The sequence below is a fragment of the Dipodomys spectabilis genome, unplaced genomic scaffold (assembly GCF_019054845.1).
Source record: "Dipodomys spectabilis isolate Male_0828 unplaced genomic scaffold, ASM1905484v1 ptg000240l, whole genome shotgun sequence".
Classification (NCBI taxonomy): domain Eukaryota; kingdom Metazoa; phylum Chordata; class Mammalia; order Rodentia; family Heteromyidae; genus Dipodomys; species Dipodomys spectabilis.
Window position 1 is genome coordinate 274,974 of NW_024870917.1, and position 140,181 is coordinate 415,154.

The window sequence follows — 140,181 nt, forward strand, 5'->3', positions numbered from 1 at the left end:
ACAGACCACACATGCCTGTGTAGCCTACCATGCTGTCCACACCCAGAGGCCCCCTCTGGCTCCAGCTGCAGGACGCCGCCCGACTAGATGCGGGGCTTGCTGGCTGCAAGGGCTGCTGGGACTAAAGACAGCTATAGATCGTTAGTTCTGATGGCAGTGTTGTATTGATCAGGGTCACGATTAACCAAAGATGCTTACACACCCACCACGCCCCACTGCTCATGCACAGTTTAGACTTGCTAGGAGGTTTGTATTTAGAAAAGTAGAAGACGCCAATTTCTAGTAGGTCTGGTGTTCAATCGCTTCTGGCAGGGCCTGAACCAGAAGCCAGGACACTGTGGAAGGGAGTGTCATGTGATTAGGGTCCTAAAGGTTCAGGGCGTGGCCAGGAACAGGTAAGGTCTGAGGTGAGCTTAATAGTGCAGGTGCAGTCTACATTCCTCAGCTGTGTGACCTTGCCTTTGTTGCCTACCCTCTCTGTGTGGTTGGCCCAGGCCCTGCCAGGGCACTAGGTGACAAGGGGCTGGTGATGATGGCTGGGTCGCATGGTCCTGCGCTATTTTATCAGGTTGGAGCATCCAAGGGCTTCAACAGCAAGTGGCTTGGGGACTGGCCCGAAATGTCCCAGAACGAGTCCCAGTGAGTTGCTAAAAGTCACATGAGCCTTCCCTTGGGTTCTCTGAGGGGCTGAGAGACTTCCCCCAGCGAGCAGGGGGAGGGGCCACCAGTGACCGGATGTGGATTGGGCTTTCCTGGGAGTTGTAGGGGCAAATGACCTTTTTGGTGTGTGTGTCTGTGTGTGTGTGTGTGTGTGTGTGTGTGTGTGTGTGTGTAGTAGGGCTTGAACTCAGGGCCCGAATGCTGTCCCTGAGCTTTTGTGCTCAACCCCAGCACTCTGTCACTTGAGCCCCAGCTCTGCTTCTGGCTTTTTGGTGGTTAAGTGACAAAGAGACTTTCCTGCCTGGCCTGGCTTTGAACTGTGCGAGCCTCAGCACTCAGGCTCCTGAGTAGCTAGGATTACTGCTACAACCACCTGTGCTCAGCTAAAAGACTTCGGAAACAGGAGTCCCCTGGGGGGAGGGGCTGCAGGGTCCCGACCCTGTGGGAGCGCGCGGTACACTGCATGTCCTGCTCTAGACTGCAGCCTGCCTTGTTCCTGCCGGGCCAGGGGAGTCCCCGGCTGCCCCTCCCCCCCGGGCAAGGGTCGCTGCGGTGTGGGGGAGGGGCCTGGCCTTGTGGCCACTGCTGGTCAGGGACATCGGGAGAAAGGTCACTGCAGATGCTCGCAGTTGCCCAGCCCGGGGTCGCAGCTTCTCCCTGTGGACTGGGCTTGGCCCGAGGCTGTTTGATAGTGTTTTATGTTGAGACACCTGGGGAATAAAACAGGACTTCCAAGCCTCGCTCTGCTCACCTGGCCGGGTTCCAGGCCCAAAATGGATCGGGGAGGCAAGCCTGTGAAATGGAGGAAGCAGGCGAGCGCACAGGCGCGAGCGTGAGGCCCGAGGCCGTGAAGAGACGTCGAGTTACAATCTCCATGCAGCAGAAAACGCCACCCCAAGGCCCCCCAAGCCCACACCAAACAGAATGATAAGCAAATTCAAGACGGATGGCAAACTGGGCAATTTCACAATTCCCGTTACAAAGGGATAACCTCCTCACATGTCAACAGTACCTACAAGTAAATTTAAAAAAAAAAAAGGAAAAATAGGCATTTCACAGAAAAGAATGCAAGGCGCTTAAACATCTGAAGGGATACTCAAACTCAGCTGATGCCAATAAGGACAAAGGTCACTGCAGATGGGCACAGGAGCCAGGCTAGAGCATGAAGCACAGAATATTGAAAACCCTCTGAGAGGAACAGGTGTAGCTCAGTGGCGGAGAACTTGCCTGCCTTGCCCAAGGCCCTGGCTTCGATCCCCAGCACTGACGAAAAGGAGGGGAAGAAACGAAGGAAGAAGAGAAAGAAGAAAAAAAAGAAAAGGAAAGCCGGTGCCGGTGGCTGATGCCTGTCATCCTAGCTCCTCAGGAGGCTGAGATCTGAGGATCACGTTTCCAAGCCATCCCGGGCAGGAAAGTCTGTGAGACTCTTATCTCCAATAAATCACTAGAAAACAGGAAGTGGTGCTGTGGCTCAAGCGGTAGAGCACTTGCCTTGAGCTGAAGAGCACAGGGACAGTGCCCAGGCCCCGAGTTCAAGCCCCACAACCAACCAAAAAGAAAAAGAAAACCAAACGAGGGGCTGGGAAGGTGGCTCAGTAGCAGAGCGCTTGCCTTGCATGCCTGAGGCCCTGGGATCGATTCCTCAGCACCACATACACAGAAAAAGGTGGAAGTGGCGCTGTGGCTCAAGTGGTAGAGCCTTGAGCTAAAGAGCTGAGGGACAGCGCCCAAGCCAAGAGTTCAAGCCCCACGACTGATGAAAAAAAAGAAAAAAGAAAACCAAACTAAGTTGTGGAAATGCCTTAGATTCTTCACCTGTCAGGCTGAGAAGGTTAACTTCGATGACACTTGGTGACATTTTGGGCAAAAGTATTCCCATGGGTCAATGGTGTGTGTGCCTTCAGCCCAGTAATTGCACCTCTAGGAATTCAGCTTCCAAGTGCAAGACCGAAATACACAAGTGTGAGCTAATAAGAAAAATGCTAAACAACTACAGCAACAAACCCCAGCAACGTGCAAGGCAAGGTTATTTGCTGCACTTGGAAAAAGCAGAAGACTGGCGGAAGCGGAGGCTCCCATCCCATGGGACTCCTGCGGTATGGCGAGGATGGATGAGAACTCTTTGAGTTGGCACAGGAACATTGCCAAGAGACAAAAATCAAGCAGAGAAAGGCACACACAGCGTCACCCAGATGTGTCTGCATGAAAACAAAAGCAGACCCCCCCAGGGTGGGCACACTGCTCCACCGCGGGGGCCAGCGTTGAGATGTGTCCTTCCCACCGCCCTTACCATGTTTGTTTCTTTTTGACATTTGGTGTTTAACTACTCAATACATGCATTTAAAATCAGTTACCAGGGCTGGGAGTGTGGCTCAGTGGTCGAGTGCTTGCCTAGCATGCATGAAGCCCTGGGTTCCATTCCTCAGTACCACATAAATAGAAAAGGCCAGAAGTGGCTCCGTATCTCAAGTGGTAGAGTGCTAGCCTTGAGCAAAAGAAACTCGGGGACAGTGCCCAGTCCCTGAGTTCAAGCCCCAGGACTGGCAAATAAAATCAGTTACCAGCCACTAAAAGGAGAGACCCCAATACCCAGTGCCCACAGCCCTGGGCTCCCTGGCGGCCAGGCTGAAGCCTGGCAAAGGCAGCAGAGCCAACGGTCAAGTGGCCAGCTTGGCTTGTGATCATGCCACTCCACTCTCATCCTCCACATGCCTGGACCTTTAGAACTCAGGCCCCAGCCTGTGGGGGAATTTATTGCAAGGATATGCAACGAGATCTATCACCATGGAAAGGATGGCAGCTGTGTGCTCCCTGTGGCGCCAGCAAGATTCCACACTCCTTTGGGGACAGGAGTGGGCCTACTTTAGCCATATGTTGTAGCAAAGATCTTGTTTTGGGGTAACTGATGTCAAGGCAGGTATGCCTTTTCCTGCAAAGCCAATGAAAGACCAGCAAACTGAGCAGTGTAGGAAAAGGGTGACATGGCACGGCCAGATTTTCCTAGGCATGCAAGGTTGGTTTAACCTCTGGAAACAAAGCCAGTGTCACATACCCTAATAAAGGAGAAAAGCCACATGGTAATCTCGGTGGAAAGAGAGAAGTGGACAAACTCCAGCAACCACTCAAACATGTCCTGGGGTGAGAGGGGAGCTCAGGGAGGGTTGGCAGTATGGCAGACACCCCTCCCACCAGTGCTGCCTACGGGGTCCTCAGCTCTCTGTACAGTTTCAGGCCTAGGCAGCTGCCAGCATTGAGCAATCTCTTAAGGCAGAACTCCCTCATCATGGTCAGGTGTACAAGCAGCCTGGGTTAGGAGAGCTCAGTGTCGCCTGATTGGAGGTGGTTGACACACAGCTTCCTGGCAAGGCCCAGGGGCTCGATGTGGACTTAAAAGCATCGAGACTGCCAGGAAACTATTAGCAGATACGTTTCAGGCCTATACGCAGCTAGGTGGGTGGAGGCTTTCCTGAACATCTAGCAGGGTGCGCCTGGTGGCTCTGGGTGGAGTTAGGGAGTTAGGGAGTCTGTCAGGGGGAGTCTGTCAGGGGATGCGCACTTGGTGAGGACAAGCACAGGTTTTCCCAACTGACTAAACCAGTGGAGGCTGCCTGCAGGAGGCCACCTCTTCCATTGGAGGGCCTTCTTAGGCCCTGCAGGGAGATGCTCCCTGGCAGATGGTACAGACCTGGGGTGCAGGAAGAGCCAGGCTTCCGCGGACAAGCCCCCAAGGACCCAAGAGGAGACTGGGGTGCCAATGGTTATTAAAAAGTGATGTGCAGGGCGCCGGTGGCTCACGCCTGTAATCCTAGCTACTCAGGAGGCTGAGATCTGAGAATCGCGGTTCAAAGCCAGCCCGGGCAGAAAAGACCATGAGACTCCTATCTCCAATAAACCACTAGAAAACCGGAAGTGGCGCTGTAGCTCAAGTGGTAGAGTGCTCGCCTTGAGCTGAAGAGCTGAGGGACAGCGCCCAGGCCCAGAGTTCAAGCCCCATGACCGACAAAAAAAAAAAAAAAAAAAAGTGATGTACAGGGGAGCTAGTTACATAAATCAGGTAACGAGTATATTTCTTTTGGGGTAACGTCACCCTTTCCCCTTTCCCGTCTCCACCCAGTTGTGTAGTTCATTTTCAAATGTCTAGTGAGTATCACTGCTGCATTTCTTGCACACCTAACTTCATCTATGCTGGAGTGCAGGACCAGTGAGGCCCATCAGGCTGCAGGTTTGGGTGGAGCTGGTTCCATGCTAGCACCTCAGGTTCAGGGCTCAGATAGCATTCTTGGTGCTGCTCAGGGTGGTTGATGGAAAGCACCCTACAGACACCAAGGCACCTGCCTATGGAGAAGGTGAGCAGACCCCTGGCTCCGTAGGCACAGGCATATTTGGCTTTCTAGGGTTGGAGGCTTGCTGGGTAAAGCAAGTTGTGTGGCCACTGCCAAAGGAAGCCAGTAACTGGGAAAACAAGTTCTGCAGATAAGGTGCCACTGTCTTCTGACCTCCCAGGGTCAAGGAGAAAAGCTGCTGCCAGACCGGGCTAGTGTGCCCTGGCCTAGGCTCCCGTTAGGGAATGGAGCAAGTGTCCGGCTCACAACAATGGATAGCAACAATGTAGTTTTGTCTTGTGCTTATTTTTATGGATACATTTATTAATAGCAGTCTTCTTGTTAACAACATGATCCCCTTTATAGGAACTTGAACTCTGGGCCTCTGGGCTCTCTTGATTGCTTGCTTGCTTCCTCAGCTGGCACTCTACTGCTCAAGTCCCATCTCTAGTCCTGCTTTCTGCCAGTTACTTTGGAGATGGAGTCTCAGAGACACTGCTGTCCTGACTGGTCTTGAACTGTTATCTTCAGATCCCAGCCTCCTCAGCAGCTAGGATTACAGGCGTGAGTCACTGACACTGCTTGTTTTCCTCGATTTAAAAGGAGAGTTAAGGTAAACCCAGGGCTGTGGCTCAGTGGTAGAGCGTTTGGATAGCACGCCTTTCCTCCTGAGCACTTCAGGGTGGGAGAGGCTGGGTGCGCTGGGGAGCAGCAGCTGTGGGCTGGGACATGCCAGGTCTGTGTGGCAGCATCACCTTTGCCAGCGGAGATCTCAGGAAGAGTTGGTTTCTCTGAGACTTTGGGGCAGCGCTATCCCCTTTTCTGAGGCCTCAAGCCATTAGGATTCCAGGCTAGCCCCTGTGGTGATCTCAATATACCAGGAGTCTGGCTGGCATGTGCTCCATGAAGGAGCAAAAAGGGTGGAGTCAAGCCCACGGCCCAGGCCCTCAGGACAGGGCCATGCGTCGTCTCTAGGGCTGGGTGAGCAGCAGCAAGCAGACCTGACAGCAACCACCTCTCATCCCTCCTTCCAGTTGTCCAGGCACACGGCTGCCAGCCTGCTCCAGTTGGTGACAGCTAGAACACGGAGGCGTTTTCATTTCCAGCTGCTTTATCAGTTTGCAGTCTGCTCCCAGGATAGTCATTTTCTTCCTTTACAGAACACAAGCCACTTGAGGTTGAAGTTGCCCTATGCCTCCAGGGCAGATGGTGACTGTGTGTGTGTGTCAGACTTCAGGCTCCGCAGTGCGGGCATTGTAGGGATGCCACCACACCCAGCTACTTGCTCTTTTCATCCAGCCCCACCCCGTGCAAGTTGGAAGCTTAACTTCTAATACTGCTGTGAGGCCCACAGAAGTGAAGAAGCCTTATGGCTTTCAAGCTCCATCCACATGGTGCGGCGCCTCAGTGGCAGTGCAGACTCTTCTTATTCTGCCTCTTGGGATTGTTGACTGCCCACAGTGACACTCAGCCACCGCAGCGGTGCCAGCCCTGCAGCAGGGGTCAGAAGCGAGGACCATGCTGGGAAGTGAAGCCATGCTGTGTAGATGCGTACTCCGTTTCTTACTCAGGAAAGGGGTCTGGAAGGTCGGTGGCATGATGGCCTGGAGACTCACTTCTGGCCCCTCCTCCGGGCCAGTGCTGCAGGGCTCACGCGGCAGGGAGCAGGTCCACATCCCTCTGGGCCGTTTCAGATGGCATCTCTCAGCTCATGCACGTGGCTCACGTCCAGGATGGGCATTTTACAGAGCAGACCGGGCCTCAGCACAAGGGCAAGCCCCTCTGTCCCTCAAGAGGGGACAAAGCCTTTCTGAAGACAGGCTTCCTTGTCCTTCTCATGGCAAGAAACCGAGGTGGGAACAAAGTGCTTGAGCCTGGGCCAAGGGAGAAAGCACAGCCCCAGCCACCCGGCCCTGAGGCCCATGGCCACAACCAAGTCTGAAGGGGAAAAAAAGCGAAAGTGCTCTGGCCGAGATCAAGGTTTTACACATCCTCAAGAACTGTTCAGCAGCTACCGGTGACAGAGTGCCCTGGCTTTTAAACGAAATGACCTCCCCCTTATTCCAAAAGCAAGCAGCATTAATGGTCCCCATCCCTTCCCTCCCCCCAGCTCTGCCAGCTCCTGGGGTGTGAACTCAGGGCCTGCATGCCTGTCCCTGAGATTTTTGCTCAAGGCTGGCTAGCTCTCTACCGCTTGAGCCACAGCTCCACTTCCGTTATTTCATCTTTTTTTTCCTCTTGCATAACTGGCCATTGAGTCTCAAGGTCTTGCTTTCCCAGGCTGGCTTTGAACTTATGGCCCTCAGATCTCAGCCTCCTGAGCAGGTGTGGCAACAGGGGTGAGCCACCAGCACCTGGCAATAACACTTTTTTATAAAGGCCTATTGAGGTGCACAGCATTTCTGCAAGCCATTTCATTTGACCCCTGCCAAAGCTCCCCCGCCCCCCATCCAGCGAGCCCGAGGCCGCAGCCATCCGCACAGCCGCATCAGCTCAGACAAGGCTCCGTACTCCGCGAGGCTCTTCCACTTGCCCCAGGCAGACTAATTTCTGTAAATGTGACATGGCTTACATTCGGTGGGGCTTTACTTGGTAACAGGTAGTATCCTAATTTGGGGACATCTTGCCATTGGTGTTAGCAGGGGAACACCTAATTTATATTGTTTCTGCCAAAACATTTCGAAGCAATCCGTACCAGCCCCTTAACCTCGAATGCCGAGTTTATGCAACCACACGGTCTCCCTGTACTGTTCTGGAAAGCCAGATATTTTAGGGAGCCTCAGGTAGCAAGTCTTGTTTTTGGAAAGGGTCAGAGAACATGGTCACTTCAGCCTTCTGTAAGCCAACGTACTGAGAGCTGACAGACGCGTGTCAGAAAGCTCGCCAAATGCTGCCTAATTCCGCTTCCTCGTAACCTCCTCCCCTCAGCAGAACTGCTCCGGGAAACCTATGCACAGCAAACATGGCCCGAGGTGGGCTTGCCAAGCCTCCATCTTTACAAGAGGCCACACACTTGAAGAAGGCGGAGCAGCGGCCGTCACACTCTGGTCCCATAATAAAGTGAAGATGAATGCCCAAGTGACTGAGAACAAAGACTCCCAGACTGCTGGTGAAAGTCACGTCAGATTACGCTCACGTTCTTTTGTCACTCAGGCCTCTAGCTCCTCAACAAAGGAAGCTCAAAAACTCAAGGGTGTTTATTTTTGCAGTGAACCCAAAGCAAAACACAAAAACAAAGTATATGTAACAGGCTCCTTGAGAGAAAGCATCCTCTATGCAAATAGCAGATGCAGGTTCCCACACATTTCCAGGGTGACTGGCTGCCATTTCCACCGGAAGGGAAGCATGTGGTGGCATCAAACAGCCTGGGACACACTGGACACGGGAGACCGTTGTGTGTAATAAAGCGAGTATTTACATTAAGCACAATACAACAATTTATTTAATAGATGCTTAAAATGAATACAAAGGGAAATAAAGACCACAAAATTATACATACTACAACAGTGTGTCATATATTAGATGGTATAAATGAAAACACCAAGGTGGTGTTCAACTAAAGAAAAAACTAAATATCCAAAACGCAGCACAACTGTGCTTGCTGCTTTAACACATCACACTTTTATACAGACCTAAAAGGTGTCAAAATTAGTAGCTGCAAAGTCAGTTCTTGTGTGTGATTTTTTTTTTAACCTTAAAAGATTTCAGAACCATATCTGAAATAGTTTTTTTTTTGACAGCTGTAATGTCAAGGATACTCAGAACGAGAAAAATTCTATAATACAAGAGAGTCCAGATATATATCTTATGTGGCTGGCCTCTGTTCCAAGATTGTACAAGATTATGTGCAAAAACTAAGCCTGTCCAAAGGTCCATACTAGCGCAGGTCCAAGCTTTTGCTAAGTAAGCTAGATACAGCGTTTATTACACAGCAAGGGCAACTCTTAAAAAAAAAAAAAAGAAACAAATCTAGATGGAGCACACAATGACAATTATCATAAGCATCACTTGAATAGGTCTAAAAGACTGTACAAATATACATTTTTAGCTATCCAGAATGAATACGTGAAAAAGAAAGGTTGATTTCCCAGAGTCTACTATACATATTAGACTGGTAGCTTGAACGCTGGCCTGCATGCCCGCCACGTGAGCCGGACACCGCCTCTCAAGGCGATCCAACCACACTTTGACAGTGGGAAATGGTGTTGAAAGGCAGATAAAGCAAGCCTTCGCTTTCCCCATGCGTGTTCCTGAGCCACCAGCTTTCTGGCTTGTCACATTCAGTTACCGTGCCTACCGGAGAAAGGTCTGAAGCAAGATCAGCCAATCAGTCGTGCGCCATAGACTGAGAAGCAGCCACATGTCCCCCACAGCCTGCTGCCAGTCTCCACAGGTGGCCCAGTCGGAAGCCAGCTCTGTGGCCAGGTGGGCAAACAACAGTCTACGAGCCCTTGGGTGGAGGGGAGAGGCGCTCAGGCCTGCTGGCTGCTCAGTTTCACTCCCGCCAGGCTGCCATGCATGGGCTCGGCTACCCCGTCAGTCACGCCGTCAAACTGCTCCCCCTCCTCACTGTCAATGGCGCTGTTCTGCCACTCCATCTGGGGGCTAGATAAGCGCTCAGCGCTCTCCGACGCACTCTTCCACTGTGACTGGTCCTTGGACCAAAACCCTTCCACTTTTCCATAGGAACTATTCTTCCACTTCAGCTGCTCCCCGTCAGCTGGCACAGCAGCCTTTCTTTGGGCAGCTGGCTTGCTGCTCCTGGCGTCTTCGCTCTGGGAAGACTCATCTGACCAAGTTCCTGGCTTCATTTCACACGCGTTATCCTCAGAGTCTGACACCTGCTGGGAGCCAGGGCCGCTCTCGGCTGGGGAAGGCCCGTCCTTCCACTCCGCCACGTCGTCGTCCTGCTCGTCCTCGCTGTCGGACGCAGGCTCCTCAGTCAAATGAATGGTTTCGTGTTTTGGACTCTCCTCCTCTTTTTGGCCTGGCTCCTCCTCAGATTCTAAGGCCTCCGCTGGAGTTACCTTCGGCACGTGTTCCTCCGGATCATCATTAGGAATTTTGGGCTCAACTTCGAAAACAGGCTCGAAAGGGCTACCACTTGCGTTGGAATCTTCTTCTAAATTTTCAAAACTATCTGAGGAACTGTCCTCTTCCTTCCCAAGGTTTAGCTTCTTGTCAACTGTCTTACTCACATTGACCCTGGAGTCCTTCTCGTCATGATTCTCAAACAGCCACTCAGCATCGAAATCCATCTCGTGCTTGACTTTATTCAGTTCTTTCATGTTGAAGCCCAGGAGCACTCCGGGCTTGTACTTTTCACAATCGCGAACACACTTCTTCCTTTTGTTACTGAAATGGGAAGCGATGTCACTCTTCCACAGCCATAAACTGGCAGCTAGCTTCTCAATTTCCCTCCTGGTGGGGTAGGGCTGTTTGTTGAAGTACTTCGTTAGAAAGCTTTTCCTGGCTTCGTACGAATCATCCTCATGACCCTTGGGGTCTAAAGCTAAAACAACAGGCTCTTCGGGCTTCTCCTCAAAGAAGCCAGGGGCATCGCTGTCATCGTCCAGCTTCCGCTTCTTCAGCAAGGGAAACTCCACTGGCTCATAGGCGCGCTTCACTGGGGCCAGACCTGGAGACTGATTGAGCCTCGAGGGCGCGTTCGTCTTGTCCTGGCCGTTCTGGGTCTTCCCCACTCCCCGGCAGTGCACCAGATGCAGAGTGATGGTGGAGGCGGTCATGTTGCTGGTGTACACGCCCAGACAATGGATGCATTTGTAGGTGAGCTTTTTCTCCACCGGGTGCACTGTCTGGATGACCTGGTGGCGCTCCCGTAAGTGATGGGCAAGGGCGTCGGATATGGGTCCTTTGAGGATTGAAAAGCAAAGAGGACAAAGCGTTTTTCCGACATCCTTTTTGTAGGGCACTGCAGCTTGAGGGGAGCTCTTCACGGGGACATCGGCCTTCTCCTGCACTTTGGGCTGTGGCTTCGGAGGAGCGGGAGGGTTGTTCTGGGCATGGTAGGCCACGGACTCGGCGGGGGCGTCCCTCAGGTTGTACGTGGTGACCAGGAGGTGGATGTTCGTGTGACTGCCCTGCTGCAACGTCAAGTCAAAACTCAAGGTGGAATCCGTCTTGGGGCCCATCTCTTCGTCCACATGAACCATCCGCATGTGAGCAGCCATTTTCTCCACGTCATTGAACGTTGAACGGCAGTATGGACAGGACAGACCATGAATTAACATATGATTGAGCAAGGTATCTGTGGGCAAATAGCGATTACAGTAGAGGCATTTGCTAGTGAAATTGTGTATTTTCATAATGTAGTTGGCTACCGCTGGGACTTTCTCGGCTTTATGTTCTTTTTCGAAGTGCACACTATATACATTTTCAGGAAAAAGCTCATTACAGATTGTGCAGATCTTCCACTTCTGGGTTGCGGAGGTGTTGGGTGGGGAAGGGCCGGTGGCCGCGGCGGTTGGTTTGGAACTGGACTGACTGAGTACTCTAGATGCCTGTGCCTGGGAGAGGGACGGAGACTTCAGCTGACCGGACGAGAGCGCGGCAGCACTGGCAGACTGTAGGGAGTACCTGGCTGGAGCCTGGGACCTCTGCTCCGCCCCAAGCCCATAGGACCTTCCGTTTCCACTCGGAAGTAGCTGCTTCACAGACTGAGACTGCTGGGGGATGGAAACAGGAGCATTACCGCCCAGGCCCAGCCTCATGGACTGACCAACGCCGTAGCTCTGGCCCACAGCCTTGACTCCAAAGCTGTTCTGCTGCAGGTGCACACCGGACATCACACCAACCCCTGTGGAATTTAGGTTAGGCTTTGGTATTGACAGTCTACTGACCATCTGTGAGGGTAAAGACCGGACGTTTCCAGAAGCGAGGGAAGCGATTCTTGTAGGGAGTCCCACACCCTTCTTCTCTTGGGGCTTGGGGGCAATCAGCATCAAGGGCTTGGACCGGGGAACCACCACGTTTGTGTGCCCAATCATAGCAGTGACCTGATAGCCTATGCGTTCGTGGTCTTCAATGACATGCTGCACCAAAGCCTCATAGGACTTTGGCATGAAAAGGCATCGCTTGCAGTGAATACTACACTCTTCCCGGGCACCTGCACCCAAGGGGACTGCACCATTGAGTGACTTCTCGCTGGCCTTTGCTATGTAGGGTGCTGCCACATGCTGAAAATGTTCCCTGTAAATGTGCTTCCTAACGATTTCGTAAAGAGGGTCTCGGTAAGTGCACTTCTTACAGTAATAAACAGCCTGCTCTACACTGTCAGCCTGCTTAGGTTTAAGGCCATCATTTTTGTTTTTATCTTTGAAAGTGCTGAGGCTGCTGCTACTTGGTGCGCTGGCATTTGGAGCATGAAATATTTTAATGTGTGTTTCCAAAGTCTTTTTGTCGGCATTGAAGGTACAATAGGGGCAATTAAGGAGAATCCGATTTTCAAAGTCTTCGCTGTGGACATTCCGGAAATGACTTTTGTAGGCAGAGAAGAATTTTGAGGAAAATGGACAAGCACTGCAGCAAAAAGGTTTTGTCCGATAGTCCTAGAGAGATAAGCAGAACAAGCATCAGACATGAGAACACCACTTCAGGTAAGCCGCATAGGCTCGCTGGCTCCCCAGACTCCCAGGATCCTGTTCTAGAAGGGACTGTAATAATGCACAGATTTCAGTATGAGTTTTCCTCGAGCAGAACTTATGAGAAGGTACTTTTATGTCTCCTGATAGAAGTGAAAGACAACATTTTCAGTTCTTCCTCGGGATTTAGAAAGGACTGGTCCTACATACTGACTTGTTTCAGGCAAGTCAAAGGAAAATGGCTTCAAGAAACAACCCTTTGCTAACATGAACTTATCACCACTTTTGATCAAATGCTCAGATTTACAATATAGTAAAGTGGCCTAGATGGTTTCAGTGTAGTTAGACAACTGTAAAGAATAAACATGTACATTTTATCCTTTCTATCATGGAAAATTTTTCATAGAAAAAGGCAAATTTCAAAAAGTTTCTTCTCTAACCCAAAGTATAGTTTAGCACTCAGGCTTTTCTGGGACCAGAGACCTGATTGGGGATGTCAGCTTCCTCTTATAAAGACAGCAGCTTTATAAGGTTGATGAAATGACAGCTACTGCTGGGTTTTTTTTGGCCTATCCTGGGGCTTGAACTCAGGGCCTGGGCGCTGTCCCTGAGCTTCTTTTTTTTTTGTCAGTCATGGGGCTTGAACTCTGGGCCTGGGCGCTGTCCCTCAGCTCTTCAGCTCAAGGCCAGCGCTCTACCACTTGAGCTACAGTGCCACTTCCGGTTTTCTGGTGGTTTATTGGAGATAGGAGTCTCACGGTGTCTCCTGCCCGGGCTGGCTTTGAACCGCGATCCTCAGATCTCAGCCTCCTGAGTAGCTAGGATTACAGGCGTGAGCCACCAGCGCCCGGCATGTCCCTGAGCTTCTTTTGCTCAAGGCTAGTACTCTACCACTTGAGTGACAGCACCATTTCCAGCCCTTTCTGCTTATGTGTTACTGAGGAATTGAACCCAGGTTAGGTAAGTACTCTACCACTAAGCCACATTCCCAGCCCAAATGACAGCTTCTTTAACTCAAATGGAGAATTTAAATGAAAGTATCCTACAGACTGAGGGGGATATGATGTTTAAAGGACAATAATGTGATGCAGAATATAGCGACACCAAAGAACTTTTAGAATAACTGGAGTTGATCCCCTTAGATGAAGACAAGTGAACATATGTTAGGTGAGACATTATCTTTTCTCCCTAGAAACTGGCTCCCCTTCAGATACTGGTTGGAACCCAAATGAAAGTCTCTTCCTCAAAGCTCAACCCTGCTGCTAAGTGCTAAGGACTCATAGAAAGGGTGGAAAGCTGTCCTACTCTAAGATTGCTGGTTCATATTTTTTCCTAGAGGGTTAGTAAAAATTCCCTCAAATGTCTTTGAATTGAAAGTACAGATTGTTAGCTAAGTATGTTAGAATTGGAACAGATAATCATTTCTCTTTATGAAGAAATATCATTTATACTTTTATTTTCATTGTATCTTCATCTATGGATAACTGTTGGTGCTGCAGATTAATGTTTTGAACATAATTTGTAACCCTCCCATAGAGATAGTGCTATCAATACAGAGCAGGAAAGTTTAGCTTTTTTCTTTCTAGAAACACAAGGCTGGCAACACAGACACAGGACAGTGATGCCAAACTGGAGAAACAGAATGTTGGAGAGTCAAAGCACTATGGAGGGAATACTGGTGGATCATAAGCCTCAGAACTTGGAAGGAATAAAATTCCTCTTGATTCTTTTTTTTTTGGTCGGTCGTGGGCCTTCAACTCTGGGCCTGAGCACTGTCCCACAGCTCTTCAGCTCAAGGCCAGCACTCTACCATTTGAGCTACGTTGCCACTTCTGGTTTTTTGGTGGTTTATTGGAGATAAGAGTTTCACGGACTTTCCTGCCCGGGCTGGCTTTGAACCTTGATCCCCGGATCTCAATCTCTTGAGTAGCTAGGATTACAGGCATGAGCCACCAAGCGCCCAGCTTCCCTTTTTTTTTTTTTTCCGGGTCCGGTCGTGAGGCCTGAACTCTGGGCCTGGGTGCTGTCCCTCAGCTCAGCTCAAGGCTAGCACTCTACCACTTGAGCCACAGCGCCACTTCCGGCTTTTTTCTTTATGCTTATGTGGTGCTGACGAATCGAACCCAGGGCCTCGAGCATGCAAGGCAAGCGTTCTACCACTGAGCCACCTTCCCAGCCCCTCCCCTTGATTTTTATATGAAATTTCAATCTCATGAGAAAAACAGCAAAAAGTTGTTTTCCCTACTACTTAACATCACACACACACACACACACACACATGCAGTATAGACCTTCCACATTCAATAACTGTGTTAGTATGAAAGGGTATAGCTGAAAATGTGCACCAAGGCTACTGTCTGTCACTGTGGGATATCCCTGTGTGTGTACTTACCTGGTTTTTTGTAAGCGAAGGGTCCCATAGTCCTACATCCTCCCATGTAGTGTTTTTCAAATAAAAGTCATTAGGTTCAAACTGTTTAAAATCCTAGAAAACAGTGAAAAAAGTTTACAATGGTATTAACTCTATGATATCAAGTCTACATCTAAACTAGGGGTAGGGAAAGGCACAATAAAACCAACTCTACCAATAACTAAACTAGGACTGTTAAAAAGTCAAGGGCCAGCTTTCTGAGAAACTACTGGAAGTTGTAATTAGGCATAAAAATGTAGTCACAGGGCTGGGAAGGTGCTCAGTGGTAGAGTGCTTGCCTAGCATGCATGAAGCCCTGGGTTTGATTCCTCAGTACCACATACACTGAAAAAGCTGGAAGTGGTGCTGTGGCTCAAGTGGTAGAGCGCTAGTCTTGAGCCAAAGAAGCTCAGGGACAGTGCCTAGGCCCTGAGGTCAAGCCCCAGGACTGGTTTAAAAAAAAAAAAAAAAAGCAGCAGTGGCACATGAATGCATTTGGGCAGCAGCACCAGTTATAGTGGTGGGTGTTCCAGCAACAGTCACTGCAGGTGTGACACTGAAGAAAAATTAACAATGAGGAGCCTCTGGGAGACTGAGTCAGGAAGGAAACTCAAGAATTTGTTGATGGGTCAGGTGTCTGTGGGCTCAAGCCTATGATCCTAGCCACCTGGGAAGCTGAGAGCTGAGGACCGTGGTTTGAAGCCAGCATTGGCAGACAGCAGTGCAGGGACAGCATTGAAGCCCCAGGACCAGCATAAAAGAAAAATTATCTCATACTCGCTAGGCAGGTGTTCTACTACCTGAGCCACACCTCTAGCTACTTTTGCATATTTTTGTGTCAATACTGGGACTTGAACTCAAAGTCCAGCTTTTTCACTCAAGGCTAGCCTTCTACCACTTGAGCCTCACCTCCACTTCCAGCTTTTTTGGTGACTCATTGGGGATAAGAATCTTGCAGACTTTCTTGCTACAGCTGGCCTTTAACCCCAATTTCTCAGCCTCCTGAGTAGCTAGTTAGGACTACAAGTGTGAACTACCAGTGCCCGGTGGCAAGGCTATTTGTGAGGTAGAGTCACTTTATCTATTAGCTGGCCTGGGCTGTGATTCTCCTACTTCTGCTGCCCGGTACTGCTGGAGACCACAAGCATAAGCCACTGAGCTCATCATGCCCAGGATGACCTTGAACTGTGACCTCCTGATCTATGCCTCCGAAGTAGTTAGGATTACAGGCTTAAGCCATGGAGCTCAGCTGAAATTTAAGATTTTTAAAATAAAAAAAGGAAAGATAGCTTTACTTTCAAAGAAAGCATATGATGTTAAGTTCATACTCAAGTGAAAATTTAAATGCCACCCTCCACCATAGACAAGAAAGGTAAAATCTAGGGTGAAGTTCCCTTGCTTTGAAATGGCTCATAGTTCTGGGTGGAAAATCAAGTATAAGCAAATTCCAGAGTTATCAAATGTGTGCAATAATGGGAGGGACAAATCAAACGCAGACCTCTGTGAAGATGATGCCCTCCAAGGGCAGAGCGAATGGACCGTCTCATCCAGGACATCTCCCTGACACAGGTGGGCTGGAAGGACTCCTTCCACCCTGGACACCCACCATTAGAGAAGCCCACTTTTGAGAAACTTGTTTCCATGATGTGGTCCTAGAATATTATTAATGGCACTCAGCAGAGGAAAACCTGTTTTAGGAATGGACTGCTCTCTAATTCTAATTCCAGTCACCAAACATGCTCAGAGCAGGTACTACAAGTGCTAAGTCCTGGCCTGGGTGATGGGGTTACATGGTCAAACAAGGCAGCTGCATTCTTTGGCCAGCTGGAACTTAAAAGGTTCATGGGAAAACTTCTCAACATTTCAACCGAAGGATCTGACCAACTAGTGACAAGATCTGGAAAAAAAGGGAGGCTATTGCTCAGGTGTGGGAAAAGCTCCAGCTGTAAAGGCTGGACTGCTCTACAAGGGGAAGACAAGTATTCTCCAGAGGGCCAAAAGGGCTGACAAAAGTTCAGATCCTAAGGAGAGAAAACAAGTACCCCAACAACCTTGCCCAAGACCTAGAAAGTCCTCCAGAACACTCTCAGAATGTGAACAGACCCTGGAGTCCCACAGCCCTTTCCTCGGCTGTGAAATGGAACTACTCCTATCATTTCCCTTTTGTAATCTGTAGACTAGAATTCCCACATTCCTGCCTTCAAGGTTTTAAGCACTAAAGTTACAGGCAACTTTAAAGTACCTGGTACAATGCCTGACATCTTTCAAGACAGCTGTTTTAGCTTAGGATGCAAAGATGAAAGAGCCCATGTTAGGGAGAAGGGAACAAGTGTACTGAGAGAGCTGACCAAGTTAGTGCTGTAACTAAAATTCAGATCACATCTGACCCGAAACACAGTAACGGATGAGAAGTGGAGTTAGGTTAAAATTAAAAACGGCATGCTACTTACTTCTATATGTTCTTTACAGTATTCCAACCCAATGTCACTAAGTATTTTTTTCACAGTTTTCCGGGCTTTTCTTAAACTGCCAAGATTGTTGACAGGAAGTTGGAACATAGTTTCTATTGGAAAAAAAAATTTAAGTCAAAGTCAAAACATGTACAACGTGTAATATTTACTAATTGCACTGCTATAGGACCCCAAACCCTGGTTCTATCTGACTAGAGAGGAGAACACTGTTCTAGTAGATTTTGCAACAAAATAAGTGCTCACTATTTCTATTTTCTAATAGAACACCTGCTATTAGAGATTGACCTTTGAGTCTAACCTGACACAATTCTGATTGTTTTAAAGAGCAATTTTAACAATAAACTTGAAAAGTTGAGAATTAGGGAAACAATACCAACCAAGTAATTATTTTAAAATCAAGTATGAGTGCTTTTTCCTCATGGTGATGAACCTCTGAAAATACCAAAGTGCTCACCCTCTCACCATGACTACCAACAACTGTGAGGGCCGGGGGAGCTTTGTTGTCTGGGAAATGCCCTGCTCACTGCTGTGGGTTCTTAAACAGTATGTTTAGCAGTGTCTGTCCACAGCCAGTAAAACACACCTGGACAAAGGAACCCACATATGTCTGGGTTAAGTGTGGAGGAGGGAAGAAGTCTGAGCTCAGCACCAGAACATATGGAAACTACACAGGCTTTAGGGGATCCAAAACACTGCTAGTGATCCTAATACATCAAGTCAGAAACTTTGATCAGCTTATTAAACGAGTAAAATTAAAGAATCTGATCAATTTACTAAATACAAATCTTGGTTTGTAGGTAATAAAATTTGAGAATACTTTATAGGGTTCTAACATGACTACAAATGTTTCCATAGAATTGAGAATTTACCATCATTTTACTAATCCGAATCCAAAATAATCTTGCAGAATAAAGTACCTCTGCTGGGTGCTGGTAGTTTACCCCTGTAACCCTAGCTACTTAGGAGACTGAGATCAGAGGATTGCGGTTCAAAGCCAGCCTGGGCAGGAAAGTATGTGGGACTCTTATCTCTAATAAGACACCAGAAAACCGGAAGTGGTGCTGTGGCTCTAATGGTAGAATGCTTGCCTTGAGCTAAACAGCTGAGGGACAGTGCCCAGACCCAGAGTTTAAGCCCCACAACCGATAAAAAAAAAAAACAAAACAAAAAACCTTCTAAAACCATACTAGCACAAACAAATGCCAAAGCACCAAGAACTAAAATTTAACATAGGTAAATATTTTAATAAATGTACTACTTTTAATACTACTTCCACTGCAAGTCAATTAACCCAAATGTAATAAAGCTGCTTCATTACTCCAATCAAAAAAATTGTTAACTATGAAAAGTGGAAAGAGAAAAAAGTGAAATCTCCTCAAACAAGAACTCCCAGAAATTGCAGACCTGGATACATTTCCATAACTTAGATGTCTCAAAATATCCTCTGATGTACCGAAGTTTAACTGGGCTCCAAAGAGGAAAAGCATTCATTACAAATGACATTTCTGCCCTCTCACAGTCCTGGTAGGTAGCTATGAAGCAGGAGCTCATGTCTCTGCCCTTTTTCTGCTAGGCCAGTAAAGAAGACAAGCAAAGAAGGCACCCGTCCATATCCTCTAGCCACATAGCTCCCTTTCCCAGAATAGACACTTCCTGAGCCTGCAACAAGGAAACAATTGCTTAAAAAATAAAATCTCCACTAAAATTTGCTTCTGAGATCAAGGGCTAGTTCTTCACTTTTCAAAACAAAGGAAAATTATGTACTGTGTATGTACTGGTACTTGGGCTTGAACTTAGGGCCTCAAGCTTTCACTAATTTTTTGTCAGTGCCTGGGAGCTGTCCCTGAACCCTTTTCTGCAAGGCTAGCACTCTACCACTAGGAGCCACAACTTCTGATTTTCTGGTGGTTAACTAGAGATAAGAGTCTCACAGACTTTCCTGCTGAGGCTGGCTTTGAACTGGGATCCTCAGATCTCAGCTTCCTGAGTAGCTAGTAGCGCCTGGCTTCATGAGGCTTGTTTGCTCAGAGCTGGTGATCTACTACTTGAGCCACATCTCCACTAAATATTTATAATTACTTTTATGGATGAACATTCCTAATAATAATCTAAAAACTGTCATAGAGCTAGATGTTGACAGGAACACACAGATGTAGTGTCTTCACCTCTCCCTAGGTATGTCCCTGGAAGCCAATCCTCTTTATTCTTCTTGGTTATCATGCTGGCTGCTTAACAGGTCAGCATCATTACCTCAATACCAAGGAGAGCTCCTCCTAGAAAACCATCACCTGTTCTGCTCATGACAGAAAAAAGGGAAAATATCCAACTGAATAACACTGTACTCTCCCTATTCACCCATCATTTCCAAGGCACCTACTCTGTAACAAGACATGGTGTTGGAAGACACAGTTTTCTTCCCCCCTTTTGCTTCTGGAAGATGGGGGTCTATAGCACAGCTGGCCCTCAGGCAGTAGAGCTCAGATTCTTTGCTTGTCTGTCCAGACTCCTACTGGAACACCCTACCATAACTGATAGGCAGGACATCCCTCCTGCACTAACATGACACACACAAAGGGACTAATCCTAGCACTGCATCTCTGTGGACATGCAGCATGTGCCCACACAAGGCTGACAGGGGTGCTGTCAGTCGCGAGGAAAACAGAGGGAGATGCCCACAGGTAGAGCCTGTCTTCATCCCCAGCCCATTCAGACACAGGCATCATCCTTCAGGCAAACACATCATCATTTCTGCTTTTGCTTTATTGGAATTAAAAGTCTTGGTGGTGGGCGCTGGTGCCTCATGCCTCTAATCCTAGCTATTTAGAAGGCTAAGATCTGAGGACTGCAGTTCAAAGTCAGCCCGGGCAGGAAAAGTTTGTGGGACTCTCATCTCCAATAAACTACTCAAAAAAGTCAGAAGTGGTGCTGTAGTTGAAGTGGTAGACTGCTAACTTTAAGCACAAAGAAGCTCAGAGGCAGCATGCAGGCCCTGAGTTTAAGGCCCAGGCCTGCCCCCCCCCCCCCCCAAAAAAAAAAGGCTTGGAAGAGTCAATGGGCCGTGGCATGTAAGACAGGAAGTAAATACTAAACAGGGAAAACGGAGAATCTTCTGCAAAATGGTAACACTTATGAAATGGGTCTAGTAGGACAAACAAAATTTTCAGAAGATGTTATTCTTAGAAATGCTTTGACTCGGATTTTATTAATTAAAAAAAAACTACATGGAAAGAGCCAAAAACACTGTCAAAATTCTAAACGGATTTGCAAAAGCTCAATGCAAACGCTCTTTTCACAATGAAAAGGACTAGCTTTTTGGGGGTGATACTGGAGATTGAACTCAGGGCCTTATTCTTGCTATGCAACTGCTCTACCACTTGAATCATGTCCCCAATCCAGAAGTTAATTTTTGTTGTTATTCTGTTGGTTCCTGAGCTTGAATTCTGAGTGTTGTCCCTATAACTTTTGTGTTCAAGGCTTGTACTTTACCACTTGAGACCCACCTTTATTCCCAGCTTTTTTGGGTAGTTAATTGGAGAGAAAAGTCTCAATGACTTTCCTGCCTGGTCTGGTTCTGAACCATGATCCCCAGCCCCAGATGTCAGGTCCTGAACAGCTAGGATTACAGGCATGAGCCATCAGCGTTCCACTGAATTAATTTTTTGGTAAACATATCATTTGATAAAGTAGACTCCAACCATTCATTTAGAAAATGTTTTTAACCCTCTTTTGGCTAAATTTAACCACCTCCTTTCCCATCAATCTTTGCACATGATACTCTCCACCTATGGTGGAGGCCCCACCTGGATTAGTTGTACTAATTCAGGCCAAATCCCTTCTTGTATTTTTTTTCTAGGATACAAGAGTCAATGGCTGGGATAAAAATATGAGATGCACTCAGTCAGGCCCTAAAGCTATACAGATTTAAGGCACAAAAATACTATATGTGTGACCTTTCTCTCAAGTATCTGGAGCAAACATGTTTCTTACTTCAAGTAACAAGAGTGTAGGTACAATCAGACAACCCAGAATATCAGGAGATGATCTACATGTAGGTCCAGTCTACACAGGGGAAGGAAGATACATTGGGAACTAAGAGCAGAGTCCACCAGACAAACCAGATTATAACTACGTATGAAGACAAGCACTTTGCTAAAAACTCTGGGTCTAATCAAAGGCTAGGCTCAGCTCTTCTGGGCCAGGAAGATGAAAGAATCCAGTGGATGACAGACAGTGCCAGGGTAGTGGCCCAAGGTCAAGTCTGAAGGACCTGATCAGGATGTGGCCCCAACTAGTCCCATTTTTAAAAGCACTTCATACTATAACATTAGAAAGTAAAACAAGATTAAACAAAGTGACAAAAACAAAAGTAATGAATAAATAAATAACCCAGGCTAGGGCTGGCAGCTCATTGACAAGGCTCATTAGTAGCAGTAATGCATGTGCCCAGCACCCTCAAGACTAGGTGTGATTCCGACCATCTCAAAAATCAAAGCAAGGCAAACTAAGCCTTTGAAGAATCAATGCAGGAAGGAAAAAGAGCCTTTAAATTGCACATATAGATTGCATTCCCAAGAATCAAACGGCATAGCATATTCTATAGTGTGCAATTTTTGTTATTTCATGTTTCCAAACTCTTGTAAGTTTTGGGCACTAACTTAATATGCCAAAACACACTAGTAAAGATGTTAATGAGTCCCACTTCCTATAAAGCAGCTCTAATAACCCTGGATTGATTTCTTAATATTCTAGATGGTCATGTAAAGGGAGAATCAAGTCCCCTGCTTCCAAGTATCGCTTTGATTTTTTTTTTTTGGGTCCGGTCATGGGGCCTGAACTCTGGGCCTAGGCGCTGTCCCTCAGCTCTTCAGCTCAAGGCTAGCACTCTACCACTTGAGCCACAGCACCACTTCTGGCCTTTTCTGCTTATGCGATGCTGTGGAATTGAACCCAAGGCCTCATGCATGCAAGGCAAGCACTCTACCACTGAGCCACCAGTGGTAGAGCCATTACCAGCCCATAATGGTACAAATTTAGGCCCTAGTTTACTGACATGTAGATCGGGGCCAGTGGTAATTCATCCAAGCATAAAGTTTGAAAAAAGCAGAATTCCAATAGTTTAATTTTTTTGTGTGTGTGTGTTAGTCGTGGGGCTTGAACTCTGGGCCTGGACGCTGTCCCTCAGCTCTTCAGCTCAAGGTGAGCACTCTGCCACTTGAGCCACAGAGCCACTTCCAATTTTCTGAGTGGTTTACTAGAGATAAGAGTCTCACAGACTTTCCTGCCCGGGCTGGCTTTGAACGTGATCCTCAGATTTCAGCCTCCTGAGTAGCTTGCTGAAATTTTCTAATAAAATAGTTCGATCAATACATAAAGTTACAGGGAGGGCTGGGAAGTTGGCTCAGTGGTAGAGCACTTGCCTTGCATGCCTGAGGCCCTGGGTTCGATTCCTCAGCACCACATAAGCAAAAAGAAAAAAGCTGGAAGTGAAGCTGTGGCTCAAGTGGTAGAACGCTAGCCTTGAGCTGAAGAGCTGAGGGACAGCGCCAAGGCCCAGAGTTCAGGCCCCACGACCAGACCCAAAATAAAATAAAAAATAAATAAAGTTACAGGGAGTCAGTTCATTAACCTAAAGGATCAGATGTAATTTTTTTTTTTTTTGTGCTAGTCCTGAGGCTTGAACTCAGGGCCTGAGCACTGTCTCTGAGTTGTTTATCTTTTATTTTTGGCAAGACTAGTGCGCTACCCATTCGACTCACAGCTCCACTTCTGCCTTTTTTTTTTTTTTTTTGGTTATGGGGCTTGAACTTTGAGCCTGGGTGCTGTCCCTGAGCTCTTCAGGTTAAGGAGAGTAGTCTACCCCTTGAGCAACAGTACCATTTCTGGTTTTCTGGTAGTTAACTGGAGATAGGAGTCTCATGGACTTTCCTGTCCAGGCTGGCTTTGAACCATGATCCTCAGATCTCAGCCTCCTGAGTAGCTAGCATTACAGGCATGAGCCACCGGCACCTGGCTTCTTCTGCTTTTTTTTTGTGCCAGTCCTGAGGCTTGAACTCAGGGCCTGGGCACTGTCCCTGAGCTTCTTTTGCTTAAGGTTAGCACTCTACCACTTGAGCCACAGTGCCACTTCTGGCTTTTCTGTTTATGTGGTACTGAGGAACTGAACCCAGGGCTTCATGCATGCTGGGCAAGCACTCTACCACTAAGCCACAATCTCAGCCCTACTTCTGGATTTTCTGGAGATAAAAGTCTCACAGACTTTCTCACTCTGGTTGGCTTCTAATTACAATCCTCAGATCTCAGCTTCCTGAGTAGCTAGGATTATAGTAGGCTAGTGAGCCACTAGCATGCAGCAATACTTTCATTCTTAAAAATATCAACTCCAATTAGTACATATGAAGGTCAGACCTTAGCCAGGTGCTGGTGGTTCATGCCTATTATTCTAGCCACTCAGAAGGCTGAGATCAGTTTAAAGCCAGCCCAGGGAAGAAAGTCTGTGAAGACTCTTAGCTCCAAATTAACCACCAGAAAACTCAAAGTAGATCTGAGCTCCAAGTGGCAGAATGCTAGCTTTGAGCAAAGCTGCTCAGACAGTGCCCAGGTCTTCAGTTCAAGCCCCATGATCAAAAAATAAGAAAGTCAAACCCTTGAAGTTAAAACCAAGTACTCCAATTAATGTGGATGTTAGTATTAGAATATTGAAACCTGTATTGGTGTTTGAGTCAGAGATTTACAATGGTTTAAGTGATGCCAACGATGTTCCTCTCTCTCTCTGAGAGGAGACTCTGTGATATAACATTTAGGTAGTGAAAAACTATCCAGGCAGAAAGATGACAACATCTTCATATTTATGCAGCTTCTTTCCTTTCTACTTTGCTCCAGCAGCATACTTAATACCTGTCTATACCAATCACCAAGTCCAAGTATGATCACAGTACAATTTTGTAATACATAAATCTTCCTATGTCCTGACTCTACTAGTTTGCATACAAAGTGGACGCATAGACATTCACATTTAAGCCAGTTGTAAAAAGGCTATATATTTCTATTTTTACAAATGGAACGACCCTCCAGTGAGTGACCATATGGATAGCCTACATTCAGACTGGACGCAATCAACTACTCACTGCCCTTTTGTGTAGAATTGGCTTTCGCTCTCTGAAAGGCAGCACTAAAGCCTTTTCCTCTCCCAACCCCAACCACCACAGAACAAGCAGGTAATTCTAACTATCCAGGAGCAGAATGTTCTGGATTAGCAGATGGAACTGAGGTAACAAAAGTATACTCTCCTCTTTCCTTAGTCTTACTGGAAAATAGTAAGAACTGAGGCTTAAAAATGAGATTCTTTTAGGTAAGTTGGAAGGACCAGGAAAAGAAACTACTTTGTGCAAATAGTGACACACTTGTACTGAAAGCTAAGCTTGGATAATGAGCATAAATTATATTGCTTAGGGTGATTGCATTAGAAAACTCAAAGTCAAGAAACAGCAGGCAATATTATTGAGTCTTGTTTACATTTTTGTTTTTCCCATTGTGGGGCTTTCACTTCAGGCTTGGGTGCTGCCCCTGAGCTCTTTTTTGCTCAAGGCTATAACATTCTACCACTATGAGCCACAGCCACTTCTGGTTTTCTGGTGGTTAATTGGAGATAAGAGTCTCACAGACTTTCCTGCCTGGGCTGGCTTTGAACTGAGATCCTCAGCTCAGATCTCAGCTTCCTGAGTAGCTAGGACTGCCAGCCACCAGCACCCAGCTTGTTGGATATTTTTTCTTGGATTTTTTTTTTTTGGGTCCAGTTGTGGGGCCTGAACTCTGGGCCTGGGCACTGTCCCTCAGCTCTTCAGCTCAAGGCGAGTGCTCTACCACTTGAGCCACAGCGCCGCTTCCAGTCTTTTTTTTCTGCTTATGTGGTGCTGAGGAATCAAATCCAGGGCCTCATGTATGCAAGGCAAGTGCTCTACCACTGAGCCACCTTCCCAGCCCTTGTTTGATATTTTTAATTACTAACTACATTGGACTTTTACTATCTTCCCACTTGGATAATAAAAAGTATTTCTTTTTTTTGGGGGGTCCAGTCGTGGGGTCTGAACTCCGGGCCTGGGCACTGTCCCTCAGCTCTTCAGCTCAAGGCTAGCGCTCTACCACTTGAGCCACAGCACCACTTCTGGTTTTTTTCTTTTTGCTTATGTGGTGCTAAGGAATTGAACCCAGGGCCTCAGGCATGCAAGGCAAGCGCTCTACCACTAAGCCAACTTCCCAGCCCATAAAAACTATTTCTTTACTAAAGCACTATACAATGTTGCCTACACACAAATCCATTTTCTTCATGTTAACTGTATCAATTACTCAATGTCTTACAATTAAGTTTTCATAACTTTCTTGAAGACTAAATTGCAGGGCAAAATAATTATATTTATCTAAATATAACATCGTGTTTGAAGTAATATTTTTTGGCACTTTAGATGGACAATGAGCGAGTCTCCATTACCTGACCATCTATAGTGAGGAGACTATGTAAGAACACTGACGGCTTGCAGCACATTGGACAGACAGCTCCATTCACAAGCTTTATTTTTTTGCTGGTCCTGGGGCTTGAACTCAGGGCCTAGGTGCTGTCTTTGAGCTTTTCTGGTCAAAGCTAGATGCTCTTTCTCTCTACAACTTGAGCTACAGTTCCATTTCTGGCTTTGTGGAAGTGACAAACATGGGCTAACTAGACAACACTACCACTTGACTTCTGGGATTATTTTTAAGTTAATGCTCCTGAAGTGTGTATGTTGACAGGAGCCACTTCACATATATGACGATCATCAACTAAAGAAAGAAAATATGGGTGGGGCTGAATTTGGTAAATACACTTTCAAATAACAAAACCATTTGAAGTTGCTCTACGAAGGGAAGCAACAGGGAGTGAGATGGAGTATGGAAATATTTATAAAGAAATCTACTTTGCACAACGAATGTATGCTACTGAACAAGGGGATAAAAAACCAAGGGAAAAAGCTTCTGTGTGTTGACTCACACTTGTCATTCCAGAACTCACACAGAGTGGAAGCGAAAGGATTTTGACTTTGAAGCCGGCATGGGCTAGCAATGTAGTAAAAAAAACTGTAATTCTTTTTTTTTTTTTTTTGCCAGCCATGGGGCTTGAACTCAGGGAATGGGCATTGTCCCTGAACTTCTTTTGCTCAAGGCTAGCGCTCTACCACTTGAGCCACAGTGCCACTTCCAGCTTTTCTGTTTATGTGATACCGAGGACTCAAACTCGGGGCCACATCCCCAGCCCCAAGAACTTTGGTCTGCTTCTTATCTGGGAAGGAAAGATCCTTCTATCCACCCTTCCACCCACCCACGTGCTGAGGACAGAAGTGCATGCTGAGCAAAGGCTCTAGCACGGAGCCACACCCCTAGCCTGATACTACATATGCACCTAAAAGCAGCCTTGTCTTTCAGGGCTTGAAAGGATACAAGCATTCTGTTTCCAAAAATGACCCTAAACCCACAGCCAATATAAGCCTGTGAGAAGGCACAAGACTGAGGTCCACTGTCTACCTGGCAGTATCAAGTGAAACTGGACAGTAAACACTGGAATTATTCTGCAGACCAGCAGCTGAGATGAAGCAAGGCTTGCCGGGGAACTGTGTCTCCAGCCCCTCTCCCGGTGTAGACATAGCCCTCCTTTCGTGTGTGTGTGCAAGCTCTCACTCACTTCAATACTCAAGACTGATAGCCCTCCTTTCGTGTGTGTGTGTGTGTGTGTGTGTGTGTGTGTGTGTGCAAGCTCTCACTCACTTCAATACTCAAGACTGAAAATGGCCTTAAAGGGAAAAGCTCAGCCAAAACAGAAAAGTGTGATGCGGAGATCAAGAATCTGTACACATCTGGGGTCAGCCCAACATTCACCACATCTAGAAAAGAATGGCAACAGGAACTAAGACATTTGTGCCTCGGTGCTGTCACGGTTTCAGAGTATGCAGACACCCACTGGACAGCCTCCCCAGAAGGAACTCTCTATGGAAGTCATACTGCTAATACTTGCCACAAGGCAAGAACCACAACAACTCTGGTATCCTAACGCAACCACTTTTCCAAACCAGATGTCTCCTTCACCATCTCCTCATGGCTAATACTCTGCCAAGTTCTTCTCAAAGGTTGCCTGGGAAAGGGGGAAGCTCTAACACTAGTTTCCTTTCTTTGGGTTTTTTTTTGGGTCCTCTCATGGGGCCTGAACTCTGGGCCTGGGCGCTGTCCCTCAGCTCTTCAGCTCAAGGCTAGCGCTCTACCACTTGAGCCACAGCACCACTTCCGGCTTTTTTCTTTTTGCTTATGTGGTGCTGAGGAATGGAACCCAGGGCCTCAGTCATGCAAGGCAAGTGCTCTACCACTGAGCCAACTTCCCAGCCCCTAGTTTCCTTTCTTTGGAACTACCAAATTTCCTGTAGGCTGCTTATCCCAAATATATTGTGTTCCTTGTTTCAAATGAATTAAGAAATCAGAACATTTGCTGAAAACCTTGTACATGAAAGTTCTCAGAGAAGAATCAGTATCTCCATATGATGGAACAGGAATGGATCAAAGGAATCAAGTAGTGGTGATCTGCTCTAACACAGAATGCCAAAAATTGCTAAGTGAATGAAGCTAGCCATAAATCACCACATTGTATGGCTGCTTATATGACATTGAAGACTAAGGACTCTGGTGGCCTGGCACTAGGGGTAGGATAGGAGGGAGACTGCTAATGAGTACTGTATTTCTTTTTTCTTTTTTTGTCTGTTGTGGGGCTTGAACTCTGGGCTTGGGTACTGTCCCTCAGCTCTTCAGCTGAGGGCGAGCACTCTACCACTTGAGCCACAGTGCTCCTTCCAGTTTTCTGGTGGTTAACTGGGATGGGACTGGGAAGGTGGCTCAGTGGTTGAGTGCTTGCCTTGCATGCATGAGGCCCTGGGTTCAATTCCTCAGCACCACATAAGCAAAAAGAACCCCCCTCCCCCCCCCCCCCCAAAAAAGAATTCTGGTGGTTAACTGGAGATAAGAGTCTCATGGAGTTTCCTGCCTGGACTGGCTTTGAACTGTGATCTTTAGATCTCAGCTTCCTGAGTAGCTAAGGTTACAGGCGTGAGCCACTGGCATCCAGCTGAAAACTCCATTTCTTTCTGGGGTTAACTGGCTGGATAGCTGCATAACTCTAAATACTCCCCTCTTTTTCTTTTGGGTGCTTAATTGGAGGTAAGAGTCTCATGGACTTTCCTGCTAGGGCTGGTTTCCAACTATGACCCTCAAATTTCTCTCTGCCTCCTGAGTAGCACCTGGCTCCAAATACTCTTAAGACTACTTAACTGTACACTTTGCTTGGTATTTGAACTATATTACAACAGTTACCAAAACAAGCAAGCAAAACAGACACAGACAAGTACAGGTCAACCAAAGAACTTATAACTTTACCAAAAGGCAATACAGTGATCCCTCTCCTATTGTGGGAGTTACATTCCAGAGACCCCTGAGATAGATGAAAATCTGCCAAGTAACAATGTGATGTAGCAAGGGATTTAACTGCTACTTAACAGATTTTCACCTATCATGGGGAGGCAGGTGCCTCTGGAACAAAACTGCCATAGGTAAGGATCACTATTTACATATTAAAAGAAAAACCAAAACAGCGACACAGTGAAGCTACAGTAAGTGAACTGTGATATAGCAAGGGACAACTATATAATAATTTGCACACATAACTTTTCCTTAAGTTTCTAATTTTAATTTTTTAGTTTTTAATTTCAGTATTAAGAGACTGAACCCAGGACCTTGCATATAGCTCTATACACTCAGTCCTGTTTTTCCTTAAAAAAAAAAAAAAAAAAACAACCAAAACCAAAATGCAATTTAGGTGGCGCAAGCCATTATAATTGTAGCTGTTCAGGAGGCTGAGATCTGAGGATTGTGGTTCAAAGCCAGCCCAGACAGGAAAGTTCATGAAACTCTTATCTCCAACAAACTACTCAAAAAAAGCCAGAAGTGGTGCTAAGGCTCAAGTGGTAGTGCTAGCTTTGAGCACAGAGAACTCAGGGACAGAGAGCCCAGGCCCTGAGTTCAAGTTCCAGGGCTGGCAAAAAAACAAACAAAATCCAACAACAACAAAAATACAAACCAAACCAAAAAAACCCAAAAACCAAAAAGCAAAAACCACCACCCAACAGCAACAACAAAAAACCCAATGTAGTTTGAGGCATGGCTCAAGTGCAGTAACAATATCTTGGATATATTGAGCTAAGTGAAACAAGCCAGTCAGAAGGACAATACAGTAAGATCAGGCTCATAAGGGAGAGTAGTCCAGTTCACAGAGCAGAATAGCTGCTGTCAGAGGCTGGGAAGAGGAAAGGAGGGTTAGAGCTGAATGGATACAAAATTTCAATTTTGTAAGAAAAAGTTCTTTTTCTTTTTTTGGTTGGGTTGTGGGGCTTGAACTCTGGGCCTGGACACTGTCCCTGAGCTCTGCAGCTCAAGTCTAGTAGTCCTCCCAAGTAGCTAGGATTACAGGCATAAGCCACCAGCGCCCGGCAAGAAAAAAGTTCTTAAAATGGGTATGGTAGAAAGTTGTATTGGAGATGTCAAAGTACTTAATGCTACAGAACGGTACATATGATGTTGTTCAGTATATCTTATCAGCATTAACAATACATTATAAAAAAACTTCTGGAAAATTTAATAAATATCAACTATGAAAGTAGATAAGGGATGCTTGGAATTTTAAGGGTGGTCTGGTTTCAAAATCAGGGGTACTTATTATTGAGGGCCTTTGTCAGAAATGTTTATTATGCATAGGTTATGATTTCCTGAAGCAGGGCATATCCTTTACAGCAAGTCTCTGGATGTGAAGACCACCACAACTTCTCAGACTATTGTAGACACTTAAATTAGTAACTCTTTGCCCCCCCCCAGACATAAGTGGCCTCCAAACTTTGAAATATTTAAAAACTCCCAGTTTTCTTTGCCTTGATAGATTAATACAGCTAGAGTCACCATAATGAGAAGTTCAATTCATTTTCAGTTTTGAAAGAGCATATGTCATTACAGAAAGATCTTCAGAGAATTCCCATGTTTTAAATTTCAAAGCTATCTTAAGTTTCTTTCAAGTAGCTGTAAGAGGAGAACTAAAAAAAAAAAAAGGAGGTCTCAGTAAAAGTGAAGTCTTTTAAAGGAAAACTGGTAAAAATTTTGATGTAGCATTTTGTTTTTCTTTTTTTGCCAGTCTTGGGGTTTGAACTCTGGGCGGGGGTGCTAGTCTCAAGGGTAGTGCTCTACCACTTGAGCCACAGCGCCACTCCCAGTTTTCTGAGTAGTTTTTATTGGAGATAAGAGCGTCTTACAGCCCTTCCTGCCCGGGCTGGCTTTGAACCGTGATCCTCAGATCTCAGTCTCCTGAGTAGCTAGGATTACAGGCTTGAGCCACCAGTGCCTGGCTTGTAGCATTTTAAGTCTTATATATAGCGTACATATAAACACAATATAATGATAAATCATCAGCTAGAGACATGACATGATCAATTATAAAAATAATTACACAGTGACTTAAAAGCTTTCATATGAAATGCTCACATTTATATACATGATCTGAAGCCATAAACCATGCAGCTGATTTACGGAGGTACATGGCTGATAACGCAACCACAACGCATCTTCATCAACCTTGCCACTCAAGATAAAGAAGGCCAGTTAGAAGTATTCTGCTTGGTTTTTCCCCCTGCTGGATTCCCAGCATCTTTGTTGGTGGCTAGCACAAAGCAGGCACTCAATACAGACTGAATGAATGAGTCTCTGCCTAGAAAAGAGTTAAAGACAGGACATTCCATAGGTATCTATAGTATGTAATGTATGCTGAACTTGCCACAAACATCTTTAGAAAAGAGTTCACAGGCTGGGAATGTGGCTTAGAGGTAGAGTGCTTGCCTAGCATGCATGAAGCCCTGGTTTTGATTCCTCTGTACCACATAAACAGAAAAGGCTGGAAGTAGCATTGTGGCTCAAGTGGTAGAGTGCTAACCTTGAGCAAAAAGATGCTCAGGGGGCTAGGAAGGTGGCTCAGTGGTAGAGCGCTTGCCTTGCATGCCTGAGGCCCTGGGTTCGATTCCTCAGCACCACATAAGCAAAAAGAAAAAAGCCGGAAGTGGAGCTGTGGTTCAAGTGGTAGAACGCTAGCCTTGAGCTGAAGAGCTGAGGGACAGCTCCCAGGCCCAAGACCGGACCCCCCCCCCCCCCAAAAAAAAGATGCTCAGGGACAGTGCCCAGGTCCTTAGTTCAAGCCCCAAGACCGACACAACAAAAACGAGAGAGAGAAATGGGGGGAGGGAGAGAAAGGGAGGGGAGGGGGGGTGGCATGCTTAGCAGAGGTTAGAAATAGCTGTGGAGCTTAGACAGTGTGCATCAGCACAGCATCACTACAGGTGTGATGCCAGAGGCAGGAACACAGGACTTCTAGGAACTACTCTACGAAGCAGAAAGGCTGCTTTGTCAAGGCTCTAGGTAACCATGAATGACAAGGCTGAAAAGAGGTTTGAGGACAAATAAGATGGGTGGATCTTTGAATGTTAAGTTACTGTCTGTTGCCATGTCTGCTGGGTGCTTGGAGCACATTCTGCAGGTATTGCAGTAGAAAAGTGGGCAATAGATGTCTTTTTCTTGTGCCAGGGATTGAGCCTAGGAATGCTAGGCAAGTATAGCCCCAGAAATGATTTTAATGACATTTTAATAGGAATAACCTGGTTGCATAACCAGGAGGTACCATTAAGAAAGACCCAGACCCCTAGAGCCAGGGGCTCACTCAGGAGGCTGAGATCTGATTATTGTGGTTTGAAGTCAGCTGGGGCAGAAAAGTTCCAGTGAGACTCATCTCCAATTAGCCACTTAAAAATCAGAAGGGTGCTATGGTTCAAAGTAGTAGAGCACTAGTTTTGAGCAAAAAAGCTCAGGAACAGCACGCAGGCCGCGAATTCAAGCCCCAGACAGGTACACACGCATGCGTGCACACACACACACACAAAGTCAACTGAATAGAGCAGAAGCTATACCTAGTCAGTATTAGAATCACCCATGGGAGTAAACCCATTCCAGAACTACTCAATCTGAAAGACCTGTAAAACCACCACTGACTTAGGCATGAGGGAGTAAGATACTGAGGTCATAGCAAAAAGGAGAAGGGATGGGTAGAGGCATGGGTCAGTGGTTAAGAAACATTTGTCTTGCAAGTGCAAGGTCAAGTTCAAATCTCAGTACCACCTGTACCCCCAAAACCAAATCAAGGAGAGGGGAAAGAACTTGTTCAAGAGTGAAGCTTACAGCCTAAATCAAAGTTTGTATTTTCCAGTAAAATTACTATTTTCATAAGTAGAAATTTGTATGAATGAGTCACAATGTAAAACTCCAAGAGCTAGGTGATGTAGGATAATAATGCTTCCACTGTAAGAAAAAAGATGGAAGATGCAGTGACTCTATTGTAGAACTAGACAGATCTGTGCTTAAGCCCTTGCCCTGCACCTTTGTAACCTAAAAATGTTACACAACCTCTAAAGGCCTATTTCCTTATGGCATATGCAGAACCAAATGTCAGGAGTAAATGAGATGATGAAAGCTAGTGCTTAAACTGATGTTCAGATTCCCAACCACTAAAAATTTAAGTTTACACTAGGGTATTAACTTTGTAAAAAGCTTAGACTGTTACTCTTGAGAATCAGATGTGGTTACCATATCAACACTTTTTTGCAGTACATCCAAGCAAGCTAATCAAGTTATAAATTAGTATTATCTTAACTTTATAAGCTCCCTGGTAATTTTAAATGTAGAAACATAAAAGTGTTACCAAGATTTTATAGTCCCTCCCCCCCAAAAAAACCTGTGGGTCAATCCTTGCTGGACATAGGGCTTTAATGTGGAGCCCTGGTTACATAGTCTGGCTTCCAATTCATGATCCTCCTGGCCGGGTCACTCCTTTTCAAAGAAGCCTTTCAGATTAATTTAGGACTATCCCTTTAACTGGATATTATGTTGCTCCTTAAATAATTTAGATCTCAAATATGAATCCTGTGTCCATCAGAATCTCTAGCGCAACAACTTTACCTACAGTTTTCAGGGTGCCCTCCAAGGCAAGTGTAATTATGTATACAGTTGAGTGTGATGGTGTACTTCTGCAAGTCCAGCGTTGAGGAGGCGGAGGCAAAAGATCAAATTTGAGGTTAAGCTGGGCTAGACTTCATGAAGACGATGCTGGGGAGACAAAGGGAAAGTGGAGCACAGAGGGCAGGTATCCTAACCTTCATCAGTGTAAGTGTTCACATAAAATTTCATGTGAAGCCGGAGAAAGATGCCTTGCCACTTAAAAACAAAGCTAAGAAGACAATTCGTAATGTTAGGTATCTACTGCCTATGATAAGAGTGCCACAAGCTTAGAGCCAATTTTGCTTTTGTCAGTTTAGGTGAAAAATCTAGCCTGAGAATAAGAGAAAGGGAACTATTTCATAAGTAGGCTAACAGGGCAAGTAGATATGACCATTTATAATAATTACAGATCAGGCCACATCTTTGCACGTACATGTCATAAAACAAAGTTCTTTTGATCCTCTAATACACTTTTCATGCTCCATCAACACCCAGAAATAACCTTTCCATAGTAACGAGGAATGTATTTTTTTCTCAATAAATTGATCTAAACCATGTTCAAGATTTTCTTTTCCTCTCCATTTTCCCAAAGCTACATCCAGAGTTAAGGCATTTCTGAAATGCATCCCTGTGCATCTGACGGCGCAAGCTTCACGAATCCTCCAGGGAACTTCACTCGGGTTTTCATGTTAAGTATAGATGATCTCGAACCAGATCCTAGCATGACATGAGGATTCTGTCTGCTCATCTCTTTCACAAGAGCACAGATTCTGGTAAATTCATAATTCCAATTTAGAATTTACTAAGTTCTGCCATATTTCACCAGGCCGAAGTTTCTTCAGATATGCCAGGTTTCAAAAGAGATGACATAGGGGTTGGAGGTGTGTCTTACTTGGTAGAACGCTAGTCCACGAGGAAAAGTGTTACCTACTAATTTTAAGTCCTGGTCTTCCACCTTAAAAAAAAAAAAAAAAGGAAGCCAGGCGCCAGTGGTTCATGCCTGTAATCCTCGTGAGTGACTCAGGAAGCTGCGACTGAGGTTTGAAGCCAGTCTTGGCAGGAAAGTGCGTGTTATCTCCAATTAATCACCAGCAAATGGAAGTGGTACTGTAGCTTAAAGTGATAGAGCACTAGCCTTGAACAAAAAGAACTTGAGGATAGTACCCACGCCCTAAGTTCAAGCCCCACTGCTGACAAAACAAAAGACAACACGCTCACCCCCAACCAAAAGAGGTCACTTACAAGATTCTTTCCATTAAACCAACTCCCACCAGAAAAGGGAATATTACAGATTTTCAAGCAAAGCACAAGTTCCACAAGCTCTTATAGACCATAGAAAATAAAGGGGGAGGGGAGAAGGTGGGAAGAACCCAGCAATTATCTAGGAAAACCAATGCTCAGAGAAGGAAGAAGACTTCACCAAACCAAAACACTGGGAAAAGTAAGGGAATCAGATGCTATGATTCTTTTTAGACATCCGGGTAACTTCAGGCCAAACACAGGCTCCTTAACTGAACACTAAAGGTTACCAGCAAAACTGACACGATTCTTCAGCCTGGGGATGTGTGACCAGCTTCTTTAACTGTATAAGTCCATTTACGCCATAGGGGCTGACCATATAAGCACAAAGCATCATTATGAAATTACCAAGCATTCACTGGAGGCCTCATTAGTGAAATACCTCACACAGGAGCTTATTCTAAGTTCCTAAACACTGGCCCGAGAACCAGCCCAGATATCCTCACTTCTCCACTGAGCATGGTGGTGGTGCCTCGATTTTCCTACTTATCTAACAAGAACAGTACTGAGAATTGAGAGTGGCTTATACATCACTTGGAAAAATAACTGGCTAGCTATTAACATTATTTCATAATACTATAAAACCAGAAATGGGGTCTGGGCCATAACACTTACGATGTTAACAAACTTACAGCTAACAGAATCAGTGATGAATCTATAATCTTACTAGACAAAGTATCAGGATGTGTAGAGACTTATTTGTATCTGTTCAGCGTAGTTTCCCTTTGTAAAACCTATTCAAAATCTTCAATGCCCCACTCTTCTTCCCCTATTTCCCAGACTTTTATTTCTGAACACTGATGATATTCCCAACAAGCTCCAGGATTCCTCTAGCAGCTGTCTTGGAGCTAAGGTCCAGTAAGATCAGTTAACTCAGGATGCCAGGCAGAGGACAGTGAAAAAGAGAGACAGGGGAAAGCCCATACCAAAAACAGTAGTCAGAATCTTACACTGTCCACAGGAAAGAATAAAAGTGTGCATCCCCAATCAAAATCATCACTTTACTTAGTTGGTAGCCTACATTTTACCTGCTACTTCCTGTCTCAATTCCTGCACATAATCAAGGTGGCATAGATCCCTCAATGAGAAGCCAGGATTTGTGAAAAAAGGCCTCTCCCAGCGAGGCAGAGCAGAGTCTCACTAAACTGGCAGACGGCAAATGCAGGACATTCTGGAAGGTGGGTTTTAAGTGCAAGGTGCCAACTTGTAAACAGTGATTACATTAATTAGCACAGGACTTTACATTTAGCAGTTTCAAACTAAGTTTATAAACTAAGAATGTAACAAGTCTGACAGTGGTGGGTATCACATCAGCACCAGGAATAATACCACAAGGTCTTACAGATCTAGGGGAGGAAAACATCGTAAGTTCATGTGGCACTACTAACATGCCAAGAGCTTTGATTTCAATAGTAAACACACCATTCACACCGGGGAGGAGCATTTCTAACACACAGGTCCTCACAGGCAGGCAAATCACTGTTAAACACTCACTGAAAAGGGTGTTACTTCCCTTGGAAGTCCAGGTTAACAAGTATCCCATTGCACAACAGCTATGGGCACCCTGGTGAGAACAGTAAATTAGATTCTAATGTTTAAAAAGTTTCAACTTTTCTCTTGTATCATTTAATTCTGGTATTCCCCCCAATATTCAAACATATTACCTCCAAACTACACTTCTAGTGTCTTATCTGTAGTTAATGTAACAATCATTTCCAACTCTAAAAAAAACACAACTACTTTATGTGTATGTGCACACATATCCCATCAATTAATGGGTTAAGTGTGTCAGGGTCTACTACAATTGCCACTGTACTTTGTTACACATAATTCTCAAAATAAACACACACTTAAATCTGAAGTTATTATTTTATCTCTTTTTCTCTCTATGAATTAGTTCTTAATTTCTCCTTTATACCAAAAGGCCCCATTTTTCTTTTTAAGTGGCAATTACAACTAAATTAATGTGCTGACAGTCTGTGTATACAATTTAAACAAGAAATTTTTCCAAATATTTTAAATTTCTACAAATATTTTTAATAAGATGTTTTCAAAATGTGTTTCAAAGAAGGAGACAATTTCAGGTGTGGTAGGCCTTATGCACTCAGGCTTTCTTGCTTGTCTATTACCTGCAAGTGGTGCTGAAGTTAAATCCCCTCAACACTGTCAAGTTTCATTTCAATATAAATAATATTAGAACTTCTCCTGCACTCTGATTAAAGGAGAAAAAAAAGTTAAGGAAAGCAAAATTGTATTACTTTTAAAATCAATGACTTCCAGAACTGGCAAGTCCAATAATGATGAGAAATTCACAATCGAAGTGATCCTGTTTCCTACACAGGAACTTTAAGACTTGGTTAGTTTCAATAGAGTAGCTTCTACTAAGGGAATTTTTCAACAAAGGGTAAGATAAAGGAATTTTGATTTAAAATTCCATTAAAGAGTGCCCATTATCTCTTTTAGTTAATTGAGCTATTTATTGTACAATGAACCCTTAGCTTATATACTGTTAATTCTAGCCTTCACACCCAATTTGTGCTGCTCTTCCTTTGGTGTCAGAACCAGGAAACCTTTGAAACAACAAAGTACACGCTTCCAAAGTGCATACAACAAGCTTTCCTTTAACGGGAAAATGGCTATTGCCACTACAGATATCACAACACTTCATCTCATTTATAATAGGCCAAATGAAAGCACCTTCACAAACTTCACATCCAACATATACTCAAATGAACTCTCTTCAAACAACTGCTTTTAAGAACTTGTAACTGTCTAACAACAGATCCGCATTATCTGTTTAATAAATACTAAACAGCATTTTCAAATTAACCAACTTGCCTCATTTTCATTCATCAAAATGCTACTAAGTAGCAATTATCAATGGCAAATTCAACCTAAAAACACCAACTGATTAACTATGTATCAAATACATCCTTTGGTTTCTTATCAATTTATCTTGACATATGCAAGATGTTTGCAACAGCATTTTAAAAGTATCTTTAAATATCAACCCTCCCCCCCCCCCCCCACTGTCAATCTTGGGCAGCAAGAACAAGAGCAGAAAAAGGAGAAAATGTTCTCATCAGAGCTTCATTGCAAGGTGCTGGGGATCAAACCCAGGGTGTTGTGCATGTAAGGCAAGCTCTCTACCGCCACCAAGGCACCACTCTCAACCCCATCAGTCTCATCAGATCTTTAAGGCTTTAGGAGTTTAGCAACTCTTGAGATTGAGATTAGAGCTCTACATACAAGAGGACGGAATACAATTGACTACAATTCCATTAAAAAAAACCTTACATTTTCTCTTAAACCTAAGTCATTTTTTTTGTTAAGTGTTCAGAACCAGCTCTAACCGGTTCCTTGAGGAATGTGGCTAGGCTGAAAAGTGTTGGCTTTGGAAGGAGGAGGAAGTCTCTGACTTCCCTACTGCTGCAGTTCCCAACCTCCAAAATGAATATACCCACCGGTGTGAATTGACAATGTAGTCCAAAGAGCAAGGCAGGAAACGGAGTCCAGATCCTCAAAATGGCAGTACAGGGCATAACCACTAGGCCACCTATCAGTTCAGTACCAAAAGTACAACCCTGTGCATCATGGTGCAAAAGCTGGGGCCTAGGTTTCGCATTGTGCATCTCACACCTATGGAAATAACAAGAGGAGTAAAATCTACAGAAATCAGCACACCCTAAGAAAGTGGGTGCTCACAGAAGACCGGTGTCAACACTTGCAAAGGTGGTTGGCTACCGATATATCACATGGCAACTACAAGACCAAAGTTGGGAGGAAATAGAAATTTGTACAATCGACTTTGTTGATTCATCAATGAAGAACTCAACAAGGGCTTGACGTTTACCAACAAAGCTTTGCAAATCATGACACCCATCTCTCATGCTTATGAAAATTACCACCCCACAGAAGTCTAACACCCTTCAATCATGATTTGACCCTTTCAAAGAGCTGGAAAGATTTGGACCAATGAGCAATACCCCAAACCTGTTACTCTTCAGATTTTAAACTCTTTACCACCTGACCTTGGAGAAACATGTTGACACACTCAAAGCTTAAAGTGAAAGAATTCCAGAGAAAGGGAACCTCTGACCCAAGGATGTGCCAAGGTCTTCAAGAACAAATGTGGCTTGTCTGAGGGTCAATGGTTTTGTAAAAGTAAAAAGGAGAAAACTTTCAAAAAGTGCAGAGTGGATTTCTTAGAAGAAATAAAATCACTGCTCTTGACTCAATCCTTCGCCATGTTGCTGTCAGCTCACCAACTAGGAGTGCAAGTGTGTGTGTCTGGCTGGGCCCATTTTCCCATGGTCTGTAGAAGGCGCTGTGAAGCACATCCTGTTCTAGGCTCAGGGGCCCTTCCCCCCTCTGCAGCCTTACCCAGTGCAAAGAATGCGCCCCCTACTGACTCCAACAGTCATTGCCTTTAGCCGACTTGGCTGCAGTGCATTTTGGGTGGGGGCTGGTATTTTCTTCATGGCCATAAACCAGAAGCAACAATGCAGGTTTATAAAGAAACTATCAAGCTATTTAAGATCTATCTATCTATCTACATCTAAAATGTATTCTTCCTGCGTTTTAAAGGATCAAGACAGACACAAGCAGCATCAGGAATAGAAACTGGGTGTGTGGGGATGGCCAGCACTAAAATGGCTAACACAGGAAACAGTCTGGGTTCTTTTTCCCTCCTAAGCCTTTGTCTGTGAAATGGGGTTATGGCAAGAACCGTGCAGAGGAACTGGTGAATGCTGGAGCACTGAGACTCAATGTGGGATGTGTGTGGCTAAAAAGGATATTAGACTTCAGTTCAGAGCTGGGTCTTGGACAGAAGAGGAAGAGAAGCGATCGCGCCTTTTCCAGCAGTCAGGCATCCAGGTTGGGGGGGAGGGGAAGGCAGGCAGACAGCCCAGAGGAAAGAAGAGGTTGAGTAAGAGGCTGCTTGGAGAACTACTCTCATTCATTGCATTTACAAAAAAAAATCGTCTTTTTGCAGTTTTCTGGATTTCCGTTTTCTGTGGTCTTACTGCAAAGTTGGGGCCCAGGAAGCTCGTAAGGGAGGTCGTGCAGCCCAGGCAGCTGAGACTGAGGGGAGAGTAAGGTGGGGGCCTCAGGTTGGGGTGGGAAGGAAGCTGGAACGCGGGGAGGACAGGGTTGCACGGGGAGGTAAAGACTTTCACTCGGTGCCATGCCTGCTCCCCGCCCCCCGCCCCCTCCCCCTCCCCGGCGCAGGGTGGGTAGAGCGGGCACCGGGGCCCTGCCCGGCCTTGGGGTGTTCGCGGGGAGCAGGTTTGGGGGGAGGGGGCGTCAGAGACCAGTACCAGGGATGGGAGAAACGGGGTCCTGGCTGGGGGCGGGGTGTGGAGGATGCCACGAGCTGCCACAGCCCGGGGCGGCGGGGCTGGCGGAGAGGGTCCGGGCTGCAGGGAGAGGCGCCTGGCCCCCGGAGCGGAGCGGGCTAGCGGTCCGACGGGCGCGGGGCGGGCGCGTGCGGACGGCGGGGCGCACAAAGCGTCCGCGGGCGGGCGCGGGGCAGGGCCGGGCCGCGGTCCGCGCGGCGGACTTACCTCGACTCGGCCTCGAGGCGCGCGCGGGGCCGGCGAGCTCGGGGGCCGGGCGGCGGGCGGATGGCGGCGGCACGGCGGGGAGGTCGCGCCCGGGGCCTCGTCGCGCTCCGGCTCGTCGGGGTCCGGCTCGCGCCGCGGCCGCGGCTGCTGCCGGGGGGCGCGGCGGGCGCGGCAGAGCGGCGGGCGGCGGCGGCGGCGCGAGCGGCTCCTCCAGTCCCGCGCGGGCGGCGGGCGGCGGCGTCGAGCGGTGCAGACAAAGGAGGGGCGGAGGGAGGAGACGCGGGCTGCGCGGGCGGCGGCCTCACCGGCGCGGGCGGGCGGCGGCGGCGGCGGCGGCCGCGCGGCTCTCGCTCCGGCCGCGGGGACCGGGAGAGGGAGCTGTGTCTGAGGAGACGCCAAAATCCCCTCGGCGCTGCCCGCGGGAGGGGGAGGGGGCACAAGATGGCGGCGGCCGGGGGGCGGGAGCCCGGCTCATGGGCCCCGGCGGGCGGCGGAGGGGAGACCGGGCCGGCGGCGGCGGCGGCGGCGGCGGCGGGGGAGGGGGCCGATCCCGCGTCTCCCCTCAGCAGACAATACAAGCGCCTCGGAGCGAGTCCCCGAACCTGCCCTAGCCAAAATGGCGGCCGAGAAAGAGCGGAAGTGACGTAAGTGCTCATTAGCATAAGAGGACTTATTGTCCAGTTGAGATGGGGGGGCCGTGGGGACGGCACCCCTTCCCCCCCCAGCCCCCCGAGACCCCTCTCCTGCCCACACCCGCGCGGGCCCCCAGCTTTTCCAGAGGGGGGTTGCCCCCAGTCCCCCCCACCCGCGCCCGGGGGAGATTATATAATCCCCAGCGAGGGGGAGCTCTCGCGAGAACCACCACTTGCCATTGACCCGCTAGGAGGCGCCGTGGATAATGGCCGCAGTGCGCTCCCGGGCCCGAGAGCGCGGCGGGCGCCTTCTCCCGGCCGCAGCGCCCGCGGCGGAGGCAGCAGAGGCGGGCCGCAGCACGCCGGCACTCGGTCAGGTGGCCGCGCGGGGATCCCTGCGCGGGCCCAGCTGGGCCAGGACTACATCTGGCGGGCGAGCGGGGTGTGCGGGCCGCCCGCGGCTCCACGTGCTCGGCGCGCGCGCTCAGCTGGGCCGCCGCGGGCGGGGCGGGGACGCCGGCGGGCCCGGGGAGGTGCGAGGGCTTCGAGCTTCGCCGGCGGGGAGGCCGCCCTGCCCTTCCGGGCCCGGCCTGGGCCACTCAGGCTGGCCCTCGGCTCTGGAGGCCGCGCGGACAGTCGACGTGGAGACTTGGAGCCGCCTCCGGAGCGGAGCGCGCCCCCGGCTGAACGCGGGAAGGCCATGAATGCCAAGCCCCGCTTCTCCACACGCGGCTGTTTAAGTTAGTTCCACACGCTCCTAAAGGAATCTCATCACGATGGCAGGAACTGGGGCTCAGACGTGAAAGTCTAGCCAGCTTTCACCCCGCGCAGCTTTCCATCAGTTGTTGCAATTGCGAGACAACGTATCTTCGAGGTATCTTTTCTTTTCTTTTCTGCCGGGCATGGGGCTTGAACTCAGATACAGTGTGTCTTTAAGAGCCACGTGGGCATGTCGATGGAAACGATTGGAAGAGGGTTTTAAAAGCTGGAGTGGAGGTGGGGGCAAAGCATTAGGTCCGGAGGGTGAGATGAAGGCTCTAACTACTACTGCGAAGACAGGCCGAAGCTAGTCTAACGAGCAAACGAAGCTGCTCTCTAGCGTTGCAGAGAGAGGCTTGGCTTCTGAACGGTGACAGTGTGAACGCGAAGGAAGATCACCTGGAATTCATCCGTGGCTTCATTTATGATTCAGATGTAGATGCACAGTGTTTACGTCACCAGATTTACTATGAAAAATGCATCAAGACATTCCAGATTCTTTTTAAAATGACTTCCACATGGTAAGATAGTGTAACAATTGCATAAATAACTCGAAAGACTAAAAAGAAATTTTACTCTAGTGGGGTACAGGAAGACAATGCAATCTCTACTTGGGTTCTTTGAGGTGATTAATTTCTGTTCCATGTGGCTGGACACTTAGAACACTGGGTTTTAAAAAAGTAGATTCTCAACACCAAAACAAATTGAGAACACTGTCATCATCCTATACTGTTGAAATAGAATTAAGCACTGATGAATGTTCTAGTTGCCGTGAAGACAAGTCACTTCCCTGAGGAAAGTTGGTCTTTGCCGGGCTATCAGATCTGTTCTTAGTGAAAGGCAACTAGATTAGTTACTGGTCCCAGTGGACTGTGTAGTCTGGATTCACCACTGGGGGGAGGGGGTTTCTTTATTCAGTATGACACTAAAGGTTTTAGTTTCCCCCTCCCTTTTTTTTCTGTTGTTGCTGGTCCTTGGGCTTGAACTCAGGGCCTGGGCACTGTCCTTGAGTATTTTTGCTAAGGGCTAGAGCTTACCACTTAAGCCACAGTTCTGCTTTATGGTGATTAACTGGAGATAAAAATCTCTTGGGTTTTTCTGCCTGGCTGGCTTCAAGCCATGACCCTCAGAATCTCAGCCTCCTGAGTTGCTAGGACTACAGACAGGCCTGGGCCATTGGCATTTGGCTAGTTTTTATTTCTAATAGACACAGGGCTGGAGTTTAATCAGTTTCCTGGTACATTCAGCAGCCCGGTATTGAATAAACGTAAGCACTTTTCACTAAATATTAGGTAACTTTAACCTGATTTTGTTTTTTGTTTTTAATCTACAAGGAAACTCAGTAGATCTTATCCTTTATTTTAACTTGCAGAACATTTTCCTGGATGAAGGAAAGAATCTTCCTATAAGATTCTTGCTCCAGGGGCTGGGAATGTGGCTTAGTGGTAGAGTGCTTGCTTAGCATGTATGAAGCCCTGGGTTCAATTCCTTAGCACCACATAAACAGAAAAAGCCAGAAATGGCACTGTAGCTCAAGTGGTTGAGTGCTAGCCTTGAGCAAAAAGCAGCTCAGAGACAGTGCCCAGGCTCGGAGTTCAAGCCTCAGGACTGGCAAAAATAAAAATTCTTGCTCTATTAGCAAAGGCTCAAGCTTTGTTGTTGAAGGTTGTGAAATATAAAAAGTATTTTAAGATAAAGCAAAGTAAAATGCGTTTTCTTATTGATTGAAGTTTTTGCTCAAAACAAAGACAAAAAAACTCAAAAACCCAAACTTCTAAAAAAAGCAATGTGAGGCCAGGCACCAGTGGCTCACATGTGTAATCCTAGCTACTCAGGAGGCTGAGATCTGAGGATCCCGGTTCCAAGCCTGTCTAGGTAGGAAAGTCCTTGAGACTATTATCTCCAATTAACCATCAGAAAACGGGAACTGGTGCTGTGGCTCAAGTGGTAAGAGCGCTCCCCTTGAGCTGAAAAGTGCAGGGATAGCGCCCAAGCCCAGAAGTTCAAGCCCCATACCCATACCCCCCCCCCCCAAAAAAAGCTATGTGACCAACTGCCCAGCAGTTCACAATTCACATCATACATTTAAATACACACTGAAGTATATGAATTCCTGTAAAACCCTACTCTAAGTTGCTCTAAATGTAGTTTTATTGGCTTAACAAATTGGATACATTTATAGGAAAAGATAGACACCTGTATTTCTTTCTTAACTGTGCAGAAACCCTATGTGTTTTTTTTTTTTTTTTTGGTCCGGTCGTGGGCCTGGGCGCTGTCCCTCAGCTCTTCAGCTCAAGGCTAGCACTCTACCACTTGGGCCACAGCACCACTTCCGGCTTTTTTCTTTTTGCTTATGTGGTGCTGAGGAATCGAACCCAGGGCCTCAGGCATGCAAGGCAAGTGCTCTACCACTGAGCCACCTTCCCAGCCCCAACCATATGTTTTGAAGGTATAATCTTTCCGAACACCTATTAGGTACCGATATGATTATAGTTTTGTAATGAGTATCTCAGTCTTTGCCATATAAAAACTCTGCATCCACCTATTCTAATGAAAGCAACATTTTATGCCATGTGCATTTATTTATAACTTAATATAGCAAAATGTAAATAAAAATCAAGAACATCAGTCATTAAATCAGTAACTTTTAATTTGGAGTACAAAATGGGAATTTTTCTAGAGAAAATATTTGTATGTAATATGCCTTACCTTATGATCATGCTCTAAGAGTACATTTTTAATCAGTAACCAGGCTTCTTGTACTTTTACATTGAAATGAACATGGTAAGAATAAACGAGTAACTTTCTTTCATGTAGTAGCAAAAAGAGTCAATAATCCTTTCAAGAAAGAGACTATTTCATTTCCTCCCAACTTGGATTCACCATAAACTCGATCCACAAATGATATTGGAACCTGAGTAAAAAAGATAATTAAAGTTAGTCTTTACAAACATGAAGTGCAGCACCAACACAAGAGAAAAAGGTCAGCTCTTTAGGTTCACAAAGCAACTGTCCATCCTTAAACAAGCATTTTGTCATCTAAGAACAGGTGATCAGAATGCAGTCTACAACAGTCTGAAAAATGTCAGCCCTGTATATTATGCTAGTGCACTCAAGTTGCAGGTTGCATCTTGAAGAACAAACATACTTTCAGAATGTAGAATGACCTTTCACTTAGTTTTTCAGTTTGTTGTGTTACTGCTGTTGCAGCATTTTCTTAAAAAACCTTCTACAAGGAAGTGGCATGCTAGGTGGAAATTGTTGTAAATAAGAGCTGGTAAGCAAGACTTCCCTAAGAGCTCACTAACCAGCAGAAAATATAATCTCTCAGCCCTCTGCTGTGTAATCTCTGGCCATTTCCATTTGTCACGGGAAATGGCATATGGGATCCACTGATCCATTCAATAGTTGTTGGCTACAAGAGGAAAAGCATCCAAGGGACGCACACCATAATGCTGACTGGTCTGAAGAAAAGTGCAGGGTGGAGGAGACACTTGTAACTTAATTATTTAAAAGGTAAAGCTGTACTTGGGCAGTGGCTCCCACCTACTCTGGAGGTGGAGAAATGGAGGACCATGGTTTGAGGGCAGCCTTGCCAAACCAATTAGCCAGGTACGGTGGCAGGACCTGCAACCTCAGCTATGCAGGAAGCATGGACAGTACTACAAAAGGGTGGGGGCTGGGAGGTGTGACTCAAGTAGTACAGTGCCGACCTTGCAGTTCTGAGGTCCTGAGTTCCACCCCCAAGGAGAGTGGAAAGTGATGAAGTGAGGTGGGATAGGGTGCATCGCAGGCATGCCTGTGTATGTCACAATGAAACTGTTGCTGAACAAATATGCTAGTAAGTCCTAAAATTTTAAAGAACACTTGAATGTTTACTCCTAATTGTTATGAAACGGGAGCCATGAGAAAGAACAGAAAATGACCTCAACCAATGGGATCAATTTTAATGTAAGGTTGAAGAAAGAAGCCACAGTGACTTAAGGAGAGACAGGAGGCTGAGCAGAGGTAGAGGGGCTTAAGTAGGGTCATGGGTGGGGGCAAGATGCCAGGCATGGAGGGTTCAAAGGGTAGGGCAGGATTGCAGGTAGCTCAAGGGCTCAGAGTTTGAGAGCTTAAGATACAGGTTTGGCTTGGGGAAACTTAACTGTTAAGCAAGTCTCCTGTCCTGTCTCACAGGTGCCTATTACCTGAGAGGCTGGGGGAGTGGGCTTTCATATTTAGATTAAGATTCTGAGCTAAAGGATGGGTTGGAGAGTTTCAGGAAGATTCCCTGGGGAAATGGTGGTCTGTGGGCCAACTCGCAGGAGCAATGTTGAGTTATGACAACAAAGCAGAATCCCATCACTAACAGTGCATGAACACTGTACCCACTCACATGCCCACAGGTTGGCGCTGCAGCATGAAGGTGGGTTTGTCAGGTCTGTGCCTTCTGCTTCCTCTACAGAAACACACACATGGCTTGGCTGGCTTCTTACCTCCCCAATAGTGTAGTTCAACTGTCTAGCCCGAACAATCATCTCCATCTGGAACACATATCCTTTAGAAACACACTTTTCGATTAGTTTCTGTAGAACCTCTTTTCGGTATAATCTGTGAGAAATGAGAACATGTATGAATGTTTGGATGATACATGACCTCTGCAGGGAGCTCAGTGGGATTAAATCTAAAACTTTTTTGTCGGTCATGGGGCTTAAACTCTGGGCCTTAGCGCTGTCCCTCAGCTCTTCAGCCCAAGGCAAACGCTCTACCACTTGAGCCACAGCGCCACTTCCCGTTTTCTGGTAGTTTATTGGAGATAAGAGTCTCATGGACTTTCCTGCCCAGGCTGGCTTTGAACCTGGATCCTCAGATGTCAGCCTCCTGAGTAGCTAGGATTATAGGTGTGAGCCACTGGCACCTGGCAAGTCTAAAACTTTCTCTAACCATTGGCCTAGAGAAAAATTCTTACAGGTGACGACCATGCCACATTTGTCTCAAACAAGGAGGAAGGGAGTCTCGGCATCTCCAAGAGGACTATCATACCATTAGGACTTACTTCAACATAACCAAATCATTGGCTACATTACTTTTACTGTGTATAAATATCCTCAGCATTTCCATGTAAACTTGAACAGGGAGAAACTCTTTCAAACCTGGAACAGCAGAACTGACAGTGGATGATGAAGCAACAATGTATACTTGGTGGCCAGAGGGGGTCAGTAGTAATGGTGGAGTAATAGTGGAGTTGGTTTCCATGAAGACTTGTACAGAGACAGGCACAGCCTAAGGCATCTGCAGGCCCCCAGAGATCAGAATCACCAAGTAAGACAGAGGAGCTGGGACGTGCTGGGCAAACCTGAACAGCAGGGAGTTCTTTTATTTATTTAAATCAGTGGGTAAGGAGGCAGCAATTCTTACCTAAGGAGGCAGTTCTCTTTGAAGTTAGGACCCTAAGGGTGTGACCTGGAACCCAGGCTTTTCTCCAGGCTTCCTGTAAGGCTTGTGGTTGTTAAGAACACACAGCACATTCACATATATAGAGAAAATGAGGGTAAGGCTTAAAATAAGGCTTCTCCTAGGCATGGAAAAATTTTCAACTTTTCCTCAGACAATGCCCTAAGTATTTATATAATACGCTGCAGGAAGTTGCTTATATGCTCTTCTTCTGCTGTTCCAGATGAGCGGAGGGTCCTAGTGCTCAAGTGAACAATACTCTATAAACTAGGTCCTGCATTTAAACTTTGGAGAAAAAGTACAATATTCCTTTGAGAAGATATTAGGATGCACTACCATCTAATAGGGAATTTCAATCCACCTTTTCTAGCATTCTAGAACAAAAGAAGGGTGGAATGAAATTTTTTTTTTTGTTATTTTGTTTTGTGGGTCGGTCATGGGACTTGAACTCTGGGCCTGGACGCTGTCCCTCAGCTCTTCAGCTCAAAGCCAGTGCTCTACCACTTGAGCCACAAACTGAGCTTCCAGTTTTCTGGTGATTAATTGGAGATAAGAGCCTCACAAACTTTCCTGGCTTTGAACTGTGATCCTCAGATCTCAGCCTCCTAAATAGCTAGGATTACAGGTGTAAGCTACCACGTCTAGCTGAAAAGTTTTTTTTTTTTTTGGTCTTGGTGCTTGAACTCCTGGCCTTGGCCCTGTCCCTGAGCTTTTTTTTTGCTCAAGGCTAGTGCTCTAGCACTTTGGGCCATAGCTCCACTTCCAGTTTTTTGGAAGTTAATTGGAGATAAGAGTCATTAGCTGGGCACTGGTGGCTCATGCCTATAAGCCTAGCTACTCAGGAGGCTGAGGTCTGAGGATTGTGGTTCAAAGCCAGCTGGGCAGGAAAGTCTGTGAGACTCTTATCTCCAGTAAACCACGCAGAAAACCGGAAGTGGAGCTGTGGCTTAAGTGGTAGAGTGCTAGCCTTGAGTTCAAGAGCTCAAAGACAGCAACTAAGCCCAGAGTTCAAGCCCCATGACCTACCGGAAAAAAAAAAAAAATCTCATCAACTTTCTAGCCTCTGCTCAAACTGTGATACTTAGTTCTCAACCTCCTGAGTAGCTATGATTACAGGGATGAGCCACCAAGGCCCAGCGAAAAGTATTTCTTGTTTTTTTTTTTTTTTGGTCTGGTTGTGGGGCCTGAACTCTGGGCCTGGGCACTGTCCCTCAGCTCTTCAGCTCAAGGCTAGCGCTTTACCACTTGAGCCACAGCGCCACTTCCGGCTCTTTTATTTTGCTTATATGGTGCTGAGGAATTAAACCCAGGGCCTCAGGCATGCAAGGCAAGCTCTCTGCCACTGAGCCACCTTCCCAGCCCGAGAAAAGTATTTCTTTACAACAGCCATTATAATTCAAGAATCAGATAAGAAGTTACAAACTGTAGAAACTTTCACTGTACCTGAAGCTGCCGGTTAAATCAGATGCTCCTGGTCTCAGCAAAATCTGAGTTATAAAATTGGCCCCACGGCTGCCAAATAAAACAGATTTTTGTTGTTGTTAAATACAATTTAGAAACAAGAGAAATAAATCCAAGAGCAGATTGTAAAAAATGCTACACTAATTTCACAAATGCTCAACTAATTTCACAAAAATGTTAATTCTCCACAACAAAGAGATTTTTACTTAGTAAATGAGATGTGATATTCATTTTTCAGAGAAGAGCAACTTTCCTCTTTGGAAGGGCAATTTACAAGAGAATAATACAGTAACCATCTTTCCAAGCTTTCCCCAGTGAGAAACACAGCTAGCAGAACAAAGATCAAGGGTTTGATAGAGAACTTTGCAGGGTCTCCACTGGGCTCCCCCTCACTGGAGGAGGAGCGCCACTGGGAGAGCCTTGGTATTATCAGGTGATTGCTGGAAATCAGTGACAGTTACCACTGTAACAGAACATTAGACCTAGGGAGATTTAAACTGTGGATATCTCACTTTAGAGACCCACAATTAAGGGAGAGAGGAGGAAGCTCTCTGCTCTCTGGTTAAGGGCAGCAATCTCACATGGGGGCCATGTGGTCTGCAGGGCACCTCAGGCCTTTTACCTCCCAGAGACTATTGGGGAAGGAGGTTTCCATTCACATAGGACCTTTGATGGGACAAACTTTCAGTTTGTAACAACAGCTTTACAGTAACAGCTTCACACACAAATGAGTATCAATAATCTATTGTCAGCACTAGAGGCCATAACTATTAACATTTCAAAATGATGTCAAGTGCCTAAGGAAAGTGATTTTTGTACCACAGCCAGTTGGAATGCTCAGTCTTAGGAAAAAGGTTTCTGGACAGCCCAGAAACAGTCTCTCTCCAAAGTCACAGACTCATAGGCAAGGACTACCCTTACACAAACCACAGGGTTAGGAAACACGGCTGGGATGGTGGCTAAAACATCTCATCTCTCTTCAGTGTATTTCCAATAGCTATAAGAATATCCAGCCAGATGCCAGGGGCTCATGCTTGTCATCCTAGAGCTTAGGAGGCTGCAATCTGGAAGATTGTGGTACAAAGCCAGCTGGGCAGAAATGTTCCCTAGAACCTACCTCCAAAATAACCTGTAAAAAGTCACTCTGGAGGCAGGGTCCAAGTGGTAAGGCTGAGTAAGCAGTGAGGCCCAGGTACCACAGCCAACAACAACAAAAAGAGGGCATGTCCAGGGATATTTATACTACTCCATCTCCCAGAGCATAGTTTTAAGCTGAGGAATGTCTATAAAGGCACATGTGTATATCTTTGTACTTCTATGCAAAATAATGCTTTTTCTTGATATGTGTGTGGTGGGGGGGAGGGGGCTTGAACTCCAGGCCTGGATGCTCTATGTCCCTTAGCTTTTTTGCTCAAGGTAGTGCTCTAACACTTGAGCCACAGCTCCACTTGAGGTTTTTTTTTTTTTTTTTTTTTTGTCGGACGTGGGGCCTGAACTCTGAGCTTGAGCGCTTCCCTCAGCTCTTCAGCTCAAGACTAACACTCTACCACGGGAGCCATAGCGCCACTTTCAGCTTTTTCTGCTTACGTGGTGCTGAGGAATCGAACCTAGGGCCTCATGCATGCAAGGCAAGCACTTTACCATTGAGCCACCTTCCCAGCCCCTTATATGGAGATATAAGTCTCTCAGTTTGCTGCCTGGGCTGGTTTTGAACCCTTCAGACCTCAGCCTCCTGAGTAGCTAGGATTACAAGTGTAAGCTACTGACACCTGAACATTTTTATTTATTTTTTATTTTTTTTGGGTCCGGTCATGGGGCTTGAACTCTGGGCCTGGGCGCTGTCCCTCAGCTCTTCAGCTCAAGGCTGGCGCTCTACCACTTGAGCCACAGTGCCACTTCCGGCTTTTTTCTTTTTATTTATGTGGTGCTGAGGAATCGAACCCAGGGCCTCATGCATGCAAGGCAAGCGCTCTATCACTGAGCCACCTTCCCAGCCCCACATTTTTTTTTTTTTTTTTAATCTTATTTGAAGTAGAGTCCTGCTAAATAGCCTAGGCTGGCCTCAAACTCTCGATCCTCCTGCCTCCAGAGTGCTGGGATTGCAGACATGTGCCATCTGTCTAGCTTTCAATTGAGTCTTGTGATTAAAATTTCTAAGTCACTCAGGCTTGGGTTTCAATGAAAATTGTTGGCCATACCAATGAGACCTAAAGTTACTAATGAGGAAGGGTGAATAAAAGATTCGTTCCAGCACTCTCTAGTTTTAAATAGCAGGTCTTGATACAGACAGCTGTTAAAAGAGTAATCTGATCTTCCAACTTTAGCCCATGACCTGGGGAGCCAGTGAAATCCTATGTTTCAGTCTGTCTTTGAAGGGGGGCACAAGGAGGGGTAGGGAGGTAACAAACAGGCTAAGCTGGGAATGAGTTTAGAGAGAGTCCAATGTTTGTTGGCAGTAATGGAGTTTTGAACTCAGGACCTTAACCACTTGAGCTATAATACTTCCAGTTGAGGTGGAACTGAGATGAACTTAAGAGAATCTTTTTTTTTTTTTTTTTTTGGTCAGGTCGTGGGCCTGGGCTGTCCCTCAGCTCTTCAGCTTAAGGCTGGCACTCTACCACTTGAGCCACAGCGCCACTTCCGTTTTTTTTTCTTTTTGCTTAAGTGGTGCTGAGGAATTGAACCCAGGGCCTCATGCATGCAAGGCAAGCGCTCTACCACTGAGCCATCTTCCCAGACCCGTTAAGAGAATCTTCTATAGGAATGAAAAGGGTGATAAAAAGGTATTAACTATAGGAACATATCTCACCTTCCCATAATAGGTGAGGTAGACGGAGTATGACATTCCCTTGTGAGGATGAGGGGGATTCCCTTCCCCCACAGAGTGAGGGACACAGGCCAGCTCATGCCTTTGTGTTCTTAGACATTGCTCTAACTAGGATGCCCTGCAGGAAGCTGGCCTGGCCTTCTGAAAGAGGCCCCAGGTGACAAGAACACAAGCAGAGGCGACCAGGGACCTGCCTACTCAGCTGACCCTCAGGCTCTGGAGGCTGTGTGATGAGGCCCACGTGAGCTGGTGAAAATGCCACTAGCAAATCCACAGAATCCCAATAAGCTGTTGTGTCCCTCAGCCTGGGACGGTTTGTTAGGCAGTACCAAAACACCGAAGCAGCAGGTTTCACTTCCAATTTGAGATTAGGAAAGTAAACTTTAGAATGGTAAAATGTACAAAATAACAGTTCATTAAATGACAAAACTTTAATACAGGTCTGCCTTGACTCCAATTCCCCTCTACTCTATGCTTCTCAATATAAGCTGAAATCATAGTGTCATTTGATAAAAATATTGACATATGGGTGGAAATCTTACTTATTTTGTCCAAAATTATAGATGAATGGTTTGCTGCAAAAAGTTGAACGTCTAGTAGAATAATATAGGCAGAACCAGGTTAAGTTCAACCAAAGGCTCAAAGATCTGTGTTGACAAACATCAAAAATAAAATATTTGGGGCAAATATTTTACACACACACACACACACACACACACACACACACCCTATAAATTTTCACCTACAGTTACTACCCAATCCTACAATCCTACAAAAGTGATATGGTTGTTGAATTCAAATCCCCACAACAGTAACAAATCACAGCACATGTCTATGTACCTGATTATTTTTCTTTTCAAATCCCAGCCATATACACCTCCATCTCCTCTGTATCGAGTTCCAGAGACAATATCAAAATCACCTTCTTTTTGCTTTCTGTAGGGAAAAAACAATTGTCAACTAGAAAAAGGTTTTGAGTTAACAGGTATCTTCGAATCTACACAAACAGAACCATGAGGAAACTGAGAAAAGACATAATGCCAAGGAAACAGAACTTACTTAGTTTTAAAGCAAGGCTTTCAAAACTGTTCTCTCTCTTTCTCTCTCTCTTTTTTTTTTTTTTTTCTTTTTTTGGTCATGGGGCTTGAACTCTGGGGCTGGGCGCTGTCCCTGATCTCTTCAGCCTAAGGCGAGCGCTCTACCACTTGAGCTACAGCGCCACTTCTGGTTTTCTGGTGGTTAATTGGAGATAAGTCTCATGGACTTTCCTGCCCTGGCTGGCTTCAAACTGTGAAGATCAGCCTCCTGTGTATCTGGGATTATAGGTGTAAGCCACTGGTACCCATTCTTTTTTTAGTGGTGATACTGGGATTTGAACTCAGGAGCTTTTATTTGCTAGGTAGGAATACTACTGTTTGAGCCACACCTCCAGTTCTAAATTTTTTTTTTTTTTGGTAGGTCGTAGGGCTTGAACTCTGGGCTTGGGCGCTGTCCTGGAGCTCTTCAGCTCACAGCGAGCGCTCTACCCCTTGAGCCACAGGGCCACTTCCAGTTTTCTAGTGGTTTATTAGAGATAAGAGTCTCATGGACTTTCCTGCCCAGGCTGGCTTTGAACTGTGATCCTCAGATCTCAGCCTCCTGAGTAGCTAGGATGACAGGTGTGAGCCACTGGCACCCGGCTTCCAATTGTTTTAATATCTGCAAAAAAAGTTTAGACTAAATATAGACCTGTGGTTGTTTTCATGGTAAGCTCACTTCCTTCCAACATAACAAATAATGCAACAAACATTCTTAAAAATGTCACCATAGGTCTGGGAATGTGGCTTAGTGGTAGAGTGCTTGCCTAGCATGCATAAAGCCCTGGGTTTGATTCCTCAGTACCACATAAATAGAAAAGGCTAGAAATGATGCTGTGGCTCAAGTGGTAGAGTGAGCAAAAGAAGCCCAGACTTTGAGTTCAGCTCCAGGACTGGCAAAAAATAAAAAAAATTCACCATAGTTCTCAGATTCTCCCAAATGGAATACAGTGGAATGGTCAAAACAAAGCTGAGTAACTTTTAACATACTGCTAGAAACTTTTCCAAAATGGTTCTACAACTTAACCCTTCAGCTCTGGGTGTGTCATTTTTAATACCTTTTCCAATACTGGATATTACTGCTCTAAATCTTATTTTTGACCAACTACTAGGTAATAATTGTCTTAATTTGTATTTCCTTGGTTGTACACAAGAAATTATGTTTGCTAGCCACTCGAATTTCCTCTATCCACTTAGCTTGTATCTCTTTTCACTTGGTCCTTTATGGGCCACAGGAGCACCTGAATATTGGAGATACAGAGCAGTGAAGGTGCTCTGAAGCAGAGGCCAAAGGATGAGCAGCAGTTAGCCTCAATTAAGGAGCAGGGCAGGAGTGTTTCAGGCAAAGATCTCTAAGCCCTGTGAGAACTGAGAATCAATGTATGCAGGCACACACTGGAGGCTGGGAAAGCAAAGGGTGGGGTCCCAATTCCAGGCCACAGAGGGGCCAGTGGACAGTTGCAGAAGGTTTGAGGGACAAAGGGGTTTGGGTTTTTCCCAAGTAGGAGAGCTCCTTGAAGGAAGGTGGCAGGATATCAGTGTCTTCATATTAGTTAGCTTACACTCACAACAGTTTCAAACGCTCATTAGCAATGTTTCTCTTGGGATTCCTAGGAATTTAACTGTTACCACCTAGGAATGAAAAAAAAATTTATATACTTTTCCAGTATCTCTTAAAATCCTTATCTTAGCCGGGCGCTGGTGGCTCACGCCTGTAATCCTAGCTACTCAGGAGGCTGAGATCTGAGGATCGCGGTTCAAAGCCAGCCCGGGCAGGAGAGACCGTGAGACTCTTATCTCCAATAAAACCACCAGAAAACCGGAAGTGGTGCTGTAGCTCAAGTGGTAGAGCACTCGCCTTGAGCTGAAGAGCTGAGGGACAGCGCCCAGGCCCAGAGTTCAAGTCCCACGACCGACAAAAAAAAAAAAAATCCTTATCTTACTGCACTAGTTGAATCTCTCTGCTTAACAACAGCTGGCTTACCCATCTATGAACTTACTGGAAATGATTCAGTATTTTCACATTTGGCACAATGTTTGCATTAAGATTAGGTCTTCTTGGTTTTGTCTGTCTGTCTGTTGTCTCTCCACCTTTCCCCCTATTTCCCTTTGCCATCCTGGGGCTTGAACTCAAGACCTAGGGCACTGTCTCTGGGCTTTTTTTTTTTTGCCAGTCATGGTGCCTGGCACTGTCCCTCAGCTCTTCAGCTCAAGGTGAGCGCTCTACCACTTGAACTACAGTGCCACTTCCAGCTTTTTCTGCTTATGTGGTGCTGAGGAATTGAACCCAGGGCCTCATGCATGCAAGGCAAACACTCTACCACTGAGCCACCTTCCCAGCCCCTCTGGGCTTCTTTTGTTCAAGGCTAGCACTCTACCACTTGAGCTTCAGTACCACTTCCAGCTTTTTCTGTTTATGTGGTACCGAGGAATCGAACCCAGGGTTTCATGCATAGTAGGCAAGCACTCTATTACTATGCCACATTCCCAGTCCTCATGCTCTATTTCTATGCTAAAGTTTTTAGCAAAGCTTAGCAAATAAAGTCTCTTTTCTTAGAGATAATTACAGTGCTTTCTTTGCAACATGATGAATTGTCTAGGATTCCTGGTAAGAACCACTCCGTTATTGCTGGAATAAACCCTATTTACCCAGGATGTTTTACTCTAATGACTTAAGGTTTAACTGAGCCAAGAGAAAATTCATCTTTTCTGTAGTCTAAACGAGTATAGATAGTACTTGTTGAAATACTCCTCAAGACTTCTAAAAGACTATTTCGAAGTATCATCTACATTTGAGTCCCAAATCCATGTTGTTTAATTTTTGATAGAAAAGTTAAAGCATATACATTTTTAATTAGAGCTGAAAATAACATTAAGTCCCAAACCAACAATCAGATCAATTGATTTGTTCCTAAGTCTTTCAAATATTAGAAATAGTACCTACCTAATGAATTCAGGAATAAATTTTGGCTGAAATTTAGAAAGAATAAACAGCAAGTCAGTAAAATAAGCTAGGACTCTTGACAACAGTTCCTAGAGAATCATGCCCCTTGCAAAGCATGCCACTTACATGATGTGAGAGGTCAGCATCCATAATAATCACAAAATTTCCTGTGGCATGCTTCATTCCATGAATGTACGCGGTTCCTAAAAATAGAGTATTCACACATGACCAACACTACCAACAATGCTTGGGCAGATGGGTAACCAAGGAAAAAACTGTTTGGTACCCCAAAAGCAAACACAGTCCTCTCTTCAAGGAAAGCCAATAAATAGGTAACTTTCCATCTTCAGTAACTGAGTTCATGTGTACTGCAAGCACAATACGACAGCAGCAGGCCTAAGCAGAGGGCATGGATCAAATGGTAGACCAAGAGCAAGGCTGAGTCAATCCCCAGTACCGCAGAAAGATAAACTTGAAAAAGGAAAGTTGGCCATCCTTTCAGATGTCAATTAAAAAAAAAATCCTACCTACATTCCAGGTTAGTAAAGAAATAGACCAAAGTCTCAGATTAATCATATTCTCATTATTATTAAAAAAAAAAAAATCTTCATGTGCCCACCCAAGGCACCGAAGAGGTCAAACTTCTTTTCAAAGCTCCAGAGCTACATAGCAGCTTTCTATCTGTGACCTCCACTGTCTGGGAATGTTTCTCCTTTTTCTATTTCTCCCCACTTTAGCCCTGTTATACTAAAAGAAATCCTTGCTAAAACCTAAAAAAAAGAAAAAAAAATCCTCAAGTACAACATTCCAAAACCACTCTCCAAATTCCTCCCTCTCTAATACTTCTCAGGAAATGATACCAATGATCTGACTGCATCTTGGAATTCCTGACATGTCTAGGAATGGTCACTAATTTCTTGCCTTTGTCAATGATTTCTGAACTTCACTCCAGCTGATTGTATGTCCATATCCACCGACCTCTCAATTCCTGCCATCACTAGCTAATATGTCTCTCTTGCGTTGCTCTTCCCAGCATTCTTAGTCCATTGTTACAGAAGCTGCCCACTGAAGACCTTCCCTCGGCCAGGTACTCTGTCTGGATCCCTAACCCAGTGTATGGGCCTGATGGCACAGCTGTCAATTACTTATTCCACCTCAAGTCTCCCAGGGATTTGGCAGGCAGGTGAATGTGTGGAACAGGACCTGGGAATTCTTTTTTTTTTTTCTTTTTTGTCGGTCGTGGGGCTTGAACTCTGGGCCTGGGTGATGTCCCTCAGCTCTTCAGCTCAAGGCGAGCACTCTACCACTTGAGCTACAACGCCACTTCCGGTTTTCTGGTGGTTTATTGCAGATAGGAGTCTCATGGTCTCTCCTGCCCGGGGTGGCTTTGAACTGTGATCCTCAGATCTCAGCCTCCTGAGTAGCTAGGATTACAGGTGTGAGCCACCAGTGCCCGGCTCATGGACCTGGGAATTCTTGCATTCTAGCCAACTATCACAGCACAGTACAGGAAGATAACAAAATTGAGACTAAGTATTTCAAGAGTATCGAATGTTCTCAACACACACAAAAAAAGTTTTGTCTAAAGTGATACACCAATTATCCCATCTGATCATTACATCTTACACACACACTCAAATGTACCCCATAAATATGTACAATTATTGGTTCCTAATTAGAAAATAAAACATGCATTTTTGAAAATCATCAGAAGTTTCCTATCAGGAAGACTTAAGCTCTTGTACCAACTTTGGCTAGGAAGTAACTATCCTGTGTTTGTGTGTATCACTGTCTGACCATCAACTGAGAGCTCCCAATGGCTGTTTCAGATCATTTCCAGCTCAAATATCCCTCAGAACATTCATGATGCCAGGGTCTTCAGGACAGTATACTTACATTTATAATACCAGCTACACCAAAGGCATCAGTCCTGGGCAAAAATATAAGATCTTAACTAAAAATCTATAGCAAAAAAGAGTTAGAGATGTGGTAGTGTTTGTCTAACATGATGAGGCCATGAGCTCTATCCCTAGTGCCACAAAGGAAGCATGGCAGTTCTCAATATGACCAACTATGACCAACAACAGAAATAAAGGTGTTCAGATTTTCTTTTTTAATCTCAAAATTGATTGAGATATTCTAGATGTAGGCCAAGAGATGGACAAGGCTTTCTTTTTTAGAAATAAACGGGCTGGGAAGGTGGCTCAGTGGTAGAGTGCTTGCCTTGTATGCATGAGGCCCTGGGTTCGATTCCTCAGCACCACATAAAAAAGCCGGAAGTGGCACTGTGGCTCAAGTAGTAGAACACTAGGCTTGAGCTGAAGAGCTGAGGGACAGCACCCAGGCCCAGAGTTCAGGCCCCATGACCAGACCTCCCCCCCCCCCACAAAAAAAAAGAAAGAAAAAAATTAAGCTTTTAAGTGGATAAAATCTCGTCTCCTCCCTGTCCCTTCCACTGTGGGTCTACCCTCTCTGTAGGGTGGCAGCAAATCTAGCCCTTCCTCACCTGGTAGCAGCCACACACTTCCCCTAGGCTTCTCAACAGTTGCTTCACTGGTGCAGCCAGAGTCCCCGTATTAAATTCCCTATACTGAAAAGACTTAAAGGGTAGTTTCTGTTTTCCAGAGTGGGCCACCCTATATACAGGCCACCCAGGTTCAGTTAAATGTCATTAAGAACACTAAAAACCATCACAGAAGGTTGTGTTTGGCCCTGTTCCAAACCAGGAAAAGATGTAATGGGAAATTTTACTAAGGAGTTAGACATTTTACTTACCTAGTCCCAACTTTTTCTCTCGTGGTCTTAAAAGCTGTAGGAATAAGAAATATTTTAATACAAATAAAAATCTTTCAAATTTTACTCTTCTAATAGAAATATATCTGTCACCTACTAGATATTGAAATAGAATGATTAACTCTTCGTTGTTGTTGTTGGTTGCGGGGCTTGAACTCGGCCTGGGCACTGTCCTTACGCTCTTCAGCTCAAGGCAAGCACTTTACCACTTGAGCCACAGCGCCACTTCCCGTTTTCTAGTGGTTTATTAGAGATCAGAGTCTCACAGACTTTTCTGCTTGGGCTGGCTTCAAACCGTGATCCTCAGATCTCAGCCTCCTGAGTAGGATTACAGGCGTGAGCCACCGGCACCCGGCACTCGTTTTTTTCCAAAGAAAAAGTTTGGTAACAAATCAATAGTTATTAAGCTTTGGACAATGATCAACGTTCTTTAGCCTTTAATCTTAGCATTTGTTTTGTGGTGACACTCACTACCCTTTCATTTAAACAATATTATCTTTACATCTAGGGCTTGAACTATCATTTTAAATCATACTGATGCTTTCCAGGCTTTCACTATTGTCCTATGCCCTTCTTCCTGAGTGTCTAGTAGCTATGTCTACTCTCCTAATTTGCTTTGTGATTTAAAGTGCTGGTCCTGCTCTCACTACTTGCTCTTCCTCCATAAACTTAGATTAGCTCCATATACTTCCACATCTACTGTTCCAGTAATAAGTGATATTCCTAAAAAGTGGCTACATTCTTTTCTTTTTTAACAGCTTATAAATTACTTGTTTTTGTAAGCTTTCTGTTTCCTATGTGATCCTTGACTTTACTGTTCAGCTTGTGCCTCTGGCTGGAAACTAATAACAGATGTTGTACCCTTTTGTACTAGGCCATGGATAAGCAGGTTGCTTCAGATAGTAAATCTCTAAACCAAGCAATTTCAGTTCAAGTCAAACGGAAGCAAATAATTAAAAACAAACAAACAAAACAACGTGCCATCTACTGAAGGTCTTGGGGAGACAAAAGATGAACAAAATACACGAACAAAATAAGAGCTTGTGGAGAGAAAAAATAGGTAAATAGTCATCTACAATTACAAGTCACTAAACAAAACCAGACAAGCTATGTCATATCACAGCCAGGATTTATTTGATTTTGTGACTGATAGTTACTGACTGACTGCACCTGGTGTCTGCCCTAACTGATTTTCTACAACCCTGTTCCAGCTAGAAAATCTTTCTTTTAAAAACATCCCTCTGCTACTCATAATTTTCAGAGTGTTCAAAGGTTTATAGAGAGCACAGTATATTATTAGAGCAATTTAAAACAGTGTGGGAATCTGGAAACAGAACATCCCCAAGGCACTCGCATAAATACTAGTGACAAAGGAGGACTACATTGTGTTTGAAAAGAAATAATAGATGGAATGCCAGTGGCTCATGCCTGTAATCCCAGCTACTGAGGAGGCTGAGATCTGAGGATCACGGTTCAAAGCCAGCTCAAGCGGGAAAGTCTGTGAAACTCATCTCCAATTAATCATAGAAAAAGCCGGAAGTGTTGCTATGGTTCAAGCCATAGAGTGCTAGCCTTGAGCAAAAGGAGTCTAGGGATAACACCCCGGCCCAGAGTTCAAGCCCCAGGACTGGAGGGGGGAAGGGTGGAAGGGGGGAGAAAAAGAAATAACAGCCCTGTACTACCTAATTCCACAGATAATATTTGCACAGAAAATTCCTTCCAAATTACTGGCCCACATCTGCTCCAGGGAGACTGTGATGCAGATGTCCTTCAAAGGCAACTTCTGTTTTATTGCAGACAGACACATTTTATAAGAACATAAGTATTTATTCCTTTATGCATTTAAGTTTGAAATTTTCTATTTATTGTATTTTCCTCCAGGCCCTAATCCCACCTATGACATGCTCTGGTCCGTTTCTGCCTCTTTCCATCAATCTGGTGGTCCCATTTTTGTGGGGCAGGGCAGGATGGCATGTAGGCAACCTGGACTCTGGAGCCACACTACTCCATTGCCAGTTGACTCTGGGCACATAAAGAGGTACAACAGAGCCACCTCTCTTATGGTCAGCATGAGGAATAAATGAATTCATGAGTCCTTGAAGCTTGCCTATATATTTATATGAGAGTCTCACGTATGGAATGGTGGCTAGTTATAGTTACTACTATTGCATGGCATACTTAAAACTGATAAACATGTTTTTTTGGTGGTACTGGAGTTTGAACACAGAGCCTCATGTTTGTTTGGCAGGCACTAGCTCTTACCACTTCATTTGTGACCCCAGAGCAATAACAGTGTCAGTGCCCACACCAGTCAAGCAACATGCACGCATACACAGAGGGGTCACCGTGAGATAGATGCTGGGTGTGTACAGTATCCCAACCAAGGCAACCACTTCACAACGTACACATGTATCATCACACTCAACACTATAAATGTATTTTGTCCAGTATACCTCAAAGATCTGGAGAAAAATGACAAAATAGAGGAGCTTCACCTAATTTCACACTGGAGGGCAGAGTGTGCTGGATCAACCCAACGGAAGTGTTCAACACAGGCTGAGTCCTTCACAACACTGGATCTCTCTGTTCTCTAAGGACTACTATCAGTACAGAGTAAGTACCCCTCATTTTTTCTGTGGTCCTACTATACTATTAGTGTTGATTGAGTTGGGAGTACTGTAGCTCAAGTCACAGAGCTCCTTCCTGAGAAACCCAAGGCTGGTTTCAAAAACCAAAATCAACTCCCCCCCAAAAAGTGGCTCTTAGCAATTCATAATCTTAGCAAATAATTAACCTCTTGCCACAGTTTCCTCAGCGAGAGTTAAGAGGTTTTTTTTTTTGGGGGGGGGAGGGCAGTCCTAGGTCTTGAACTCAAGGACTAGGTGCTGTTCCTGAGTCTTTTTGTGCTCAAGGCTACAGCTCTACAACTTGAGCCACAGAACCACTTTTTGGCTTTTTCTGACTAGTTTATTGGAGATGAGTCTTGTAGACTTTACTGCCTTGGATGGCTTTGAACCTCGATCCTCAGATCTCAGCCTCCTGAGTAGCTAGGATTACAGGCATGAGCCACAGGTGCCTGGTTAGGTTTTTTCTGTTTGTTTGTTTTCTGTTTTTTGAGACAAGATCTTCCTACATATACCAGGCTAGTCTGGAACCCCCAATTCTCCTATTTCAGTCTCCTGGGATTACACATATGTACTTATTAAGCCTAGAAAGTTTTAAAAAAATGTATCTTCCGGGCTGAGAAGGTGGCTCAGTGGTAGAGCACTTGCCTTGCATGCATGAGGCCCTGGGTTCGATTCCTCAGCACCACATAAGCAAAAAGAAAAAAGCTGAAAGTGGCGCTGTGGCTCAAGCGGTAGAGTGCTAGCCTTGAGTTGAAGAGCTGAGAGACAGCGCCCAGACCCAGAGTTCAGGCCCCACGACCAGACTCCCCCCCCCCCCCCAAAAAAAAAAAAAAAAAGAATATCTTCCTTGGCTTTTTTCCTGAAGCATTCATTTTGGCCAGTCTGAGAAGCTAGCTGACAAAGTGTCTGTGTGGGATAGGTACTTATTTGAGGAATTCCAAGCTGCTTTCATTAGTCATTTTTCTCCCCCACAACTACATGTACATATTCACTTAAATGTAAGTAAGTGCCATTCCAAGCATGATTTTTAAGTCATTTTTCTAGTCTGTGATTCACAGACTAAAACTTTGGAGGGGGCAGGATCCTGAGGGGGGAGATGAAGTCTTACGATGTTGCCCAGCTGATCTTCAACCCCTGGGTCCAATCAATCCTTTTGTTTCAGCCTCCAAAGTAGTTGGAACTACAGGTATGAATCACTGTGCCCCACTCTACTTTTAAGTGATTTACAGGACAAAATGAATACATGGGGATTTTATATAGCACCAGAAGGAAATCATGACAGTGAATGCTTTTTTTTTTTTTGGGGGGGGGGGGGTCTGGTCGTGGGGCCTGAACTCTGGGCCTGGGCGCTGTCCCTCAGCTCTTCAGCTCAAGGCTAACGCTCTACCACTTGAGCCACAGCGCCACTTCTGGCTTTTTTCTTTTTGATTATGTGGTGCTGAGGAATCGAACCCAGGGCCTCAGGCATGCAAGGCAAGTGCTCTACCACTGAGCCACCTTCCCAGCCCCTGAATGCTATTTTTTTTTTTCCTGAGGCTGATGCTGTTTTTCAGTCTGAAAGGTTGGTTTAGTAAGCATTGCCTAAAATCAGTCAATCAATTAATCATACCCCAAGGCTGTAGTTTTATGTAAAAGTATTCAAATGTCATGGTGATGGCCAGATTAGTCAGTAGCATATAAGTCAGAGGGCTTCTGAAAGAAAAACTGGGGGCATTATTGGCCCAAAACATGAACATAGCATTCAAGTCACTAGCAAGTTGACTTGAAAAAAAATTCTTTTTGGTTTCTATGTTCTATGCATTAAAATTCCAAAGATGACTAGATACGACAGATTCATTTGTGAGACAGATGGCAAGAACCTGTAGTAGAGATGGACTAAGATTAATACACTCTGGTAAACTTTTCCCACAACTCACCTGGGCTTCTATTCAACAATGGTTGTAGACATTATTTCTCCTATTGAGCTTAATCAAGAATATGGTTTTGGGCTGGGAATGTGGCTTAGTGGTAGAGTGCTTGCCTAGCATGCATGATTCGATTCCTCAGTACCACATAAACAAAAAAGCCAGAAGTGACACTGTGGCTCAAGTGGTAGACTGCTAACCTTGAGCAAAAGAAGCTTAGGGACAGTGCCCAGGTCCTGAGTTCAAGCCCCAGGCTTGGACCCCTCCCCCCCCCAAAAAAAATATATATATACAGATCTACAGATATATAGATTTTATGGTGATCAACTACCATTTCTTAAAAGTCAAGTATCAATATTTATTTTTTATCAGTGAAGAGAGAAACTTTGTCCCTAAATGGACATTTAACAACATCAAGATACATTTTTGGTTACCAAGTGAGAAAGAGGTTGCTATCAGCACCTCATAGGTACAGGAAAGAGATGGTAACTCAACATCCTATTTTGCACAGGACAGATCCCCAAAGCAAGCAGTAATCTACCCCAAATGTCAACAGTGCTGAATGAAATACTGACTGGCCTATAATAAATGACAAAAATAAATCTCATACCTAGAAAAAGTATTGTTCAGTTAAATCTATATTATATGCTTTTGGGCCCCAGAAATGACACAAAAAGTAGAACTCACAAATAAATATACAGAAGCACCTACAAATCCAAAGTAGTAATCAAAAATACAAATTGTCCCCTCTATACAGTATTTTCACAATAAAAAAAATTGTGATGTATTATAAAACAAACTTGGCATTTGTCCAAATGACTCCAATATATGCTTCAGGGTACAGTTGGAAAATCTAAAATTTACAGCTCAAGAAAATCTCTTCTCACTGAAGTGTTCTGCAAGATACAATTTAAAATGCCAACAGTTCTGAAGTCATTGAACAATTGAAGTCATTGAAGTCTTTCCCTCCTACAAGATCCTGCTATGGGCAGTATGCTGAGTGCAAGCATAACAAAGAAAGGGACCTCAAAACACACAATAACTGCAATCCTATTCTGTGACTGTCCTTTAGAAATGCTGTACTTTAATTTTGCCATTTGTAAGACCAGATTGCATCCCAAGGCTCTGCTCCCTCTTTTGCTTTAAAATTACCACTGTTCTGATACACCAGATATGGAAAAACAAGCACAATGAAAAACTGTTTAAATCCCAAGGGCATAAAAGATGCCTGTCATCTGTTCAGTTTTTTGGCAAACACCACTTTAAGGCATTGTCTATTTATCATCTTGTCCCTATACAAATATTACTCCTAGGACAGCAAAGTAAGTGTTCATTGCAACTTACAATTCTGTCCGAACCGTAGATCTTTTCCAACTGTTCAGCAACATCCCTTGTTCCATCTGGACTTCCATCATCTATGATTATAATCTCATAGTTGATTCCACTAAAATAAATAAGTAAACTTGCATTAATGTTTGTAGACAGTGTCTCAAATTTCAAAATAAGTTTTTAATTTCTCATCAGTCTAAGTGGAAACTAACTGACTGCCTGCAAGATGTACATAAGAACACCATCATGTCTTCCCTACTTTAAGACATCAAGAAAAATGAAAGAAAAGGAGACAACAACATTGTTTCTTCTTGATCTTGTTTTAAGATACCTTGCAAGGAAATCAACCAGAAAAGCCATTCCATTGTTGAAGGCTTTAAAAAAGTTAGAGCCCTCACAAACTATTTAGAAACAAAAGTAGTCCATTCTTCACATGGATATAATGACTTCCACTTACCACAGTACCTTACCTTTGATAACAAAACATGCCTCAACATGAAAGGTTTTAATCCTAGTAGACTAACAAATGAAGTCTTCTTCAAAAACAAAATTCAGCCGCTCACAAGCAACATTATTACCCTCTCCATTTCAGCCACACCTCCCTAACATTGTAAATTCAGAATACAAACCGGGAATAAGACTGGCTACAGGATGGTTAACTGATCTTATTTAGAAGGAGTCAGCAGAATCAAAAAGATAAGCCAGCTGGGTGCCAGTGGCTCATGCCTGTAACCCTAGATACTAAGGAGGCTGAGATCTAAGGATCATGGTTTGAAGCCTGCCAGGACAGTGAAGTCTGCGAGACTCTCATCTCCAATAAACACTCAGAAAATGCTAGAAGTGGCACTGTAGTTCAAGTAGAGCACTAGCCTTGAGCTCAGGGACAGTGCCCAGACCCTGAGTTCAAGCCCCAGGGCTGGCAAAAAAAAAAAAAAAAAAGGAAAAAGTTACCAACAACTATAGCTGGCCTGGTGGTTTATGCCTGTAATCCTAGCTACTCAGGAAGCTGAGATCTGAGGACTGCAGTTCGAAGCAATGAGCTTCTTATCTCCAATTAGTCACCAAAAAGCCGTAAGTGGAGCTGTGACTCCAGTGGTAGAGTGCGAGCTTTGAGCAAAGAAGCTCAGAAACAGAACTCGGGCCCTGAGTTCGAGCTCCTGGACTGGCACAAACAACAACAACAACATTTTTGCGCAGTTATTTTAAAAAATACGTGAAGAACAAACGGCTTTCGCCAATTAATAAACGTTTCCGCAGCAGTTTTGGCTAACTGGTTGTATCCGTGTTTGCAGCAAGACTGAATGAATAACGAGAAACTAGCTGCCTGTCAAGTACTTTTCGAAGTGCTGGGAAATGCGGTGGGAGCTCTATCCTCACATTCTCAGGTATAAAACAAAGCCCAAAACATAGTTCTCCAAATTGCCCGTGTTCACCGGCACGACTGGGCTAAATAACGGAGCCTAACTGCCAAGGTAATTCTCTGATGTGAAAACAACGCAACCCTTCCAAAGGTTTTTCACAGCATGCTCTCCTTTGTCCAGCCGCAGGACCTGTTTATTTTACACTGGCACCCGGATTTTCTGGGTTATTTTTCACCTCTGTAACTGCGTAGCAATTCCACACCCGAACGTCAACACTCCCGGTCCCCCCGCCCCCCGGCGGGCAGCGGTGAGCGGCGTTTCCCGAGGGGTCAGCCCCGCGCGAGTGCCCGAACCTCAGGCTTACATAAGCCCCGGGGGAGGAGCGAGCAGCGCACGCTCAGATTCGGCTTCGGCGGTGGGTCGTGACGGCCCGGAGCCGGGAGAGGCCGCGCTCTCAGCCTCGCCGCCAGGGAAAACGGGGACACGGGCGGGGGAGGAACGGTGACAAATGGATGTCTCAGAGCCCAAGGGCAGGAAAGAGTCACCCAGGGCCCGAGAACCCGGCAAGACCCGCTGCTGCCCTCCTCGAAGGGTGTCCTCGCTCTGCGAGGGCCGGGCCGCGTCGGACAAGCGCCAGAGGAGGCCGGGCAGGGCCGGGCCGCCTCGCGCAGCCAACGGCCGAGAGCGGGCCGGGGAGGCCGGCTCCGCTCACCGCTCGGGCAGGGCGGCCGGGGACGCTACCTCTCGGAGAAGCTCTTCACCAGCAGCCACACGATGAGCGGCAGGTTCTCGCGCTCGTTGTAGGTGGGGAGAAGCACCGAGTACTTGTCCGGCCCGCGGGAGCGGCCCCCGGGCTCCCGCCGAGACCCCGGAGCGCTGCGACCGGCCCCCGCGGAGGCCATGGCGGCACTGCGCCCGACGCCGGAGGCGGAACGGCGTCATCGGCGTGGGACCGTACCAAGCGCGCGCGGGGGGGAGCGGCGTCACGGGGTTCCAGCCTTAAGGCATCGAGCGGTTCCATCGGAAGCGCAGAAAACGTAGGACAATTTTACTGAAGTCGGACGGTCTCTCAGGAACCTGCTCGTCCGTTCGGCAGCGTCCCCAAGCTTCCCGCAGCGCCGTGGTTTCTTCCAGTCGCTAGGCGACAGAAAGCCGGAAGCGGAAGTCCTCACGTTTCCGGAGGAGGTCGCTATGGCTGCTCGCGAGGACGTCGTCGCCTTACAGGCCGAGGTTGCCCTGCGTGAGGAGCAGCTGAGCTCCCTAAAGGAGAGGCTGGCGGCGGCGCTGCTGGCGGAGCAGGGAGCGGAGCCGGCACGGCCGGCCGCTGTGCCGCCGCTCCCGCCGAAGCCCGCCCTGTCGCGGGCCGAGATCCTGCGCTACAGCCGCCAGCTGGTGCTGCCCGAGCTGGGCGTGCGCGGGCAGCTGCGCCTGGCGCGGGCGTCCGTGCTGGTGGTGGGCTGCGGCGGGCTCGGCTGCCCGCTGGCGCAGTACCTGGCGGCCGCGGGCGTGGGCCGCCTCGGCCTGGTGGACTACGACGTGGTGGAAGTGAGCAACCTGGCCCGCCAGGTGCTGCACGGCGAGGCCCTGGCCGGCCGCGCCAAGGCCTTCTCGGCCGCCGCCTCGCTGCGCCGCCTCAATTCGGCGGTGGAGTGCGTGCCCTACGTGCAGGCCCTGACCCCCGCCACCGCCCTGGACCTGGTCCGCCGCTACGACGTGGTGGCCGACTGCTCCGACAACGTGCCCACGCGCTACCTGGTGAACGACGCCTGCGTGCTGGCCGGCCGGCCCCTGGTGTCCGCCAGCGCCCTGCGCTTCGAGGGCCAGATCACGGTTTACCACTACGGCGGCGGGCCTTGCTATCGCTGCGTGTTTCCTCAGCCGCCCCCGGCGGAGACCGTGACCAACTGCGCCGATGGCGGGGTGCTCGGGGTCGTGACTGGGGTCCTGGGTTGCCTGCAGGCCCTGGAGGTGCTGAAGATCGCGGCGGGTCTGGGGCCCTCGTACAGCGGCAGCCTGTTGCTCTTCGACGCCCTCGGGGGCCGTTTCCGCACGATTCAGCTGCGGAGGCGCAGGCCCGACTGCGCGGCCTGCGGGGAGCGGCCCACCGTGACCGCCCTGCAGGACTATGAGGCCTTCTGTGGCTCCTCGGCCACCGACAAGTGCCGCGCCTTGCAGCTGCTGAGCCCCGAGGAGCGGGTCTCCGTGACCGACTACAAGCGACTGCTGGATTCCGGGGCACCCCACCTGTTGCTCGACGTCAGGCCTCAGGTGGAAGTGGACATCTGTCGCCTGCCTCACGCCCTACACATCCCCTTGAAACACTTGGAGCGGAGGGATGCGGAGAGCCTGAGACTCTTGGGAGAAGCCGTCCGCGAGGGGAAGCGGGACACCCAGGGCGGCGCCGCCCTCCCCCTCTATGTGATTTGCAAACTGGGAAACGATTCCCAGAAAGCCGTGAGGATCCTGCAGTCCCTGAGCACAGCCCAGGGCGTGGACGCTGTGACGGTGCAGGATGTTGTCGGGGGCCTCATGGCCTGGGCTGCCAAAATCGACGCCACGTTCCCGCAGTACTGAGGTGTCCGTGCGCTCCGTCCGCGGGCTCGGCCCGAACGCCTCAGAGACACACTTGCCTTCTTCAGGAACACAGAGGAGGAGCCTGAAAAGGGTGCAATATTGAGGCTGTTATAGACCCTTTTTTGTAGGGCCCTTTTCGTGTCTCTCGTTTTCTTGCAGTGCTGAGGATGAAACTCAGGACTGGCGCTCTACCATTGAGCTACCTCCTCAGCGCCTCAGCTCGGTTTGCAGCCTTTCGAAGGTGTCACATGAGTAACATGAGTGGATTGTACTGTGTCTGAGAATCGCCTGCGTTTTCAGCAATGGTGGGGTGTCTTGAATGCATGAGATGTGATATGACTTGATTTTGTATTTTAAGCTGCAGATGATTTACCCGTCTTGCTTTCTTTTTTTTCCACTTCCTTCAATCAAAAAGTTCTCTAAATAATCCATTTTATGGTTGTTTTTTGCGAGGATCGATATCCAGCCCAGGGCCTCCCATAGGCTGGGCTGGTGTTCTGCTGCCGAGCTACATTCCTAGCTTCCGTCATCCGCGTTATGCCTGGAATTAAAATGTACTAAACAGTCTGATTTTATTGATCACATGATGTAACAGTGAGAAAAACTGCCTTTTCTATCAAAGTGCTTAAAAGTACTGCTTTGACCTGAAAGTAAAAGACGAACTTCTTTTCTTGTGATAAGGAAGGATTTTTGAAATGTAAGTTTGTTTTTGTTTTTGTTTTGTTGTTTTTGTCAGTCTTGGGGCCTGAATGCTGGGCCTGGGCACCGTCCCTCAGCTCTTCAGCTCAAGGCTAGCACTCTACCACTTGAGCCACAGTGCCACTTTCAGCTTTTTCTGCTTATGTGGTGCTGAGGAATCAAACCCAGGGCCTCATGCATGCAAGGCAAGCACTCTACCACTGAACCACCTTCCCAGCCCCATGTAAGGTTTTCTTAGCTGATTTCTTTCTCCCAAGATTGAAACACACCTCAGAGAACACACCTTTGATAGTTATAGAAATAGAGGATGTGGTTATGTTTGTTTGTTTTTTTCCAGTCATGGGGCCTGAACTCTGGGCCTGGGCGCTGTCCCTCAGCTCTTCAGCTCAAGGCTAGCGCTCTACCACTGGAGCCAAGCACCACTTCCAGCTTTTTCTGCTTATATGGTGCTGAGGAATCAAACCCAGGACCTCATGCATGCAAGGCAAGCACTCTACCACTGAGCCACCTTCCCAGCCCCTGTGGTTATGTTTTGAGACTAGTTGTGTACTGTTGACCTTATTCCGGAGTCTTTCTTTTAATGGTCACCCTACATAAATACATGTTCAAACTAGCCAATCAGGAGCAGATTGTGAACCTGAGCTTAACCAATCAGAGCAGAGGGGCTGGGCCTGTTGTGGGTGTGCTTGTCAGGTTTTTGGTGGATGGTGCACCCTTCTGCAGAAGTAAATCTTGCCTTGCTGAGACAATCCTTTACTTTCATGCCTATCATTGTGACTCCAGTGGTCCTGGGAGCATATTTATAACAACTTGGCATATATTTTCTTGTTTTGTCTGTCTTTGGGTCTTATTTCTACTCAGAGAATAGCACATATTCTTCAGAAGTAAGTAATATGTAAAGTCTTTTAGTGATTTAATATGTGGTTATTCTAGAAAACATTTTGAATGAATATCAAAGCAAGGTAGACACAGCCTAGCAAAATAAATGAAACTTTGTAGTCTGTCAATTTCATAAGTTAGTATTTACTGTCAGGATCCATCATGTATTGTATACATTTAACACTTGCTATATGTACTATATACTGTGGTTTGACTTGTTTCAGAAGTATCAGGTCCAAGTCCCGGCTTTTTGCCCCTCTGTGGAATGTTGTAACTCTCTCTGTGAACAGGTGTGCTTCGCAGTGCGCTGTGTTCTCAGGAAGGGGGAGCAGGGCTCTTCCTACTGCTTCTCCAGAGGAGTTAGAGACTAAATGAGGCCTGGCCTGGAGAGCAGAGAGGGCTGGTGTCTGGCTTCCAAGTGGTAATTCCAGGGAAAGCTGATTGAGTGCATACCCAACAGCAAGATGAAGGAATGGGTGCTTTTGTATTTTAAAGGCTGGTGTCCTCAACTCAGGTAACTGTGGCTCTGTAAGCCTGGTTGTCAGTGGGCCAGGCAGTGGAAATGACTCCCCCGTAGTCAGTGAGGTCTCAGAGTGATAGGAGAAGCTGGGTGCCAGTGACTCACGCCTCTACTCAGGAGGCTGAGATCTGAGGATCCTGGTTCAAAGCCAGCTTCGGTAAAAAAAAATCCATGAGACTATTATCTCCACTTAGCCAGTGAAAAACTAGAAGTGGAGTTGTGGCTCAAGTGGCAGAGCCACCAGCCTTGAACTAGGCGATAGTGCCCAGGGCTGTGTTAAGTTACCTGTACCACCATACCCATGGGCTGGGAATGGGGCTTAGTGGTAGAGTGCTTGCCTAGCATGCATGAAGCCCTGGGTTCAGTTCCTCAGTACCACACACACAGAAAAAGCCGGAAGTGGCGCTGTGGCTCAAGTGGTAGAGTGCTAGCCTTGAGCAAAATGAACAAGACATTTTCTGTTTTCTGTGGCTTAAGTTTAGGGAGACATCAATTAAATTAGTGATCAGTGCTATAACAGAAAAGAAACTGACGAGCTGGGATGGGGAGGAAGGGAAGGTGATTTGAGGTAGATGGGTGCGGAGTGGCCTCTTGAGAGACAATATCAATCCCAGAACCTGAATGGTGAGGTTCCAGTGGTAGAAGATCTGAATCTGGGGGTGGAGGGCTGTTCAGAATCCCTCAAGGAAAGTGGGTTGTGAGCAACTGCAGCTGGAGCTGGAGGCCTGAGGGGTTTGGAACATGTAAGGATCAACAGGCTGAGTTTTATTTCAAGAACAGCTGGTGTTGGTGCGGTGCTGGCGTGATGTTTGGGATTTGCCTCTGGATGCGGTGGCTGGACCGTGTACTTCCGCCGCCTCGTTGCTTTCTCCTTGCCAATCACCATCTTGCTGAGAATCAGAACGGGAGGCTCGCAGCCCTCATGCGCTGCGCACAGTGGGTCCACGGGGGTGTTGTACTTGGTGAGCCAGCATCTCCCAAGGAGGCCCAGAGCAAAGCCCACAGCCCTGCCCTCTGTCCCGTGGGTACTGGCCAATGCCAGCCCACTTAGTTTGAGCAAAGTGAAAAGCAGCGCCTCAGCCTAGGAAGCCGGCTGGTAAACAAGGGTGGAGGCAGGAGGTGTGATGGGGCACTAAGATCCCCTCGGTCCCGTGGAAAAGGGTGGGTCTCCCCACTCCCCCAAGCCTCAGTTTTATGTTTTGGTTCTCTTTCATTTCAACTCAAGGCCCTGTGCTTGTTCAGCTGGCACTGCACCACTTGAGCCAGGCCTCCAGTCTTGCCTTCTGCTGGTTAATTGGAGATGGAGTCTCATAGACTGTTCAGCCTGGTCTGGCCTTAAACTTCAGTTCTCCAGATTTCAGCCTCCTAAGTAGCTAGGTTTGTAGGTGTGAGCCACTAGCACCAGCCTTTATTATTGTTTTAAACATTGGCTTCGAGTTTAAAGAAGCAAGTATACTCCCCAATTTCTATACTGAAGGAACATCACATATGTAGTTAAACAATTATGTTCAGTTTTTTTTTTGAGGGGGTGGGGTATATACTACTGGGGATTGAATCTAGGGTCTTAAGCTTGCGAAGATGGCGTTTTAGTACTTGGTCCCCTGTGCCAGCCCTTTCTGTGTTGGTTTTTTTCTTTTTTCTTCTTTATCTTTTTTTTTTTTTTGCCAGTCCTGGGGCTTGAACTAGTGCCTGGGCTCTGTCCCTGAACCTCTCTGTGCTCCAGGCTAGCACTCTACCACTTGAGCCACAGCACCACTTCTGGCTTTTCTGTGTATGTGGTACTGAACCCAGGGCTTCATGCATGCTAGGCAAGCACTGTACCACTGAGCCACCTTCCCAGCCCTGTGTGAGTTATTTTCTTGGTCTGGACCATGATCCTTCGGTGCACACTTCCCTCTGTTGCTGTGACAGATGCATACCCTCCGTCAGCCGCTGGCTGGCTGAGGAGTACTGGCAAGCCCGTGTGCTGGGCGGCCTCTCACCACAGTTTGCCATCTCCACCTCCCACGTAACCAGGATTATAGGCATGAGCCATTGTATCTAATCATGTATATAGGTTTTTAAAAGTAATCTGCTCAAAGCCAGGCATCAGTGGCTCACGCCTGTAATCCTCGCTACTCAGTAGGCTGAGATCTGAGAATTGTGATTCAAAGTCTGGTCAAGAAAGCCTGGGAACTTTTTTTTTTTTTTTGAGGGGAGAGTGTCAGTTGGGCTTAAACTCAGGACCCGGGTGCTCTCCCTGAGCTGTTTTTGTTCAAGGCCAGCACTCTACCACTTTCAGCCACAGCACCACTTCCAGTTTCTTAGTAATTGAAGACTTTTCTGCCAGCGCTGGCTTTGAACCGAAATCCTCAGATCTCAGCTTCTTGAGTATCTAGGGTTACAGGTGGGAGCCACCAGTGCTCGGCCTCTGTGAGACTGTTAGTTCCACTAAACTACCAAAGAAACAGGAAGTGTAGCTGTGGCTCTAGTGGTAGAGTACTATCCTTGAGTAAAACGAAGCTCAAGGACAGCACTGAAGCCTTGAGTTCAAGTCCCAAGACTGGTGAGCGCGTGTGCGCGTGTGTGTGTGTGTGTGTGTGTGTGCGCGCGCGCCTGCATTTGTGTGCCTACACACAGACAGACACAATCCGTTCAGGATAAAATGCAAAGAGTGTGTGGCACCAAATGTTCTGCGTTGCTCTGGCCACCTGGGGGGGGGGGGGAGAGGACGAAGGGGGGAGGAAGGGAGGGACGAGCGCAGGTGGGGCCGGGCCTGGAAGAGGGGACAGGCCTGGAAGAGGGGCCGGGGGTGCAGGTGGGCCGGGCCTGGAAGGGTCCGTCGTTTATGACACTGGGCCAATATTAGCTACTGGGCTTGGACGGATGCACCATGGGTTTATATAATACTAAACTGGATTTCATCTCTGACACCCAAAAATTATATCCAAAACAAGTTTAAAAGCCAAATGGTCTGTACAGGAAATGACGCTGTCCCTGTCCTGTCAGTCTCTCTTCATCCTAGATTATCTTGGTGATCAGTCTCCTCACCCAACCCCACTTAAACTTTTATTATTTATTTTGTTGATTGGGCTGGAACTCTGGGCGCTGTCCCTCAGCTCTTCAAATCAAGGTGAGAGCTCTACCATTTGAGCCACAGTGTCACTTCCAACTTTCTGGTGATTCATTAGAGATAAGAGTCTCAGGGACTTTCCTGCCTGGGCTGGCTTTGAACTGCGATCCTCAGATCTCAGCCTCCTGAGTAGCTAGGATGACAGGCATGAGTCACAGGTACCAGCTGCCTGCTTAGTTTTCTTATTGTTATTTAAGGATGTCTCCCCTTCCCTAGCTCGCTCCCAGTTTTTCCCTCCAGTCCCTCCACAAGTTGTATAGTTCATTTTCAACATAGTATCTAGTGTATATATATACTTTTAGAAAGTGTGAGTGGTAGCATTCCAGTTACTTTGTTACTATTTGCTTTTAAAATGTATCACGCTTGTAATCCTGCTACTAGGGAACCCAGCCTAGAGGGCCAGGGTAACTAGGGAGAGCCTCCTTCCTTCCCTCCCTCATTTCCTCCTTTCCCTCCCTCCCGCCATGCTACCTGAAAACAGCATTCAAGTGTAGCCTGGCACCTGTGGCTCACACCTGTAATCCTAGCTGCTCCAGAGGCTCAGATGGCGCTCTGAAGCCAGCCAGGGCAGGAAAGTCCGTGAGACTCCTGTCTCCAACGAACCACCAAGAGCAGCTGGAACTGGAGGTGCTGCTGGAACTAATCTGCAGCCTGATCCTCGGGAAGCTCTCAAGAAGTTCTCCTTGGAGGGAAAGAGAGAGGAACGGCTCTGGAGGTTAGAGATGGAACACGGCAGACACACTGCCACTGGCCGCTGGGCGGGCACGGCACTGCTTGTTCCCATAGTGCCTTGGGCTCCGCTCAGAATGCACCTCTTCCCATGATAGCTAGGTTTCTCGCTCATCTTCTACATTGAGAGCCAAGTGATAGTGCCGTGTGCTCCTTCGGCCATGACCGTCCACTCTGCCCCAGGACGGGGCACGGCCAGGCAGACTTGCTACCTGACGTGTGCTCTGTGACAGACCAGAGTGGGGCCCGAGTTGGCGCATGGGCTCTCCCGGATGCGTCACATCCTGGAGTGGGAGACAATGAATGAAGGGCAAAGGCCGCGTCTCTGGGGATTTCGGCAGACGTCTGGGATCTCAGCTTGCTGAGTAGCTAGGTTACAGGCATGAGCCACCTATCCCCGATCCTCTGCCTCCTAATTCTTCCCCTGGCAGTGGACTGGACCAGGACCCCCGGGACAGTAGCATCTCCCAGGGAAATTTCCCACCCTTAACCCCAGCCAGCGTTTCGCGTGCTTGTCAGCATGTAAGTGGCTCACCTGTCCTGTGATTGACCTTTCCATCTTTTTGTTTTGTTTTATCAAATCCTGGTTGTTGAAAACCTCAAAAGCTGAATTTGCTCATTATTTAAGTGGGGGTCTGGGAACCCCATCTTTTGTTTATATTGTGTGTGTGTTTGTGTTTGTACGCATGCCAGTCCTGGGGCTTGAACTCAGGGCCTGCACACTGTCCCTGAGCTGCTTTTGCTCAAGGCAAGCGCCCTACCACTTGAGCCACAGCACCACTTCTGGCTTTTTCTGTGTCTGTGATACTGAGGAATCAAACCCAGGGCTCCATGCATGCTGGGCAAGCACTCCACCACCGAGCCACGTGCCCAGCCCCACCTCCAGCTTTTTTGGAGCTCACGGCCCCTCCTGCAGCCCCCCTCCCTTGACGACCCCCCTGGGCTTCTCTGCAAGGTCCGGGGGTTCCAGGGACAGCATCTGCCATCCACTCCCCATCACCGTCAGGAAGAGCTGGCAGCCGACGGGACAGCGGCTCACACTTCCCTTGGCACCAGACCCTCTCGCTTCAAGCTGTCCAGAGAGAATGCCTGCCGGTGCCAGGGACAGAATGGGTGCTGAGCGGCTCCAAGTGGGGTCTTCACGACGCGCATGGCCACCCCACATGCCACCCTGGAGGCCAGGGTCGGCGGATGTGAGAGACGCGTCTGAGAAGTGGCTGCCGCGTGGGGGCCCGCCGGGAGCAGTGGAAGGCTGGTCCCACTTCAGTGTTTACAAAGACGCCAGGGGCGGGGCGGTCAAGGACTGAGGGATCACAAGTGGGTGGGGCTTAGCGCATGTCCAGGTCTGCACGCCCAAGATCTGCATGCCTGAGGTCTCTACACACAGTCTCTGCACACCTAGCTCACCTTGACCTGAACAGTTCTGTCTGGTCCCAGCCTGGTAGTGTGTGTGTGTGTGTGTCCATGTGGTGTGTGCTGGTATTAGGACTTGAACTCAAGGACTTGCACTCTTGCTTGTTTTTTGTTTGGTTTTTCACTCAAGGCTGCTGCTCCAGCACTTGGTGCTTACTTGCTTGTACTTACTGATTTGTTGGTGATTTACTGGAGATAAGTCTCATTGACGTTCCTGCCTGAGCTGGCTTTGAATTGCAATCCTCATAGCCCATTCCTGAATAGCTGGGATTACAGGCGTGAGCACTGAGCACTGACTCCCTGCTAATGATCAAGTTTTTTTTCTTTTCTGGTTGTAGGACTTGAACTCTGGGCCTGGGCACTGAGCTCTTTGGCTCAAGGTGAGCACTCTACCACTTGAGCCACAGCACCACTTCTGGTTTTCTAGTGGTTTATTAAGAGTCTCATGGGTGGGGCTGGGAAGGTGGCTCAGTGGGAGAGTGCTTGCCTTGCACGCATGAGGCCCTGGGTTTGATTCCTCAGCATCACATAAGCAGAAAAAACTGGAAGTGGCGCTGTGGCTCAAGTGGTAGCACACTTGCCTTGAGCTGAAGAGCTGAGGGACAGCGCCCAAGCCCAGAGTTCAGGCAAAAAAAAAAAAAAGAGTCTCATTGGTTTCCTGCCCAGGCTGGCTTTGAACCGTGATCCTCAGATCTCAGCCTCCTGAGTAGCTAGGATTACAGGTGTGAGACACCGGCACCTGGCTGATGATCAGGTTTTTGAGGGCAATCATTTTGGGGATTGAAATGCATTTTAGGCCCCAGGCCCAAACTCCTGGAGTTCCCCAAGTCCAGTTTGTCAAGGAGCTGAGTGAGGGAGAAAAGTTACTTTGATGCTATGGCATGCGGCACACTGTGGGGGAAGCAAACCTCTCTGCCGTCTTCTGGGGACAGAAGGACTTTTGGTTTAAAGAGAATTACACTGGGGAGTGACAGCAGGCATTGCTACACAGAGCTGGTCACAGGTGGGGGTGCTGGTGTGTGTCGGGGGTTCCAGAGGTGTTAGGGGAGCCCAGCAGTCAGGATGATGAAGTCATGCTGTGTCAGGTGCTCTGTCCCCCAGGGGCTCAGCTGTTGCCTTCCTTGAAGGCATCTCCTCCTCAAAGATGTCAGGTGGAAGCAACTCCAAGATGAGCGGCCAGCAAATGGGAGGGGGCCCGAGAGATACCGGACTAGAGGTTTGGGAAATGTACAAATCTGGCCTCGGGGAGGAACTTGGGATGTCTGTGGGAACAGACGAGGATCAAAGGACCGGACGTGAGCCTTCCATGCACCCCGTGGGCCTAGGTTACCTTCCACCACCGGGCCTCGGCCACAAGCGTGTCACCAGGAGCGTTTTCCACTCTGCAGCTTTGTATTCTCAGAACCAGCCATTAGTGTCACAGCTTTCCAACCACGCCCGAGCACCTGCTGGGCAGCACCAAGTGGCACCAGCAGGGGGCACCAGGTCATTTCAAAATCCCCCTTGTGAAGTCTTTGAAACAATATATTTTTTGGGGGGGGGAGTCCGGTCGTGGAGCCTGAACTCTGGGCCTGGGCACTGTCCCTCAGCTCTTCAGCTCAAGGCTAGCGCTCTACCACTTGAGCCACAGCACCACTTCCGGCTTTTTTTCTTTTTGCTTATGTGGTGCTAAGGAATCGAACCCAGGGCCTTGAGCATGCAAGGCAAGCGCTCTACCACTGAGCTACCTTCTCAGCCCTTGAAAAAAGATTTTTAAATCAACTTTTTTTTCCTGCTTAAAAAAAACTCATCTCATTTTAAAATCATAAGACCTATGCATTTCTTAAGACTTTTTTCTTTACCTGTTTGTCTCCCTGATCAACATAAAAACAAATAACAGCCACCACAAGAATAGCAATACTGGGACAGTACTTCCTGAGTCCAGTCCTAATTTGGCTTCTCTTTAAAAGCTGTTTTCCACTGGGCACTGGTACCTCATGCCCGCAATCCTAAGGAGGCTGAGATCTGAGGATCATGGTTTGAAACCAGCCCTGGCAAGAAAGTTCATGAGACTGTTATCTACAATAAATACCAAAAGAGCCAGAAGTAGTGCTGTGGCCTAGGTGGTAGTGCTAGTTTTGAGCAACAAAGCTCGGGGAGTGCACCTGGGCCCTGAGTTCAAGTTGCAGGAGCAGTGTGTGTATGTTTGTGTGTATGTGTGTGTGTGTGTGTGCGCGTGCATGCATGCACACACATACACACAAAACTATTTTCCTGTAGGTTCTCAATTTCCTATCCCATGTAAGCATTGTCTTTAACTTTAAACTCAGAATATTTGTAATGACAATGCGGAAGAGCAGTGGTGAGCTGAAGCTAGGCAGAAAGAAGTGTGCTTGTCTCTGAGAGCCGGAGCTGTGGCTGAAGCAGGAGCTGGGAAGGAGACACTGCCGGTGGTGCTGTGCAGGGCGGGTGCAGTGCACTGGCTTCCCACACAGTCCACGCCGAGGTCAGTGAAGGCCTGGGAAACAGTTGCTGTGGCCAGCGCAGGCCATGGAATGAAGACACAGCCTGAACATTTTCCCGTAGAACACCAGCAATAATGGGGGTCCTGGCATGGGACGGGGCCACTTCGGGTCTCATAGGTTTGGGAAATGTACATCTAGATATTCACCAGCAGTGTCGGTGTGGAGCAGGTTGTAATTCTGAAAATGGCCAGGAGGTGGGGGTGAAGGACAAGGAACGGACCACGTGCCTCAACCTGCAACACCGCCCGCCCATCCCCTCAATATGGGTGAGCTGCTTTGTGAAGCCACAGGGCCAAGCAGCCTCAGAGTAAAACCGCCAAAGCCATGAGCCTAAATAAGTGTATCCTCCTTCAAACGGATTTTCCCAGCTGTCTTTCTCTTTTTTGTTCTTTGTATTTTTTTTTCATGGTACTGGGGTTTAAATTCAGGGTCTTGAACTTGTTTGGCTAGTACTTTACCACTTGAGCAATTCCTCCAGCCTGACTTTTAGCTGTTTATTTACTGGGTATTTTGAAGATGAAGCCTAATGGACTTTTCTGCCCTGGTGGCTTCAAATCTCAGTCCTCCAGATTTCAGCGTCTTGAGTAGCTTGGATTAATTACAGGTATGAGTTACCAGCTCCTTCCTTCCTAACTTCCTTCCTTCCTTCCTCCCTCCCCCCCTTCTTTCTTTCCTTCTATACTGGGGCTTGAACTTGGCTTGGGCATTGTCCTTTAAGACTAATGCTCTACCACTTGAACCACACCTCATTTCCAGCTTTTTGGTTTGTTGAAGATAAGACTCTCAGAGACTCTCTGGGTGCTGGTGGTTCATGCCTGTCATCCTAGCTACTCAGGAGGCTGAGATCTGCCTGAGGATTGTGGTTCAAAGCCAGCCCAGGCCAGAAAACTGGAAGTGGTGCTGTGGCTCAAGTGGTAGAGTGCTTGCTTTGAGCTGAAGAGCTGAGAGACAGCGCCCAGGCCCAGAGTTCAACCTACCTTCCCCCCCCCCCCCCGCCCCCCCCGCCCCAACAACAAAGACTCTCAGAGACCCTCTGGCCCAGGCTGACTTTGAACAGCAATCCTCAGATCGCAGCCTCCTGAGTAGCTACAATTATTGACATAAGTCATTGGCATCTGCCTCCCAGGTGCATTTCTTCCACACACCCCCTCCCCCCCCCTCCACTGCCTGGGTGGAGTGGCTGTGGGCCTGGGCAGTGCTTCAGGGTGGACCGTTCATCCCTCCTCCCTCCCAGACCACATCGTCAGGGACTGACCAATCAGGGCATTCCTTCTCCTCATGACCTCACTGATTGGCTCATGGCTGGGCAAGTGATCCCAGCTGCTCTAGTCAGAGCAAATCTCAGGATTTAGGAATGATCCAAAAGATACCTTGGTCTTTCCTGGTGGATCTGAATGTGAGAAGATGACCGGTCTCCTGCAGCCATGTTGTTATCATGAGAGTCTAGAGGTGCCAGGAATGGGACACAAAAATAGAGCCCAGAGAGAAGACATTTTAAGACAGAAAGTCACCACACATGACAGACCGGCTGCAAGGAAGCCGGCTATGTTTGTTAGATGGACTCAACACGATGCCCCTCACATCATCTTCTATAGCCAGCTTGAGTTGGGTTTCGCCATTTGGGGACATAACAGTCCACCTAACACGATGGCTTCGGAAAGAGGCTGCTGCTGGCCTCACATTCTCTCCAGACACCGTATTGCCTGGTCCTTGCTCACTCCTGTCCTGTCCCCATGGCCCTGGGGGGCACAATCACCCCTATCCTCTTCCCCAGCGAGAAAAACTGCTCAGAGAGGTTAAGTAACCAGCTCATGGGCCACCCAGCTTGTGATGGTCCAGGCAGGACCTCACTCCACCCCATGCTTGCCCATGGCTTGCCTGGCCCAGCGTCCAGGGCCTCCCCCTCCCCCTCCCCCCAGGACGGAGCTGCGAATGAAAGGATCTCAAGGGCGTGTCTGCCAGGTCTCTCCTAACCAAGCGGGAAATGTGTTTGTAACCAGCGGCTGCGGCACAGGCACAGGAGGAGCCAAGTGGCTTGGGGCACGGTGGAAACGGAGTGGAAGGAAGCCGCAGTGCCCGCTGGGAGGGAGCCGGTGCCCCGGTGGCCGCGGCCGGCCGTCTCTTTGCAGGCCCCAGCGTTTCCTGGGGTGTCGTGCACTGCCCGTGTCCCTGCTGGGGTGGGGACCCCCGGGAAGTAGTGGGCCCCTCTGGGCTTTGCTCACCTGCCCAGAGGTGCACAGCACGGCCGAGATCCTCAAGGCTGCGGACTTGACATTCTGAAGCCCAGGCTTCTTCCAGCTATCCTTGACCTTCTAGTGCTTTCTGTGACCCTGGGTTGTCTGACTTTCAGTGTGTGGCTCCAACGAAGCCACACACTCTTTTTTTGTGTCTGGCCGTGGGGGTCTGAACTCTGGGCCTGGGCGCTGTCCCTCAGCTCTTCAGCTCAAGGCTAGCGCTCTACCACTTGAGCCACAGCACCACTTCCGGCTTTTTTTTCTGCTTATGTGGTGCTGAGGAATCGAACCCAGGGCCTCAGGCATGCAAGGCAAGCGCTCTACCACTGAGCCACCTTCCCAGCCCCCGTGAGACTCTTATCTTCAGTGAATCAGCAAAAAGCTGTTCATGGAGCTGTGGCTCAAGTGGTAGAATCCTAGCTTTGAGTACAGAGGCTCTGGGATGGCACCCAGGCTGAGTTCAAGCTCCAGGACTGGCACAAGAGCACACGTGTGTGTGTGCGCGCGCACACACACACACACACACACACAGAAAAGGTCATTGATGGAGGCTAGGCTCACAGGATGGAGTCCATTTCTGAGTAGAAGCCATTAGGAGCCCTGGGCGTGGACTGTTCTTAGTGTGACTGTCACCACCCAAGTGGCTATGGTGTATGTAGGGACTCACATTCATCCTTTCTTTCCTTGTGTCTCTACATGGGCTCTGCGAGCCAGTCCCTGCCTTCCAGGGCTGACTGCCACATAGGGGCAGAAAGGTCAAGAACAGCCGGGCCCTGGTGGCTCACGCCTGTCATCCTAGCTACTTAGGAGGCTGAGACCTGAGGATCGTGGTTCAAAGCCAGCCCAGGCAGGAAAGACTGTGAGATTCTTACCTCCAGCTCAAAGTGGCAGAGGACTATCCTTGAGCAAAAGGGCTCAGGGACAGCAACCAGGCCCTGAGTTCAAGCCCTACAACCAACAAAAAGAGAAAAATACAAATAACTATAGATGTGTCGCATGATGACACAGCATCTAGCAAAGGAGGAAGAGCAGGAGGGGGTTCATTTTTATTGGAGGACAGTGGTGATCATGACTGTCGGGGGATGGTTTGCTGATTCCAGTATCTGGGATGCGTGGGAGCCTGGCCCACAGGGGGCCGGGTGAGCGGTCAGGGGGTGAACAGGCGATAGGAGCCCTGGGCCAGGGGCTTCATCGTGGTTGCCGTGGGAAGGACCAGGCCAGGCCAGGAGGGAGGCTGGGGCTGGCTACTCTTGAGCTGCCCTGGTGGGCTCTTGGTTATCAGTGTCTGGCCCTGTGACCATGACAGTGGGGGACAGTGTGGGCCCAGGCTGGCTGGGTGGATTTGCACCTGACAGCACACACCTGTCACTTGCCATCTCTAGGAAGTGGCAGCCCAGGGAGGGGCCCCTCAGCACGGCAGGGCCCCAGTGTCCCTCTGTGCCATGGTGGCCACTGTGCAGACCCCAGACCCCGCCATCCCAGACCCTGTCCACTCTCGGCTTGTCAACATCAGGAATGACTTCCTGTAATCTGCACGTGCAGGCTCTCCCATCAATCATCGTAAAGCCTGCCCACCTGGACACACCAGGACCAGAGCCCAGACGAGACCGGTCAGGCCAAAACTACCAAGACGGATCTAGTTTTCATTTTGATATTTTATTCTTCGAAGGTTTTTGGCATTGGTCAAACTTTTAAAAAGAATGCATTGGGACCGCGGTATCGGATGGCTGAATTTCCTGGTCCCCAGGCAGTTCCTGGGGAACTGCTGGAGGCAGTTTCTGGGCTTGTCTCCCCCCAGCTCGCCCCTGCTCAGAGGGGCCTGGGAATGGTGTGGCTTTACTGCCTTCCCACTCACCCAACGGCCAGCCAGCCTGAGACAGGAGGGTCACGTGACCAAGAAGTGAGGCTGGCCCACGAAGTCGTCGGGTTCAGATGGAGGCCCCTCTGGACGGACAGGGGGCAGTGGCCACGATCAGGATGGCTGGGTGTCTTGCAAAAGAGGCAGAGAGGTCTCAATCTAGGTCTGTGGGCTCTGGAAGCAGCTTCTCAGGCCTCCTGGGATGCCAGTTCCTAATCGAGGCCAGAGGCCCCAGGTGAGGTCCTGGGTGATGGCCAACCGTGTCTCCTTGGTGATCGGGACAGATGAGAAGCTGCAGGACGAGGCCAGTGACCCTGGCCACAGGGACGTGAGCCTCTGTCCTTAAGTTGGGGGGGGTCCAACCTTCCATCAGTCTCGCGTCCAGGTTTTCAAGGCCCCGTTTGACACCTCCCGCCTTCCACTTCAGTCACTCACGTCTCACAGCCACTTTCCGTAAACCTGAGGCGTCACCTCGCCAGAGATGGCAGCACCCATTGCTATGGCACCTGCTGGGCTGGGAGAGGACGGTTAATTAGCTGGAAAACTTACGCGAGGTGTGAGTCACTGGAAGCAGGTGTCAGGAGAGCCTCTAATGAGGCCATATGGCCTGGACGGCATTTCCACTCTGCTGAGCCATAAGTATGCCTGAGAAGTGCTGGAGGGGGAGGAGGATGAGGAAGAGGGGGAGGAGGACGAAGGGGAGGGAGAGGAGAGAGAGAGAAGACAGACGACAGAGAGGAAAGAGAAAAGACAGAAGAGAGGGTGGAGAACAGAGACAATGATAGAGGCAAAACAGAATAGAGAGAGACAAGAGATAGAAAACAGGACACCCACAGAATGACAGAAGACAAAGACAGGGAAGAGAGACAGAGAAGACAGAACAAGAGACAGAAGCAGAGAGGGAGAGAGACTAAGAAAACTGAAAGAGAGACCGCCACAAGGACAGAAAGAGACAGGCAGAAGACAGGGACAGCCATGGATGGAGACATGGTGAGGAAGAGGGGGAGAGACAGAGGGGCTGGGGACCAGCCTCCAGCTGGCCTGGCGCTCTGCTCCTGGGCGGGAGAGGAGGATGTTCTGAGGTGTCCCCTCGGAAGTGCGTGGCCTGGTGGGGCAGAGCTGCTCGCCTCCTGGCAGCCAGGAAGCAGAGAGAGAGGGGAAGGTCCAGGGGGAGGGTCCTCAGCCTGCAAGGGCGTGCCCATGGCTTCCTCCAACCAGGCCGCGCTCCAAAGTTCCCATCTCCTCCCGATAGCCAATGAGATGAGGCCTCATCCAGCCTTCAGCATGTGAGCTTTGGGGGATACTGTAAGATGCAAACCTCAGATGCTGCTCACATCTCTGGTCCTCTTTCTTTCCTTTTTTTTTTTCCTTTCTGCCCATTGTCACGAAGGACAAAGGTCCTGAGGTGGGAGTGGGCGGGACATCCGCAGAGGAGGCTGGAGAGGTGGATGGATGAACGTGACAGAGGTGTGCTGGGTGGGAATTGGAGAGGAAATGGAGAGGAGGGCAGGGCCACACATGGGGGGACTGAATGATGGACAGTTGCCAGGATTTGGGCCACACAGCCAGTGGCTATGGCGGAGCAGCTAGGCACCCTGGGGTGGAGGAGAGGGCGATGCCATTGTGTCTGTGAGGCTCGGGCTGGCTGGGGCCTCTGTGGGTGCTGTCTAAGTCTGGGCGGACACGGGGCTTGGTGGGTGGGCTCAGTATACTTCCCAAACTGTCCAGGGAAGCACACTGTATGCAGCTAGACGGGCAGGTGGCATGCAGCGCTTGCTCCCAGTGTTAAAATAAATGTGGGAGAGAAGAAAATCTCACCTATTTATTTCATTTTATTTTTTAAGATAAGCAATTTCGGTTGGAGCCAGCCAAACAGACTGGCTTCTACGTCCTGGCCACCCTTGCACTGAGAAATGCCTTGTTGGGAAGTTGGGGAACCAGGGATAAGATGGGGGACAGCGGATGGGTAAGAGGGGAAAGGATGAAGATGGCCAGGCTTTGAGGAGCAAGGGAGGGAAGGTGGCATGGCGGGGTATCTCCCCAACTCTGGGGCAGGCGAGGCCCCCGGCAGCTGACGCACCCCAGAAAACGGGTCCTTTCTTTCCGCTGCCTCCCTGGGCGGCTTTGCCGGGAGACACAGCTCCCTCTTTTAAGATGGGCCCCATGGAAGGCGTTTTCTTTCTGGCCACAGGACAGACGCATTGGTACTGGATGTTTCTGGTACTGGGTTTTTCTCTGCCGGGCAGGTTTTGTGGGTGTGTTATTTACACGGCGGGGGGACGGCTGAGCGGCTCCCCTACTGAGGGAGAAGATGATGGTGCCCCCTCAGACCAGGCTCCCTTTCCCTGCCGGGCACAGGGGGCAGGGTAGGGCGGCAGGGGCCCTGTGATATGGCTGGAGTCGGTTGCAGGGCGGGTGACCCGTGGCAGGCTTCCGTGGTGGGCGGCGATGGCGTCAGGCCGCAGACGGCGGGCGGGGCAGGGGTGTTCTCTGGGCTCAGCTGTTGTCCCTGGCGTCGGAGGAGGCACTTCCGAACAAGATGTCACTGTCCTGGGACACACCGCTGAGCTGGGACTTGGTCTTGATGAGGAACTGGGTCCGGCGGAACATCAGCCTCTCCTGCTCCTGCTTGAGCTCCAGGTAGGAGCGGGAGAAGGTGTGGAAGATGGAGGTGACGGGGAAGGCCATGAGCAGGATGCCGCTGAGGATGCTGCTGAGCGCCACCACCTGGCCGGGCGTGCTCCTGGGTACCATGTCGCCGTAGCCCACCGTGGTCATGGTGATGACGGCCCACCAGTAGCAGGCGGGGATGCTGGTGAACTCGGGGCTGTCGGCCATCTCGTTCTCGATGACATAGAGGAGCGGGGCGAAGAGGGCGATGGCCACGCACAGGAAGAGCAGCAGCAGCCCAAACTCGCGGGTGCAGCGGCGGGCGGTGAGCCCCAGCGTCTGCAGCCCCAGCGAGTGGCGCGCCAGGCGCATCACGTAGAGGATGCGCAGGGCCCGCAGCACGCGCAGCGCCAGCCCCACCTTGTCCAGGTAGCTGTTCCCCGCGCCCGGCTTGCGGCGGCCCGAGGCCGCGCCGTCCACCAGCAGCGTGATGTAGTAGGGCAGGATGGCCACCAGGTCGATGAGGGTCAGCGGGCTCCGCAGGAACGCGAACTTGCTGGGCGCCTGGATGAAGCGCAGGAGGAATTCCAGGGAGAACCAGCCCACGCACACCGACTCCACGATGAACACATTGTGGCACATCTCCGAGCACTGGCCCTGGGGAAGAGGGACAAGTCCCCTCAGGGAGGGGCCACCAAGAGTGGGGACCCGGGCCTGGCCTGCCTGCTCCCCATCTTACCAGGCCCTGGGCTCAGCTTTGTCACTCCCTTTCCCCAGTGTGAACAGGGTTTGTCTGTTGGTCTGTCTGTCCCTCTTGCCAGTCCTGGGGCTTGAACTCAGGGCCTGGGCACTGTCTCTGAGCTTCTTTTGCTCAAGGTTAGCACTCTACCACTTGAGCCACAGCACCACTTCTGGCTTTTTCTGTGTATGTGGCACTGAGGAATCGAACCCAGGGCTTCATGCATACTAGGCCAGCACTCTACCGCTAAGCCACATTCCCAGCCCCTGAACGGGGTCTTCTGTAGGCCTCATTTCTCTCCAGGTCTGACCTCAGGCCCCCTCCCCCACAGCTGCTGCTCTGGCTCCTAGCACCGCCTGGTGCTGGAACCCGATCATGTCCAGAAGGGGCCCCTGGTTGCTCCTGCCTGTGGTTCCTCTCCTGAGCTGCTGAACGTCGTTCCTCTAGTGGTGGGGACGTGGGAGCCCGCCCGCCCCGGGCCTCTGTTTCTTCCATCTTCCCCTCTACTGCTCTTCATGGAACCCCGGGACCCGCCCAGCCCTGTCCTCAGCATGCCTCTGCCCTGTCCCGGCCTGGGACTTGGCGCCTCCCGTCAGATCCTCCTCCCTCAGTACCCACTCCTGCCTTCCCTCCTCCGGCTCTTTGCTGGAGCAGCAGCTTCTCAGACAGACCTGTGAACTCCCTGCTTGCAGAATCCCATTTGCTTGCACTCCAGTTCCCTTCTCCTGCAGTGTCAGCTCCTCTCTGCACAGGCCTTAGGAGAGTCCCCTCTCTGGGAGATTACAACCCCTGAGGGCAGAGCCGCATTACTCAGAAAAGCCCCACCCACCTCCGTGCCCAGAGAGGCCCCGCCCCTGGCAGGCTGTCTCAGGGATGACATTTAGAGGGGTACGGGAAGGGAACACAAAGCTGTCATGGGCCAGGCGGGCAATGCCGCTGGGGAGGTGAGGTGGGGGGGAGGGGATACAGAGGATGCTGATCTCTGCCGCCAGGGATTCAAGCCAGGCTGCTTTGGGGAGCTTCCCAGAGACCTTGGGAACCTGCAGTTTTATGGGGAAGCCCTGGCTGAGCCTCTTTCATTAACTAGCCCGGAGTTGATTTAAATGCTGACTGCACAGATGGAAGAAAAGCTGCTCTGGGCCTGGACGCAGACGCGCTGGCCTGTAGGGCGACTGGGGGCCTGAGACAGGGTAACTGTCTCCCATCGCCTGGACCCCATCTTCCCAGAGGACAGAGAGGACAGAGACGAAGGTCCCAGCCCGGCATCTCGTGGCTCTCGGAACAGCTGGATTCTCAAGGTCAGGCTCTGTCTGGTCTCGCTCTAGGAATATGCTAAAGGCTGGTGATGTGAGCCATTTGGCTGGGCCTGCGAGGTCTCAGACCTCTGGGGCAGGAAGCCCCTCCAGGCAGCCTCCGGGCACCCCTCTGAGGAGCCCCGATGCCCACGCTCTCACACACAGCCTCCTGGTCCTGCGAGGGTGCTGCTCCTCACCCCACCCCAGAAAGACTTGAAGCCCGATCTTGTCTGGTCACCTGTCTCCCCTACAGAGCCTGCATGCAGCAGGTGCCCAAATGTGCACACGCAGGAGCAAGTAGAAGAGTGAACCCTCCCGTCCCTCCCCCAAAATGAGCCTGAAGAGCAATTCACCAAGTCATATTAAAAACGCCCACCTCGACACTTTCCTAGCACAGAGGCCTTCCATCCACACCATGGTCCCCAAACCTCCCCCATCAGCCCCCCCCCAAAAAAAAACAACAAGCCGGGCACTGGTGGCTCATGCCTGTTATCCTAGCTACTCAGGAGGCTGAGATCTGAGGATCATGGTTCGAAGCCAACCCAGGCAAGAAAGTCTGTGAGATTTTTTGGGGGTCCGATCGTGGGGCCTGAACTCAGGGCCTGGGCACTGTCCCTCAGCTCTTCAGCTTAAGGCTAGTGCTCTACCACTTGAGCCACAGCGCCACTTCTGGCTTTTTTCTTTTTGCTTATGTGGTGCTGAGGAATCGAACCCAGGGCCTCAGGCATGCAAGGCAAGTGCTCTACCACTGAGCCACCTTCCCAGCCCGGTCTGTGAGATTCTTATCTCTATTAAACTACCAAAAAACCAAGAAGAGGAGCTGTGGCTCAAGTAGCAGAGTGTTAGCCTTGAGCAAAATAAACTCAGGGGCAGCACCCAGGACCTGAGTTCACAGCCCAGGACTGGCACCAAGAAAACAAAACCCAAAAAGCAAAAACAAAACAACACAACAATCAACATTAAAATCCCCAAACAATAAGCAGTATCAGAAGTTGAACACAAAGGGCTTTACTGCTATTTTCCTGATAAAATTAGAGCATCCGAAGCTGAAGAGAATCTGTAGGAAGTCCAGGGACTTCTCTGGTCTGACATGGTGAGCTCGCTCCGTGGCCTTCTGTCCCCCTCCACTTTCTCCCTGGCCGGTTGTGTAAGCCCTGTGCACCCCTTCACATAGACTCGAGTATCCACAGCACTGTCACGGGCCCAGGGCAGATGAAGAAACTGAGGCACAGACAGGTGGAGCTTTGCCCCAGCCTCCCGCTGGTGGGAGCTGAGGATGGGGGAGGGGGGAGGCAGGGAGGTGGGGCGGCGGGGATGGGAATGGAGGCCGCTGGGCTCCTCCTTCCTTCCCTAGCATGGCCCCCGGCCCCCTCCGCTTATCAAACATTAATTTTGTTGGCTGAGTGCTGTTTAATACCTTTGTAAAAAATTCAGTGGATAAAAAGTGCCAGCCGTCCTCCGTGGCTGTCCCCGCCCATGGGGAGGGAGTGTGTTGCTGCTCTTCCAGGCGATGTCTCACTATGCAGCCCGGGCTGGCCTGGCTCAGTCCCGGCCTCTACACACCTGGTGCGAGGCCAGGCCCCGCCCATGGTGAGCACTTAAGAATGCCAAGCCACCGTGCGCATGCCAAAAGAACTTAGCACCTTCAGGGCATGCACTCGGATGGCTCTGAACACTCGGTACTCAATAAATGCTGGATGGCTTTGAACATGTGTTGGGTTCACTCTATTATTTCTCAAATGCCTACTGCCCTGAATTTGTACCTGAGATCTCATTGTTTTTTTAAACTTCCTCCCAGAACCCCATGCAAAGGGGGTAGGGAAGAGTTACAACTCAAAGTCCAAAGTCTGGGGACTCATCTACCAGGAGGGTGTAATGGGGCATCCCTACCTCCTGTGGAATTGACTTCTACCAAAGGCTTTGGTGCGGGGTGATGGCAGGAGCTACCCTCTCCTTCTGAGAGGCTGAGGGTGCATCTTCCTATGGGAGCCACAGGCAGTGTTGTGTGGCCGGGGGGTGGGGGTGGGGGATTGGGGGAATCTCCCCATCCCCAGGCAGAAGAATACAGAGTAGAAACACCGGGCCTGCTCGGTCTGCCACAGCGTGTGCATCTATCAAGAGGGCAAGAGAATGACACACCACAGGGGTGCTGGAGGATTTGAGGAGAAAAGATGAGGGCAGAGCTGCAGGCAGCCCCTGGCAGCCTGGGCCTGCTGGGGCCCGAGGCAGCTTTTCCTGTGTCAGGCCTGGGGTGAAGCCTTCCACAGATCTTATCCTCAGCACCACACACGCCTCCTCACTTCTGGATGAGAGTCGCGTTCAAGACTCAGAAGATGGCCTGGTGCTGGTGGATGGTCATCCTAGCTGTGCAGGAGACTGAGATGTGAGGCTTGAGGTTTGAGGCCAGCCCGGGTAGGAAAGCCCAGGAGACTACTTACCTCCAATGAATCAGCAATAAAGCTGGACTGGAGACGTGGCTCCAGTGGAAAAGATGAGAGTCAGGCCTTGAGTTCAAGACCCAGCACCAGCACAAACAGACCAAAGGAGGTGGTCAACACACACTCTTAACACACTGACCCCATGGTTCAGCCAGTGTGCAGTCAGGGAAGACCTCCCGGAGGAGGTGGCACCGAGGATGGGCGGCTGGTGTGCAGACTGCCCTGTTCCCGGCGCCCAGGGACCCTTCCCTCATCCAGAGTCGGCATCCTACCTGCTCCTCCTCCTCCCGCAGGCTGGGCAAGGTGCTGACGGACAGGTTGATGGCGGTGACCGTGACAAAGAGCACGGACAGGCAGGCGAACACCTTGCCGGGCAGCCCCGAGTGCGGCCTCTCCACCATGTCGCGCAGGGTCTGCATGCAGCGGCCCAGGCGGCCCTGGCTCCCCGCGGGGCCCTGGCTGTCCCGGCCGTCGCTGTCCAGCGGCTCCTCATCCTCCTCCTCCTCCTCCTCCCGTTCCACCATCTCGGCGAACTCCTCGATCTTCTGCAGGTAGCGGCGCTTGCAGCAGCCGTCCAAGTGGTCCTCGGCGATGCCCCAGTAGAGCAGCTCCTCCTGGAATGACAGGGCGCACATCTCCCTGAGCAGCCGCAGCTTGCCCGCCCGCAGGAAGGTGAGGATGGTGCCGAAGGCCCCGGGGTTGCGGTCGAAGAAGAACTCGTTGCAGGTGACGTCGTAGTCGTCGCACACGCTGAGGATGTCGTCGAAGTTGGTGCAGGCCTTGAGCTGGCCCAGACGCGTCAGCGGGAACTCGTCCAGCGTGGTCCAGGGCAGCGAGTACTTGATGCCGCCCACGTTGATGATGATCTGCCGGCGGCGGTCCCCGGGTGGGGGTCCGTCCTGCGGCCGCAGCCGCTGCGCGCGCCGGTAGAAGGCGCCCTTGATGGCCTGGCGCGGCGGGAAGAAGGCCGGGTGGAAGGTGGCGTCCGAGGTGCAGCTCAGGGCGCTGTAGTCGTAGTCAGAGTTGTCTCCCGGTAACAGGGTCATTTTGGGGCTTCACATCCCTGGAGGGCCTGGGGCGGGGGCAAGGGGGAGAGAAGGGCAAGACAGACCCCGTGTGACCCCAAGCCTCAGCCAGGCTCTTCCTTTCTACTATCTAAGCCACTCTGAAGTCGGGAATCAAAGTGTGTGTGTATGTGTGTGTGTGTGTGTGTGTGTGACATACTGGGGCTTGAATCACGCTCTACCACTTAAGCCACAACTCAACTTACAGCTTTTTGATGGAGATAGGGTCTCATAGACTTTCCTGCCCAAGCTGGCTTCAAACTGTCATCCTCAGATCTCAGCCTCACAGTGCTATCCCTGAGCTTTTTTTTGCTCAAGGCTAATGCTCTACCACTTGAGTCACACCTCCACTTGTGGCTTTTGGCTGGTTTCCTAAGAGAGAAGAGTCTCACAGACTTCTCTGCCCGAGCTGGCTTTGAACTGTGATCCTCTGATCTCAACCTCCTGAGGGACTAGGATTGATTACAGGTGTGAGCCACCAGACCCTGTTAGGGGATTAAGTTCTTGCTGTCCCAACCTTCAGACCTGGCCCCTCCCCCCCCCCCCAGGCTCTGCCCACGTCCCTCCTCTGCCAAGCCCTCCCCAGCCCCTCCCCCACCAATGCAGCCCCCAAAGCCCAAGCCACTCACTCCCACCTTGTTCCGACCCATCGCAGGGCTGACGCTGGGGTGCATTTACTTGGACACTGACTCCCCTGGAGTGCCCCCCTCCCCGGAGGCCAGGCCAGGCCATCTCGCTCTTTCACCTGTCCCCAGACTCAGGGATGAACGGGTGAGTGAATGGCCAGTTCCTCGGCTTCCAACGCCTGGCTCGGTACTCATCTTCAAGGGACCCTTTGGACTGGCTCCAGAAATGGGAGACAGACACCAAGTACCAGAGGCAGGAGGCAGTGGACAGAGACGCGCCCTGTGAAGACAGGTCTGCACATGCGCCAGCCGGGGCCGCCTCGTGACTCACAGTGGTGGGGGCCCAGCTGCACTCCCGCCTCCTGGAAGCCTTTGGCCCTTCCAGCTAGCTCCCTGCCCTTCCCTCGACCACTGGTGCGTGGCTCTGGCCCCTGCAGAAGGCTGCTGCCTGGGGACGCACAGGTTCTCCCTCATCCCCGAGACCCTGCGCAGAGACAGGCTTGCCCACCGGGTAGGTCTCCTGCCAAGGAGCACTAGATGACAGGCACTTCTGGGAAACTGAGGCCAAACTGCCAGCTTGCACAGACTCCTCCCTGTCAGCCCTCAAAGCCAAGGGTTTGCGCTGCTGAGGAGAGACTGTTTATTCAGTACCAGCTCACAAGCTGAGCTCGGTTCAGGAATATTTTGCTTGGCTTAAAGAAGTTTCTGCAAATTGAGAAATTTCATGTAAAAAAAAAAATCCATATTCTTGGCTTCTCTTGAAAAAAAAAAATCCGAATATCTGACAACACTGGGTCCAAATTCCAACTGCGAAATGGCTGTCCCCTGCAGAACCCCACTCCTCCCGGACGCCCACTCCACTCGAGAGCGCTTCTTTCCCTGCCCTGCGGGCATTCGAGCCGGGCCTCCGGGTGACCCAGCAGAGCGCTGGGGAATCAGCCATCTCGGAGACGGCGGTAAGCTTCAACGACTGCGCATTTTATAATCACCGTCCTTCCCCCTGCCCGACCCCCCCACCGAAGCGAGCAGGGCAGTTCCAAGTGGCCATCGCTGTCCACTACACCCCCACCCTCTGCAGGGGTGAAGCGGCCTGACAGGAGCCAGGCTGTGGGACCCCCTGGAGGGGGCCCCCAGCAGGAATCACATCACAGAAGTCTGTCAGCTCTCCACTCATGGTTGAAGAGAGCTAACATTTCACAGAGCGGGCTTTGGAACACGGGGGCGCACCCGTGTTTGGGATACACACCGTGGGGGTTTTGCGTTCCTGACCTCCCCAGGCAAAGCCTGCCAGGCACCTGGGGCGTGGGAATCAACCCTCTGGAGTGCATCACACCCAGCCTCGTCCCCTTCCAGCTTTATTCTTGCCACCAAAGACAAGAGCAAAATGACAGATTAGCAAGAATGACACAGAAGCCGCCCCAGCCCCAGGGCTGCGCTGAGATCCTACCACCTCCGCTCTCCAGGGGTCGCCTTCCCACAGTCCTGCTGCTTGGGCCGGGAGGCGGCTGGTCTCCCCCTCCCCCAAGCCTTTGCTCCTTTCCCCCCACATCCCTCCCAAGGCCTCTGCTGTCTCCCCACCCCCACGGCCTCCCCACGGGCAGACAGCTCTTCCCAGCAGGCTGCTTTGCACAGGGGACGGGGAATCTGCAGGACAGAGGCCCTGGCAGGGAGAAGCTGGAGTTTGCTGGATGAGGAGTGGGTCCCTTTCTCCATCTGTGAGATCAGATGGGATGATCTAGGGGCTGTGGAGGACAGTGTGTGGAGGATGGTGTATGGAGGATGACTGTGGAGGACGGTTTGGAATTCTAGACTCCAGTCAAGTCCACCAATCAAACAGACCTCGCTGGCTGGGAGACACAATGCTGCCGTCACCACGCAGCCAGCTACACTGTTCAAGGACCTCAGGTCTCTCCTGTTGCAGCCTGAGCCCTCTCATTCTGGGGGAGGGCTTTGGGAGCCACACTGGTGGGGGGGGGAGGCTTGTCAGGGGAGGGGGTGTGGAGCCTCATGGGTGGAAGGGTCCAGGCTACTGATTCCCAGGGTGATGTCTGCAGGTAGAGGAGACAGAAGAATCCAGGTACTATCTTGAGAGTAGACAAGACAAGGAGCAGGAGAGCTGGCAGGGCAGAGCTAGGGAAGGAAAGAGGGGGGGAGGGAGGAAGGCTGGTATTTCACTTGGAGATGGTGGCAGACATTCTGGGCACAGGTGGAGAGGAAAGAGGGCTGGGTGACCTTTGGAATTCTCCTGGAAGAAAAGCCACTGGACTTGCGGATGGATGGAGGGTGCTGTGGCATTTTCTGTGGTGCCATTTACTGAGGAGACAGGTAGGTGGCGCTGTGATGAGCATGCGTGAGAGGGAGCACTTCCTGGCTGTGGGATGATGGACAGAGGAGGACGAAGCCAAATCCAGGGAAGGGTAAGGATGGAGTATCTTCCATGGCCAGCATGGGCCAATCACAGATGACGTGTGTGTGTGTGTGTGTGTGTGTGTGTGTGTGTGTGTGTGTGTGTGCGCGCGCGTGCGTGCACAGGCACCACCTGGATGGTATGGTAGGCAGGATGGGCCCCCCAGTGGTGTCTCCATCCTTGGGGTCTGTGACTGTCACACTAGTGAGATGGCACTGGGTAATCACTGGTGGGGTTGACATCAGCTAATCAGCTGATACCAAGTTCAGGAATGTTCTGTGTGGGCTCCGTGTCACCGCAGCGATCCGTGTATGTGAGGGGTAGAGGAGAGAGCCAGGGACATGGCGGTGGGGGGGGGGGGGGGAAGGGGGAGACTGGATGTGGGTTCTGAGCGTGGGGGAAGGGGCAGGAAGGAAGCAGGGTGGGGTTGGGTTCCGAAGACTGGGAAGACAGGCCTTCAAAATGGGGCCCAGCCTGGCCCAGCCCTGATTTCAGCTAAGCCAGCCCCCGGTGGAAGCTCTAGAATGGTAAGTTCATCCATGCGGTTGCCTCATCTGCTTGGTTTGGGGCTGGCTGGGGGCGGGGGGAGGGGGGGACTCCGCTGGAGAGGAGCCCTCCCCCTCCCCTTGTGAAATCAGGAGCCCTGGTTCAAGGTCAGTGGCTCCACCTTTGGGTTTGGTTTCCTCCTCCTGAGTTACAGCAAAGACAAAAGGCAGAAGGCCCCGGCCCGTCACCGATTTACCCTCCACGTGCAGCTGTGACGTTAGACTTAGCTGTGACGTCATCCTCCTACCCACACGAACACGCTGTCCCCGCCCCACTGGGGTTTGAACCTCAGGGCTGGAGGGAGCTCAGGCTGGGTGGTCCTCCGGGAAGCCACGGAGCACTGCTGAGCATAATGAAGCTCACTGTTGCTCTGTGACCCCCAGAACCCCACTCCCGGCTTTGCTCCCCAGACCTGCAACCAGAAGCTGAAAGACACATTCTTTTTTTTTTTTAATTTTTGTACCAGTACTGGGGCTTGAACTCAGGGCCTAGGCACTGACCCTGAGCTTTACCATGGAAGCCTGGTGTTCTACCACTTAAGGTGCAGCCCTTCTTATGGCTTTTTGCTGGTTAACTGGTGATAAGAGTCTTGGGGATTTTCCTGCCCAGGCTGGCTTTAAACTGTGATCCTCGGATCTTGGCCTCCTTAGTAGCTAGGATTACAGGCACGAGCAGGCTTCTGGCTCCTGCACTGGAATCTCGAATGCAGGTTTGCTTCTTGGATTTATATGATCTTAGGACAAGGTACTGTCCTGTGTGGCTTGGTTAGGGGCCCTGGTCTCCCCTGGCCTCCCCACTGGACTGCTAGGTGCAGAGGGCAGAGGCTGCAGCTTGCTTGGGAAGCAAGCCATGGATGAGCTGTGGGCTCAGCCACACATGCAAAGCATGGAGCCGAGCGGAGAGGCAGTTTACAGCACTGCACTATTTACATAAATGAATGCACACGTCACACACGTCAGAAAGGCTCAGACACAGTTAAGGGTCCCTATCAAACCATATGGGCAGTCCCTACAAGGTCAGAAAAGGGGGACTGGACCAAGAGGGAAAATGCGTAAGGCAAGTCAGCCTGCCCAGGTCAAGGAAGAGGAAAAAGAGGAAGAGGAGCAGCAGCGCTGAGGTAGACCTGTAGGTCTCATAACTGCTTAACTAGGTTAAAATGGAGAAGCCCTGGCTTCCCTAACGCCCTGGGTGCTCACAAACTGCCCAGGGCTCAGCTGTGCCAGACAAGCAGTTCCTAGCATCAACTTTATGAGAGGGTGGAGAGGAGAGGAGGGGAGGGAGGAGAGGGGAAAGGAGCCGAGGAGGGGACACCACCTGTGCCTGGACACTCTCGAGGGGCCGCCTGGGCTTCGGCAGGCGCTCGCTGGCCCTCTGCTCAGGCCCCTGCGGGAGCCAGCAGGGCTGTGGGGTCCTGCTTCCCCGGAGAAGTGGAAACCCTTCTAACGTTGCCAGAAACACTGTCTACAGTGGGGTCCCCTGGATCACGTTCAGACCTCCCTGCCCTCAGGCCACGTCCCCCCTCCTGGAACAAAGCTGGTGCTCACACGCCGGGATTCAGGCTAGGTGGAGAACACGTTTCTGAAGACAAAATCGGGGGGGGGGGGGGGGGGACATCCCGCCTCCTAAGGCTCTAGAATCACCAGGTACGTGACGGACAGACCGTGAGTGTCCCCTGTGCTTCTCGCAGGCTGCCTGTGGCCGCCCGTTTCCTATGGCCTGCGAGTGATGTTATGAACATGTAAATGGCCCTTGGTAGAATAAAGGTTCTTCACCCCTGAACTGTAAAGCATCACTGAGCGGAGGCCCCATCCTGGGCTCAGGGCGTGACGGAGGGCCAGGAGGCCCCAAGGGACGAGAGTCTAAGCCAGGCTGGGCTGGCCATGTCTGGTGCTGACCGGAGGAGCCAGTGACTCAACCGGAGCCAGCCTTTCCCAGCTCTAAGCTCCATACAGTCTCGGTAAGAAGCCACTACAGGGCGCCTGGCAGCTCACGCCTGGGATCCCAGCTACTCAGAGGGCTGAGATCTGAGAATCACCATTCAAAGCTAGTCTGGGCAGGAAAGTCCATGACACTCTTATCTCCAGTTCAGCAGCCAATAGCCAGAAGTGGAACTGTGACTCAAGCGGTAGAACAAAAAGCTAATGGTCAGCTCCAAGGCACTGAATTCAACCCCCCCTTCCCTTCCCCCCATACTCACACACCTGATTCCATCCCACACCACGACTATGAAGGACACAAAAAGTTTCCCGCAACTGCCAATCAGTGAGCCTGACCATCATGGGCCTCTTTCAATAAGCCGCTGGCCTCTCTGGCCCCTTGCCTCTGCTGGTCCCGTCTGAGGGGCCCTCAGCCCCTCTTCCACATTCAAGGATGCAGAGTGAGCGCTAAGCAGGGTCCACAGCCTCCCTGGCCACACTCTGCAAAAGGAGCCTGGACTGGGACAGTGTAAAGCCAGGCAATAGCACAAATACCTCCACTGTACACAGGACGCTGAGGCTCCAAGACATGAACAGGGGAAAAACAATGAGCTCAGAATCCAAACCACACCCTGCAGCCCCTCGGATCTCCTGATGGGTGGTTCTTCCACCCTCCCCCCGCCCCCCACACTGCTCCAGGGGCTGGGTCTAGTCTCTCCAGTCTATAGACAAGCTTCTGGAAAGGCCTTGGGAGGAGGGGGTGAGAAGCAGGCTTGCCTATGGCTGGGGAAGTATTGTCATCCCTGTGAGACTTGCCATAAAGCACCACAGAAAAACCAACAGAATCCCTGGCTTTGTCAAATTCAGCCTGGCCATCAGAGGCTGTGGGAAGGACACCGGGCAAAGGAAGCAGATGACGGAGCGATGCGGGGCCACAAGCCAGGGAATGCAGGCAGCCTCTGGAAGCTGGAGATGGCCCGAATGGATTCTCTTCTGGCGGCCCCTGGGTGTAGCCCAGAGATCCACCTGGGATGTCTCCAGATACCGTAAGATAAGTTGGAGATGCTTTAAGGTACAATAATATGCTAATACATAAACACGGGAAAGTCATACCACCCAAAGCCACGTTCTAGAAGAAAAGCATTTCCTTCCTGAGTCCGCTGGGCCTTGGCTTCTGCTTCTCGGCTGTGCCACTCCTAACTCGGAGCAGGGGGTGTTGGAGACCCCTCCATTTCACTCCATGCGGTTCTTCCCTGGCCTTGCGTGGGCCTAGTTTCCCTGCTGGTTCATCTGTCAGGATGAGGGCTCCTGGCTGGGCTGACTCAGGCTGGTCATGCTGCCTTTAACCCCAATTAACTCGTTCATCAAAACTGTTCTGGCCATTAGCTCATCCAGAGCCTGGCAGGCTGGATCTCCCAGTCCGAACCTGCCTGGGGACTGTGGCTTTGCCACCTGCCATCCATCCTCACCACCACGCAGTCCCCCCGGACCCCGGTCTCACACTCTGAAGTCTGAGGGGGCCTCTATTCCTCCTTCCCGCAAATGAGAGAACGTGCCAGAAGAGCCTTCTCTACAAAAAGACAAGCTGCCTCCTGCACTACTGGCAAAATGACACCCAACTCACGTCTGCCTTCGGCAGGTGCCGGGGCTGGAACACCTTTCCCACAGCCAGAAAATGAGAGCGAGCACACAGGCTTAAAATCAGGGGTGCAGACCTGGGGAGCGGCCGGTTTCTTGGGGCAGCAGGAAGGGGGGGTTACCTGCTGCTACACCTCTGAAGAGGGAGACCAGGGCCTATCTGGAGAGGGACAGGCATGTGGCAAAGGTCACCAGGGCACAGGAACAGCCCTGGCACACCGCCCCCCCCCCCCCCCCCCCAGCCAGGCCTCAGCAAATCCACTGCCATCGCGGACGCTGCTCATCCAGGTCCGTCTGTGAGGTAATAAAAATGGCCAACTGTGACGGAACACTTGCTGACAGACTCTTTCTGGCCTCTTTTATTTTTTACTAATTCTATTTAGAGGGGCCGTACCAGCCACCATGTTACCCCCAAGGGCTCCATTTCTGGGCCGAACGAACAAATGAATTCCCAGATCCCTATACTTCTGGCAACTGGAAATACAAACTCTTTAAAAAAAAAATCCTTTTTTTCACCCCAGTACTAGGAACTGAACCCAGGGCCTCACACCTGCTAAGCCAGCGCTCTACCACATGTCTTCAGACAAAAACCTCTCCGCGAGGACAGAGGGGTGGGGGAAAGGACAAGGTCAAGACCCCCTCCCGGGGCTGGGGAGGGGCTTCCTTAGTCCCCGGCAAAGCCTCTGGACCCCTGTGGCCAGGGCACAGCCCTTGGCCCTTCTGTTGGGGGGAGGGGCGTGCCTGCCCCAGCCCAGCTACCTGTCAGGTGCAGCACATGTAAAGGGGCCCTCCGATCTGCCCCCAGCAGACTCGCAGCCCCCACAGCCCAGGCCCTCCCCCCCCCCCCCCCCCCCCAGTTTCAGAAGGAGACAACTGGGCTTGCCTGCCTTCCAGCGCACTCACAGTTCCCTGTGGGCTTGGCGCATGTCCCACGACAGACATCTTTCCACTGGAACGAGCTGGCTTACAGCACGATGGAGAAGAGCGGTCCCCGGGGCCGCCTCTCGCCTGCCTCCCGCTCAGTGCTGTCTCTCCAAAGCCCCCCCCCTCCCCGCGGCCAGGCGCCCAAGGTAGAGATCTGGCCTCTCTGGGCTGGGGAAACTCACCCAGGAAAGAGGGTGTGTCCTGGCCACGAGCCCACAAAGGCCCCCGGCCCCATCCCCGGCTGGCAGGCACCCCTGGTGAGGCTCCCCGCGGTGCCCGCAGGTGAAAGGGCTTGGAACGCACCTGGCCAACTCCCTTCTGCTCCCGCCCTCCCGCAGTGAGTCAGACCCGCTTCTGTGGGTCCTTTCTCCTCAGCTCAGGATGTCAGAGAAGGAGATATCTACACCACTGTCTCCCTCCCATCATCCAGCTTGGGGGGGGGGGGGCTTTGGTGCATGGCACCCCTGAAGTGCTTAAGAAAATGCCTGCTGAATGCACAGCTTTGCAAATCAACCCCACTGGTGAGCGCCTGCACCTGGCAGTAAGTAACCTTAAATCAGTGTGCCCCAGCACCCAGGCCCGCCCTCCCTGATGGAGCTTTTGGGTCCCCTTATTCCTGTCTAACCCCCAACACACACCACAAGGAACGCATTAGATCCACCCGCATGGGGTGTCCGGGGGTAGCCCAAACCAGCCTGACCTCCCTGGGGCTGCCTTAGCCCCCCACGTCTCCCTAAGCCACCCCGACCCTCCGGCCCAGTCTCAGCCCGCCCCGGGGCTCGCCGTCCCCTGCCCAGCCCCAGCCTGGTGGCAATAAATGTTTGTTGAATGAATACGCGGCTGTCGAGCGTTTGCTGCAGTGAGCTGCCCACACCAGGTGCTCAGCCAATCCCAGGAATGCACGAACTCCGCTCTTTCCTTCCCCACCGGAAGGCTCCGGAGCGCCGCGTGCGCCCCTCGGGCGTGGGGGCCCCGGGCTCCGCTGGGGCGCGGTCGGTGGCCGTTCAAGTACACCAGAGGTGCTCAATAAATGCGTCCGAGTTCATAGTGAACGGCTCCCTGAGGCCCGCGGGTGGGGTGCGCCATCGGCGCCTCGGGGCGCTGGGAAGGGGCGAGCGGCGGACGCCCCTGCACCCCGCCGGGCTCCACCCGGGGTTCGGGCTGGAGAGGCCGCCGCCCGCCGGCGGGACGCCCCGCCCCGGTCAGCCGGGCGCGGACGCCCCTCGCTCGGCGTTTCCGCGGACCCCCCGGGAGGGGCCGGGGCCACGTGCGGCTCCCCGAGCCCCGGCGTGCGGCGCGGGGTCCGGCCAGGCCGCCGCGCGCGAAGTTCCCACCTCAAGTTCCCGTCGCCGCGTCCCCGGCGCCCGGAGCCGGCCGGGCGGCAGCTTCGTCCCCGCGGGATCCGCGGGTCCCGGACGAGGGCGCGATGGGGGCCCGGAAGCCGCCGGGGGCGCCCGCTCGGCCTCCCCGGGCGGCCGCCCGACCTGGGCCCCGGGGGCCGGCTCAGCTCCCGCACTCGGACCCGGGGCCGTCCCGCCTCCGCCTCGGGTCCCCACAGGGCTGCGAGTGCGCCGGGAGCGCGGCGCGCCGGCCTGCGAGGGAGGGGGCGGGACGGAAGGCGGGAGGAGGGCGGGAGGGGGCGGGGCGGAAGGCGGGAGGAGGGCGGGAGGGGGCGGGACGGCGGGCGGGGACTGCGCTCGGGGCGGAGAGGGCGGGCGGGCGCGGCGCGGGTCCTCCCCGCTGCGCGCACCGGGCCGCGGCGGCGTCCCCGGCTCCGGGCACCGGCGCGCCCCGACCCCGACCCCGACCCCGACCCCGGACGGCCCGCGCCGGCTCCCCTTCCTCCGCCGTCCCGGTCCCCGCCCGTCCCGCCGCCCCCAGCCCCGGGCCCGCGCCGTCCCGCGCGCGGTGGTCGTGCGCGCCCCCCGCCACCGGCCCGGGCCCACGCGCGCCTCGTCCCCAGCGCCGCGGCCCGGCGCCTCGGGCGTGCGGGACGGCCCTGCAGGTGTCCTGTCAACTCCTCAGGGGCGGCACGTGTGCGGATCCACGCGGCCCGGGCGGGACCCGGGTGGACACTGGAACGGGGTCCAGGCTGCCATCTCCCGGCCTGTCCCGGGGACACAGGCGTGGTGCCCCGTACTGCCCGCTCGGCCCGGGCTATGTCCCCACCGGCAGAAGCCAGCTTCCCCCCCCCCCCCCCCCCCCCCCGCCCTGCGCCTTCTCCCCTCTTCCTGGGGGTCTGCTGCCTTGCTCCGCCATCAGCGACCCAAGAGAGGACGCGCGGCAGAAGCCGGCCAGGTGGCTAGGTGGCTCTTCCTTCGTGAAGACAGATGGGCAAGGACCTGCCTGGAGGAACTTGCCCTGGGCTGGGCAGAGGCGAGCCGGGGAGAGACGCTGCCACGGCGCAGGCTGTGGTCAGGGGCGCAGCGGCCGGCAGAGGGGAGGCAGCCGGGCAGACACCTCTTAGAAGGATGGTGAGCACTGGACGCTGGGCTCTGAGTCAGGAGGAACTCGTCTAGAGCGGATCCTGGCTTGGGGGGCGAAAAGGCTTGTGGGAGGAGCTGGCTAGAGCCCGCGGCGGGAGCCTGGTGGGTCCTTGTGCCTGGTCAGCGGCCTCTGGAGGCATCATTTGCCCTGAGGCTGAAGCCCCGGCTCCACCAGGACCAGGGCTCAGCCGGCCGCTCCATCAGGGCTCCCCACATCCCCGTTCTGCCGCAGCATCGCTGTGGGAGGGACTGGTCCTTTGAGGGGACAGGGGGGGATCATCTTGGGGTCAGACTGCTGTCCTCCCGGAAGACAGAAAGCTCCGGATGTGGCAGAGGGTTCCCAAGTGTTCCTTTGGGCACTGGAACTGACCATTCCTCAGGCCTGAGGTGGAACCCTTCCAGCAAGTTCTCTGTTGATTCAGATACACTGGTTTGGGGGCAGGGATGTCACACTTTGAAGGCCTGAACCTTCAGGTGTGTCTGGCTAGCAGATCTCCTGGGTGCTCAGGGCACGTGGTGGTCGTGTGCTGGATCAGAGGGACCCCCAAAGGCCCTCCAGCATAGAAGCTGTCCCCGAGGGAACAGGGCACTACCTCATCACCTATTGGGGGGAGCGTAGACAGAATGGCTGCACCCCTCCCTGACCCTCTCCCTGCCAGGGCTCAACTATGTCCAATAAAATCTTCTAAATCCTTTTAAGGAATTCCCTCCGCAGTCCCTCCCTCCTTTCGAGCCTTCCAGATTTACACTCTTCTTCATTTCCTTGCTGAGGAACTTCCCCCCTCCCCCCTCCCCTCCCCCTTCCCCTCCCCCCCTCTCCACCCCTCTCCTTCCCACCGCTCCCCTCCTCTCCTCTCCCCTACCATAGATGTGGACACAGCCCCTGATGCCTTCTGGCACCAGCGCCAGGTGGCTGCTGGGTGGTTTGTAGCTGTCAGAGGCATACAAGGGACAGCAGGAAGTTCTGGCACAGTCTTGGTTTATTTGTACCTACCGGGTTAAATCGTTTTTAGATTAGCTGTCAATCTTTAAAAATCAGGAGACCTCACAGAATTTTTTTTTTTCTTTTTGCCTTCCAGAACACTAGGCAGTGATCTTGCCAACCTCCTTTGGAGCACTGTACTGGTGTTTGTGTGTGGGAGGTGCTCCCTGCCTTTCCCCGCGCCCCTCCCGTGGTGGCTGGTCCCCGTGGTCCCCGTGGTTTGCCCCTCAGCCCACATCATGCTGTTTAAGTTCCCACTAGGCCCCTCCCTGCAAGCCAGATTGGTGATTTGTCATCTTGGCAAATGACCTAGAGTTGCATGGTAGATGGCAAAGGAGGATGGGAACTCAGGTCTGTCAGGGCCCAACGCCAAGCTCTCCCTGAGAAATGAACTGGGGTAAATATTGGGGGCAGGAGGAGATTGGCATTGCTGCCTGGTTGACATACCCTAAAAAGGGCGTCACTGTCAGGGGTTTAAGGGTGTGTTTTCTTCCCATCCATCACCAGCAGTCAGCAAGTCTTAGGTTGCTTTCCCAAGGCAGGAAGGGTATCCTGAGCGGTCTGATTTCTTTGATCCCTCTGCCTTGAGACAGATGGCAGTGAGTGTAATAGTGCTCTAAAGGGCTTGGGGGCTGGCCGGCCCTCGCTTGGGTCTAATCTGCTGGCAGCGGGGCTCAGGGGTGCGCATGCTGGTCTCTGACTGAGGTGTGGGGGGGTGGAAGTGCTTCCTGTTCTCTTAGGGTCTCTGTGCTCTGGGAACCCTGGCCTTGTTTTGTGTCTGCGATCTCCTGGCCCAGCTCTGCCTGGAGTCATTTTCCCATGAGGCTCCGCAGGATCCAGGACCTCATCAGTAATCACTTGGGACGGGGAGCCGGGCTGGAACCAGCAGGGCCGCGGAGGAGGAAGCACACAAGGGGGTACTTTGATTTATATCCTGCTGAGAGATTTTGATATTTTACTTATCCTGGATTTTTTTTTCTGCCCCAATTTTGATTTAAAAAATATTACGTCACTATGTAAAAAAATGATCTATGCAACTTGTGGGCAGGGACAAGAGGGGGAAACTGAGGAAAGTGAAGGGAGGGGTGACAGTGTCCAAAAAGAAATGTGTTCCTTGCTTGACTTACGAAAGGGCAACCCCTCTGTACAGCTCCTTGATAATAACAAGTTATATGAAAAAAGGGGTCAAAGTATTATTGGTCCCCATCCCCAGACTCTTTGGTGGCCTCTTAAAGCTTGCACCCCAGTTGCTTCACCCAGCTCGCATCCTGCTTCCAGCCTAGGGTTTGTCAAAAAGAACCTGGATTCTTGGGCTGCAAGTGTGGCTTAGTTGGTAGAGTGCTTGCCTAGCACACACGAAGCCTTGGGTTCAATTCCTCAGCACCACACACACAGAAAAACCCAGAAGAGGTGCTACAGTCCAAGTGGTAGAGTGTGAGCCTTGAACAAAAGAAGCTCAGGGACAGGGCCCAGGTCCTGAGTTCAAGTCCCAAAAGCATTTGAAGAACCCGGGCTCTGGTCTAGCTGTGTGTCTGGACACAGGACCCATGGTGCTCTGAGCCTTGAAGCTCAGGAAGAAAAAGTTCTCTAGTTCTAGAATGATCTGGCTTTCCCCTGAGAGCTGACAGGTGGTGCACTGGTTCCCTGCCCGGGTGCTCTCAGGCTGAGTCACTGGACTTTTCCTGGGCTCTCCAGGGCCAAGAGTGTCAGGCGCATCACAGCCCCCAGTGGCCTCCCCAATTCCGGGGGGTGGGGGTGGGAAGTGTGGCGGGCACTCTGGTCTGTGATCTGCAGCATTTAGTTCTTTGGTCTCATTCACTACATTGTTTCTTTAAGGACCTTTGTGAATGCGTGGGGTACAAAAGCCAAGTCTCCAGGCCTGGGGGAGACCACAGGGGAGCAGAGCCGGGCACTGAGCTGGGGGCGGAAGAGGAGCCCTTCCCCCTGCTGTCCCCTGACACCGCCTGCCCAGAGCTGCTCTGCCACCTCCCGACAGAAGCTCTGGGCACCGCTGGGAGCTGAAGCTCTCTGCTCCACCTGCCCTCCCAGTGGGGGCTGTGTGTACACGCGTGCGTGGTTCTTCTTAGTCCTGACAGTCCACCCAGTCCATGGGAAAGCCCACCTCCTTCACTCAGCTCCCCGCCAAGGCTACAACCCTTGGGGTGAGACTCTGGCTTCCTAGGACTTCAGTAACCAGCAGGCTTGCCTAGAAGGTCTGTGCAGCTCCCCCTGCTGCAGCCCTGCCAGACGGCTGGCTCTGTGGAGGGCACACACTTCTGCCCCTCGGGAATGGACAGGAGCTCCGTCCCCTCCACCCAGAGGGCAGACTGCATGGTGAAGCAAAATACCATAAGCCGGGCAGAACAACACAGGTCTGTAGTTCCAGCTTCTAAGAGTCTGAGGCTGCAGGTTCCTTTAGGCCCAGAAGGTCTAGATCAGCCTGGCGAACCCTCTTTCTGAAAATAAACACAAAAAGCTCACATGGGGGTATTTACTAGGTAGCAGACAATCATCCCTCACCCTCTGCTTTTAGGTTTAGCCTACACTCACCCCACACACGGGGGCCATTACTGCCCTTGTTTTCAAGACAAGGAAAGGAGATGGAAGTCAATAAGTTGCCCAGGATTACAAAGCTGGAAAACAAGGGCTCTGATTGCAAGCGGGATGCTGGCTGTCTGGCAGGACGCAGGCCGTCTGTTCTGGTCTCCCTTGCTCCCCTGAGGGAAGGGGGTGCCGCGTCTCTGCTTTGTGTCAGTCCGGGACTGTCATCGCCTCCCTCCTCTCAGAATGCATCAGGCTTGACACCTCCTTTCTTTGGCACAGGGTTGGATGGCTCAGCAGATGGCTCATCTGGCCAGGGGAGGGCAGACTGGGGGTGGGCGGTACAAGAAAGCAGTGGACCTGCCGGCCACGGCCAGGTCCCTTCCGACAGCCACGGATCCCAGCAGAGCAGGGCCCCCGGGGAGCCCTGGGCCTGAGCTCCTTTGCCTCCCCGTGTTCCCCATGCCTGAGGTCAGCACAGTGCTCCTCGCACAGATCCAGACATCTGCTTCGTTACAGTGGAAGATTTTCAGTCCCCCTTGCCGTGAGCGCCTTGGTTCTGGGCTCCATTCCCTCTGATTTCCATATGAAATCCTGAGCTCACCTCCTCAGCAGCTGATGGGACCATTTATTTCTTGGGCCTGCAGCCGTGGAGCAGTCTAGGCAGGCTGGGTCTGTGCCATCTCATTTAGTTCCTGCAGACAGGGTGGAGGGGTGTGTGGGGGGGGGAAGCACACCGTCACCTGGCAGCCACAAAGCTGTCCAGGCCTCGGCACCTCAGGCTCCTTCCCCATGGCTGGAGATGAATTTTGTCTTGCTGTCCCTTGGCCACTGAGCCTTTGGGTCTGGAGAAGGAGAGGCCTGTGCTTTGCCACTGTCCCCTCCAGGAGTCCCCAGGTCATCACAGTTGGAACTGCTCCTAGCCGTTGTGTCTCTATGTTCGGTTGAGACCTGGGGACTGAATTACTTTAAAAATAAAAATGAAAAAGCCCAATCATTTTCGTGCGCCGGTGCTGGGGCATGAACTCAGAGCCTGCGCACTGTCCCTGAGCCTTTTGGGGTTTTTTTGCTTAAGGCTGGAGCTCTACCACTTGAGCCACAGCTCCGCTTGCAGTTTTGGCTTTGAACTGGGATCCTCCCATCTCAACTTCCTGAGAAGCTCAAGTTACCCTGTGAGCCATCAGCACCTGGCTTACATTCTTTCAGCGGCTGCCTGCATCGTGAATATAGATTGCTCTCTTACTTTCTCTCTCTCTAGACAAGAACAGTCATGTTTACTCCTTGTCAGAAAAGATTCAGGTTCCTAATTATTGCTTAGGGAGAGGAAAGTCATGCAAGGAACACATTGCGCATCTCTGCACTGGGCTTTGGGAAGAGCTGGTACAGGAAAATGCCAACTCTGGCTCCAGATGTCAAGCTACTGCCCTTTGAGGCTCGTGTCACCGGCTAGCATGGCCAAGGCTGTGGTCAGCCGACTTGCTAGCTTGCACGTGGAGTCAGTCTCAGACCCCTCCCAGATCGTAACAGCAGTGAGCAATGCATAGTTTGTTTGCAAGACAGTGACCACAGTGGCTCCTACTTATACCTACGTGTTAGCATGCCTTGCTCTGTGTGCTAGCACAGTGCCTGGACCATAGCAGAAGTTCAGTTTGCAAGATGTTTGCAGGATACCTGCCCGGATCAACGGTGAAGGTCCACTGTCTCCATCCTGCTGTCTCTCCATTAGGAAGAGGTTTTCTGGAGCACATGGCCTGGTTCATGGTTACAGCTCCTAGGAGGCCCAGTACAGGGCCAGGCTGTCTCTGCTCATGCACCCTGGCCCCTGGGATTCTCTCCCCTCCCCTCATGAATCCTGGAGGCTAGGGGTGAGGTTCTTCCTGGATCCAGAGCTCACTTTTCTCCATCTGCTGTTTGGGAGGTCTAGCTCTGCCTTGTTCCTCTTGCATCTTGGCAGCGCTGGGATTCAAACTCAGGACTTCCTACTTGCCAGATAGGCACTCTACTACTTGAGCCATGCCTTCAGGCCCTTACCAGGAGAGGAAGCAAAAGGTGACACAAATGACATACCTGGGCTTGATGACCCGCCGTCCAGGCCCGGGTGGGGCCGTGGTGCTGGAGCTTGTGGCCCTGGATGACGGGAGGGCTGGGCTTGGCCATCCTTGAGCTGTGTGCGGGCGGCTTGGTCCACACTGGGCCAGCCAGTGTTCCACTCAGCCTCGGGGTTTTTTGGGGATGGGGTGGGGTAAGGGAGGGAGCATGACCCTGCTATGTAATCCTCAGTAACCCCAAGTAGAGACTCCAGAGAGCTGTGGGGGTCTGCAGGGTGGGACTTGGTGCTGTCTCAGATATCACCTGATCTCTTCCTCTCTGGCCTCCTTTGGCAGTCCTCCCTTCCCAGCCCAGCGCCTTCAGGATGGAAATGTAGCAATTTCTGCATTCTCTTTGCTATCCTTATTCGAGTGTCAACTTTATCCTTGTCTGTCCTTGAGACCTTAAGAGCTTGCTTTTGAAGTAGGGGGAAAAAATGACAAAAGGAACCTTATCGCTTTCTCTGTTCATTTCTGCAGAAACAATGTGAATCCTCTTGCACACTTAGCCGAAGGGGCGGGAGGGAAGCAGCAAAAGCACCAGGTTGCACCTGTTTCCGGGTGGGTAGGAATTCTGGGATATGTTGAGGCAGAATTTGGGTTCCCAAGCTGATGCTTTTCTCCTAATAGTCAACTAATATTTATCAAGCACCTATTACGTGCTCAGTGCTTCAAGGATTCTTGGGTTTCCAACTGCTTTCTTCTCAGTGGTCAAGCCGCAGTTCCTCCCTTTCTTTGCCTGTGACTGGAATGATAGTCTTCTAGACTATGATTTGATCTTGTTGATCTACTTATTTATTTCTCTTAAACAACATGCATTGACCCCTTACTATATGCTAAGACTTGTACTGGATCGACTTGTACTTTGACCACGAGAGAAAGTCAGTATTAGCAAGCCAGAGAAGCAAGCACCGCAAGATAGACACATCTGTGAGCACACAGGAGAAGCAAGTAGAAGGGCTGGGAAAGGGGGCTAGGCTTAGCACACTTAGCTGACTCAGAGATTACGTGTGTGTGTATGTGTGCTGGTACTGAGGCTTGAACTCAGGGCTTGGGCACTGTCCCTTAGCTTTTTGCTCAAGGCTGGAACTCTACCACTTAAGCCACAGCTCCACTTCTGGTATATTGCCAGTTAGAAATTAGAGTCCTATGGACTTCCCTGTCTGATCCTCAGATCTCAGCCTTCTTCTGAGTAGCTGGGATTATAGGTGTGAGCCAATGGCTCCCAGCCAGGAGACTCAATTCTTGCCGGGGCTGTGGATATGGCCTTGACTCCAGCCGGTCCAACACCTCCCTCTACTCTAGTCAGAGGGAGCAGGAATGCTGGGATGGAGGAGGACTGGGGTGGTGTCTGGGCCGTGGGCTTCTGAGATGGCTGTAGGAATAGCATGGGGGCCACAGGCCTCCTCTTTTCAGAGCTGGATGCCCTGCTTCAAGGACAGCAGAGAACATGGCCAGTGGTTGCCAAGGTATTTAGCTGTGGAGGACATGTCACTTCAGCAATCTGGGCCAGTAGTGTCTTGTGAGGCCCACGGGTGTGTGTGACTGTGTGACTCCGGTGGTCTGACATGCCCCACGGAACACACAGGCTGTGGCCATCCAGCCAGCTCCTCTGCCCAAGGCCAGACTCCGCCATTGAGAACCCACTGGGAATCTAGCTTATTCTAGAAGGCACAAAGTGGCCCAGCTTTCATCGTCATTGTCATTTCCAGAGTGGGAAAGCCTGCGGTTCGGTGGCCAGACTCCAGCCTGGGCAGAGAAGTGCAGGGTATTCATCTTCGTCCACTCTGGACAAAACTGCGTGGCTTTCTTGTGCCTCAGTTTACCCAGGATAAAAGAAGAACCATGGACTTACGTATTTGATGACGGCTCTTCCATTTCAGGCTTCTGTGCTCGAGCACATGCAGCGGGTGCGGCTGGCCCTGGGTCACTGATACCAAGCAGGAGGCAGGAGAGTCGTGGTGGCTGCTGCCATGCTAGGGCACTTGCGGGTGATCTCTGCAGAGTGAAGTCATTATTGCTGCTCTTCAGCAGAGGGGCTGGCTACGTACAAGGTGCTAGGTTCACCAAGGACCAGGCCAACTTGGAGCAGCACCTTTAGAAAGGTGCTAAGATGTGGTACTTCATGGTGCCTGACTGACTTGTTTCTGATTTAACAGGTTTGAAAGCTTTGCACTAAAATCTTCAGAGTGTAAGAAGCATCCGGCAACACAGGCAGAGGTGTGACTGGCTGGCTTTTCAGCTGCACCAGTGAGGATTATGGGAAAAGCCCTTTGCTTTCTAACTTCCCTTGAAGTTAGTCAAATACAGTAATAGGTATTTGTCATTAGAAGGCTGTGTTTTGTTTTGAGTGGCCACAGTCGAAAAGCACTATAAACCACACCCCCTAAAACAATGGGCATGGATTCTCTCAGCATTCTGGAAAACAAAAGTTCACAATCGAGGCGTGAGCTGGGCCACACATCCTCCAGTGTTTGTTTTTGTTGCTGTTGTTGGTTGTGGGGCTTGAACTCTGGGCCTGGGCACTGTCCCTCAGGTCTTCAGCTCAAGGCAAGTGCTCTACCACAAGAGCCACAGCGCCACTTCCAGTTTTCTGATGGTTTTTGGGAGATAAGAGTCTCATGGGGCTGGGAAGGTGGCTCAGTGGTAGAGCGCTTGCCTTGCATGCATGAGGCCCTGGGTTTGATTCCTCAGTACCACAAAAGTAGAAAAAGCTAGTGGTGCTGTGGCTCAAGTGGTAGAGCGCTAGCCTTGAGTTGAAGAGCTGAGGGGCAGCGCCCAGGCCCAGAGTTCAGGTCCCAGGACCAAAAAAAAAAAAAGAGTCTCACGGACTTTTTCTGCCTGGGCTGGCTTTGAACCTTGATCCTCAGATCTCACCATCCTGAGCAGCTAGGATGACAGGCGTGAGCCACCAGTGCCAGCTACATCCTCCAGTGTTAAGGGGAAAGGTCTTCCTGCCAGTGTCCAGTCTAGTGGCCTCCAGTGGCTCCCGGCTTGCAGCCACCACCTCTGTCTTCGTGGGGCTTTCCTTCTGCTGTGCTCCTGGGCTCCAGCCTCCTGTCCTCTCTCTTGCAAATATGAAGACCCTGCGTTAGCGCTCCTTCCCTAGTCCAGGGTAATTACAGCTGCCGAGACCTTATTCCAAATGAGGCCACATTTGCAGGGATGGGGGTTCACAGGGAGGGGAGCACACAGACCAGTCCACCTCAAGACTGGATGGAACCAGCACGAAGCTCAGATCTGTCTCCTGAGTAGCTAGGATTATAGGCGTGAGCAACCAGACTGGGCTCAGACTTCTCCCCAGTGCTAGATGTGGGGCTCTGGCTCCTTCCATGGAAGCCATGTGTGGGGACCATATTCTGGGTCCCAGAGTGCTCATGGTGACCAGGTCCTTCCAGAGGGCAGAGTTAGGAAATCTACATTTATGATTGATACATGAAATCAATCACGTCACTTCAAAGCCAGCACCACAGGGTGTTAATTTACCTCATTAATTTCACTCTATCCCCAACCTCTAGCTCATCAACACACATAATTGCTCCGTGCTTCTGTCACATCACACTGACACTGTGTCAGAACAACAATGTTGACATGGCTGTCAACACCACGTGCTGTGGCAGCTGTGCCAGCGGCAGCCACAAGGCCGTATCCAAGGTCACTCGAAAGCCCTCCTCCCCCGGATACATGTCATCTCTCACTTGGTTTTCCTTTTTCAAGCATTGCTTTAAAAAAACTGAACTTTGTTTATACAACATGGCGTCAGTAACCTGTGGGAAGAGGCCGGCCAGGACCAAGGGATGGTGCCAAGAGGATCATGGGAAGGGACTGGCCAGGGCCAAGGGATGGTGCCGGGAGGATCATGAGATGGGAGATCTTCCTGGGTAACCCATGCGATTCCAGGGAGGCAGAGAGAAAATGTAACGGGAGAAGAGACTGGAGAGAAGAGGCCTCTGACATTGAAGATGGCAGCAGAACCACAAGCCAAGGGATACAGGTGGCCTCTAGGATCTGGCAATGGTAGGAAGAGAGCTCCTCCAGAGCCTCCAGGAGGAACAGCACTGGCCACACATTGCATTTCAGCGGGTCCCTGACAGTCCAACAAGGCAGCATTTCTTAATAAGGAGGAGCCGGACACCAGTGGCTACACTGTCATCCTAGCTGCTCAGGAGGCTGAGATCTGAGAATTGTGGTTCAAACCAGCGTGAGCAGGTAGAGTCCATGAGACTCTTATCTCTAACGAAGCACCAAAAAGCTGGAAATAAACTGTAGTTCAAGTCGTTGGGCACTAACTTGGAGCACAGAAGCTCAGGACAGCGCTCAGGCTGAGTTCAAGCTGCAGGAATGGCACGCGTGTGCGCATGTGCGCGCGCACACACACACACACACACACACACACACACACACATACACACTCACGCGCGTGCGCAGAAGATGGTCAAAGCCTAGCCTTTAGACACCAGCAAGTCTCTCATTTTCCTGGCACTTTATATTCTGAGGACCTTGTTTTCTTCCCTCCCTCCCTCCCTCCTTCCGCCCCTCCCTCCCTCCCTCCCTCCCCGTCCCACTCTGTTTCTTTCTTTCCAGTCCTGGGGCTTAAACTCTGGGCCTGGGCACTGTCCCTGAGCTTCTTTAGCTCAAGGCTAGCACTCTACCACTTGAGCCACAGCACCACTCCCAGCCTTTTCTGTGTATGTGGTACTAAGGAATCGAACCCAGGGCTTCAAGCATGCTAGGTGAGCACTCTACCACTAAACCACATTTCTAGCCCCACTACTTTCTTTTTGATTTGTCCTGAATGCATCTTCCTCTCTCCATTTTCCTTATTGTCTAACCTGAGTTCATCAGCCACAGCAAGGAACCATGGCTAGGCTAAGCCAAGCGTGGCCACAGCCTGGTCCTGGACAGTGGCTTTCCCAGCTTTTCTTATGGCTTCAAGTTGTCATGGTACCTTCTGGGAAAAGGGTTGTTCTTTGGGAAAAGCATTTCAGAGGAAAGCTGGCTGGTGTCAGCTCCTATGGCTTCTCTCTGCCCAGCCCTCCTGTGAGGATGTGGTGTGTAGGACTGTGCAGCCATCTTGTGACCAAGAGGTAAGTCAGAAGAATTACAGGCATACCTGTCCTTGGGGAGCCACTGGGTGGACCCTGAATGAATTGCTTGTGAAGTAAGCCATGAACGTTCTTAGGGTTTAGACCTGACTTGATACACCAGAGCAGGTAACTTCTCCCTGTCTTACTTCACTGTAAGGGGAGGGTGAATACTGCAGAAAGTTATGGAGGTTTAATGAGATGATCAATGCAAACATCCTGATGAAGTGTTAGGCCTTTGTGTTGACACACTGTGGATGTTTTTGTTGCTGTGCCCATCAACTGAATTAATCGGGGATGGCATAGTGGCTCTTACGGTAAGTTTCTTCTATCGATTATTTACTCAATTATCCAGTAAATATGTATTAAGAGCCTGCCATGCTTACACAATGGAAATGTACAAAATCATTCAAAGAGAACATAATGCAAGGAACGAAACCTAGCAAGTTTCCTATCAGGCTCCATCCTAGCTTCCTTCCGCGAGAGGTGTTTTGTAGACCTGATTCCTGCGTTCTGTCCTCTGATGCGTTTGATCCACTCAGCAGCACATCCAGGCACCACTGTCCAACTCCTGTGCTATTACTGACTTCAAGGTTCTCTTAAAACGAACTTACTTGTTTGGGTTGAGGAGGTTCATTTCAGAATTGAAAGAAATCTATTTTTTTAGTCTTAAATCTTTCTACAGATCATTTCTACACATCTTATTCAAATGATCTCCATCTGCAGGGGGTTATAGCACAGTTGGCAGGCAGGCTACCTGGGTCAGAGCTTGTAAAATCCACCATGAAAGTTCTTTTTGTGTGTTTACATTGCAGTGCACCCTCCCTGCCTCCCTGCCTTTTGCCAGTTCTAAGGACCTGGCACTGTCCCTGAACTTATATTGCTCAAGGCTGGTGCTCTACCACTTGAGCCACAGCTCTGGTCTGGCTTTTTTTGGTAGTTCATTGGAGAGAAGAGTCTCACAGACTTGCCTGCCCGGGCTGGCTTTGAACTGTGATCCTCAGATCTCAGCCTCCTGAGTAGCTGGGATAACAGGCGTGAGCCACCGGCACCCGGACACATTTTCTTTTTAAAAATTAGAATCTAACTCGAAGCTAAACAAATTTGTAGTTGGTTTATTCTCCATGTCAAGAGGAAAACTTCCTGTTCATAAGATCCAGTGCCCTGGAGGAAAAGAATTGGCCATACCCAACAATCACCCCTGACTTACTCTGGAAGAGCCACTGTTACTCCGTGTTGCTGTTCAGTTTGTCAGCGCTGCGGTCTACACTGTGAGGAGGAAGGAGTCATGTGGCTCAGGGGTCAGAGTTCCAGTCTATGCTCAGTCAGCCCCATTGCTTTAGGCAGGTGGGAGGCAGAACATCTTGGTGGAAGGATGTGAGGGAGGAGAGCTGTTCACCTCTCTGTGGCCAGGAAGAGAGAGAGGGGACAGGAAGAGGCCCAGGGCAAGAGTTAGCTCCCACAACCCACAGATCTCCTTCCTCCCAGTGAATCTGCCCTGCCTCTGAGAGTATACCAGCCATGGACCAACCCTCAGATGACATCAGAGCCCTCAGGATCACATGCTTCTCAATGGCTGTGCAGCTGGGGACCAAACTTTTCACACAGAAGTCTTTCAGTCACGTGTCACAACTAAACCAAGCTACTAGCCCAGAAGCCAAGATCCAAACGCACACAGAATCTTTCCCATGGTTAAATCAAGGCCGCACCTTCGTTGTGTATCAACTAGCACCGTCTGCACAACAAAAGCTGTACCTAAACCCTGAACAGAATAGTTCTGCTGAGCGAAAATACTTTATGCCAGTACCGAGGCTTGAACTCAGGGCCTAGGTGTTGTTCCTAAATGTTTTCCGCTTAAGCCTGGCTCTTTACCACTTGAGCCACAGCTGTACTTTTTTTTTCCCCCACCAACCTTTTGCTGGTGAATGGGAGATAAGAGTTACAGATTTTCCTGCTGGCTTGGCTTTGAACTAGGATCCTTTGATCTCAGCCACCTGAGTAGCTAGGCTTATGGATGTGATCGCTGGTACTCAGCAGCGAAAAGATTTTAAAGCTGAAAAACCCCAAGATTCATAACTGCTGCAGTGGATCTTGGCAGGGAAGTTAGACATGAGTAATATGATTATTATGTCTAATTATTCCTCAGCATTCATCATCCTTAGTGGAAATTAAGAGGAAATGCAGTGTGGGTTTCTGGTCAGCATCCTCTTTCCTTAGTAACTCTGTGAAACATTTCTAGGAATCCAAAAGCACCTTCCGCTGTCATTTTGTCAGCATGGGGCACCCATCAGATTGACTTCACTTTTGCAGGCTTTAGACTTCCTGAGAGGTTATTAAACCCACCTGAGCAGATCCAGAATTATAAATTGTTTTCCTCTTCTGCAACACTCTTCATGCTGCCGTTTCCTGCAAAAATTCAGCCCAAGACGACAACACTTTTCAAGTCGCTGACAGAAAGCTCACCCTCCCGCCGCAGCCCTGTGCACGCAGGCAGTCTCACGCATGCACGTGCGTGGTAGGAGCTGGCCCTGGATAAACCTGAGCCCGCATCACAGGCTTCTGGAAACGCCCTGGCGTTGGTTGGCTGATCCGTGACTGGCAGGTGAACGAGTCGGGGTTTGGGAAGGGTTCCACTCCCAGCGCCTTGTCCTGTGAAGCAGGCTGTGATGGGAGGGTAGGGCTGAGTGTAAAGCGGCGGCACTGGGCAGGCAGGATTTTAAGGCTTACTATAAACCATGGGAAGTGGGGGGTCCTGAAGGATGCCACCTGGGGTCAGCCTGGCCCTGATGGCTCACACCTATAATCCCAGCTACACGGAAGGCGGAGTTCTAGAGATTGAAGATGGAGACCAGGGGGCGTGAACCTCTGAGAGACTTCATCTCCCATGGACCAGCAAGAAGCCAGAAGCGGTGCTACGACTCCAGTGGCAGAGTACCAGCCTTGAGTGGAAGAGCTCAGGGACGGTGTCCCGGCTCAGAGTTCAAGCCCCAGGACTGGCACAAACAAACAAAAAAACCCTAGCTAAACAGTGGAAGCTGCCTTGGGAAATGGCAGACCTCCCTGCCAATGGCCGGTGGCGGCTTTAAGCCTCCACAAGGAGATGCGGAAGACAGAGTGAGAGGGTTAGGTCTGTGGGACAGGCTTGGTGGAGGGCCGGGCCCAGTGGATTTGGCACAAAGCAGACCAGGCCCGTCTCCCTCCCTCCCCGCAGGTGTGCTTACCAGCACTGCCCAGCTGCTTCTTCTCAGGCTGGGGTGGTGGTGAAAAACTGCATTCCAGAATGTTCTCACATTGGACAGCTTGCTCCTGTACGGAGCCGGAGTGGGTGGCAGGGTTGGCGCCGGGTGTGACACTAGAGCCAGGTGGCTTTGCTCCGCGCCAGCAAGGCGTCCCACACAAGGCCTGTGCTGTCAGATGGCGCTGTCACTCGAGGCAGCTGCAGGAGGAGGTTGCGGAGCAGGGACACCTAGCCACGGGGCCCGACCCCGAGGCCACCTCCCCGTGGCTCTCTCTGATGGTCAGGGACAGGAGGCCACGTTCCCTCAATCCTGACGTCCTTCTGGAATGACTTCATCACCAGATTCCCGCTGCAGCGTGCGGGAAGCCGGCCAGGCAAGTAGCAGACACCGAGGGCCGGGCGCGGGGGTCCCGGCGCGGGGAGGGACTGGTGTAATGAGGGTCATTAATTAGTGTGGAGAGGAAGCGCGCAGGCCTGCGGACCTGCGGTCTCAGGAGGCAGTCTGTCTTCTGTCTGCAAGAGGAAGCCAAGGTCAGCCCTGCCCTGGCCTTCCTGTGGCCCGGTCACTCTGTCTGCTCCCCTCCCCCGGGGGGGATGCAGGGAGGGAGGCAAGCAAACCTCGGTTGGATTCCCCGCTAACAATAACCACCACCACAGCCACAGCTGATGGCCGTTAACGGCGGGGTGGCTCCACAGCTGTAAGGACTCCCCATATTAGATCATTGACCAGGCCGTGAGGTCCGAAGAGCATGTCCTTACAGAGGAGCAAAGGAAGGAGTGAGGCTTGGAGGCAAGAGTTCAAAACTGGCCGGCAGGATGCAAGTGCAAGCAGCGGCCCACGGCTAACCATTGTGCGAACCAGAGTCCCAGTGTCACTGTGCTGCACACCTGGACCCACTCACAGCCCAGGTCAGCAGTGCCGTGTGCAGACCCGCAGGACCAGCAGGATGCCGGAAGCGGGGACCGAGCTGCCTCGGATGCCAGCACTGGTTCTAGTGTTTTCTTTCTATTGCGCCTGTGTGGGGGTTTGAACTCAGGACCTCACGATCTCAAGAGAAGCCCAGAGAGACAGGGCTGAGTGCTGAGGGCGGGAGGCAGTGGACAGGGGTGGAGCTCACGGGACTGAGAGCTCAGCGGGGCGTGGTCCTGCCAGCCCCCATGGGGTGTGGCTATCGTTGCTCCAGGTGGGTGCAGTTGGCCTTACCTGGATAGGAAGGATGGGTCCTCACAGCGAGCCGGCTGCTCATTGGTCACGGAGGCCTCTCAGAAGGAGGAGGGGCACAGACAGGGCCTCCTCCCACAGCTGCTCCTCATTCCCTGCGGACAGCGCTGCTCCTTGGGGGGCCCTAACCCCTCTGTGGTGTGTGGTCGGCCTGTGTGTGCATATCCATCCCCCAGCCTCGGCCCAGTGCCTTTTACCCAGATGCAGTCTCCTCATTCCTGCAGCCGTGGTGGTCCCAGGGCTTGAACTCAGGGACAGGCCCAATCCCTGAGTTTGTACTCAAGGCTAGTGCTCTACCGCTTGAGCTACTGCTCCACAGCCAGCTTTTCTTTTTTATTGGTAGTTTTTTGGAGATAAGAGTCTCATTGACTTCTCTGCCCAGGTTGGCTTCGAACCACGATCCTCAGATCTCAGCCTCCTGAGCAGCTAGGATTTTAGGTGTGAGCCACCTTCTGGCCTTTTGCTGCACACAAAAGCCACTGGAAACATTGCCGCAACTGAAGCCAGAGAGATGAGATCTTCAGGGGCTCTTGCGAAGTCGCTGGACGAAGCACCTTACTGTAGAAACAGCAAAGAGGACGGTCCCTAGCAGTCCCCAGGGAAGCATGGGCCCAGGTTTCGCATGGAAGGACCCTGCCGAGTGTGCACGGTTAGGGTTTGACAAATGCAGTCCCCTTGGCAGGGATGCAATGGCCATGAGCTAGAAGAAAGTGTCTGGCGGGGAGTGGGAGGAGGAGGCCTTTGATCAGAAGACAGGCAGAGCCCAGAAAGCTGTGTCTTCTATGCTAAAGACCCAAGCAAGGTGTAGAGGCTGCCTGTGGCCTCTGAGGGATGAGAGCAGAGTGGCTTGGGAACAGTCGGTCCTAGGAACGGACACAGGGGAGCAAATGCCAGGTGGAGATTGTGTGCAAACTTGCTGTATTTACTCTTCCACCTGCCCCATCCATTGACCCATCCATCCATCCATCCATCCATCCATCCATCCATCCATCCATCCATCCATCCATCCATCCATCTAACCATCCATGCACCCATCCACCCAACCACCATCTATCCAACCATCCATCATACACCCACCTAGACATCCATCCACGCATTCATTTACCATCTGTCTATCTACCCACTCACCTATCCATCCATTCACCCACCCATCCCTCATCTTTCGTTAAGTGTTTTTTTTTTTTTTTTTTAATAATAGCTATCACATTCATATGGAAGAAACTCAAATAGAACAGGAAGATTAAAGATAAGTCCAAGATCTTGGCAACTTGGTTTTTCTCCCTAGAGAAAAAGTTGCGTGTTTCTTTCATTCCTATGAGGAAGACTGTTTGCCCGGAGAGCATGCCTGCTTGCTGTGCCCTGTGCCCCACCCCCCACGGGACGCAGATGGGGCGCGAGTGGCCTCTCCAGCAAGCTGCAGCTGGCCATGTGCGTTCAGGTACCGAAGACAAGGCTCCGGAACGTTCTGCTAAGGGGCTTCATGGGAATTCAACTTGAGCAGGATTGCCGCGTGCACCCCCTCCCCCACAGTATCACCAAATCCATTCTCCCCAAGGTCAGCTTCTCATCAGGAAGTGGCCGCTCTGGCTGGATGCTAGTGCTTTCCGTTCTATGGCCTTCCATTCTAGTGCATTTGTTCTAGTGTCTTCCAGTAGCTGTGTCTTCTGCCCTGAGTTTATAGGTTGTTATTGGAGGAGGGTGAGTGCAATAGCGTTTTCCTCTGCCCTGAGCAGAACTTGAGTTCATTGTACACAACGGCTGAGGAGTGGCTCACGCCTGTAATTCTAGCTACTCAGGAGGCTGAGGTCTGAGGATCATGATTTGAAGCCAGCCTGGGTGGGAAAGTCTGTGAGACTCTTATCTCCATTTGCCTAGCCAGAGGCTCCAAGTAGAGGTGTGGCTCAAGTGGTAGAGTGCCAGCCTTGAGTGGAAAAGCCAAGGGAGAGTGTGCAGCCCTGAGTTCAAGCCCCAGTACTGGCAAACAAAAACAAAACAAAACCACAACATATTTTTTGTTCTTTTTTTTTTGTCCGTCGTGGGGCTTGAACTCTGGGCCTAGGCACTGTCCCTCAGCTCTTCAGCTCAAGGCAAGCGCTCTACCTCTTGAGCCACAGCACCACTTCCAGTTTTCTAGTGGTTTATTGGAGATAAGAGTCTCACAGACTTTTCTGCCCGGGTTGGCTTTGAACTGTAATCCTCAGATCTCAGCCTCCTGAGTAACAAGGATTAAAGGTGTAAGCCACCAGTGCCCAGCTACATTTTTTGTTCTTTCTGTCTTTTCTAAGAACTGGTTCCTATTGTACTTACCATATTCATTGTACTGACCATTTGCATTGTACTTACTGTATTCATTGGTCAGGATGTGTATGGCTAGACCTTCTAAAATCTTTCAAGCATTCTTTCCTAAGCCACATGCCTTTGGTGCTTTAGAAACCTTTGGATACCTCTATCATCTTATTGTTTTACATTCTGTGTGTGTGTGTGTGTGTGTGTGTGTTTGTGTGCTGGGGTTTGAACTCAGGGCCTTTCAGTTGCTAGGCAGGTGCTTTACCGCTGAGCCACATCCCCAGCCCTGTTTGCTGGTGGTTATTTTTGAGATGAGCTCCCTCCTTCTGCCCAGGCAACACAGTGGATCGTGACACTCCTATTTGCAAGCTTCCCATGGTCGCTGGGAAGGCACCCACCTCTGTATCCAGAGTCTCCCAGTGGAGATGGAGTCTGTCAACATTTTCTGCCTTTGGTGGTGGCCTGGAATTCCATCCTCCCATGGAAAAAAAAAAGATCATCTATAAGTGGTTGTACAAAGGTGATTTCATGCAACAAGTCAGTTTATGAGTACAGTGCGGTCCCAAAGAGCTAAAATGGCAGGCATGACCAGCCAATGCCGGCCTCATTTCAGATCCTTTCTGGCTGCTACCTGTTGGAATTAATTTTGGCTTTCCTCCTTCTGTGGGAGAGGTGCCCCTTTGCCTGTCTGTCCCTTAGCTTTAGGCTTGTGCTCAGGTAACCTAGCAACAAAGCTAATAACTGCAATAGAGTTTTCTCTTTTTCTAGTATTCCAGTATACTATTCTATTTTTAAACACCAAAATACTGTGTTTAAAAAAAAAATAAAGTGTATGGTACTGTTATTTTTGGTATTTACATCTTGAGATAGTGTGTGAGAGTTTGCTGCTGCAGAAAGAAAAATTCGAATAGAACAAAAGATGGTCAGTTGTTTGGAAAAATACCCTTTTCTACCTTTCTTGTCCTCCCAAGATGGGGGGGGGGGAGGGCAAACATGCTTTGTGTCAATAGTTCCTGCTAGCCTGGCACAGGCCAGGCCCAGGAGACTCTATCTGCAGGTGATAAAAAGCTAGGTTCTTCCTCTCCAAGCTCCAGATCACGTTTCCTATGGTGGAGCAAGTCATTCTAGAGGCCCAGAGGTATTTGAAGTGGGTGGGTTGGGTTAGTGTTCTCATGGGGATACATATGTTTAACAGCTGGGTAATTAGGGCTCGGCTACAACACTGTCTTTACCAGGAAGAATTGCACTCAAGGAATCAAAGCAGGTTTAATGTAAATGTGTGCTTGGCCAGCTCCCCGGTAGTCTCTGTTGTTCATGAAATGCAAGAAGGTTGAGGTTGGAGGCCAGCCCTGGGCAAAAATGTGAGGCCCTACCTGAAAAATAACTAAAGCAAAAGAGTTGGTGACATGGTTCAAGTGGTAGAGCACCTACCTAGTAGGTAGATGTTGAATTCAAACTCAAGGCCCCGATTTCAAACCCCAGTTCCACAAAAAGAAGAAGAAAAAGGAGGAGGGGGAAGAGGAAGAGGAGGAAGAAGAGGAGATTCAGTTGTTTAAATTGACTTTCCATTCAGGTTTGAATTTGTTGCTTTTGCAATGGTCTGTTAACTTCATAGTGCTTAGGTTGTAATAAACATCTGCTGTACCACTTCTTCGTGGGTAGAGTCAAGTGTTGGATATTTTGTAATGTTTATGAATCTGCATGTTCAAGGTACAGCCACTGGCCAGCTTTAGTGATTTACAGTCATTTTTACGAACCCCGTGTGCTGAGTGTTACATGCGTTTCATTGCTGCAATGCAGGCAGTTTTCTCTCTGGCATTGCCCTCTGCAGCTCTGGGACGATTGTGTTCTTTCTCTGGTCAGTGCAGAAGATCCTTCTCTGAGGGGGCTCCATCTCAGGAGGGCCTCTGGAGGGCAAAGCCTCAGCTCAGGGCCCCTTAAGAGGCCTAAGCATGGCAGCCAATGGGGTGCTGGCCAGGCTGCCCAGGCAGCCAATGGAGTGGCAGCAAGGCTGCTCAGAGAAGCCAATGGGGCGCTGGCAAGGCTGCTCAGAGAAGTCAATGGGACCCAGGAGTTGATGTTTGCTTGAAAAAACAGCGCTGGGGTACTCACTGGACACCATGTTGAAAATGAACTATACAACTTGTGGGTGGAGACGGGAGGGAAAAACTGGTAGAGTGGGAGGGAAGGGGCGTCGTGACTTCGTCCAAAAAGAGATACCCTCATATCCTGACTTAGGTAACTTTCCTCTCTCTGTACATCACCTCTATAATAACAATAAAAATGGAAAATATAACCAACGCTGGGAAGAGGACGGAGGGGCAGCTTCTCCAGGCTGCCGTGGAGCTGACTTTAACCTTGTCAGTGACCTTGGGGACTCTCCAGTGAACTCCTTCCCCGGAATACCACAACACAGGGGCCCGCCTGTTTGTTCAGGAATTCAGAGGAGGGAGCTCAGAGGCCGGGATGAAAAGCGTGCCAGAGTTGTGCACGTCTCGCTGTGTGGATGTGTTTGCCCAGCATCAATTCCCTGGCTTGGCAGCGTTGCCCGATAAGCTTGCTCTTGCTCAGATACCACCCAGGCTGGGATGAGCGGTCTCTGCAGGGTGGCGTGCTGAGTCGAGTGAGTTCAGGACACTTGTGGTGGTGTTGATTGAATGCCAGCTCTGTGCCGGGCGGCTGCAGCAGACTCCGCTGCAGGATGGATGGAGTGATGGAGATTGCTCACAGGAGCAGGCCCTCGCCCCCCTTCCTCCTCCTGGGCACAACTGCAGCGCACACCGAGCACACCTGGGATGTGTCCTGCCCCAGCGCGCTGCTCCTGTCTCCCTGGCTGGGTGGCCGCTGTCCCCTGTCCCCAGAGAGCAGGGCACACCCCAGGCACCCCAAGTTCTTGCTGCCTCACAGCCTCTCTTCTTCCCCACCCCCTCTGCCCGCCCCACATGCCTGCCTGCCTGGGGTGTCCACCCCTCTGCTCACGCCCCCTGCCCCCCGACTCCGAGCCCACGGCATGGCAGGGGTGGGGACCTATAGCACATCCCCCCAGGGGCCTCCCCTCCCCCACACCAGGCCAAGACACACACCTCCCCCCCATCCTGCAGAGCTGGTTCATCCCGAGGGAGCCCCTGTCTGGTCACCTGAGGTCACGTGGGTGGTGGGGAAGCAATGATCCGCGGGACTTGGCTCCCTCGTGATGGATACAGGCTGGTGGGGGCGGGGGGACCTCCTGTCCCTGTCCTGGAAGTGCCACCTGCTTGCAGGCACCCGGAGTGAGACCACGGTCAGCCATCTTGCAAGGGATCATCGGGCAGCCCCCCAGCCCTGCCCCTGCCACATCCCTCCCAGCCTCCACCTGCTGCTGCTCGCCCCCTCCCTCTGGAGAAGGTCTGCGGGGTTCCTGGTCCTCCACTTGCCCCTGTGGTCATGGGAAGCCAGGGTCCCACCCCCCTGCTGCCTGAGCGCCGTCCCGCCCGGCCAGCCCCCCTTCGCTCTGAGCATGCGATGCGGCCCTGCCCTTGCCGGCCTGGACCCTGAGGTGGGAGGCTAACTAGGGCCACCACGGTCCTGAAGACACCATCTGGAGATCCCAAGAGCCGAAGGGACACAGCTGGCTGCGGTGACAGCAGGTTTGCACTCAGCCTGGCCTCAGGGCGGCCCCGCTGTGCACCCCCTGCAAACACCTGTTCCTCCGGTGGAAGTCTTTTTTATTCTTTATGGTGCCAGTCCTGGGGCTTGAACTCAGAGCCCAGGCGCTGTTCCTGAGTAGATTTGCTCAAGGCCAGCATTCTACCACTTGAGCCACAACTCCACTTCCGGCTTTTTGGCGGTTCCTTGAAGGTGAGACTCATGGACTTTCCTGCTGGACTAGGTTTGAACTATAATCCTCAGATCTCGCCTCTGAGTAGCTGGGCTGACAGGCGTGAGCCACAGTGCCCGGCTGGAAGTCTTTGCCAGTACATCCTCTAGGCAGGCCATCAATCTGGTGCTTCTGCCGGGGGCTGTTAGTGAGCCGGGAGAGATGGAGCAGGCTGGGTCGAGTGCCGAGTGTATCTGCACCCCATCTCCGGACATCAGAGTAGCAGGTGGCTGACCAGCACAGTTACTGTGGCCGGGGAGGCTGTCCGGGATCTGGGAAGCATTAACCAGCCGGTGCATGATCCCTGCCTTGTAACCCTGTCTGAGCTTCCCCGTGGCCTCCAGTCCCTGCCACTGCACCTCTGACCTGTCCCCCTTTCACAGGGGACAGTAAGGTTCCGCCAACGGGTGAGTGTACGGTCAAATCTGGTCACGTCCTCACATGGGTCATCTCTGCAGACTGAGCATCCTCACTGCAGGCCCCGCCTCCCTGCCCCGCCCCCTCAATCCAGCTCTGTGCGGGCAGCTGGGGGGGGGAGGGCGGGGGGCTGTGTCCCAGACGCCTCCTGAATCTGCCTCCAAACAGTGGGAGTGGGGGGCACACCATATATTTTGGGGGGGGGTCAGTTTTGGGTCTTGAACTCCGGGCCTGGGCGCTGTTCCTCAGCTCTTCAGCTCAAGGCGAGCACTCTACCACTTGAGCCACAGCACCACTTCTGGTTTTCTGGTGGTCTATTGGAGATCAGAGTTTCATGGATTTTCCTGCCCGGGCTGGCTTTGAACCGCAATCCTCAGATCTCAGCCTCCTGAGTAGCTAGGATGACAGGCGTGAGCCACTGGCGCCCGGCCAGCACCCCACTCCTTCACTAGAGTCTGGCTTGTACTTGGGTCTTTGGCCCTTCTCTTCAGGTCTGTGCAGGGCTGATGGGTGCAGTGCATGCAGAAGGCACTGAATAAGCGCTGGACGGATGTACGACTCACTACAAGCCATTGCTGGGGGGCTTTGCTCAAGAGCGCGGCTGCTGGCCATCGTCCTCGCCCGATGGGCTTGCAAGGCACCGGTACCTGCGCCCTTGCCTCTGACCTTTCCTTGCCCTTGAATTTGCGATCAGAGGTGGGGGGGTGGAAGGAGGGGCCTGTGAGGTGCGGCCACACCCGGCTCAGTTCCCCTGCTCCTGCTGCCTTTTGCCCCCAAGTTCTCTCCTGCAGTCTGGAAAATCAAATTTTCCTCTGTTTCAAAATAGGCTTGCGCCTTGAAAACAAGCATGTTCCGCGTTAGCGCCTCTGGTAGCCGTCAGCAAACCCGGCCCCTGCGATTTCTAGGATCGTTTCCAGAAAAATAATTTACTTTCCATCCTGGAGTCTGTCAAGCCAAGTGGACTTCACTCTCTTTTCTGAGGCTGGAGGAGTGAATCCAGCCCTAAAAAAAAGACGTGGATTCCAAAGCTTCTCTGCGGAGGCGCCTCTTGGGGGGGTTTAGGCTGCAGATTAAACTAAAAAGGAGCTACCAGGAGAGCCTGGGGCACACCCCGTGCTGCCATCCATCAGCACTGTTTTCCCAGAAGTCACAGGCGTTTGCATTAATGATAATCATCGCTCTATCAAACGTCACTTCTGCAGGCTAAAAATAGCTCCTTTCCTCGCATCCCAAGCTAAGGACTTAGGCTGCAGATGAATGGGCCGAGATTCAAGTCTAGACGGGTTAGTTTTCCTCTGGCCTCAGTTTCCTGGTCTGAAAAACAGGAGCAATAATGTGCCTTCTCACCAGCAAAGGGAGGGAATCAGGTATGGCTGGCTCAAGCCTCATCAGGCACGGGGGACGCACAGTCCAGGAACTGCTAGAGGACCACAAAACCTTTCTTCCCTCCCTCCCTCTCTTCCTCCCTTTTTCCCTTTCTGCCTTCCTTTCTCCCTTGCTTCCCTCCTTCCTCCCTCCCTTCCCTTCTTCCTCCTTTTTCTTTTCTTTTTTTTTTTTTTGAGACAGGATTTTGCCACCTAGCTCAGGCTGGCCTCGAACTCGAGACCCACCTGCCTCAGCCTCCTGAGTGCTGGGATTACAGGCAGCACCACCTCACCTGGCCACATTTTTATTTCTCCTAAAACAAGAATAAAGTCATGGTTATAATAGTAAGCACCTAACAAATCCAGCCTGGATTATCTTAGCCTTTTACTAATACAGCCATAAAAATGTGATTTTTTAAATGCATTTTTTAATATGGCAGAGGGAACTCACAAAGGCCAAACTATTCAAGACCTATGAAAGTCATAACACAATCCTGGTGTATGTACCAGGGCCATCCAGACCGGGCTGTGTGACACTCTTCTGACAAATGCCTTGATCTTCAAGGCCCCAGGACTTCTGTTTTCCATCACCACTTTTCTCATATTTGCCTCATGATGCAAAAAGGCTGCTGGAGCATTAGCCAACAAGTCTGCATTCCAGGCATCAGAAAGGATGGAGTAAAGCGTAACAGGAGCCCAAGTTGCGCACCTCACTTAGGAACAGGGTGAAATTTTCCAATAAACATGGACATGTCTGTATGCTTTGTCCCTCCTGAGACAGAGGGTTTACAAAGAGATAAGAGAATGGTGGAGACAGAGGAGAGCATGGCAGACAAGCCTCCTGCCAGGCCCCTTACCCAGCTGTGGGGTGCTTGAGGAGCAGGTCTAGGCACGAGGGTGCTTCCCACCCACGGCAGGGGTCCTCACCAGAGCCTCCTCCCCCCACTGGGCAGGAAGCTCATGGCCACTCCTGGCCCGGAGCAGCTGCTCTGTGCTGCTCCTGTAGCTGGATAGATGAATAGATGGACAAGTGGATGGATGGATGGACAGATGGACAGATGGGTGGATGAGTATATATGTAGATGGACAGACGGATGGATGGACAGATGGGCGGATGGATGGATGGGTGGACAGGTGGATGGATAGTTAGATGGACAAGTAGATGGATGGATGGACAGATGGACAGATGGATAGATGGGTGGATGGATAGATGGACAGTAGATGGATAGTTAGATGGACAAGTGGATGGATGGATGGACAGATGGACGGACGGATGGATGGGTGGATGGATAGATGGGCAGACAAATGGAGGATGGGTGGATGGATTGAAGGATAGATGGACAAATGGATGGATGGAACCTTCCCTGGCTCCCCTCCCCTTCCTACTCCTCATGACCACGGACGGTCCCTCAGCGAAGGCTGCTAGGGCTGTCTCCATGCCCGGTGCTGCCCGGCCGCGGGACCCCAGCAGTCAACGGGGAAGGTAAGGGTCCACAGCCGTGTGCAGCCTGTCTTCTAAAGGGGACGGGAGCAGCCACAGGAACAGCCCAGCAGGAAGGGGCCGATTCCAGAAGGGCAGGGCAGATTTTGTGAAGGAGCAGCCACAGGATGGATGGAGGCCAGATGTGCAAAGGCCCTGAGGCAGGCCTGAGAATAAATAGCCAAGGCCCGTGCGGCTGGCCGGGCTCTCAGCGTCCCACAGGTTGGAGAGGCCCGTCCCTCAATTCTGAAGGACGTGGGGGGCTGGGGGGGGGAGGCGGGCGGGGGAGGGGAGAAAGTGTCATGACTGAGGCTGGGGGTCTGGTGACAATGACAGGTGCATGGGGTAGTAGCTGCCATCTGGCTTCCCGTTTCCCTCCTGAGGCTTCCTATGAGGTCCTCTCCCATGTCAATCTCGTTTCCAGCGGGGGGGGGGCTGCCCCCATCAGAGGGGTCTCCTGAGCCAATGGCTTCCATGGGGAAGGCCCCATTCCGATGCCCGTGGGCGCAGCTGTGGGCGCCTCAGCCAGGCTCCCCTGAGTGCAGCCTGCAGGCAGGGGCGGGAGCTCGGAGCGTTGCTGTGGGAGCAGCTGTCTGTGCCTGTCACCCCTGGCCGCATCTCACCCTTGCCGGGTGAGTGGGAAAGCGGGGGGTCGCCCAGCTGTGTCCAGCTGTGTTCTCACCACAGTTTACAAATAGCAGTGGGTGAATTCATTTCCAGTACGGAGATGACCGTCCCAGGGCCATGGCTCTCAGTGCAATTGTAGCTTTCTGGCTTCCAGACTCTCCATCCTTCTGTCCATCCATCCTTCTGTCCATCCATCCATCCATCCACTTGTCCATCTACCCATCCATCTATCCATTTATCCATCTATCCATCAATCCATCCATCTACTTGTCCATCTATCCATCCATCCATCCATCCATCCATCCATCCATCCATCCATCCCTCTGTCCATCTATCCATACACCCATACACCCATCCATCCACTTGTTTATCTATCCATCGATTGATCCATCCATCCATCTGTTCATCCATCCATCCATCCATCCATCCCTCTGTCCATCCATTTGTCCATCCATACACCCATCCATCCACCCATCCACTTGTCTATCTATCCATCGATTGATCCATCCATCCATCCGTCCATCCATCCATCCGTCCATCCCTATGTCCATCCATTTGTCCATCCATCAACACATCCATTTGTTCATCCATGTGTGCATTCATCCACCTATCCATATGTCTCCCTGCCCATTCACCCTTCCGTCCTTCACCCATCTTTCTATCCACTCACCCACCCACCCATGGCACTGGCTTCACTGTCAGCGAAAGCTGGTAGGAGCACTCTTGCTTCACTGGTCAGACCCTCATCAGTGGTAGAAGACTCCAGAAACAGAGCCTGGGGAAAAAGTAGGAAGGAAAACTCTCACAAGGCTTCTCCAGTGTGCAGAGCCTGGCGGGTGTCAGGGTGAGTTCACAGTGGAAAGCTGTCCACACAGCAGCAAGCTCACAGGCTGTACCCAAAGCACAGTACCGCTGCACGTGTGGGCAGAGCACGTGTGACTTTACACCCGGCCCCAGGCCACTGCTCCTCGCTCCTGCCCTCCTGCCCTGGGCGGACTTAGCGGTCAGTGGCCTGAACAAACCCTGGCTGGGAAAGGAAAAGCGCCCAGAGTCAGGATTGTCTGTCAATGGCTCCCTGGTGGCCCCCAGTACTGAGTTTAGACTTATCTGCTGTGGCCTGGGGGGGGGGGGCACTGAATAGCCAGCCACTTACCTTTTCCCACATTTTCTTAATCTGTTCCCATAGCAACCCTAATAGGAATCGGGTTGCTAGAAAAGCATCCGTTTCTATAGAAACAATTTGTTCTATAAGAGAAAAAGTTTACTTGGTAGCACATGAAATCTAATATTAGGATTTTGGTTTGGTTGGGGGAGTGCATATATATATGTCACAAGAATACTTCCCAACCACCTCCAGGCCTCCGTGTCCTTGAGCTCTCTGTGTTCATCTTGGTTCCTTGGTGGAGGATGCAGAGCTCTGTCCCTCGAGATATTTGCTAAGAATATAAAAAATTTAAAAATTGTAGGCCACATGCACACCTGGATGCAAGTGGCCAGACAGAAGCTTGCTTGAGACTGTTGTGGGTTTTGTTTTGGTTGTTTTTTGTGTTGTTTTTTTTTTTTTTTTGCATGGGAATTTGCTGCTTTCCTTTAAAAACCTAAATGAGGTAGGCAGTTTGTTTGGTTGGAACTCAACTCAAAACTGGATAAGAAAAAAAATTTTTTTAAAGAAGAAGATGTATTAGTTTGCATCTTTAATAACTTTGAAAGTGTCAAGTATGGCTAGATCCAGGACTTAGGAAGATCTAGCTTGTGTCTCTCAGCTCTGACTCACTCCGTGTGTTGGTTCATTCCCAGACAGCTCTTAGAAGGTTCCAGCAGGTCTCACCTTATACTTGGGCTTTGCTGATGCTCTCAGGGCAGAGGAGGCCCTGCTTCCTAATAGTTGTAGAAGAAGTTGTGGCTGTGGCTCATGGCATTGAGGTAGGTACGTGTGCCACCCCACAACCAATCCCAGCAGGCTGGGAAGGGATGACATGAGCTGATTGGCTAGCTCTGGGAGTGGGGCAGAGGTGAGGTCAGCACCCTCCTGTATCTGATCCCAAGTCTGGGATGGGGGGTGGAGTGGGGGGGGGATGGTCAGCAGATATGGTATTCACTCTGCTGACTGATTCCCCTTGTCCCCTACCCCATTTAGAATCAGAGGCCTGGCCTGGAAAGTTCCTGCCACGCTGGGCCCCAGAGCCAGCCAGGAGGGCTTTACTATACCCTAATCTCTCTCTCTCTCTTTCTTTCTTTCTTTCTTTCCTCCCTCCCTCCCTCCCTCTCTTCCTCCCTTCCTTTTTTTTCCCCTTTTTTTTTGGTTGATATTGAGGCTTGAACTCAGCCTGTCCCTCAGCTCTTCAGCTCAAGGCAAGCGCTCTACCACGTGAGCCATAGCGCCACTTCCAGTTTTCTGCTGGTTTATTGGAGATAAGAGTCTAACGGGGCTGGGCACTGGTGGCTCACGCCTGTAATCCTAGCTACTCAGGAGGCTGAGATCTGAGGATCGCAGTTCAAAGCCAGCCCGGGCAGGAGAGACCGTGAGACTCCTATCTCCAATAAACCACCAGAAAACCGGAAGTGGCGCTGTAGCTCAAGTGGTAGAGCACTCGCCATGAGCTGAAGAGCTGAAGGACAGCGCCCAGGCCCAGAGTTCAAGCCCCACGACCGACCAAAAAAATAAATAAATAAATCAAGAGTCTAACAGGGACTTTCCTGCCAGGCTGGCTTTGAACTGTGATCCTCAGGTCTCAGCCACTTGAGTCGCTAGGATTACCGGCGTGAGCCACCGGTCCCAGCTCTCTCTCCTAATCTTCATGTGGCCTAATTCACCTCCTCCCAGCTCTGCTTCCAGAATGCTCTGAGAACAGAACACCAATCTTCTGATGGGAGCTGGGAAAACTCAGAATACATTTGCACGTTATCTAACCTATTCTAGAAAGATGAGTCCTGTGTCTCAGCTCTGACGGCTGCTTGCGGGCACCGGTGCCAGCAGTGCCACCTTCAGCCGCGCCAGCTCCAGTGTGCAAAGGTGACTGCAATCAGGGACAAAAAAAGATGGTCAGGAGACACAGCCTTCCTTCCAGGGTCTAGAGAGTTCTGGAAAATCATGTCAGCAGAACCAGCACACACACACACACACACACACCACACACACACACACACCACACACACACACACACACACCACACACACACACACCACACACACACGCACACACACACACACACACACACACCACACACCACACACACACACACACCACACACACACACACACACACACATACACACACACACCACACACACACACACACCACACACACACACACACACATACACACACACACCACACACACACACCACACACACACACACACACACACACCACACACACACACCCCACACACACACACACACACACACACACACACACACAGGAGGTGGGGTTTGTTTTTGTTTTTTTTTTTTTCAAAAGTATTTCCTGAGTTGATTGAAGGTGTGAATTATTTCAGGCAAGGTGTTGGTGTGTGGCCAGTAATTTAAATATTTAAATTAACAAGATTTCCAAGGCCTATTAAGAATTTAAAAATAGGATTATTGAAATTCAGAGTTCGTTTTGATGTGAATTTAACTTCTGCTCTGGGCGCTTTTGACTTCAAAAAAATGCTTCATTTTCATTGCCATTAGCTTGCAAAGATATTCTAAAAGTTTTAAAATGTCCTCGGGATTTTCTTCCCCCTTGTTAATAACCAGTGCTAATCCTTTTCATGGAGATGACTTCTAGTAAGTTCTCAGTGCCCGGGTGGGCCAGTGGGCAGGGGCTGGGCTGGGGGATGGGAAGGGATTGGCCAGCAGCGTCTCATCCCAGGGCAGGGCTCTGCGTTTCCACTCACGCTCTGGCTGGAGCCTCAGTTTCCCCTCCTCTCCTTTCCTCCTCCATTCAATCTCCCTTCTGCTGCCTTTCTCTGTAGCTACCTCTGGTAACTACTTTTTCCTCCCTCTCTCCCTCTCCCCCTCTCTTCCTTCCTTCCTTCCTTTCTTTCTTTCTCTCTCTTTCTCTCTCTCTTTCTTTCTTTTCGTCTTTTTTTCTCTTTCTTTCTCTCTCTCTCTCTCTTTCTTTCTTTTTTTCCTTGCAGTAGTTTGAACGCAAGACCTCACATTGGCTAGGCAGATGCTCTCCTACTTAAACCAGGCCTCTAGTCCATTTTGTTTTGCAACTTTTCAGATAGGGTTTTGCTCTTTATCTGGGTTGGCTAGGATCGTGATCTTCCTGTCTCCCTCTTATACTGATACTCGCAACTGTGGGTTGGGATGGGAGTTCAGGAACTTTTCTGCTTGGGCTGACCTTTAACTGTGATTCCCTGCAACCTCAGCCTCCTCAGAAGTTAGGATTACAGAGCCACTTTGCCTGGCTCTATGCTCTCCTTTGGTGAGATCAACATATCTCACTACTGGGTATGAGTGAGAACAGGGAGTGTTTGTCTGACTGTGCCTGGCTTATTTCATTCATCCAGGTTTGTCCAGATTCTCATGAATGACAGGATTCCGTCCTGTTTTAGGCCTGGATAGTGCTCCACTGTGCCCACCCACTGTGCCGGACATCTCGGTTGGTTCTGGCTCTTGCTGGTAGTAAATAGCGCGGCAGGGTGGCGGCTGTCTGTTGCACGTACTTACTTCCGTTCCTATGCAAATAAACCTAGCCGAAGATCGCTGGATCTTCTGGTAGTTCTAATTTCAGTTTCTCTCCTTTCTCTCTATCTTTTTTTGTTTGTTTGTTCTTTTCAAGCTCTCCATGTGTAGCCGAGCCTGGCCGCAAACTTGTTATCCTCCTGCCTTTTCCTGCCAAGAGCTTAGATTACAGGCAGATGCCACCACGCCCGGCTATCTTTAGTGTCTGAGGAACCTCCTTCCAGTTCCATTGTCTGCTTCTGATGCAACGCTCCAGTTTGAGCTTGTAAACCTGTGAGAACAGGCAGGCCTTCTCCACTGAGCCCTTCGTTTCCTTCCTTACTCACTCGCTCCTTCTTTCATTCACTCGCCCGTCCATTCATGGAGCGTTCATCGTTTCTCTCCTGCAAAACCCAGGGCTCTGACGGGCGCTGCTTCCAAGTTGCCCTTGTCAGGAGCACACCACCCCTCCTCTCCACCCCAGATCGTCTCCCCGTGGGACCAGTTGGCAGCCTGCGCCCATTCCCCGGGGGGCTGCTGGCACGGTGGGCTTTCTGCCTTGGAATGAGGGGGTCCCTCCCCCAAGGGGTCACTGGTGCGTACCAGGGTCTGGCCAGACTCAACAGCAGCTGCCCAGCCCGCCTGGCTCGAGGGGTCCGGTCCGGGGCCCCCACGGACCTCCCATGCAGCTCACAGCACCTCGCCCCACCTTGCCCAGGACAGAAACGCACCCCCCCCTCATCTCCCCATCTTACAGCTGGAACCACTGAGTCAGGGAGCCCCGCAGCTTCCAGTGAGGAGAGGCAAGATTTGAACCCAGAGCCCATTTAAACTGTCTTCCCGATTTGTACCTGTTCCTTGTCGTTGATACTGCGGTTTGAATCCAGGGCTTGGTGCTTGCCAGGCCGGTGAGAGATCGCAGAGCCACACAGCCAGCCAGCCCGGTTCCCGCTTCCTCTCATTCCCCACTTCCGGCCCTGCCCTTCCCCGGCCTGGCAGGGCCATCCTCCTGCCTCGGCCTCCAGTGAGGCCTGGGTGACAGGTGTGAGCCCTGGATGCACTGCGAGGTCAGCAGGGGTGGCCTCTAACCCCCAGGGCCAGCCTCTGAAGTATGTGGCTTTCCCAGGGCCAGCCTCTGAAGTATGTGGCTTTCTTTTTTTTAATAGTAGCTTGATGGAAGTTTAATTTACATACTTATAATTTGACTTTTTCCTGTGCGGTGCCAGGGACTTAGGCAAATACGTCATGGTTTCCTGGACCAAGGTGGGGAGGGGGGCGATGTCTTCATTTGATCGCCTGCAGCCTATTCCTCCTGCTTGGTCCGGGGGAAGCAGGCTAATGGAAGGTTCTGGGACCTTGTGGGCCTCTGATCAGAGGCTTGTTACAACAACATTCGTCCTGCCTCCCCCAGCTGCCCCGTCCCTTCCTGCAACCAGGCACCACAGCAAGGAGCCTGGGCACTGGGGATGAGGCCTCGGGGACCCGTCCCCCAGCTGTGCCGATCAAAAATAGAAATCAGAGAAATAGAAATAGAAAATCAAAGTAGAAGATAGAAATCACCTGAAAGTCGCTGTTTGGTGCTTAACAATCTGGCTGTGTTTAATCAGGGAGGGAGGGAGACTGAATTACTGATCACAGTATTGTCTACACCGCCGGGTAGATTTGTAAATGACACGTGAGTGAGTGGCTATTTTTAGCTCAGGGGATTTGGAGGCGGAGGCCCTCCCCCCTCCCCGCTCCCCCATCAGCCCGGGCTCTTTACTCTGACCTTCCCGGGTCTCCTCTACCAGTCTTCAGGGGAGGTGGGAAAGGGAGTTGAGCAAAACCCTTTCTCCTGGGCTGTTTTGAGGCCTGCGATCCTTGGATTTGTAAGCAGCGCTTGGCAGGCAGCGGGTGTGGGTGGTTTGTGCTTCCTGGATGTCTTTCTCTCCCCTGCAGCAAATCCTGCGGCATATGGGAAGAAAGAATCTGAGCAGTAATCTCCACCAATCCCAGGGTTTCTGGAGAGCCAGGGGCGGCTGGTCTCCTAGGACCTTTATCCCTGGGATTCTTGGCCTCCGGTGGCCCAATGAGTGACCTTGTCCGGCCACGGTGTGACCTTGCCCTCAAAAAGGGGCCTTGCTCCTTTGGGGACCCCGTGGCCTCTGTCCTAGAGCTGGAAGTCACTGAATTCTCATAAAATTATGCTTCGGAGCCAAGGCTGGCGGCGAGGGCTCTGTGCCCCTCTCGGCGCTGCCTGGGGAAGCTCGGACGCCTCCATCACTGCACACCAGTTCTGCCCCAGCATGCTCTGCTCCAAGCGCTGTCCACGTCCCAGCCGTGCCATGCTGCAGCCTGGAGCAGCCGCCTAGAAGCTGCTCTGGCCGAGAAGTGTCCACTCCCTACTTGGGCCCACAAACTCGCTCAGAGCAGGAGGACATCTTGGTGCACAGCCTCCATTTTGATCTGTGTCCCTTGGCCCTCACAGAGTCTCAGGGCACAATCCAGGAAGGACAGGAAGATGTGCCGGTTGCTGGGGCCCGATGCGGCCATCCCCTGCCAGCGATAGGGACTTGGTCACCCCGACAAGGCTGCTCCCCTCTGGGAGGAGATGACCACCCCACCAGAACACATCTGAGCCCGGGACTGCGCGTGCATGCCTTTCGCCCGCTTGTCTCCGGCCTTTTGTCTATTTAAAACTACAGCTCACGTCTGTATCCAAAGATGGGCAGCAGAGCTGTCTTCCCATGGCTGCTCTGTAAGGAATCTCCTTTCTCCACCCTTCACCGTGTCTCTGTGTTGGGCATGTTGGAGAGTGGCCGGACCTGATGTGGAACTCCTGGAGCTTGGGTCTGGGCCCCGTTGACCTGTGAGGCCAGATGGTCGTTTGTATGTGGGGCTGCCCTGGGCACTCAAGCAGACACACAGCAGCCCTGACCCCTCCGTCACGAGCACCCCCTCCCTGGGGACAGCTAGAATGCCTCCAGACACTGCCAAGTGTCCCCCGAGGTAGGCCGGGGTGGGGGGGCATCTCTCCAAGTGGAAAATCAAGTGAGTGTGTGAGGAAAAAGAAGTTAGAAGGAGGTCAGGAGGGAGACAGACGCAGCGAAGGCAAGTCCAGCCCAGAGCCGAGAGGACACCAGGCGGGACCCCGAGGTGGGCCCTGGCCCTCGGCCGGCGGCTGGAGCTGGAGTGCCCCTGGCCCACGCCTGGGCTCGCTGCTCGCGTAGCGTGTGGCGGGGAGCAGACGCATGGTGTGAGCGCGGGCGCCGGGCCAGTGCACGCGTGGCTCGTCATCCGTGTGGTTGTGTGAGTCAGAGCTTGCGTGGCTTTTCCACTCAAGGCTGGGGCTTTCCTGTGGGTGCCGTGTCTCCACATCCAGCTTTTCTGCCAGTGAACTGGAAGTGAGAGTCTCCCAGAGCTGTGCCTTCCCCTCCCAGCCTCCTGAGTAGCTGGGAGGGCAGGCGGGAGCACCGCGCCCCTCATTTCCAATCAGAGAAGAATGTGCTGGAAAGGACAGTTGGCGGCAAGTTTTATAGCAGGGAAAACCGATCCGATGGGAATGTCCAGGTGTAGAGTCCTCTGGGTGGACGGCCTGCTGGGCAGAGCTCAGGGGCGGGGCCTTCTTGGGGAGATCGGGAGGACGAGACCCCCAACACTCCTCCTGGCCCAGCATGGCTCTCCGTCCATCTTGGGGGCTCCATCCATCTTGGGGGGCCACGTCTTCAGTCCTCCCAAACCCACGTGGAGCCGCCCTGGTTCCCTGCAGGGGCTTCCTGCGCTGCCCCTGCGGGGTAAGAAAGGCTGGGTGGAGGCCTCGCCAGCTCCTCTCCCCCGCCAGCCCACTGCACGAGGCCGTGGTCCTGCGTGTGTGTCCCACTCCCGGTGCCCCAGGATGCAGGGCTGAGTCTGCCATGCGCTGTTGGGCTTGTGTCTTCCCAAGTGCCCCGAAGCCGGAACTTCCAGTCCCTTTGGCCAAGGTTCCAAACCACAGAGAAGAGCCCATGCTGCACTGTAGGGACCAGTCTGCAGACTCAGTTTCCCCAGCTGGACACTCTCAATGCAATCCATCCTGGGTGCAGGCCCGGGAAGAAGCCCCAGGTGGGGACAGCTCATGTCAGTCACTTTTGTCCCAAGCTTGGTGACCCAACACAGCAGGAAGACTGCTCATGAGGAGGGCCTGCTCCTCTTCAATGGAGTCGTGCGGCTCTGACATTTCCTCCCCGCCCCCCCCACTTCCACCTTCGTGGTTGTCAAGGCAACAGTTTCCCCAGCAACCTGTTGACTTACTTGGCTGCCAAGTTTGTATTATCCAGAGTGGGGAGCTGTAGTGGAGGACTTTTAAAAAATGTCACCAAGGTAACCGCCGGCAGCCGCTTAATTATAGTTTTAGGTAAAGATAAATTCTCTTTTGCAAATGTTAGTATATTTTTAGTTTGGGGAGGGGGGAGTCACCCAGAGATGAACGCACTTTGTAATTATGAGCTCTGAGTTGCGGACAATTCCATCCCAGCTGCAGGAAGGCTGGGTTGCCGTCAGGATTGATCCGTTTCCCCAGTAAAGAAGAATAAAAAGGATGGAGGGAGGGGAAGAAGGAAGAGAGCTGGGGCAGAGGGCAGGGAAGAAGGGGTAAAGGGAAGGGAGGAGGGAGGGGAGGCAGGAAAGAAGGAGGATGGGGACAAACGAGTCCCCCGGCCGAGTGTTCCGCAGCGCGTGCTGCCGGGAGCCCAGGGCAGCTTCGCCGCAGGTGGTTGGGTTTCCAGGTGCTCTGACAGACGCTCGGAGGGCTTGGCCATCCTGGCCTCACCTGCCGCTGTCCCCTGGCCTGGCGGCAAGCCGGCTGCCCCAGCCAGCGGCCATGCGCGGCTGTGACGTGACCCGGTGTCCTGTTTGCACCTGAGAGCCCAGCCACTGTCCACAGTGACCCGAGTGGAAAACTATCACTTTCCTTTGATGAGGAGGAAATGGAAGAGGGGAAGAGTATGTTTTGGAGGGGAGGAATGGGGATCCTGGGGCTTGAACTCAGGACTTGGGCACTGTCCCTGAGTTTTTTTTTTGCTCAAAGCTAACACTCTAGGGCTGGGAAGGTGGCTCAGTGGTAGAGCGCTTGCCTTGCATGCTCAAGGCCCTGGGTTCGATTCCTCAGCACCACATAGCAGAAAAAAAAGCCGGATGTGGCGCTGTGGCTCAAGTGGTAGAGTGCTAGCCTTGAGCTGAAGAGCTGAGGGACAGCGCCCAGGCCCAGAGTTCAGGTCCCACGACCAGACCCCCCCCCAAAAAAAGGTGACCCTCTAGCACTTGAGCCACAGCTCCTCCTCCTCCTCTCCTTCTCCTCTCCTCCTCCTCCTCTCCTCCTCCTCTTCCTCCTCTTCCTCCTCCTTCTCCTCCTTCTCCTTCTCCTCTCCTCCTCCTTCTCCTCCTTCTCCTTCTCCTCTCCTCCTCCTCTTCCTCTTCCTCCTCTTTCTCCTTCTTCTCCTCCTTCTCCTTCTCCTCCTCCTTCTCCTAATTGGAGATACGATTCTCACAAACTTTCCTGCCTAGGCTGGCTTTGAACGGTGATCCTCAGACCTCAGCCGCCTGAGTAGCTAGGATGACAGGTGCGAGTCACTGGCGCTAGGCGGTATCTTTCTTGTTTTCGGTGAATAGGTTGACCTTCAGCCCACTCTGGGCTGTGTGTGCCTGCCTGGCCTTTCCGTGAAGAATCCAAGTGACTTCTGTCCACCTGGCTGGCAGGTGCGCTCGGTCCCCGGGGCTTCTGGCCTCTCTAGCTTCCCTCCTTTGGTCCAGGCCCAGGGCCGGGTGAGCCATGCTTTCTCTCGCTGGCTATTTCCCTCAGAGGGTCTGACGGCGCCCGCCTCCCGTCCGGCTCGCCAGGAGGCTGCTGGCTTTCCGGTCCTGTGAACCAGTGCGAGGAGGCTCACTCAGGCTGGGGTTAAAGCCGAGCCCGTGGTGAAGCGGGAGACCGGGAAGGCCATGGTTATGTGTTCTCCTGCTGCTTTGGGATCCAAGAGCTTGGTCCTGACTCTCACGGCTGCCTTCCTTGGCCTCACAGGGCTGAGCCCACACAGCCATGGCGGGGGGGGGGGTGCCCCGTTTGAAGTCTGTTCTTGCTTTACGTGGCTGACTCATATCTCGTGTGGGAAGCGCTGTAATTGCTGGTTCTCGAACCCCCCCCCTCCTCGAACTGAATCCTTACACAACTCCCAGGAGAGAAGTCATTAAGCCGGAGGAATCCCTGCGCTCACTTTTGCTGGGTATACCCCATTACCGCCCATGCTCCGGGCAGCGTAGCTCTGTCTTCCAGCATCTTCTCTTCTGGGTCGCTCATGGAGTCCGGCAGGCCGGGCACATACTGTGCTCCCTCGGTAGATAGTTCATTCCCCTCCACCCCGTCACCGCCTCTGCCACCCCACAGCAGACACGGAAGTCTGGGCACCATCGCACGCCCTTTGTTCTGTCTGGGAGATTCATTCATTCATTCATTCATTCTTCTTCCTTGCCACCTTCCAGCCTACAAACCTTAAGCACACCAAATCCTACATTTTGGTGTTGGTCCGGATGGTTTTCCTGGCGCTATCTGGTTGGGCTGGAGGAACAAGTCCCCCCCCACACGCACACCCCACCTCCTCTGCCATGAACATCCCTCTGTCTCTGGTTTTCCAAGTTCCTCCCTCTCTCTCCAGCTTTCAGAACCCACCTTCTGTCTCCACTCCTGGAGGACTTGCTGCGCCCCCTGGCATTTTGCTGACCTACCTGCAGGCACCCCTAGTTTCACAGCTGCTTGGTCTTCCAGCCCGTGGGGACCCCTCCCCACAGAGCCGGGCACCCCGAGCCTTCCACAAGCCACACCCAGAGATACAAGGAGATAACCCCCCACAATTTAGTTGTTCAAGAAAGAAAATTCTGTCACCTTCCATAAGGGCTCTGAAGAGTCCTTCAGCAGACTCTTTCTTGAAGTCAGTTTTCTCCAAACTTATTTGAGCACCGAACTTCCTGTATTGCACCACAGGCTCTCTGGCTTTCCGCAGAGTTGGGTCAAATGCACTGGAAAATTCATAATCCATCTGATAACTTCAGCCACTGACAGATAAGGAGACAGATTCTGAAAGGTTAGCACTGTATTTGGAGTCCATCAGGCCACATCCATTTCCGTAATCTGACTGCAGTAGGAGGCTGGACTTCGTGGTATAGAGATGCACAAACGCTCTACAAAGGACTGAAGAACATGCCAGGCAGGTCCTGCTTTGATCCCGCCGAGGGGACTCGTTATCTGAAGGCCTTCCATCAGAATTATTTCTACAAAGCAGCAAGAGAAATCCCTCTCCTGCTGTATCACTGTATTTTGGGAGTTCAGTGTCTGGCGCGTGCCCCAGCCCTGGCTCCAAAATGTCACCGGCGGCTTAAGACGCACCTCAGAACCAGGGCTCTGACCTCACCTCAGACCCCAATTTCCCTATCTGCAGGGCCCAGGCAGCACCCTCCCTACATCACCAGCTACAGGTCCCGCTCTCGAGATGTGGATGGCTGATTACATTCAAGGAGAGAGAAGGTGGTTCTGGAAGACCTCTTGTCTGTCTGAGAGGCTCTCAGGAGGAGAGCGGAGAAGAATTGGCAGAGACCACTGCAAGTCAGATGATAACATGTTGTTTATCTTAACATTCTATTTACTCTGTAAAGAAGCGATCGATCGATTGAGTAAACCGGACTTGAATGTTCAAACATGGCTTGGGGTGTCTCCTGCCAGGGCCCGGCTCCTGGGTCCCCTCTCATGGGGACTGAGCTTCTGCCTGTCCACTCTCAGGCTGAAACCCTAGTAGTGCTGAGAAGAGGCAGTTAAGCTCTGAGGCCTCCTGTAGGGGCAGCCCGAGAGACCCCGCCCGGCCCTGGCCTCTGGAGGACTGGGAAAGAGCCTGTCTGTCTGTCTGTCTGTCTGTCTGTCTCTGCCTTCATCTTGGGCCTTTGCAGCCTCAAGAAAGCAGTGCTTCTCCTAAGCTACCTACTCTTGGGTAGTTTGGTATAGCTGCTGAATGGCCTAGACCAACCTCCAAGCAGGGTCCACGTGGGTGGCTCTCGCAGATGCAGGGACCGAGGACAGAGGACTCGGGGGAGGCACGTGGAGGTTGGATTCCTGTAGCAGCCATTCCCCGCCTTGCCCGGCGCAGGAAGGCAGTGATGTGTTTCTCAGATCCTCTGTCCACCCACCTTCCCAGGGTTTGTCCTTTCCTACGAGGTCAGTGGCCTTGGCTGGGCTTGAGTGTCCCCCACCTGGGTCCCGGGGCGATGGAGGAGATGTTGCTGACTAGGACCCATGGGACCCCAGGGGGCACCCAGGAGGGACATTCTGTACCCAGCAGAGCCCCAGAGGCCCGCGATGGGCTGGGGGTGGGGCGTCACCTGAGGGCCACAGGGCCTGAGCCAGGCCCTCACCACCCTGGGACAGGCCCCTCGGGAAGGGGCGGAGCTTGGCAGGCACTGCCCCCTCCACGCCCAGAGGAGGCGTGGCCGGCCCTTGGAGGGAGGAGGGTCCTCCGCTCCCCCAACCTCTCTGCGGCCGTCATTAAGCAGAATCTTCAAGCTTTTAATTAGCAGCGTATTAGCATATTTACAAGCAAGGAAGCTGCTCTGGTGAGGGATAGCGGCGGCCGGGAGGCACAGCCTATTTTTACCCCTCATTCAGAGACTATTAAAGACGAGCTTGAGAACCAGTTGTGCTCAGCGCATGCTGGCGGGGGTTGGTGGCCAGATGAAGATGGCTTCTCCTCCCTTCCACCCGTGGGGGCGCGGGGCAGGGACCCCACGGGAAGCCCGCAGTGCCCCCGCGGGACAGGTGGGGGGCTGACCTGAGCAGCCAGGACAGAGCCTCTGATGACGTCACCAGGCCCCCTCCTCCCCTCGCTTCTTTAGGGTCACTTTTAAAATTGGCCATTTTTCAAGAGGAGGCGACAGCTTACTTTTTCATGAAGTCTATCTCTTGTCATCAGCAGATGTTTAATTAAAACTTTTATTACTGCCTCTCCAGGTGACTGTGGACGACCAGGACCATGGCAGCCAGCTGATCCTACCCTGATAGAGTCATTAGTCAAGCTCTGTCCTGTGCCTATGTGCCCAGTGCCCGGTGCCCCTGTGCCCACGTGCCCATCCTGTGCCCACGTGCCCAGTGCCCATCCTGTGCCCAGTGCCCATCTTGTGCCCACGTGCCCATCCTGTGCCCACGTGCCCCTGTGCCCCTGTGCCCACATGCCCAGTGCCCATCTTGTGCCACGTGCCCAGTGCCCATCTTGTGCTCAGTGCCCATATTGTGCCCACGTGCCCAGTGCCCATCCTGTGCCCAGTGCCCATCTTGTGCCCACGTGCCCATCCTGTGCCCACATGCCCCTGTGCCCCTGTGCCCACATGCCCAGTGCCCATCTTGTGCCCACGTGCCCAGTGCCCATCTTGTGCCCAGTGCCCATCTTGTGCCACGTGCCCAGTGCCCATCTTGTGCCCAGTGCCCATCTTGTGCCCACGTGCCCAGTGCCCATCTTGTGCCCAGTGCC

General features: G+C 50.9%; 5 protein-coding genes across 9 annotated transcripts; 2 read left to right on the forward strand and 3 right to left on the reverse strand.

The window, feature by feature from the left end:
* Positions 1–8,395: 8,395 nt before the first annotated feature.
* Positions 8,396–40,543, reverse strand: LOC122124572 (activity dependent neuroprotector homeobox). Of its 4 annotated transcripts, XM_042699218.1 has the most exons (5): positions 40,471–40,543; positions 38,368–38,542; positions 17,444–17,556; positions 14,976–15,068; positions 8,396–12,550 (listed from the first exon to the last, which is right to left on the reverse strand). In XM_042699218.1, exons 3-5 carry the CDS (start codon positions 17,549–17,551, stop codon positions 9,455–9,457), a joined length of 3,297 nt encoding a protein of 1,098 aa, XP_042555152.1. In that variant the 5' UTR covers positions 17,552–17,556; positions 38,368–38,542; positions 40,471–40,543; the 3' UTR covers positions 8,396–9,454. The 4 variants fall into 4 exon arrangements, with proteins under 4 accessions (XP_042555152.1, XP_042555154.1, XP_042555153.1 ...); XM_042699220.1 differs by lacking the exon at positions 38,368–38,542 and having other exon boundaries at positions 40,471–40,531; XM_042699219.1 differs by lacking the exon at positions 40,471–40,543 and having other exon boundaries at positions 38,368–39,133.
* A 3,947-nt stretch (positions 40,544–44,490) lies between these two features.
* Dpm1 (dolichyl-phosphate mannosyltransferase subunit 1, catalytic) lies at positions 44,491–66,551 on the reverse strand. Of its 2 annotated transcripts, XM_042699299.1 has the most exons (9): positions 66,361–66,551; positions 64,274–64,373; positions 58,381–58,414; positions 55,732–55,808; positions 55,606–55,631; positions 52,426–52,521; positions 48,741–48,809; positions 46,340–46,454; positions 44,491–44,775 (listed from the first exon to the last, which is right to left on the reverse strand). In XM_042699299.1, the coding sequence occupies exons 1-9, from the start codon at positions 66,519–66,521 to the stop codon at positions 44,671–44,673; spliced, it is 783 nt and encodes a 260-aa protein (XP_042555233.1). In that variant the 5' UTR covers positions 66,522–66,551; the 3' UTR covers positions 44,491–44,670. The 2 variants fall into 2 exon arrangements, with proteins under 2 accessions (XP_042555233.1, XP_042555234.1); XM_042699300.1 differs by lacking the exon at positions 48,741–48,809.
* Positions 66,552–66,760: 209 nt separating this feature from the next.
* Positions 66,761–68,760, forward strand: Mocs3 (molybdenum cofactor synthesis 3). The gene has a single exon (XM_042699237.1). It carries the CDS (start codon positions 66,811–66,813, stop codon positions 68,191–68,193), a length of 1,383 nt encoding a protein of 460 aa, XP_042555171.1. The 5' UTR covers positions 66,761–66,810; the 3' UTR covers positions 68,194–68,760.
* Positions 68,761–83,955: 15,195 nt separating this feature from the next.
* On the reverse strand, positions 83,956–99,846 carry Kcng1 (potassium voltage-gated channel modifier subfamily G member 1). Its single transcript, XM_042699315.1, has 3 exons — positions 99,679–99,846; positions 89,496–90,295; positions 83,956–85,408 (listed from the first exon to the last, which is right to left on the reverse strand). Exons 2-3 carry the CDS (start codon positions 90,267–90,269, stop codon positions 84,638–84,640), a joined length of 1,545 nt encoding a protein of 514 aa, XP_042555249.1. The 5' UTR covers positions 90,270–90,295; positions 99,679–99,846; the 3' UTR covers positions 83,956–84,637.
* LOC122124595 (collagen alpha-1(I) chain-like) lies at positions 96,707–108,374 on the forward strand. Its single transcript, XM_042699257.1, has 3 exons — positions 96,707–96,828; positions 99,205–100,480; positions 108,324–108,374. The coding sequence occupies exons 1-3, from the start codon at positions 96,707–96,709 to the stop codon at positions 108,372–108,374; spliced, it is 1,449 nt and encodes a 482-aa protein (XP_042555191.1).
* Positions 108,375–140,181: the final 31,807 nt, after the last annotated feature.

Coding starts and splice junctions, on each gene's coding strand:
- LOC122124572 (XM_042699218.1), bottom strand. CDS start 17,551: ATGTTCCAACTTCCTGTCAACAATCTTGGCAGTTTAAGAAAAGCCCGG. Junction 15,069..17,443: donor ACTGTAAAGAACATATAGAA/GTAAGTAGCATG, acceptor ACTGTTTTCTAG/GATTTTAAACAGTTTGAACC. Junction 12,551..14,975: donor CTTCGCTTACAAAAAACCAG/GTAAGTACACAC, acceptor TTATCTCTCTAG/GACTATCGGACAAAACCTTT.
- Kcng1 (XM_042699315.1), bottom strand. CDS start 90,269: ATGACCCTGTTACCGGGAGACAACTCTGACTACGACTACAGCGCCCTG. Junction 85,409..89,495: donor TGCGGGAGGAGGAGGAGCAG/GTAGGATGCCGA, acceptor CCTCTTCCCCAG/GGCCAGTGCTCGGAGATGTG.
- LOC122124595 (XM_042699257.1), top strand. CDS start 96,707: ATGCGGGGCCACAAGCCAGGGAATGCAGGCAGCCTCTGGAAGCTGGAG. Junction 96,829..99,204: donor CTGGGATGTCTCCAGATACC/GTAAGATAAGTT, acceptor CGTTTGCTGCAG/TGAGCTGCCCACACCAGGTG. Junction 100,481..108,323: donor GGACACAGGCGTGGTGCCCC/GTACTGCCCGCT, acceptor CTTCCATTTCAG/GCTTCTGTGCTCGAGCACAT.
- Mocs3 (XM_042699237.1), top strand. CDS start 66,811: ATGGCTGCTCGCGAGGACGTCGTCGCCTTACAGGCCGAGGTTGCCCTG.
- Dpm1 (XM_042699299.1), bottom strand. CDS start 66,521: ATGGCCTCCGCGGGGGCCGGTCGCAGCGCTCCGGGGTCTCGGCGGGAG. Junction 55,632..55,731: donor ATGCTGACCTCTCACATCAT/GTAAGTGGCATG, acceptor TCTAAATTTCAG/CCAAAATTTATTCCTGAATT. Junction 52,522..55,605: donor TTTATTCCTGAATTCATTAG/GTAGGTACTATT, acceptor TTTTCCCTACAG/AAAGCAAAAAGAAGGTGATT.